We start from the raw sequence: 144,179 nt of genomic DNA, 5'->3' as shown, positions 1-144,179 counted from the left end.
AGACACAACTTCTGAAGCCCGCGGGCCTAGAGCCCGTGCTCCGCAACAAGAGAAGCCACCGCAATGAGAAGCCCGCGCACCGCAACGAAGAGTAGCCCCCACTCGCCACCACTAGAGAAAAACCCGCGCACAGCAACAAAGACCCAACGCAGCCAAATAAAAAAAAAGAGAAGATAGTGCATCACTAACTTGTGAAGGGCCAGGCAAGGAGAGATGAGCCTCGGGTGTAGCGGTCCCAGCAGGCTTCCTGGGGAGGCAGGATCCGGATCCGGAGGAGGTGAGCCAAGAGGAGAGCAGTGAGTGGAAGATTGGGGGCCGGAGAGAGGACACACAGAGAGAGGAAGACGTGGGGGCTCAGAGATGGACAGCAGGGGTCAGGGGACGAGAGTTCACTTAGAGAGCGGGCCCAAGCCCACTTAGTGTGGGCCGGCTGGCGCATGCGGGCTGAACCTCCAATAACCGGGGCCCAGAGCGGAAGTGCAGCCCACGGGGATTCTGGAGCAGGGCACCCGGACCCCGCTGGGCTCCCCTGGCAGGCCGTGTGCTAGAGAATTGGCCTGAGCAGCAGGTCCCGTACCCGCAGACGCCCGGAGTTTTCAGATGTGCCTCCCTCCACGCCTGCCGCCCGCTCCCAGCCCAGCGGCCCCGACGCTGGTAACCGCGAGTGATAATCATGCAGTGTGTACAAAGGCCTGGCTTGTTTTCTCATTTGGGTGGGGTGGGTGGGTGGCTTTGTTTGGGCCGGGAATTGTTGTAGGGCCTCTGTTCAGCCAGCGCTGTCTCCTTTTTGTTAACATTCCTCACTAACTGTGGCTCCTCCGGGGCTGGAGCGGAGGGCGGACGGCGGCACCTCGGCCCCATGGCCCCCGCGGCCCCGCCCCCAGCTCCTCAGACCCCTGGGAAACCTCGGCCCTGCTTCCTTCTCGCCCCCAGGGACAGGCCCAGAAATAGCCCAGCTCACCTGGCAGGTGCAAGACCCACATCTCAGGCAATTGCCTTAAACACGGGGCCTCCCCCGCGACCCAAGGTGGATTGAGAACAGTCATTAGGTGTCACTTTCTGTGGCGGCCTTCTCTCTCTTCAGGGGCCGAGGGGCTAATTACACAGCTGGGCCCTCCCCACCTTGCACAGCCCCCAGGACAAATGCTACCTGGGTCCTCCCTCGGTTCTTGGAGCCCACTCCCACCCAGCACTTACACGGCCGACAAATGAATGTTTTTGTCCTCGATTCACATAAATAGCCACAAATTCCTATAATTAACTACAGTAAGCTAGGCTGGGATTAAAACAAAGATGGGCTTGTTTACTGGGCTGTCCTGAAACAAGCAATTTTCAACATTACAGTGTCAACTACTGTCTCTGTCTTTGTTAAGCAAGGCATGGGGTAAGGAGAGGGGGGCGGGCATGAATGGTGAGGGGCCCCAGATGGGAGCTGGGAAGGCGTAGGGATGATCGCTTCTGATGTTTCAGCCAAAACCCCTTTGTCCATGGGTCATCGGACCCCTGAGGCCCCAAGACCCACTCAGCGTCTAGTGGAGACAGTGGAGTCAGGCATAGCCAAGGAGACACCCTCCCCTCTTCCCAGACGCTGGGGTTTGAATGCTCCCTGAAGAGCTCCCTCCCTCACTCCTGGCAAAAGTGTCTCCTTCCACTCACCCAGCAAAATTCCCGAAATTTCCACCGTTAGGTGTTAAAGTGAGATAGGACTCTGGAAACTATCTGGCCCAAGCCCTCCTCTTCCAGATAGGGAAAATGAGCCCCAGGAGGCTATGGTAGCTAGCAGCTCATGGTAATGGTCTAGCAGGGCTTGGCCCCAACTTTTCTCGTCGTAATCTACAAGGGTCAGCGTAATCTACAAGGGTCAGCAAACTAGGGCCCATGGGCCAGTCCTACTCAATGTCTGTTTTGTTTTGTTTTGTTTTTTAACAGCCTGAGAGCTAAGAAGAGTTTTTACATTTTCCAATAGTTGAAAAAAATTAAAAGAAGAAAAGGACAAAGCATGCGAATATTCCATGAAATTTAAGTGTCTATGAAAAAAAAGTTTTACTGGAACACAGCCTCTCATCCATTTGCAGGTTGTCTATGGCCGCTTTCAAGGTACATGAGGTGAGTAGTTGCCCTCGACTCTATGGCCTACAAAGCTGAAAAGATTTCCTATCAGACCCCTCACAGGAAAAGTTTGCTGGTCCCTGTGCTAGTATACTACACGCTACTCTATTGCTTTAGTTAAGAAAAAAAGGCAGAATTTTTTCCCAAAAGTTTGTTTTCTACTCGGGACTCTTTTTTCAAACAAAATCTTGGGCACACCCTTGGTGTAGAATGCTTATCTCAAAAGGGGGTCTGTTCTGTTTAGTTGGGTGGGAGTGGGGTAAAAGCCCTGAGGAGACTTTGTGGGCTCCCCGAGCAGGTGGAAGAGTGTCTGAGCCCCCAAGTAAAAACAGCATCTCTTGCTAAGGCCTCCCTGTCACCCCGGAGCTGCAGGGGTGTCCACATGTTACAATCATCAGCGAACGAGCCAGGTCTCTGGGCAGATCCACTCTGAGAGAGGAATTGTAAGGAGACTTTTCTGATGGGATTGCCTTTCTCGGCATGGGTTGGGCAAATGAATTTAACATTCAGTAAATATTTCCTGAGCTCTTCCTCTGTACCAGGCACTGTGCTAAACTCTGAGAATCCCGAGGTGAACATCAGGCAAAGTCACTGCCCTCCCAGAGCTGACATTCTAGTAGAAAAGACTAGAGCATGAAGACATTAATTAATTAATGCCAAGTAGTTGCTCATTATAAGGAAGAAAAATTGAGTAAGGATTTAGAGAGAGATGAGATTGTAATATGAAATAAAGGAAAGAAGGAAGGACTCTGAGAGGGTAAATTTGAGCAGAGAATGAATGACTGAATGATCAAAAAAAAAAAAAAAAAAAGAAGGAGAAGAAGAAAGAAAGGGTAGAGAAAAATCCAGACTTTGGAGAGGGCTGGGGCAGGCTGGCCTGCATAGGTCACTAGAGAGAAACCTCAGGGACCCTTAGAGAGCGGCAGATTGGACATTGAAAGATGACCTTGTAAACTTGGAGATTTGTGCTGGGCGAGGGGTTGGGGGGGGTGGTCCCCCTGCAGACACAACCTTAAAACCCTGTGTCCCATTACTTATGATCCTACTCAGACCACTGCAAAAGAGCCCAAACCACTGGCAAGACCGGGTATCAAAGGCACAAAGAAATCAATGGAGAGTACCCTGGAATCCAGGTCCCTTGACCCCCGGAGAGGCCTTTCCGGGAAGGGTGGGCTGCCGGGAGTCACGGACAGTGATTCCAGTTCACGCCCTGCTCACAGTGTCACGTGTCTGCAGTCTGTGCTCTTGAACTCCCCAGTGTCCAGCCATTTGTACGTGAATTTGTTGATCCTGATGAACTGCCATAAAGGCAGCTCGGTGCGTGGCACGGTGACAAGGCTCTTAAAAGAGTCAAGAGTGTGTTTACTGGCCACCCAGCGGTGATGAGGGCTCCTGCCAGCTCTGTCTCTGGGCCAAGGGGCCAAGTAGCTGCAAACGCATTAGTCTGAGCCCGAGTCTGGGCTGAGAGGGCAGAGCACTGTGAAAGCAGAGGAAGCCAGGTGATTCTACCCAAGGTGACCTTCTGCAAGCCACTTACCCTCTCAGGGGCTCTGCTGGCACTTCTGAAAAATGGGGGGAAATGAACAATGCAATCTCTTGGGTGTGCTTTGAAGCGCCTGATGAAGTGACATGTACGAAGCCCTTTAAAAAGCGTTAAAGAGAAGTGCAGGCACCGCTGATGATATTACTAACAGAGGCAGAGCAATGGGTGTCCGGTCTGGCCAAGGAAAGGTCATGACCTGTCTGCACATCAGGGATCTCATTAGACAACAGGCTGTACGTGCAGAAATTAAGACGGGGCCTCTGGGGTCAGGCTGCCTGGGTTCCGATCTCAACACTGATACTTAGGGGTCGTGCAGTTTGGGTCAAGTTGCTTTATTTCTTGGGATTTCAGGGTCTGACTTTACTTAGGGTAACTACCAGAACTGCCTGTGTTAGTAACATAAATAAAGCAGTTAGAAGGAGCTTAGGGAATTCCCTGGAGGTCTAATGGTTAGGACTTCGAGCTCTCACTGCTGAGGGCCCGGTTCAATCCCTGGTCCGGGAACTAAGGTCCCACCCACAAGCCACACAGGGCGGCCCGAAAAAAAAAAAAAAAAAAGGAGCTTAGTTCATTGTTATTAACCAGGACCATCTCTGCCACCCAGGGCTGCAGGGCTGTTGTGCGGACAGAGTGGGCTCTGAGATCAGGAGATAGCTGGGTACACGGGGAGGATTGTCTTACTGGTGTCTGGGGGCTGGTTGGGGGAATTTGGTGCTGATGGGGTCTTGCTTCTTGCTTCTCCCTCTTCTTAGGGCTTGTCAATGCGTGGCAGAAGTCGAGCACTGGCCAGAGCTGTGGTTTTCTCTTCATCAAATTATTTGCTAATGTTGAATATATTGAACTCCAGGCATTAGTCTAGGTGCTGGAGACACTATGGGGAACCAGCAGGGCCCAGTACCCTGCCTTGGGGAGCTGGTATTCTAGTGGAAGAGGCAAGAGATGCAGATGCAAACAGATACACAATATCATGCCGGGGAGTGAGTGGTGCTATAAAGGAAGCTGAAGCAGGTAAGGGGCTCGTGCCTGGGCTCTGCTTCAGCAGGAAGGGGTGAAGATCTCTCTGAGGAGGCGACGGCCGGGCACACACATCCTCTCTGACCCTCGGTCTCTTCATCTGGATGACTTGTGGGACAGGAAGAACTGAGCAAGATGTTCGCTCTGGTCACCTTGCCCACCTTGCTGCTGCCTTCCTGGTGCCATCCTGCTGCAGACCCTGAGGCGTCCACCCTGAGCAAGCACAGGGGCTGGCACGAGGCAGTACCTGGCTCCTCAGACCCCGTGCTGCCATCAGCCCTGAGCAGAGCTATTTTTTTAATTCGGACCAAAGGTACAATTAACAGCCTCCGCTTGGGCCTCGCCCAGGCCCAGGGCCTCTGCTCAGCCTGACTGACCAGCAGGAGGGAGGAGACCCTCCCAGTGCCCCTCAGTCCAGTGCCAGGGCTATTTTGATGACTGTTATTTGGGCAAGGAGTGGGCTAGTGGCTTGTGGGAAGGAGGGAAGATGCTAAAAATACGGAGGCCAGACTGAGGTGACCAGCCTCTACCCTCTCACGGGCCTGGCCTCCCTTCCTGGGTGAGGCGGGCCTGGTCCTTGGTCTCTCCTGGGGGATGGGCTGCTGAGGGCTCAAACCCACTCAGGAGCCCTTTGGTTTTGGATAATGTTAGTTGTGGTTTCCATTAGTAGGGAGGTTGTGGGGAGGCGGTTAAGTGACCTGCAGAGGTCACGCAGCTGGTAGGTGGAGGACAGATGTCTGAAAAGTTGAGAAACAGCTGTAATTGGAGCAAAGGCCAGCCGGTCAGAGTGGTGTCCTGCTGAGGAGATGGTGTGGGAGAAATCTGCATGATGGCGTCATCTCCCCAGGCCCTGCCAGCCCTTCCCTTGTTACGGGAAGACCCCAGCCATCACCCTCCAACCACCAGTGCCCCTTCTCCACACATCCAATCCCACAGGTCAGGGCCACCTCCACCAGGACGGCTGAAGCGAGGACCCAGTCAGCTGCGTTCTCACTCTGCTCTCTGCTTTCTCATCTGCTGAACTGGTGGGCCCAGGGGACCAGAAGGGAGAAAACTCTTCTGAATCCTGGCTTGGTCACACCTTGATCTTGAGTGACCTTGGACACAACACCCAACTTCCCAGGCCTCAGATCTTTGGCTCTGACTGCCTTGTAAACAGATATGTGGGTGACTTGCCATGACTTCTACCAGATGGGAGCCCCAACTGAACTGTGGGTTCTTCAGCTTGAAGTTCAAGGTCTAATGCATGAGTGAGCCCACCTCTACCTGGGGAGATAGGATCCACTGGGGGAGGGAACCTAAGAGGCCCTTGATGTTGGGATCTAATCATTCATTCATTCACTCATATGTTTCTTTCTTCAGTTATTCCTTCAAGATTTTTTGAGTAAGCACCACCTACATTTAGGCATTCTTCTAGACAATAAGAATCCAGTGGGGAGCAAATCCAAGCCCTACATCCTCGTGGAACTTACTTTGTAGAAGGAATAGACAGCCAGTGCACCAATGAATGAAGCAATGTGTTCGGAGGTGATGGGGCCATGAAGAAGAAAAAGCAGGTTAAAGAAATAGGGAGTGTGTGTGTGTGCATATGTGTGTGTGTGTGTGAGTGTTTCTATGTGTCTATGTATGTGTATGTATGCATGTATATATGTGTGTGCATGTGTGTATATGTATGTATGCATGTGTATACGTGTGCATGTATATGTATGTATGTGTGAGTGTTTCTCTGTGCATGTGTGTATGTGTATGTATGCATGTATATATGTGTGTGCATGTGTGTGTATGTGTGTGTATTTGTGAGTGTTTGTGTGTGTGTGTGTGTGTGTGTGTTGAGGAAACCAAGGGCTGGAGACCAGGTCGTGAGTGTGTGTGTGTGTGTGTGTGTGATGTGTAGGGGGCTGGGAATGGTGGTCAGGAAAGGTCATGTTTGAAGCAGGACTTGAAGAACGTGAGCGTATGAGCCGTTCCAATACCTGGGGGAAGAACGCTCAGGGCGAGGGTGTGAGGCACAAGGGTGCTGGGGCACCGCACGCTCGGAGGGGACAGAAGGAAAGACCTCCGCGCCCTTGGTCCACCTTCTGCCACGGGTCCTGGGGGCAGAGCAGTCCCTACACTCCCTCGCCCATCACAGCACCCTCTCCCCAGGGCGGGCCTCGCTCCCCTCTGCGCCCCTGGTGAACCTTCACCCTACAATTACCATCCTCTGCCCAGGGCTATTTCCTGCAGACTTGTAAATAGAACCTCTTTCAGCTCCACACACATTATGGTTTGTCTAAAACGGTGTCAAAGGAGCCAATTTTCCTGAACGGGGACCATTGACGAGAGGTGAAGTTTACAGAGGGTCCCCGCAGGACCTGGGCCTGCGGAGTCGAAAACAAGGACCCAGGGGTGACGCAACCACCTGGCAAAGCCAGCTTGAACGCTTGAACAGAGGGGCAGACCTCGGGCATCTCTAGGGTGGATTTCCTTGGGGACGTGGAAATAAATAAGATGGTTAGGGCACAACCTGACCAGCTTTATCGGGGAGGCGCCCCAGCTCGGGCTCCGGGAGTAGGAGGGCCTGCGTGCTGGGCCTGGCCTCTCTGCTATCTTTCCCTCTCCATGGATCTGCTTACCTTTTGTGAGCAGACGCCAATGAACTTGACTAGCCCGCTGTGACAAGTTGCAGCCATCTTGCAGAAGGGAAGGAGGTTTATGATTGAGAGAGGAAAGAAGCATGAGGAAAGGGGAGATGGTTCTAAGGACTCTCCCCCACTCTCACGTAGCCCTTAGTGACCGCCCAGGAGGCTGCAGGTCCACGTGATGGCTGCAAGTTGAGAAACAGCACCCGCTCTGGGCACAAGCAGTCCACAGGCACGGGGCTTGGTTGAGTAGAAGACAGCTGGACTGGGGTCCTCCTGTGAAGTGAAGGTGATGGTCTCCATCCTACACATGAAGAAACTGAAGCCCAGAGATGTCACACATTTAATGCTCAAAGTCACACATTTGATAAGTGGCAGAAGCAGGATTTGAACCCAAGCCCGTCTCATCCCAAAGCCTGTGAGTCTTCCACACTTCTGGATGTCTCCCCGTCCTGACCCTGCTCTGCCTTAGCAAGTCCTGGGCACAGCCCTCTGAGCAGGAACCTCTACCGACCATGACCTTCCCGCGGCCCCAGAGGAGTGTCCCGTGCCAGCTCTGCAGCTGCTGCCCTTTCCAGGGCCTGAACCCTACAAGGCAGATGCTGCCCGCTTTGGCCCAGGTTCCTGTCTTACTTAGGCTTCTATGAATAAAGGTTCAGAGAGCATTTTAGGAACCAAAACCACCTAGTAATCTTCCCTGACTTTAAAACAAAACAAAACAAAACAAAAAGAACAGATGTGCAAGGAACATCCTAGCTAGAAAAGTACACTCACTTGGTTTATATAAAGATGACCCAGGAAACAGAGGTCCAGGATAGGGTTCTGGACCCAGATTTACCTCGAAGTCATTTGACTTCTCTGAGCCTCAGTTTCATCATTTACCAAATGAGAAAGGTGTTAGTATCTACCCTGTTCATATCCCACGTGAGAAACAGGGTAAAGTGGTTAAGAACACAGGTTTTAGGATCAAACACACCTGGATCTGAACACTCAGTCTCTCCGTTTCTAGCTGTGTGATCTCTGGCATCTTGTTAGTCCCCCCCACCCCCAGTCTTAGTTTCCTTAGTTGCAAAGTGGAATTAACAATCCTTGCCCTGCCTCTCTTTCAGAATGAGTGTGAGAATCCTGAGAAGCAGGGGAGTGTAATGTATCAAAGGGTTTCTTTCTCTCCCTGGGGATCTTTAGTTGTTAAAAGATATATATATATAGATAGATAGATAGATATAGATATATATTCACACACACATATATATGTATATATACATATATATATTAAAATCATGATTTACATACAAAAAAGGGAACATGTATCAAAGATTTTATTTAACTCATTAATTAATGAGGCAAAAAGCAAGATGTTACAACTGTTCAAAGGAGAACTCAAAGAACCCACATATATAGGCAATCGAGATAGCAGGAAATGAATTTACAAATAGATGCAAAAATAATCTATCCACATGGCATTAATCAATTGCATTCCAACCAAACAAAATTCATTTGCATTCCTATGGACGAGAAGCGTTTGAATTATTATTAGTTCTCTACAACTTTCGGAGATGTAAAATAGCTTAAAGACTAAGAAATGTGGAAATAATCCCGAAGGATGGACTAGACAGAAGACACAACAATTTTTTTTCTGCTCATTTCAAAGCATTTCACAAATTTTCCTGACACGGTTCTGGTGCCCTCCCCACCTCCCTCCAAAATAGAGAGCAAAAAAACATGTGTTGCTTGAGCCACTGGAATCATGGTGGCAGAAAAGTTTCATGTTAGGCATCAACTTCAGTTAATCAGTAGCAGCTGCCTAGAGAGCTCTTTGGAGGAGATTTGGAGGCTGCTCACCATGGGAGAGAATGGGTCTGGCCTGAGGGTGAGTGGTGTTCAGAACTCTCCCACAAACTCCCTTCTGTGTATCTGCTCTGCTCTTTCTCCTTCCAGCTGGCTGGACTAAAAAGGTCCCTGGTGTGACATTGAGAGTCAATTACTGCAAAGGACAGAGCCACGAGAAGGAAGGTGCCTGAGTCTCTGGATTGCAGGAGAACCTCCCAGTCAGGATACCGGACACAAGTGAGAAATAGACCTCTTTCTTCATTAAACCACTGAGATTCTGTGCTTTCTTCGCCTGTCTGGATTTGAAATCTTACTTACTTGCTGTGTGATCTTGGAAAAGTGACTTCATTTCTCTGAACCCTGGATTCCTCAAATGCACAAAATGGGGATTATGATATAACCATCACAAGTGAGGTGGGAGAATCAAATAAGAAAATGTATATGGCAAAACCCCATGCCCCCTTTCAGAAGGACACTTAAAATCAAAAGCATCTTTTCTCCTGGACTGCACAGACAGACCTCTTTACAGTAGATATGATATTCTCTATAAGAGAAGCCAGGGTCAAGCAGGAGCAGAAAGAGAGAAATGAAATGCTTCTTAGCACAATAAGGGTGGAGGGTAAGGATGGCAATAGTTCCCAGTGGGCAGCAGCAAAGCCACGCTAATGGGAGAAATGGTCCCTCCTCCACTTAGGAGCAAACTGAACCAACTCCAAAGGAGATGAATGCCTGCTGTGATGGTTTGTATCATTCTCGCAGGTGATCTAGAAAGAACATTGGTACATGTCTCTTGGATGCAGAGACTGAAGTGGAATTCACCCTCACTCATGGAACTTGACCCCATCCCTAGCTCCCTTTTGGGGTTTGCAATGGCTGAGCTGAGAGAGTCCTCAAAAGGGGTCTGTTAGGGACACAGAAAGCATGGAGCCTCTTTCCCTTTGTCTTGTTAGAAGCAGAGTGTCTTGAGGACAGACAAGAAAATGCCCGCATATGGAGAGATGTGGAATGTTAGGAAATGTTTTTAAAAGAGAGAAAGTAATCAGGGGGAGAAAGATAATCCACGGTGTGGGGTGGGAGAAGAAGTAGGGAACCATCCCAGTGAAGTCTGAGTTTGCAAGGATCTTCACAGAACAAGGGAATGACCATGAGAGTTACCATTCCCAACCTTTATTTCTGCCACCTTGTCCTTTCTGAGAAGTAGCTGACCCTTCATTAAGAAACTCCACTGTTAACGACTAATAAGTGAATTTAATAAAGTTGCAGGGTACAGAATCAATATACAAAAATCAGTTGTATTTCTATACATTAATAACTAGCAGAAAAAGAAATTAAGAAAATGATCCTGCTTACAATTGCATCAAAAAGAATAAAATACATAGGAATAAATCTAACCAAGAAGCTAAAAGACTTGTATACTGAACACTATAAGACATTGATGAAAGAAATTGAAGAAGACACAAATAAATGAATCCGTGCTCGTGGATTGGAAGAATTAATATTGTTAAAATATCCATACTACTCAAAGCCATCTACAGATTCAGTACAATCCTTATTAAGATTCCAATGGCATTTTTCACAGAAATAGAACAAACAATCCTAACATGTATGTGGAACCACGGAAAGCCCCAAATAGCCAAAGCAATCTGGAGAAAGAAGAACAGAGGCAGAGGCATCACACATCCTGATTTCCAACTATATTACAAAGCTATATTAATCAAAACCATATGGTATTGGCATAAAAACAAACACACCGATCAATGGAACAGAATAGAGAGCCCCAAATAAACCCATGCATGTATGGTCAACTAATTTATGACAAAGGAGCCAAGAAAAAAAAAAAAGGAAACTCCAGGTGTTTGCACTGTAGTCTCAAGCCCTTGGTTTGGCAGAGACTGATGAGGCAGTGGTGGCCAGAGGAAGTGGCCACCATCTCTGCTTCTCTTCTTTTGGGGGCGCTTGCAGAGATGATGCTGGGGAGGAATCCACCCCTCCTGGATGAAAAATGTGTAGTCACCACTTGTTGTCAGCAGCCAAGTGACACTCATGCCCCAACAGCAGGCAGACAAGACCTTGAGGTGTGGGAGAGCAAGACCAAATTCCTTGACCTCCACCCTGACATTGCTCAGGACCCCACCCCCCACCCCGGCCTCTTCTGAGTTACACAGACATGAATGGGCCTGTTACATCATGGTGGGTGATGGCACATGTATGCAGTTGTATATGTCCAAGGGCTGGCAGAGCCGTGCAATTAACAAGTGGCAGGACATCATTTCTCCCAAATGTGAGCACAGGGTGCTTGTATAGAAGCATAATATCTAGAGCCAGGGAGATGTTGGCTTTGCACTGATCAGACCCCACTGGGATGCTGGATTGTCCTCAGCACCGTCACTAGCTTGGTTACCTTCATCATGGTCATCATCATCGCCATCATTATCAACATTATTATTCATTACTACACTCTCAGCACCTAGAACAGAGTGAATATAAGTGTTGAAGAATGAGTAAGAGGATGCATAAATGAGAAAAGGGAAGAGCTAATGGCTCTGGCAGACATAAACATGTAGGTGTCTTATTTCCAGATAAGAACTAAACTGAGCCTGGTGCCCGGGGCCCTGGGACCAGTTGCTTCTGGTACCAAGTGACAGGAAGCGTGTACTGAACATACTCAGCCCCAGAATTGAGTTCTGAACTCCCAATGAATGCTGCTTCTTTGCGAGAAAATATTGGTTAAAATATGCAACCCCTGCCTACTTCCAGGTGCATCCCCTTAATGTCCTGTGGGAGTGACCGTGAACTTCCAATACCCCCTGGTGTTTTCCTGAGTCACCTGTCTTACAGGCCTCCAGATGAGATGTTTGTTTCTCAAGTGAATGGAACCGTCAAGGCAGAAAGTAGAGTCTCTCTCCTCCAAACTGCATGGCCACCCACAGACACCAGGACACTCATCACTCCTGTGAACAGGTTTACAGCCAGAGACTGCTTCTTGGCATGGAAGCTCAGCAGCTCCAAACACATTTATCATCTTGTCGACCTCCCTGGCTGTTGGGAAGAATTTGAGAACTATGACTTTTTAAATTTAAACATTCAGAATGCCTCACTATTAAACTTGGGACACTTTGAAGTGGAAATGTACTTGGCACTCAGAGTGATCTTTTACATAGATGGCTCTGAAAACTTGTACTCCAGCCACCAAGACATGCCATGTTTTCTATCAGCCTTGCTTGCTGGTTGTAACCAGTCTCTGTAGAGACTCTGTCTTCTCCCTTGTATGAGTTGCTGGGAGAAGCATGGGATTTGGAATGACCTGGATTGGGATTTGAGTCCTACAGCTGAAATTTTTTAGCTGTTTGACTTTGAGCAAGTTTCTCAAACTTTCTGTACCAGAGTTCTTTGTTGTGTAAAAAGGAGATCACAAAAATTGTAACCCCTATCTAACTAAGTGTATCAGTCAGGACAGGCTAGGTCATGCTGTGTAACAAACAACTTCAAAATTTCAGTGCTTTAACACAAGAAAGATGCATTTGCTCACTCATCTACATGTCTATCCCACTGGCACAGAGTTCTGGTCTATGTCCTTTTCATTCACCTAGGCTGGTAAAGGTACCACTGTTTGGAATAACACTGGTCATCGTGACAGGGTGAAGGGAAAGTGGAGAATTGTGAATTACCTCTGAAATGCTTCTACCCAGAAGCAACACATTCACTGATCTGGGCAAGTCACAAAGCCACACCTGAATTTAAGGGGAGAAGAAAGTGCAATTCCTCTGTGTCTGGAAGGGGAGGGAAACTGGAAATTTTGTCCTGCAGGACTAATATCTACCATGCCAAAGTTGGAAGGGGAGCATGTGTGAGAATCCCTTAGATTGTGGAAGACTCAAGACTGTAAAGAGTTTTCACATTCATTACTATTTTCAGAATATTCTGGCCACTGGGATGACCACCTTATAACTAAGTGACACACTTTCCAATGCCAGGTCTACTTTTGTGGTTACACTCACATTGGTGTCAAGAAGTACAACTATAATCATTGAGGGCTAAGGAGAACAGGAACAGAGATAAACTTAACATGAAAAGTTACATTAGTGCCAAATGAGAACCAATTGGCAAATGTATTACAGAATGCTTCCGGAACGCAAAAGAGCATTGGTGTAGCAGTCAGCACCATATTCTTATTTCAGGTGATGATTTGGTTTTGGTAAGACAATGTTATTCTTCATCTTAAATATTTATATTTTAAAATTTGAATGTTAATATTTTAAAATGTGGATGTTACTACTTTTTAGCTAAGTTCATATTTAATTTGTCAATGTGTTTGCATTGTATAGCTGTATAAGGGCTATAAGCTAGTTTTATATTTGTAATTTGCAGAGGACACTTGATGACTGTTTTGTCACTCAGCATTTGAACACTCTTCTGATGATGGTCAAACCCCCATCTTATGAATCAAGTCCACCATAAAAATGGAGAAGCTGAAAATGCCAGCAATTTGCTTTCCCAGCCTCACTTGCAGCTAGGGAACAATCACATGACCTGGGTCCACCAAACAGATGTGCTCTCACCAGAGTTTGAGCAGAAGCTTGTGATGGGAAAAAAGGAGACCACGTGGAACCCTTTCAGAGGAGGTTGGTGGCGGTGGTAGTGGCTACACCTGGGGTGCAGCACGGGTGGTGTCTGCAGAGAGCTCTTGACATCTATGCCAGCAGGGGCCCCACCCCAAGCTCTGTAGGACCAGTTCTGCCATTTGATTTGAAGTTATGGCATCTCCATCCGTGTTCCCTGGTCTTAAAGGAGAGTCTATTAGCCACTCTACAGTCTTTCATTAATATATTTTTTGCTCGTATTAGCCACCATAGTTTTCTGTTGTTTGCAACATACCTATAAAAATCAGAGTGCTATTAAAATATTAAAATAAAAATAGTTTGTGTAGAACCTCAGCATCCACAAGAAGCACGCCCCCCGCCTTGAAAGGATTGGGTATATAACTTAAATATAAGCATTAACCTAGTGGGTCTCTTTTTAAAATGGAAAGATGGAGGATGTGATGGGGAAGGAAACTGCAGGGTCCCACAGTGGATGAGTAACAGAGTCCAGACGGGGACACAGATTCCGTGCCTTCAGTCCCCAAGTGTCTTCCAATGAAGTAGCCCAGCTGGGGCAGGGCTGGCCTTCTCTGGGCCTGTGGCAGGTGGGGAGGGCAGGAGGCATGAATGGGAGCTGATAATGGAACCCAGTGAAACGTCTGCACCCCAGTAACTGCCCCTCTGAGCATCCTGGCAAGGGCCACCCCAGGACTGGTCACCGGGATTCCTGACATGGGCCCAAGAGCAAGCAGGGGGTGTGAAGCAGCAGCCATTGGCCCCGGAGCCACCAGACAATCGCCCTGCAGTCCACAGCCCTCCTGTAAACAAGCTGCTGTGCCTGAGAGAACAGGATAATAGCAGCCCCTGCCATCCTGCCCTCTCTCTGTGTTGGGGAAGGTCTGCAATTACTGTCTTAACTGACTCAGATATGACTGGCAGAGGGTAGACATTTCCTGAAGCTGTATACAATTTTTGCAAGCTTTTTCCTCCTCCCTCTTCTAGGGCTGGGGGTTCAGGCTCCCTCCCTCCAGCCTCACCTCTCAAACTTCTCCTGCAAGGCCAATGGTGAGGCATGCTCCAGAGAACCGAAACACAGAAACTTCCTCGCCCAGAACTCACATCCACAGCTGTGGACCAAGGCTTGGAGGTGGGTTGGGGGAGGGACAGTGCAGAAAGGTCTCTGTCTAATGGTCCCTGCCCAGACCTTCACTGTGCCTGGAATTTCTCCATCAAAGAGCCAGTCCTTTGGCAAAGCATGGCTCTCATAGAGTACCTGCTAGACAATGTTTATCTCTTCAGGACACCAAAAGGACTTCAGAGGAAGTCAGTGGTTCAGATGCCTGAAACAGAGCATATTCAGAAGTAGATAAATCCTGGAGAGGGTGTGGAGAAAAGGGAACACTTCTACACTGTTGGTGAGAATGTAAATTGGTGCACCCACTATGGAGGACAGTATGGAGGTTCCTTAAAAGACTAAAAATAGAGTTACCCTTTGATCCAGCAATCCCGCTCCTGGGCATATATCTGGAGGAAACTATAATTTGAAAAGATACATGCACCCCAGTGTTCATAGCGGCACTATTTACAATAGCCAAGACATGGAAGCAACCAAAATGTCCATCAACAGATGAATGGTTAAAGAAGATGTGGTACATATATACAGTGGAATATTACTCAGCCATAAAAAAGAATGAAATAATGCCATTTGCAGCAACATGGATGGACCTAGAGATTATCATACTAAGTGAAGTAAGTCAGACAAAGAAAGACAAATATCATATAATATCACTTATATGTGGAATCTTAAAAAATGATACGAATGAACTTATTTACAAAACAGAAATAGACTCAGACATAGAAAACAAACTTGTTACCAAAAGGGATGGGGGGGATAAATTAGGAGTTTGGGATTAACATACACACACCACTATATATAAAATTTAGATAACCAACAAGGACCTACTATGTAGCACAGGGAGCTATATTCAATATCTTGTAATGTATAAGGGAAAAGAATCTGAGAAAAGAATATAAATGTATGTATAACTGAATCACTTTGCTGTACATATAAACCTAAACCTAACACAACATTGTAAATCAACTACACTTCAATTAAAAAAAAAAACAAAGTAGATCTGCCCAGGCCTGAGCTGAGTGACAGGGGCTAAGTGGTCTGGATAGGTCAGACCTGAGTCTCTGAAATGAGATTTGGTGCCCACCACTCACTGTCAGTCCTGGAGGCTCAGAAACGGGTATTAGGAAGTCACCACAGAATGAGGAGAGAAACTGGGAAGTAGAAAGAAAAGGAGCCAAGGAGACTTCTGGGTTTTAGAGAAATTTACTGATAGAGCCTGAACCGGACCAAGTATTAGCCACCAAATCTCTTTGTGCCTTAGTTTTCTCATCTTTAAAATGGGGATGATAATTCCACCAATCAGGACAAGCTAGGTTATCTTGCAGTAACAAACAACCCCGAAGCTCAGTGGCTGTCAGCAACACAGGTGTGTTTCTCACTCACACTACAAGTCCACCGTGAGTCGTCGAGAAGTTTCTGCTCATTGTGTTCAGAGCAGCTACCAACCCAAATGTTGCTGGTTGATAACAGGAGGGAAAAAGAATGATTGAGATCTTGAACCAGCAATTGTGCTCTGGCCTGTAAATAACACAGGTCTCTCCTGTTCACACTCATTGCCCAGAAACAGTCCCCTGATCCATCCAGTTATCGGAAGTGCAGTCCACGTGTTCTGGAGAGAGAGAGCCAGAAATACTCGGTGAACAGCATTAATGCCTACCACAATAATCATAGAACATACTTCTAGGGTTGTTGAGAGAATGAAAGGGATTCAATTTGTAATAAGTTCTGTGTAAGTATAGGCTGTTCACATTATAATAATAATGATGATGGTGATGTTTATTAGTAGTAAGAATATTAAAATAGGACCCGAGTAAACCATCAATGAAAGAATAATCACTGTTCTAAACTCCTATTAAAATTATATTAGAAAGTTTGATGTCATGTCAAGAAGAGCCAAATCCTGGGTCTGCCACTAATTTGCTGTGTGATCTTAGGAAATAATGCTCTCTGTCTGAGCTTCCAATTCCTCTTTTGTGCAAAAGCGTTCTTGGGCTCATTATTCAGGAATGAGCTTAGGGGTAGGTAGGGGTAGAATGTAAGTAAAAGGAGTCCAGAGCCTGGCTTGGGCTCACGCTCACTAGCTTGGGTGACATGTACCCCTTGATGCTGAGCTCAGGAAAATCCTTGACATTGGAGCTGTCTGTGTCAGGGTTATGAATCTCAATCCGTAAATTATGGGTGACAGTGGCTTCTTAAAGAGGAAATGAATTGTTGCAACACAATCCAGCCATGTTGTATCGATATGATTAGGTAGTTATCCATGGAGTGCAGTAATTTGCTTTGATTTTTAAGTATCCGTTAGCAGCCAAGTCCTAATGGGGCGGCTCTAAATTGATTAGATACTCTAAGATACAGCACGGTTCACAGATTGTTTCAGAAAACTGTCAAGATCCCGAGACTGGCATTTCATTGGATTTAATGATTGCTGGAGAAGGTGTGCATCCCAGCCAGATACAATCACATTTGTCAACATGATCCTTTTAAGCACAATTCAATTAAAGTGTTATTCTCTAATTTTATTAGAACCTGAGCCCAGAGCTAATGCAAACTCCCGATATTGCGTCAGGAGAGGAGTGTGCACAATTTAATTTCCCTAATTGGAGTTTAGTGATCTAACATGCTTTTCATATCTTAATTCTTGGGATAATCTCCGGTTTTTGCACCTGCTACAATTCCTTTAATGGAAATGAGGAATCAGATGCAACGGTTACGCCTGGCATGGAATCACCGGGTCACATCTGCCTCATTGAAGCGAATTTGCACATCTGGATCCTTTGCTTTTACCTGATCCTTTCCCACTGATCTTGGCCTTGACTTTGATAAGGAGCATCTCTAACCTGGATATGATCAGCTTTTCCAGCCAGGCTGACAATCTTAGAATGAAGGTGGTGGAAAGAATGTGGGCTAGTTTTGGATCTCAGCTCCATCAGGCATCCATCCATGCAGCTGATCAATATTTTGTGGGTTCCTACTATGTGCTGGGCACTGTGTTAGGTGCTGAGGGTACAAGCGTGAGCAAATCAGACATGGCCTTTGACATCATAGAACTTAGAGCCTGCTGGGGAGAGGGTCATAAATAGTAATCACACGAATATCAAAACAATCGTTATTGTAATAAAAGATGTGAAGGGAAGGAATGATGTAAGAAAGACCTCGTCCCACTCCAGGCTTACTTGTAGTGAGGGTCTCTAAAAAGGTCGCGTGGCCTGAAGATCCTGGATGAGAACCAAGGGAAGTGCCATGTAGTCTTCGTGCCGGACCCTCTCTCTGGCTGCAGTGCCCCTCTCCCTGCCCCAAACAAGTCCCAGCCTTCAGGGTTTGGGTGGAGCCCCAAGTGGGAAGAAGCTTGGAACATTTGTGAAGCTAAGAGTTGGCTGTTCAGTTTAAATGACGTAGAAAGGGTCAAGGAATTAGGTTAGAGAGGTAGCTGGGGGCCAGATCCCATAGGATCTTATGGGTCTCAGTTGACATCTGTTGTCCTAATGCCCCAGTATGAGCGATAAATTACAAGGCCACCCACTTACAAGTCAAAATGGGGAGGGGTGTTTTATTGCTAACATTGTCTAGAATTGCTGGTGCATGGTGCTAATAAAAAAAGATTAATAATAGGAAAAATAGCTAAAATGTATTGAGTTCTATGTGCTCATCTCTTCTATACATTATCATTTGGTGCTTTCAATGGCCGTAGGGGGGCACTGTGACAGTGTCCCTTCTACAGATGGGAAAATTGGGGCTCAGAGAGGTAAGTACTTTGCAAGGTCATCAGCTAGTACGTAGCAGAGCAGGATTTAAACCTTGCCCAGCTGACCCAGAACCACCAGAGTGAATTGCTTGATGTCATAAGCCTTCTCCTCACCCCCAATCCTGAAGTGCAAGTCCTGTTAAAAAAAAGGGGGGGTGCCAGAGCCTCACCAGGCCACACTGGATGTCCAGAGCCCTGTGGACCCTGTGCATCCTCTCCTCAGCTCTAGACCGGCATAGCAAGTCCAACTCCAGCCAAGATTCAAAGGCAGGACACCCAGGGCCTGCCTCATTCCTGCCGCTGCCACTTCTGGGACCTGGCCTGGTTACATCAGCTTTTGTTGGACTCTGGGGGGAAATAACACCCCAGCAGCGATCACAGCTAGATGACAGGCAAGGATGCTCCTTGCTGGTTAGAAATGGCTTCCCATGGCACTCAGAACCAAACCTCAAATTGTTTCCATGTTTCCACAAAACTCTGGAAAATCTGGCCTCTGATCTATCACCAACCCCTCTTCTAATACTTCTGCCTTCATGTGCTCCCGCCACTCTGACCTTCTATCTGCTCCTCTATTTCCTCTCAGTGTCTTTGAACTTGCCAAACCCTCTGTCTAGAACATTCTCCATCTAGAACATTCTCCCCCGAGATCCTCTTTCAAATCTGAGCTCAGATGTCACCTCTCAAACAGGCTTTCCCTGACCAGCCAGTGAAAAGTATCCCTCCATCCTTGGTCCTATCCATCTATTCTATTTTTCTTACAGCATTTATCACTATCTAAAATTATCTGACGTATATACTTATTTGCTTATTTATTATCTCTCTCCCCTGACTAGAATGCGGTTCCATTCGGGCAGTCCTAGTCTGTCTTATTTACTATGTCCTTCACCTACTACGGTGCCTGGTGCATAGAAGACTATTGATAAATATTTTTTGGATGGATGGATGGATAGGTGGATACGTGGATGGATGAATGTATGGAGAGATGGATAGGTGGATAGGTAGATGGATAGGTGGATGGAGAAGGTCCTCAAGCCAAACAAGGCCATATGCAAGTTGATGTTTTAAGGCAGCAAAACCAAAAAGCAGGTGCGACAGTAAAGGAACAAAGTACTTCCTAGGAGGCTGAAGAAGCAGACACCATAAGCCTTCAAGGGAGGTAAAGCTCGTAGAGACAGGTAATCCATGCACTTCTTACTTAGGGCCAGAATTGCCCATCAATTCCTGCCCTGCCGGAAGTTGGCAGTCCTTCTTTCTCTGATTCCTGCCCAGGTGCCCTCCATGACATGAAGCCCCTTGAGTGAGGCTCTGCTTCTTGCTGCCCATGGACCCCAAGTGGAACAGGCAGCTCTGGGCTCTGTGGCATTTGTCCCAATCTCAGGACATCTTCTTCCTGGTTATCTTATTTAAGTGTTGTGATAATGTGGGAAGTGGGCAGTCAGCCCCATTGGACAGATGAGAAAACTGAGGCCAAAAAAAGAGTTAAGGGGCTTGTCAAGGTCACACTGGGAGTTGCTGGCTTTCCCAGCACCAGCCTCCAAGGCCTGGGTCTAGGAGTTTCAACTCCTCATCACCTCCTCCAGTTTGTCACTGACAAGGGTCCCCCCATAATAACTCAACTCCCCCTTCTGCCTCCAGAGGTAAGACTTGCTAGCCTGAGTCTGTCAGAACAATTTGGATTTGGATTAAAAACAAGGAACTTCTGTCCCAAGCCACCTAATGGGAAGAGAGTAAAGAGAGGAGAAGAAATCCTTCAGAGACAGAAGGCAGGTGAGAAACATTTTTCTGGGAGTAATCAGCAAAAACTAACACTTGCCTAGGTATTTCTCTGTGCCAGACAATGTGCTAAGTACTTTACATGAATTAACTCATTTTCTTTCTCCCAAAAACCCTAGGAGGTTGGGGATGTGGGAGTATTACAGGCAGATGAAGTATCCGGGGCACAGAGAGGTTAAGTAACCTGTGCAAGGTCACACAGCTGATAAGTGGTAGAGATGGGGTTTGAACCCATAAGGCTGCCTGGCTTTAAAATTTTTGCTCTTAACATGCATTAACTCATTCCAGCTTCCAAACACTCCTGTAATGGGGTACTATTCGCACTTGCATTGTGGGGATAGTAAAACTGAGATTCAGGGAGGAAACGTGATTTACCCAGTGTTTAAGCCTTGTGAGTGGCAAGCTGACAGGCTAGTTCTATTTGGGTCCAGGCCAGACAGTGCCTCCCCAGGATGGAGGCAGGAGATGATAGATACTGATGGTAACTAACACTGAATGTGTACTTAAAATGTGTCAGCCACTGTTCTAAGTGCTTTACAGGAATTAACACAGGTAATCCTTACATGAACCCTATGAAAGAGGTATAGCTTACCCCCATTGTACGGATCAGGAAACTGAGGCCCAGAGAGATTAGGCAGTTTGCCCAGGATCACACAGCTGGTAAGTAATGCAATCTGGCTCCAGAGTCCTTCTGCTTTTCTGCCTTATCTCCTAGACAAATGCCCTCTTCAGGCCTGGGGAGCAGTGAACAGCACTCAAAATTCGCATCTAGGTATGGGGAAAGGTATCTGGGGAAACACTGGCCTCGCTGACTCTGAACAGCGCCAGATGATAGCTGATGTAGCCCGGATCAGGGGTTGGGAGGCACCCTCAGCTGGGACAGTGAAGACCCAAGAATAAGATGTTCAAGTTTGAGGTTCCCCCAGGGGCTGGGTTCACTAATGGAAACTCACAGGATGTGCCCATAAAAGATGTGATGGGGAAGGTGGGCACCTTGCTTTGCTCTGCCCAGGAGTGATCCTACTGTCAGAAATGATTAGGGGTCAAGTTTGTCTGTGAGCCAGCTTGGGGGCCAAGGCGGTGGGGGGTGAGTGGGAAGATGAGAGGGGCCTATTAAAACAGAAAGAGGGGCTTCCCTGGTGGCGCAGTGGTTAAGAATCCGCCTGTCAATGCAGGGGACATGGGTTCGATCCCTGGTCCGGGAAGATCCCACATGCTGTGGAGCAACTAAGCCTGTGCGCCACAACTACTGAGCCTGTGCTCTAGAGCCCATGAGCCACAGCTACTGAGCCTGTGTGCCACAACTGCTGAAGCCCACATGCCTAGAGCCCGTGCTCCGCAACAAGAGAAGCCACCTCAGTGAGAAGCCCACGCACTGCCACACTAGAGAAAGCCGATGCGCAGCAACGAAGACCCAACACAGCCAAAAAAAAAAAAAAAACACAGAAAGAGAAGCAGACTTAGAGAGGCCAGGAGAGGGGAGGGGGAGGGAGTGAGATGGAGAGAGAAGGGGAAGAGAGACGAGAGACATATTGAAGCAATTGGAAAAAAAAGGAGAGAGAATCATTTCGAGCAAGCTCTTTTTAATCTCCCCTTCCCCCATATCCCTCATTCCATCCCAGTTTCCCTCTCCGCTCAAAGTTGTGATTAAGTCATCCTATACATAACAAATAGAATGAGACTGGCCTCTTGGAAAGTGATTTGGGGAAATAATTAAATTATTGTCTTCGTGAGCACCGGCCAAATAAAATGATTCTGGCCCCTTTTCATTCCAAGATGGGGCCGGGGCGGTGGAGGAAGGGAAGGGGGACCAGGTTACCAGCCTGCCGGTGGAATTAACTTCTCAGTCTTTCTCTCTCTCTGAGGAGTGGTAAAGATTCATTTCATCTTCATGTTTGACTGTCCTGACCAAGGAAGTGCTCACGACAGTGAAAAATGGCATGTGGCTCCAGGAATGACATCAGAGAAATAAAGGTAGCTTTCCAGCCTCCATCCCCAAGTAGGAGCCCAGAGGCCAGCGTCCAGGATGACAGAGAGCCCAGGACTCCCCTGAGATGCCAGGAAAATCCACAGCCCCTGGCTCCACAGTTTTAGGGCAGAAGCCTCTGCTCCCCTCCTGGACTCCAGGGAAAGAGATGATGATGCCCCGCCCCAAAGGAGCTGGGTATGTGGACCAAGCTTATTTATGATGCTGCTTGAGTTTCATTTGACTCAGGCAGAAAGATGAGTTTGTCCCCCACAAAAGAGCAGCTTTTGATAACACGCTTTCCTCGATGACTCTTACTCCCCAATTCAGAGCTTCCGGTTAGAACTCTGAGCGATGGATGACCAGCCCCTGTGAAAGTCTGTGCAGGTCATAACTGGTGGTGGGATTTCTTTTTGTCTTTGTGTTTTATAGCAGCGGTGCTGACGGTAGCTTCATGATGCGTTGCTGTCTCCTCCTTGGGTGTAGCTCCTTCCTTCCTCCCTCCCCTCCCCTCCCTCTCCCCCCTCCCTCCCTCCCTCCCTTCCTCTCTCACTCCCTCTCTCTGTTACTTCAACAAATATCGACTGAGCACCTACTCTGTGCCAAATCCTGTTCTAAGCTCTGAGAATCCAGCAGTGAACAAGACAGACAACATCCCTGCTCTCATGTAACTCGCCTTCTGTATAGAAATTATAGACAATAAACAACAGCAAAAAAAACAAACCCACAAGCGCTAATACTATAAATCATGTTAAGCACCATGAGAAAAAAAAATGGACAAGTGTCATGGGGTGGCAGGGGGGGATGGAGCGGGCAGGGGGCACTGTGTGTTTGGAAGGCATCTCGGAGTGGGGTCTGGAGCAGAAGGGAGGGTGGTAGGCGGGGAGCTTGGAGGAGATGTGTGGTCAGACGGTGCAGGACCCGACGTTACTGTGGGTGAGATGGGAGCTGTCTGTCTGCTGGGTGGGAAATGGACAGAGAGGCAATAGTCCAGGTGAGAGATGGACATGGTGGAAGGAACGGAGATGTAGTTTGCAGGCAGGGCTGACCGGCTTTGCTTAGGAATTGGAGGAAGAGCAGGACCATCCTGGGATGATGAGAGGGTGAGTGCTGGGCGATCGGAACGCAGCTCCCTGCCTGACAGTGCAGACGAGAAAGCCCTCACCCCTCGTTAAGGTGGGTACCTCAACTGCGGGAGGGCAAGCTGAGGCAAACGCCTTGACCTTCCTCCCGGAGCTCTCTGGTGACCAGCAGAGGAGGAGAAGGCACTCCTCACAGAACAATTACTCTTGCCACCCCTGACGGGGGGGGGGGGGGGGGGCCTCTCTGCAAAGTGTTATTACCCCCTTTTTGCACAAGGAAAAAAAAAAGATAGGCCTCGATTTCCATTGATCCATCATGAATCGATGCTTTTAAAAAATCTCACGCACATTTGGCTTAAGAGCCAAAGCATGCATTTTATGTTTTGACATGGTGTCATCGATCGGAGGCATGTGCGCGCGCGTGTGTGCGTGTGTGTGTGTGTGTGAGTGCGTGCGCGCGCGCACCCCACCTGCCGGAGCCCCCCAGCCCACCCCCGGGCGGCCGGCCTGGTCGCGGTGCGTCCTTAATGGCCTTGCCCCCGCCTGCACCTTCCATGCCTCCCCTGGCCCTCAGCACGGGGCCCTTTCTCAGGTTTTTTGAAAGGATCGATAAGGTGCTGAGGCCTCCCGCTGCTGCCTGTCACTCATACTCCGCCATACCATAAATTATGTATCTGCCTCTCTCTCTCTCCCGGCTCTAATTCCTCTTGCATTCTTCGATGACTCGGCGATGGTTGTCTCTTTTCAGCCCTCTGAGGCAGGGGTGCAGTTCAACTTTAGTGAGGACACGGGGGCGGGGCTGCAGGCTTAGGAAGAGGGGCTGGAATGGGGGGAGAGGGAGTCAGCAGCTGCTGGTGATGGATGGAGGGTAGGGGGAGGGGTGCTGGGGCTCGGGACGGCTGAGCTGCTTCCGGTGGTCCTGGGACCTTCTCAGGGGGGTGGCGGTGGATCAGAACCCAGCCTCCCAGCCTAGGAAAAAGGAACATCTTTCTGGGGGAGAAGGGAGAGATTGAAGTCGGCATAAAATGTCATCTCCTGCTGGGTCTTTTACCCTGGCTTTTAGACCAACAGGGAATTTTGCTAAGACTGGGGCAAGCAGAGGGTAGTGAAAACAGGGTACAGCATCTGCTAGCTGGAGAGTGGGCTTTCCTCACTCAGGAGCCTCCAGGCTACCCACCCAGAATGCTGAGTGATGTGTTAGAAGAACAGTGGGCTGGAAGGTCCCTCATTTACTGTGTGACTAGAGACGAGACTGTTCCCTTCCCTCGGAGGTACAGCCTGGAGATCAAAGGAGCTAATCCACGTAACAGCTACCAATTATTGAGCATTTACTACAGTTCATCTTCCCAACAGCCTCGGCACAATCACAATCCCTATTTACAGATGAGCTAACTGAGGCCAGAGAGGTTAAGTCTGTTACTCAAGATCACACAGTTAGAAGTGAGGGAGATTTGAACCCAGGCCTCTCCACATCAGAGGCTATGCTCCTAGTCACTCTGCCCTGCTTTGTTCCTCTTTGATTCTCTTAGAATCTGTCCCTGTGATCTTTGCACTCTTATCTCAGGGTAGAGACAGGCTTGGAAAGAGGGGCTGTAACTGGGAGAGAGAGAATTGAGCCTGTAGCCCAGCCACGCTCTAGCCAGGCCTCTCTTCCCCGCACCCTCTCTCTCCCACTCTCAATCAACACGACCACCATGCCTTCCTCTCTGTTGATATGACAATGGTGGCTGGTGGATTGGTATGTTTTCTCCACCTGTGTAAATGTTTGCAATGAAACCTAGAAAAAGATTAGAGCCGGAAGTCCAAGTAATAACTTCTGCCTTCTGGTATGACCTAGAGCAAATCCTTTCCTCCATTTTCACCTCAGTTTCCTCATCTGTAAAATGGGTACTATAAGGTAATGCATGTTTTCTGTACCTCCTAATGGAGATGGGAAGGAGGGAAAGAAATGAGGTCATTTTTCAAAAACCGAGTAGATAATGAATGAGGAAACATTTTGAAGCCCTAAAACATCATACACATGAAACAGATTGGTGCAAATTTTGGTGCAAAGAATGTTTTATTCTTAACTCAGGGAATAAAACTCTAACAGATGCTCTGGGTGACACTGGAAGGGAAACTAAGAAGATAGTCTAACTCTGCAGCTATAGTGACCTCTGTCTGCTGGTGTCGGGGTTTCACTGAGGCCCAGCACGGCTCTTTGGACAATGAAAGATGTTTTCCGGTTGGTAACAATCACAATATCTGTGTCCCTATTCCACTGATGTGAGTGGATCTTGTTAAGACCAAGACCTAGCAGCTGGATGGAGCCCCCAAATCTACCAGGCTCAGAGCTGGAATATCTGTTCATATCTCGCAGAGAGAAGGGGTCTGCAGCTCTGAGCTGGGAACCAAGCAGAGAGACCCATTCATTCGGTATTCATCCATATGTGTATTCATCTATCTGTAAAGTACTTGGTACAGCGCCTGGTATATAGTAGGTGCTATATAAGTGCATGCCTTCATCATTCACTTGTCCTTTCCCTCGCTCACTAGCTCACTCAGTCACAGGGCTGGTTTGCACAATTCCAGGGGGTGACATTCATATGGATGGGAGGGGGGCTGTTCATTCCATCTCTGAAGCTAGACACTGGGCCAGGGCCTTTGGGCTTCACAGGTGAATAAAAGAGAGTCCCACCCCACCCCCACCCCAAGGATCTCACAGTCTGTAGCAGAGGAGACGAAGATGCCTATAAACATCCGTAATTCCCACAGAAGGTAGAAAGTAAGAAATAGTCCCTAGAAGAAAAACACAGAGAGTGGAAGAGGAGGGGGAAGAGGGGAAGGATGGGGAGGAGGGGGACCGGAGGGAGGATCTCAGTTGCCTTCAGGTCTCAGGCAGGCAAAGTCCACCCTGGAGTAAGTGGAGAAATCGTGGGATGACTGCCCCGCCTGCAGGGGGCAGCAGTGACCCATTTCCAGACGGATTGTTTTTCTTTGTCCAGGAATGTGGAGTCAGGATTTCCAGGTCTTCTGACTCCTTTTAGAGAAGGTGGAAATCCAAAATTTTTGGTGACATTTTCTGATTTTTTAAAATATAATGCAGATCGAACAAAAGAGCCGCTAGTTTGCAACTCTGGCTTGAGCTTTGCAAGAAGAAATTAATTCCTTCCCAGAGAAGGCTTCATGGTGGCGTTTGAGCCTGACCTTGTAAGACTGACATGCAAGATGGGAAGAAAAGATTGGCAGTGACCTTAGAGAGAATCTAGTTTCTCTATCTCACTTCATAGAATAAGAAATTAAGGCCTAGGGGTCTGGTTCCTTTTGGTTGCCAGTTAAGAGAGGATGGGAAACGGGCAAGAGTTTGGAAGAGTAGGTTGGAGACAAATTACAGAGGAGCTTGAATGCCAGGCTGGGGAATTTGGGTTTGAAGAAGCATGTATGCCTAAGGGCTAACACTTCTGATCACTTACTATGTGCCAGGCCCATGCACCATCTCATTTAACCTTCACAGTACAATTACTATCATTCCCATTTTACAGATGAGAAAACTGAGGCTTAGTGAGTTGAAGAAACTTGCCAAGTTCACACGGCTGGTTAATGGCAGAGCAGGTCCTCAGACCTAGGCCTTTCAGACCCCAAAGTTTGTGTTCTTGACCACCAGTTCCTACTGTAAGAGAAAAACGGAGCAATGGATTTTCAAAAGATGTTCCATTACCTAGACGTATTTTTAACTTCTCTAACTCATTTCCTCCCAGAGCCCTGTTTTGTTTTATTGACTTGAAGATTAGGTTTCCACATTTCTTGAGAAGTCTCTCTCCACCCCTTTTTAAACACAGCTGTCTTTGAGGGTGGGGAGGAGGAGTATTTTAAACAGGAGTTGTTTAACTAATTGCCAATTATCTCTGAATAGGGTATGGTTTCCAACAGCTGTAAGGGATTTTGGTCTCCATCCATTGCCTACTGTTGCTGGTACTTGGAGTGTGTTGAGATATTCTTGGCCTCTTGCTTCAAAGGGACAAAACCAGTGCCTCACCCCTCCTCCCTTCATGCAAACAGTCTGAGCCCTGCTTTTCACTGACTGGCTGGCTTAGGAGGGCACTGGCTGTTTCTGACTGTAAGAAGATCAGTAAAGACTTTCTCTCTGTCTCTGAGTGTAAGTGGCCTGGTACTTGTGAGGGCAGAATTCTCCCCCAGGACTTGGCACCTTTACTGTCATTTCCCAGTGCTTTTTAACATCTCCCTTGTGTATGGAGATTTCTTGTTGAAATAGGAGAACATGCTTTGCCTCCTCCATCCTGAATCTAGCAGAAAGCTCAAAAGAAATTAATATGAGACGTCAGAAGACCCCAGTGCAGATGGGTGATGTTAATTGTCCCTTCTGGCTCTGTCTGCTGGATTCTTGGGAACCGGCTGAGGGGCAAACTTTTGTAAATGTTAATCTCCTTATGCTTAAGATATCACGCTGCCTTTGATCTTCCCAAACATGTTCACTCCTATCTTGGTTAAGGGTGTGTGGCTCAGACAGGCCAAATGCTTGTTTTGTCTTCCGTCTTCCTCCAGGAGGGCTCAATTGATAATATGCTCACCTCCAGTTGAAATATGAACAAGTCCCTCTTCAAAGCCAAGGTGGTATGGCGGGGGGGGGGTGGTGGTGGTGGGAGGGAGGCAAGATGCAGTGACACTCAGGGCCCCTCCACCTCTATACCCAGAAACCAAACTTAACTGGAGTCATTTTCTCACCCACGGCCCTTTGGATTCAAGTGGGTTGAATTCAAGTGGATGGCTCCGTCTGTTACAAACCCCCCCCCCCCCCCCCGCTACTATAGAAAGGGGAAAAAAGGAAAGATTTAAAAAAATCTATTTAATATATATGTATGGTTAAGGTAACGCGGATTGCTGTAACAAAAAAAACCAAAAACGTATGATGGCTCAAATACAATGGAAGTTTATTTATCCCTAATGTCAAGTCCAAAATGGACGCTCCTGATTGGAGGTGGTTTTCCTCCAAATGATGATTCAGGGACCCAGATTCATTGTCTTGTGGTCCTTTCATCTTCAACAATGGTTTCCAAGTTTGCTGTGTTCAGCTACAAGGAGCTGTGGAAGGAGGAAGATGGGTGGGGAAGGCACACCCATTTCTTATCTGCTGGCGTCTGAAAATGGTACATATCAGAATGAGTCACATGACCTCACCTAGAAGGGAAGCTGGGAAATGTAGTTCTGGCCGGTGGCTGCTTCCCACTAACACCCTGTATTACAGAAGTGGGAGCGTGACTCTTTGGTGGACAATTAGTTTCTCTGCCATATACTTGAGCTGCGAGGAGACAGCTGGGACACCAGAGGAAGAGAAGCAGTTAGAAGCTATGGTTTGAGTTTCAAAGTCTGGCCATGTCCTTTTGGGTAGGTCACTTTCCCTTTCTGAGTCTCAGTTTCCTAATCTGGAAAATGGAGATAGTGCAGAATGGGAAGAGATAATAAGGATGACCGAGTTATATTCTATCAAACATCCTACCCGTGGCTGCCCGCTAAGCTTGGATGTTAGAGTATTTTAGGGAAAATGTGATGCAGTTGACGATTTATATGGATTTCAACTTTCCCTGAAAAAGAAAAAAAAAGCAAAGGACTAACGACACTGGGTCTGCATTCCTGGATGGTGACAATCAGCCAGTGCTGAACGTAGGAAAGGTAGCATTGTGAAGTCCCCTACAGTCGAAACCACTCCCATATGGCCTTTTTACCCGTTTATATGGTCTTTCTGGCCATGTCAGCAGGGAAATTTGAGGATCCTGAGCTATACAAGTGTCATACCTGCTCATAACAATGATTACACTCAAGCTTCAGGAATATTTTACTTCTTCTCTGATTTCAAAGAACTTAGTCATTGCCAAACTTCCACCCCAGCTGCGGAATCTTGTACATTAGCTTTAATGACTGATAAACTCTAGAAATTGCATATTAACAATGATGGCGGGGGCTTCCCTGGTGGCGCAGTGGTTAAGAATCCGCCTGCCAATGCAGGGCACACGGGTTCGAGCCCTGGTCTGGGAAGATCCCACGTGCTGCGGAGCAACTCAGCCCGTGAGCCACAACTACTGAGCTTGCGCGTCTGAAGCCTGTGCTCCGCAACGAGAGAGGCCGAGATAGTGAGAGACTCGCGCACCGCGATGAAGAGTGGCCCCCGCTTGCCGCAACTGGAGAAAGTCCTCGCACAGAAACGAAGACCCAACACAGCCAAAAATTAATTAATTAATTAATTAATTTTTTTAAAAAAATGAAGGCCAATGTATGTAATTTTTAATTGTCAATTTTTTTTTATCTTGGCAGAGTATTGTTATGACTACCATAGCAGAAACTTCAGGATCTTGTTAATTTTCCTGAGATAATGGATGGGCATTCTTGGAGAAGGTTCCATTCCAGAACTCAGAGCCCTGTGAGTCCAGTAATTTGCTTAGGAAGTTACCTCCTGCTGAGGCCAGTGCTGGGGAGGTCGACTGACTGACAGCTATAATTGATGGACACTGGTGATGATGCCAGGGGCACAGCTTTGTGGGGCAGGCTGGTGATCTCCTGCCAACGTCCACTTGAATATCACTGGGAAGGCAGGAGATGACCAATCGTCGTTGTCTTTTAATAGTCTGTTGACAGAAGATAAGTTAAGAAATAGAGTTATATAAGACTGCTGGGCAGAGCAGGGCAGCAACGGGAGAGGGAGGGAAAAGGAGGGGAAGAAAGAGAACAAGGAGGAGGAGGAGGAGGAGGAGGAGGAGGGGGAGGATCCTGAGTATATTATTTAGGATAAGCTAAGTTATGCTGTTATAACAAATGACCCCAAATCTCAACGGCTTAAAACAACAAAGGTTTATTTCTTGCTCACACTGCGTATCCATTGAGGGTCAGCAGGGGTCTCTGCTCCATATTGTCCTCAGTCTGGGACCCAGGCTGATAGAGCCACCACCATCTGGAACACCATTATGGGAAGGAAAGAGAGAGAGTGGTGAATCGTGCACGACTTGTAAAGAGCCCACCCGGAAGTGACACCTATCACTTCTATTCACATTTCATTGGCAAAGGAAGGCATATGCCCTGCCTCGCTCAGAATCAGTGGAGAAGTACAATTCTCCCACATGCCCAGAATGAGACAAACTGGAAAGTTTGTGAATAGCCTTACTATCTACCTCTCAGAGGATCCGAGATTCTAGATCTGGAAAGAATCTGTACTAGTTGGAACTATTTGGGTTGCAAATGTAGAAAGTGAAACTCAAACTACTTTAAACGAAGGACATTTATTGACTCACAAAACAAAAAATTCAGTGGTAGGTCTGTCTGTCTTCAGGCAAAACTTAATCCAAGGGATCAAATTCTCTAAGATCTGGTCTCTTTCCATCTCTCAGCTCTGTTCCCTTCCATGTAGACTTTGTTCTCAGGTCTTCATAGTCCCAGAGTTCAAGTTCAATGGGAAAAGAGAGCCTGTACCTCTCTTCAATTTTAATAAAAATCTGAGGCCTCAATCTCTCTGGACCACATTGAGTCATGTGCATATTTCTGAACCAGTCACTGAATCCAAAAGGACGGAATGTCGGGCAGCCCTAAATCATATGTCTAGCCCTAGAATCAAAATTGAATTAACTTCATCAAAAGCATTTAGACCGGGCTTCCCTGGTGGCCCAGTAGTTGGGAGTCCACCTGCCAATGCAGGGGACACGGGTTCTAGCCCTGGTCTGGGAAGATCCCACATGCCGTGGAGCAACTAAGCCTGTGCACCACAACGACTGAGCCTGCGCTCTAGAGCCTGCGAGCCACAACTACTGAGCCCGTGCACCTAGAGCCCGTGCTCCGCAACAAGAGAAGCCACCACAATGAAGAGTAGCCGCCGCTCGACGCAACTAGAGAAAGCCCGTGCACAACAACGAAGACCCAATGCAGCCAAAAATAAATAAATAAAATAAAATTTTAAAAAAGCTTTTAGACCCAGGGGAGGGGAGAGATGGTTCCCAAGGGAAATTCAGAATGCTGGACTAGAATAAGTATCCAAAAATATACACAAATAAAATAACACATATCCACTATAGGATGTAGAGATGCTCTGACCCAGTGGCTTTTCAAGTATTGTTCTGTGGATGTGAAGAGTAGGATGGAGTTCCTGCACTCTCCAATCTCCCTTTCAATTAGAGCGATTGTGCTTTGTTATACATTAACATTCCACGTAAGATTTTTTTGGAATTAAAAAAGGGGGATCCTCTGCTTTTAAAAAAAACAGGGGGATTAAGCAACCCTGCTGTTTGATCCCACCTGCTCATTTTACAAAAGTAGAGATTGAGATTCAGAAAGATTAGTAGAATTCTCTTCACGTCTCATTGGCCAGAATTGGTCACATGGCCTCCTACCTGTAAGGGAGGCTGGGAAAGTGAGCATCTGGCAAGGAGAATGGAATGATCGCAGCTGGCCTAGAGATAAACGGTCCATCCCCTAGGGCTGGGCACATTGCCATCCCACACAAAAGTGGGGTTCCTTTAGGAAAAGAGAAGGAAGGAAATGGCTCTCAAGGAGCCGTCAGCTGTGGTGGTATGAGTCTGATCTCATTGAAAGTTCCTTAAGGCTAGGACTGGGCCTTGTGCCTCTGTTTAGTCCTCCACTGGTCTATGAAATGTGCCTGCAATGATCTCCTTTAATCCTCACAACAATCCTATGAGGCAGTGAATCACACACTGACTGTTAAACTGTCCAGCTAGAATGGACTTTTATCATTATGATTGTGCCCCATTTTACAGAAAGAGAAACTGAACTTCAGAGATGAATTAATTACCCAAGGTCTCACAACTAGTAAATTTTGCTTGTTCCTAACTTGACACCTTTAGCACTGAAGGAGGAGGGAACTTTAAGCACAGATCTTTAACCATGTAGGGGTTGACTGTAGAAAGGTGGGGGGCAGACAGTGAGAACTGGGGCATGACAGAGGGAACAACAGCATGTGCAAAGGCCCAGAGGCAAAATAGTGTATATAAATGGCAACAGGTTTGCCATTTGCAGGTTTAGAACCTAATGTTTAAAGGAACATTATACTTAGGAGTTCAAGACTTCTATGAGGGCAATAGAGAGCCGATAGATATTTCAGGCAGAAGAATTATATCATCACATATGTAGTCTATCTTCAGTGGGGAAAATCAACTTCAGGGGACAGGACTAGAGCTGGGAGGCCATTGAGGAGGTAAGAGATGACAGTGGCCTGCATTACAATGTTGGCGATGGTAACGAAGTGTAGATTCAAGGAAAAAAATCAAGGACATTGAATCCACCAAGTCTGAATCCAGATTTCGTAACCAGAGGTGACGATCTGGAGAAAATGGAAAAAGCCGAGACTGAGTCCCAGGTTTCTAGATGGTGGTGCCATTGGCTAAGCTGGGGTAGGTGGGAGGTGAGTGTGGAGGGCAGGAACCCAGGCAGCCTGGCTCCCGAGGCTGCACTCCTCGTCACAATTCAATCTCAATCCCCGACACTTAACACGCAGCAGGAAAAGGTCAGGACTCAGGACTGGGCCCGGGATATTAAGGGAACCCTGATGGAAGTGAGAAAACCTCCCTCATTGGGTGTGGGTACAAGTCCTCACACAGCCAGTTCCTCACCCTGCAAAGAACACCGGGCACAAGTGAGTGCCCCCTGCCAGGAGCAGGTAGTGAGCCCCTCCCTCATCCTGCCTCAGAGCCACCATCTTTGTCCCTCCCCTGCACCCAAGGTAAGACATCTGGGCCCTCAGGTTCATCTTAGACTGACTGTAAGTCTATCTTGGGCACCCCAGACTACACCTTAGGGTGCCCAAGATAGATTCTATAGAATCTGGTATGCACTCGATTCCTTTCTCCACTTGTATCTTCAGAGAATCAGCTGGGTGCTCTCACACCTGTTACCCTGAAGCTCAGACTCCGTGCCTGGTACAGTACTGAGGGAAAGAGTACCAAAAGTAATGATTTCGACACTTGTTAAATTCATCCTAAAACTTGTGTGGAAGAATAAATGCCCCCAAATAGCCAAGTCAAAGAGTTTTGAACAAGAAAAGCAAAAAGGAAGGGCTGCTCTGTCATATTGTAAGATACATTGCAAAGTCAGTCAGATAAACAGCATGGGGCTCCAGACAAATAGCCTAGGAGAGTGCAGAACCAGATCTGTGTGTTTCTGGAAATGTACATGCGAAGATGAAAAGCCAGGTCAAAGCTCACAGAAGCACGTGCTTTTGGGAATCATCTTGTTTCCAGTCCTGCACGTGGATGCTAATACGTGAACAAAGAACACACTGGCTTTGCATGCGGTCCTGGAATGAATGACTTCTAAAGCGCTCCACAGACAGGCTCACCCTCTAACCAAAAACCGGGACACGGATAGTATCATCATTACTTCACTCTGGTGGAACTGAGGCTCTGAGAGGTTAAGCCACTTGCCCAAGGTCACACAGCTGGCATGTGGCAGAGATGGGATGCACACCCAGCTTTCCCTGACCCTAGAGCCCATGCGCTCTGCTGCCTCTTCCTCAGCAGCAGCCCCATGTGGAGAGGAAGCAGTGTGAGCTGGAGCCATTGTGAAAGCCCTAGAAGCTGCTAGAAACACTTGAACTCAATCTCTGAAGGGCAAGTGGATTTCGACAGGTGACTGGGGTGATGGCTCTCAGGCAGAGGACCCAGCCTGGGGAAAAGGGCTTCGAAAGTGACTGTTTAGCCAGTGTGACCAGAGCACAAGATACCCAGGAGGGTCTAGGGAGACGGGGTCACCTGGGAGAATGGGGTCAGACTGATGAAGAGCTTCAAATGACTTAGAGAGGAATTGTGACTTGAATCTGTTGGAGTATAGTTTTGATTTTGTCACTCTCCCGCTCTACAACCTTCTGTAGCTCCTTTGGCTACTGTCTCCTGGCTAGTAAGGTAAGAGTATGTAGATGGAAAGATGGGAGAGAACCTGGAGACAGAGAAACCAATTAGGAGGCTGATGTCACAGTCCAAGAGGGAGGGGACAAGGGCCTGGAGGGGATGGGAGGGAGGAAGAGCACGCACTTTGGGACAGGGTTTTGTGAGATGCACGCCAACCCCTCCCCCCACCCCCCCACCCCCACCCCTGGCCCTCATCACATTGAGGATCACTGCTTCTCTGTAGCATCAGATAACATTTCAAGCTCAGCAAATAGCAGGTACCTTATTCTACTCACAGTAGAACTGAGCTGTGAATAGCCAGAAAAACAACTGCTGCCTAAAACTGCAAAGAACAGCCAGCAACTCCCTCCTGGCTCCATCTAGGCACAGAAAATAAGAGTCAGACATTCCTAGGTTCATATGTCACTTTGACACTTACTCAGGCTAGGAAACCTTTCAGCACCTCAGTTTCTTCACCTGTAAAACGGAGATAGTGATAATACGTACTCCATAAGTTTGATGAGGCTTTACTGAGCTCATGTACATAAAATCTTCAGTAGAATAACTGGTATACACTAAGAGCTCAATAAGGTAGCTATTATTATCAATAACAAAATAATTGTTTAGGTAATATGTTAACTGTTAACTGTACTATGCGATTGTTATGCAGCTTTTAGCAAAGGAATTGGTGTTGGAATTCTCAAACATCACTTATTTTATCACCAAGGTGGCGACATGGGCCTTATGACTAAGAAATGTCAGAAGATGAAGCAAATTCCATTCCATTCAATTCAGGAAGTTGTGAACTGTCATTCCTAATTATAAATTGTTAGAGAGATAGATGGACAGATAGTAAATCATGAAAGCTAAACATATTTCCCTAGTTGAAGTACTGATTGCTATTAAAAAAAATTAAAGAAAAGGAAGGAAAAGCCTATTATATCTCCCTCCAAAAGCCCCTGCTTCTGTGACAGAAGTCCATGGTGTCACCTCTAAGAATTTTCATTATTCAGCAGTTTTGGGAATGAGTGATTGATGTAATTAAAGTTATTGGTAAAGAAAGACTCAGTTACCACGGAACAGATGAGTCAGCAGAAAGTTTAAGTAATGAAATAATGTTCCAAGGAGTGATTCTTAAAATAAGATTTTTTTTTCACGCTAGATATCTTAACCATTGCTGATCAGCAAAAAGATGTGAAGTAGTTAAGAAATGGAGAAAACATGCTACACAATTTTAGAAATTCTCAGATGAAATCATTTGCAATCATATGAAACCGTATTTATTGAGTAATAGTGGTAAGCACTCACATTTCTTGAGAGTCCACCATGTGCTTCGGTGCGCTTTGCATCCATTATCTCATTTAATCCTCACCCTGTGAGGTAGGTACTGTATTATCCCTGTTTTATGGATGCTGAATTTCAGAGAGGTTAAGGAACTTTCCCAGGGTTGCACAGCTGGCAGAGGGCACAGATAGGAACGGAATCCAAGAAGTCTGGCACCCAATAGAGTCTACCTTCTCCATCACCACAGGTCCTGGGCCTCTCTGTTTAGATTTCTTAGTCATCTAATCTGGTTCATTAATATACCCAAGATAGTAGAGGGCAGTCAGGATTTGAATTCACATCTGTCTGACCCCAGAGCTGTTTCAAAATTCATTTCTATGGGAAAAATCCAAGTACACTGGCTTGGAATCCATTTCTTTGTTTTCATTTCCATCAACACGTATTGAATACCCAGGACGCTCCAGGCTTTGGGCTCTACTGTGGTATACAAAGTTGGCTGGGGCAGGGAGACCTTCAGGAGGTATGTGATGGTCAGTATGACAGATGATGAAGTTCAGACTAGTGCAGTAGGCAGGGGAGACGGTTGAACAAGATCCCTCAGAAGGATCTATGGGACTTGGGGAGTGGATGCATATGAAGCATTGGGGAAAGGAAACTGTTGGCATGTTTCTGAAGTCCTTCCACTGGGTCACTGGATGAAGGAAGGCAAGAGAAGCCAATCTGGGGTTGGGCTGAGGCTAGGAATGGGAAGGAGATGACTTTAGTTTGGGACATGTTTTTTTCATCTGTCATTTTATCTGGCTTTATTCTTTTTTATATATATTTCTTTTTATTATTTTTAGTTTCTATTGAAGTATAGTTGATACACAATATTATATAAGTTACAGGTGTACAATATAGTGACTCACAATTTTGAGAGGTTATTCTCCATTTATAGTTATTATAAAATATTGGCTATATTCCCTGTGTTGTACAATATATCCTTGTAGCTTATTTTATACCTAATAGTTTGTACCTCTTAATCCCCTACCCCTATTTTGCCCTTCCACCTATCTGCTCCCCACTGGTAACCACCAGTTTGTTCTCTATATCTGTGAGTCTGCTTCTTTTTTGTTATATTCACTACTTTGTTGTATTTTTTAGATTCCACATATAAGTGGTATCATACAGTATTTGTCTTTCTCTGTCTGACTTATTTCATTTAGCATAATGCCCCCCCAAGTCCATTCATGTTGTCACAAATGGCAAAATTTCATTTTTTTTATGGCTGAGTAGTATTCCACTGTATATATATATACCACATAGAAATGAAGGAAACAGTCCCATTTACCATCATGTCGAAAAGAATAAAATACCTAGGGATAAACCTAGTTTGGGACATTTTGAATTTGAGTTGCTTGTGGTCCTTCCGGCTGGAGATAGACTTCAGGTAGTGGATAGGTAGCCTGGAGACGAGGTGAGAGTGCGGGCTGGATGTAGGCCAGGTGTGCTGCAGCACCACTGAGGGGTATGGCAGGCCTTCCAGGGCAGGTGAGGGAGGGCCTACCCAATAAACAAGCTATGTGGACGTCCCCACCCAGGGAGAAGAGAAAAGAGAGGAGAAAGGAGCAAGGGGTGTGTGTGTGTGTGTGTGTACAGGGGTGTTAACTTTGACTGATATTACAGCCGGGAACCTAACAACACCCTACTTGTTAGCACTAAACAAAGTTCCCATGTGTCTCTGTGGCCAGCTTCAGAAAGCAGGGGAGACGGATGGGAACCTCCCACTTGTAAGTATCTGGAAAAAGGAGCACTGATGGGGCAGGAACCTCTCAAAGGGAGACGCATCCACCTCCTCAAGCCCACCCACCCCTTCTCCAAATTTTGCTCCGAGCTGGAGGCTCCAACCCTCTCTTCTTCCCCTGCAGAAGAAATGGAGAAGGACCAGAGTCCTTTGTGGCGTCAAAGAGCATATTGGGTTGTGGGTCTTAGCCTCTTACCCCCGAAGAATGACCCACAGATAGGAAAAAAGAGATTCAGGCCTTGCAGAACCAGTGGAATGGAAGGAACAAAAGTTTACAAGGTTTGTAAGGATTCTCCCATCTCGGTCCTGCCTCCCCAGAAGCTCACCCAGAGATGAGGATTACAGTGCAAGGAATTCATTAAGAAAAGGGCGTAGGGGTAGCGGGGTGGGGGGTGGGGGTGGGGTGGGGACAAGGGGCAGCCATCCCTGGCTGCTCTGTCACCGACAAGCTGTGTGATCTGGAGCAAACTGCTTTACCTCTCAGGGCCTCAATTTCCATATCTGTAAAATGAGCAGTTACTATTTTTTAAAGTGTGGCAAGCACATCTCTGGGGGGGACACAGGATGACTTTAGGTGTGGGTGAAAAGATGCTCATGTGACCCACATCGTCATGGGCGAAGCAGAAGGAATGGGGTTGCAGTCACCTCTAGAACAACCAGAGGCCCTGAGAGACGCCAGTTGCCTTCAAAGCCAAGAACTTCACTTAATTAACTGGCTTCTTAATAATTGTCTTCCATTGATGGCGAGCGATACTAGTTTTTCAGTGACTGTAGTGGTATAAACATTCCTTTCAATATAAGTAAATGGTGACAAAATGCAAAGGAAATTATTCTGTAAATAGTAGTTTCAATAATCGTAGGCCATGACAAGGATTGGGAGGGCGGGGCTCAAATGAGTAAGTTTCGGGGAACACGGAGCAAAGTAAGGACTCTTTCCTTGCAATTTCGAGCCCTACGGAGCCTTCTCAGACATTTTCTAGGACCTGTCAGGCACTTACCAGATTAAAAGAAAAAAATTAAAAAGAAAAAAGAAAGTAAGAAAGAAAAAAATGTCTGGAGAGAGGGGGAAAAAAAACCTCCACCAACCAAAGTAAACCAGGCCAACGATTTTTCTACCACGTTGTTCGTATGCGCAAAGAGGTGGTGTTTATTCCCAAAGAGCCCTTTTCTCCAAGTCACCACTCATCCACTCTTTTATGTGATCCAGGAAAATCAGTCCTCAACTACCCATGAACATCTTGGCATGTATGAGTATTTAGAAAAAGAGCCACCTATTACCACAGGGTTTGGATTTAGATGCTGAATAGAAATAGAAAGCAAATGAAATCAACCAACCAACCAACCAACAAACAAACAAACAAAAAACCTTGTGGTCTGGATCTTAAAAAAAAAAAGTCTCAGCAATGACAACTGTGTGGTAAGTCTGATGTCAAACTGTGTTAGCTGGGAAGGTGTCTGGGATGTTCTGGAACTGTGAGGGTATTTGGAATCTAGGGCTAACAGATGTCTCACTCTGCTTGAAAGACATTGAGATGCTATTCCTAAGGGCCTGTGGGTTCCCTTGGGGACAAAGCCACTGATAGTTTTTACAGAAAAAATCCCCAAGCTGACGAACGTATATATGACACAAGGAGTCAAGAAAAGGATTGAGGTGGGGAAAAAAAAGCAAAAAACAGTCAAGGTGAGGCATTGAAAAAAAAAAAAAAAGAAATACAAAATAAATGCATGAAAGACTTATGATTGGAGTCCTTGTCCCCAATTCAAATGTGTTTGCTAGGAGCTGCTCTGTAAAATGATGGGCAAAGGAACATTCATTTTTGCTGCATTATGTGAGATCATTGTGGGCAGGCAGGCAGTCACTTCCAACAGGAGAAAGGAGCAAATCTTCTCAGATGGCAATTATTTAGGGAAGTAAACACTCCTTGGCAGGGGCAGAAGTCCTAGCACTTCCTTGCTGTTGAGTATCTGGGAGAGATGACATACTCCTAGCTTTTCCCTCATCTGTACTTCACACACAGAGTGCTGAGGAGGCAGTCTGTCCTCCAGCAGCTTTGGAGGAGGGCTAAGATATTTCCCAGCCCTGCCTAAAAATATCTCCCTTGACAGCCTGTCACAGTGTCTGAGACGCCACCATTCTAAATTCATTCCTCTCTGTTAAGGCATTTTGTTTCCAGGAGTTCTCCGTTAAAATACAGATATCCGGGAGATCTTAGCTTGGCTGAGACAGAGGGAGAACACAGCCTAGGAGTTAGGAGACCCGGGTTTCCGATTCGGTGCTGCCTATAAACTCACTGTGTGAGCTTGGGCAAGTCATTTTCACTTCCTGAACCTCAGTTTCTCCACTGATAAAAAAAAAAAAAAGAAAAAGGGAAAGGAAAAAAAGGCAGAAATAAAAGGGGAGATGGGGTTAGAAAGGTCTGAGATCTCTGGTCTCAGGCGGCAGGATCTGTTCACTTCAGGGTTTGGCCTGGACACTGGATGACCAGCGTGTCTACGAGAGCAACTCCTTTGGGCCAAAGGGCTTGGGGATCAGGTCAATGAGTATCTTACTTCCCCCTTCTCCAGAAAAATTAAAAAAACTCCCTGCTCCTCCCTTACCGCTGGACATCTCAGCAAATGGCAACCCCATGCCTCTGGGTTTTCAGGCTCAAATTCTTGGAGGCATCTAGAACTCCACTCCTCTTATTCCCAACATCTAATCCATCAGCAAAGCCTGTTGACACTACCTTCAGAATATGGCCCAGACCTGATTGCTTCTCCCCACTTCCCCGGCTACCATGCTGGACCAAGACCGCATTCCATTACCTCCCCCTAAATTCTCCATCAGCCTCTTAATTGGTCCCTGCCTCTACTCTTGTCCTCCCAGAGTCTCAGCTCCTCATATAGGGGGATGCCTTTAAAACATAAATTTGATCCTGTCTCTCCCTTCAAAACCCTCCCTCCCTTCTTCTCCCTCTCTCTCTCCCTCTCTCTCTGTCACATCATAAAATCCAAAGATCTCACCAGGACCTACGAGGCCCCATATAACCTGAACCTGGCTTTGCCTTGGTCTAATCCCCTCCCATAGAAGTCTTCTTGGTGTTGCTCAAACCTGCTCCCACCTCAGGATCTTTGCACCTGCTATGCCTTCTGCCCAGAACTCTCTCCCTTGGGATACCTGCCTGGCCTATTCCCTAACTTCTTCCAGGTCTCTGCTCAAATGCCCCCTCCTAGGGGATGCTTCCCAGACTGCCCTCACTCCAAGATCACACTCCCGTCCATGTCCTAACCCTACTTAATTTTTTTCCTAACACTCATCACCTGGAGATTGTGATAAGCCATTATCACACTTATTTGTTTACTTTCTGCCCACCCCTCTAAAATGTAAGCTCCAGGAGGGCAGGGACTTTGCTCTGTTCATTGCTGCATCATCAGCACCTAGAACAATGAACCTGGCATATTATAGATGCTCAATTATGTATGTTGCAGGAAGGGAAAAAATAGTTTAAGTGGAGCTGCACTAACATGGAGGCCAACCACGCCTCTTACTGGAGAGGTCAATGCCAAGGGCTTCCCTGTGCTCTGCTTCAGCAGGGCAGGATGTCCCAGGGAGGCAAAGGTAGAGCCAATTGTTGGGAGATATGGGTGGGGCAGTGTGCGGGGTACAAGGTAGGCAGGGGAAGTAAAGACTCCAAGCTGAGTTTATAAGTTTGTGGGCTGCAGGTTTTTGATTGAGACTAGAGGAAGTGGCTAAAAGGACTTGGGGACACATTCCAAAGGACAGGAGCCTGCAGAAAAAGGGTGGGTTATATATAAATGAGAGGAGGTCTGAACTGTCCTGTGAACTAACTTGAACTTCAATTCTGCCCCCATAGGGGATCCCAAGGCAGGTCCGGTCAGCTCCCCAAAGCTCGGCTGTGATCAGAGCTGCCTTCCCAGGCTCCCCAGTGTCCCCCTCCAATCAAGCCCCAGAGAGTGATGTATAGCCAGAGGAGGTAGGGAAGGGGAAGAGTGCTAAAGAACAGCAGCCATTCTGGCAGGATTCTCCCCAAGTCAGAACCCAAAGCCTCAGTCTCCCACCCTCTCCCCTCCCCCCCAGGCCTTGGCTAGCATCTCCAGTGAAGTGAAGTGCTAAGAGAGCATGACCCTAATAACTGTATTGAAGGATGACTATCTGCCACCCACTAGAAACCTCACAAAACAGGGGTGGTACAGGCCCATTCTACAGAGGAAGCCATTGAAGTTCAGAGAGGTTATCTGATCTGCCCAAGGACCCACAGCTTAGTAAATTGCAGAGGGAGGTAGGATTGAGCCACCAAGGCCCAAGGACCCAACCAGTACACTGTAAGGCCTCTGGACAACAGCCTACATCTCCATCTTCACACTGCCTGGGGTGCCCTGGTCACACTCAAGTCCTGGCTTCTAGGACGCTGGAGAGGTGCTGTCCGCCTCTGGGCCTGCAGCCACTGGAGTCCTGGCCTCCTCCCACCTCCACCCCCGTCTGAGCCGCTGGCCCGCAGGGGGCGATGGAGGCATGGCTGGAGCCCCCGCCCCAAATCCGAGGCTGGTCAGCAGAAAGCAGCTAAGGTCAAGGAAAGCCCCCAGGGCCAGGGCTGGGTGCAAGAGAAAACCGTTGCAGGCGCTGAACCCCCGGAGGCCGAACCCCAGCTGTGCTGAGCTCCGCTGCCAGGCCGCCCCGTGTGGACCGGAGCTCTCCAGCCGTTGTTTGATGAGCAGCGGCCAATAAATTCATTAATCATCATTTTATGCCTCATCAAACCCCCTCCAAGCCCCTCCATGGGAGTTACACAAATTAGCCCCTGAAAAGACAGTAATTTCAGTTTAGCGAGGTAAGTGCTTTCTGATGGGCTCCGCGCACAGAGCTCTCCTGACAAGCCAATCCATCAGCGCGTTGGGGATGGGACGCGGCCGGGCCGCCCTGACCAGCCGGGCCTCACCAGTCCCAGCCCTGCCCAGCCTAGCCTCTGGGGGCTACCCGGCAAGGGTCTCCGCCAAGGGTGCCCCCTTTCCCAGGCTCCTTTGCACCCATCCTCCGCAGTCTGTCTCGGCCGGCCTCTTGCCTTCACCCACCCAGACCTCCTCCTCCACCCTTCTAAACGGAAGAAAAACTTTGCCGGAAAAACCGAGGCCCAAACTTGGGGAACGAATTTGTCGAGGATGGCGGAGACCGACGCACTGGTGCTGAAGTTCTGAACTCCCGCCCATTGGAGCTGGGAGCCAGGCAGCCCTTTCTCCTACAGTCTGGATGTCCGGGTTCTGCGACCCTTTGAAACTATTGAAGGGTTGTGTGCATTGCGGGCATACATGGGCGGAGGGGGGGTTATCCACGCCAATCCTGAAAGAAATCCCAGGATCCAAAAGAGGGCCATCTGGGAACAGAGAAGGGTGGTCCTTCCATCTAAAGGGCGACTCCACCGGACCCTGGTAGCCGGGGGTTGGGGTGGAGGTGGGGGACGCCCCTGGCCTTTTCCACGTCCCTCCCGTCTTTCTTTCTGAAACCCCCGCCTGGGGTGAAAGACGACGCCTGGGGAGGGGAGCAAGAAAGGATTTTCTATCGAATGGGCCCGGCCAGTAGGACTCCAGTATGGAGAGTTGGGTAAAAACCGCAGAACACTGTGGCGAGAGGTTGGGTATTTGCAAGCGCGAAGCCGAAGCCGCGCCTTCTCACTTTCCCGTCCCTTTGCACAGAAGGTCCCAAGGGGATCCTACCCGGCGGGCAGGGCGCATGCCGAGGAGATGGACGAGGAGCCGCCGCCCAAACCGAGCCGACCGACCAGCGCTCGAGCGCCCAGCGACGCGCCTCTCCTTCATTAGCTTCCCCTCCACGCGGCGCTGCATGCCTCGGAAAATAAGTTAGCAAACGGGGAGCCGTTTATCTCTTTTATCTTGGGGCCTGATCCAATTAAATAAGTGCACATTTACATTTGCATCCATCAGGCGAGAGCTCTGAGAGCCCGGGGTTTGCTCGGAGCAAATAAAAGCAGATTTCACGGAGAAAAGTGGCGTCTGGGAGCGCCAGGCTCGTCCGGGCGCCGGAAACGAGCGCGGCCGGGAGGGCGGCCTTGGGGACCCAGGGTTGGGGCCTGCGGCCGACGGGAGGCCGGAGATCCCCAACGGCCCGGAGGGCCCGGCCAGCGCTGGGTGTGCAGCCAGAGCTGCAGCCCGGTCCCCGAGGCGATCGTGTTAGGCCACAACCTGGGTCCCACCTCGTGCCTGGGACCCAAGTCGCATTTAGCGCGAAAACGAAAAGGAGATTAGCTCTGGCCTGGTCCAAAAGGGAGACCCGTGGGGTGGGTGTAGGAACAGTCCCACAGCTTTGGCCACTTTGGGGGGGAGAGCAGGAGGCAAGATTCCGGTCGGGCCGATTTTCCTCCTATTCGGGGGCCGAGTGGCAAAGAAGGCGAAAGTCAGGTAGAGGGCGCGCCCCCCGCTGTCCCCAACATCCTTGCACCGGGGGAAACCAGCTGAGACTTCCCGTTAGCGCTTCTGGATGGGTAGAGGGGGACGTCCAGGTGAGCGCCTCCTCCTTTGCCACGCCGAGCTCATTAAAGGTGCTTTCGAAATAGGGTTTGAAGAATTCGAGGGTAGTTTTGTTTTGTTTTTCCTTTTCCTAAAGATGTCCAACCTACAGGCCAAAAGATAGAAACGATCTCTGGGGGCGCGGCTGCGTCGTAGACCCCCGACATGCCAAACCGCAAATTAAAACTGTGCGGGGCCCAGAGGCCGGGAGTGGAAAGGCCAGCAGAAACGGAATACCTGCACCTGAAGCGGGGCGGGAGTACCGGCATTGCCTGGGCTGCGCACCGCTGCGGCCACCCCCTCCCCGCAGGCTGCTCCAGCAGCCCGCATATTTCTCAACTGCCTGCCGCCAGGTTTTAAAGGCTGTGCCCAAGCCATGGCAGGAATCTGTAGGGTTAATACTCTTCCAGTTGAAGGCTGTGCTTTCCGAATCCCCAATGTTAACTGGGTCCTGGGTCCCATGCCGAAGCGAGTGGGATGGCGGAGCAATTTACGTTTGACCCTCTTGGGGTCCAGAGCTAAGGCCCCGCTGTGGGTGGAGGGCATAGCTGGGTGTCGCCTAACTCCTCCTCTCTGCGAGCCGCGTGGTGCCCGGGGACCAGTAGGCGGCGCCCTTCCTAAACTGCATCCGCCTCCGGCTCCCTCTTGGGAGCGCAATCACATTCCTTTCACTTTGGGCGCTTTGCAGGGCGCTGTTCTGTGCCTCCGCCCCAGCTGGCAGCTTGTTAGGCGGGACAGGTGGGCTGGTAGGAACGGCCAGTTCTGAAACCGCTCGCACGACCACCCCAGCCCAGCCCCCAAACTTCCAGGCTCCAAGAGCTGTCTGTGCACATCTCAGGGAATGAGAGGCCCTCAGGGGTTTGCAAACCAGGAGGCCTCGATGAAGGCCCCTCACCCAGGCCGGGGAACAGCAGTTCGGGCCCTGGCACCCCGTTCCGAAGAGCGGGAAGGAGAAAGGGCCCCTTCTGCAGCCTCACCTCAATGCCCGAGTATGCGCCCTCGGGGATTGACTGGGCTGTTGGCTCCTCACCCCAAATCCCAGAAGCTGATTCGGCCCTGCACAGGGGGGTAAGGGAAGAAACCCAGCCGGTCCCCGGTTTGGCGCTGCCTCGTGGGGCTGACTGCAGGGACCCCACTCAGTGGTCCCGTGGCCTCTGTTGCCAGGGGTTCAGCGACTCCTAGTCCCCTTAGTGCCAAGCTAGGCTCTGCTTGGGGGCTGCAACCAGTGCAGCCAAGCGCAGGTGACAAATGCCCGCGCTACCCCAGCACCGAGGTGTATTAGGCGCTGCTTCGCATAACTTCTGCGCCCCAGTCCAAGTCTGCGAACAAACCCCTGACACACGCCGGAAGGTTTCCCCCAGCGCCCCTTGCAAGGAGCATCGCCTTCGACACGGCCCAAGATGCGGCCAGCCTGAGGCTCGTAGGCTCGAGGAGGGACTTGGGACAGTACAGACACGCATCTACTTCTGGGATTAAACGCGGGAGACATTTCCTAGCTGCACATACCTCGATCCGCCCAGCAGGCCGCCCCCAAACTGAGAAGTGTCTAGACAACAGAAAAACCACTGGCCACCGAAACCCAGCTCTGCAAAGGAGAAAACCCTAAACTTAATCTGGGGCTTGTATTTAGGACGAAGTACGCAAAGAAAACCCTCGACCCTGCAGAGGCCAAGGGCAGGAGGGATGCGGACAGGGGGCAGCGATGTGGGCACCAGCCTTCCAGCCTCTGGCGGTTTCGCTGCGCAGCCGGGAGGCGTCTCGCGCAGCCCCTCGTTGGGGAGAAACGCCGCGGGCTCCCCGGTACGCGGTTCCCGTTCCCAGGCAGCCCCTGCGGGCATTCGGCTCCCAGCCCGGAGCCTCGGCAATCAGACCCGGGAGGCCCGCGCCGCGCCATTTGCATATTCCCGAGAACACAAGGAGGCCTACAATTTTCTTTTTAAAATCGTTGGGCAGGGTTTAGGGCCAGTGCTTCCAAATCCCGCAGAGTTGATGTCGTCCTTAAACTCTCTCTTAAGAGAAGGCGACTGGCCTATTCTTCTGACTTTTTTAGAAGAGAAGGTGACTCCTGGGGCTGCATATTCAACAGGGGGGAAAAAGCTGATTGTGAACCGGGCTGTCGGGGGGTGGATGGAGGGGGCTGGGGCGCGGGGGGTAGGGCAAGTCATCTCTGGAATTCAATTGTTTAAAAAAATCATTTATAATTAAAGGGACAAAATAAAATACGATCGTCTCATGCATATTTAATCATTCACACTTCCAGCTTTGAAACCATTTTCCCTGCGTGAATTTTCTCACTAATTTAAACACTGAAGTCGACTGCTGTTCAAGAAAACATCTGGACAATGCTGCTTTCAAACTTGTTTAAATTCGAATGAGCTAAAGGAGCCCCGTTGCAGGTTAAAAAAAAAAAAGTAGCAAAAGTGAAAACTCCGGTGAAAATTTGGGCTGTGTTTTAAAAAACAGGGTTAAAGTGGTCTTGAGTAGAAGTGCAAATATGTGAGTTTTGATTTAGCCTAATTAAACCGGTGTTATGTGCAAACACATTCTCTCTACGCTCAGGCTTGGGTTTAATAGAGCAAATTAATTCCCCTCGCTGGGGTATGTTTTTGCTGTAAAGCCTCCCCTCCCCCGACCAGTGAAAATTTCCCACGAAATTCCACAAGTCCGCGGTTCCCCATCTCCCGCGCAAAATGGAGACGCGAGCACCGACTGTGCTGGCGGGCCTCGGGCGCAGGGCGGTATCTCTTCCTCATGTGGGATTGAGACGCAACCTGCCTTTTCGTTTTGCGATGAAAGATGCGGGATTAGACGGAGAAAATAAAACCTCAAAAATACTTTTGTAGCTACTCGGACTCTTGAATCCGAGATGGGAAGAGTGCTAAAGTGACAAGCCTGATCAAGTCCACAACGGCCTCATTATCTAGGCAAACGTCCTCGAACTTTTGAATGCCGCTTGTCCAAAAAGGGGCTCTTGGGGGTGGGGCGGGGGGGCTCTTCTGGTCCGTTCGGGGCGCCCCTTGCTTCCCCCAAGCGCCTATGGCACTCCCTCCCCCACTTCCGCCCACTCTCTCTCCAATCTCCGACTCTGCAAAGTACAGGCTTGTAATTCAGGACAAGTGTGACACCTACCTGTGAAAGGGGGGAACCGTCCCCTCGTTGGTCCCGCGGCCCCAGCCCCGCGGCTGCGCGGGGAATCTACCCGGCCGCCTACCACCCTACCACCCGCACGGTCGCGGATGGAACATTTACTAATCTAATCAAATCCAGCGAAGAGATCAATGCCCAATTTTGAAGGGGTAGAGAAGACAGTGACTTGGGAAAGCCTTCTCCTTGTCACCCCCTAACGCTTCCCGCCCGCATTAGCCCAGAGCACCTTTGAAAGAGTAATAAGGGCTAAATCCGGCATAAAATCGAACTCATTAGCAAAGTTCACCAGCTGATTGCTTTGCATAAAACACGACACTGATTGGAAGTAATTAGGTTAAGCAATGGAGCTCGGGTGGTGCGTGTCTCTAGCTGCCTTTGCCATCTCTTCTCCCTTCTGGGCACACACTTGGGTCTCTCTCCTCCCTCCTCCAGGGTCCAATCTCCCCACAGCAGCCGCATCAGTGATCCAAATCTGCATTCCGGGCAGGGCCAGGTTCCCCGGGGCTCGAAGCCTAATTACTGTTTCCCGCTGGCACACTAGGTTCAGTGGAACCTTTCATTCCCCACTTCGAAAAAAAGTTGCAGTTTGCACCTTTTGTCCAGGGCGATGGACAGTTTACTGTGGCTTCTAAAAAGTAATGAGTGGCTCTGATTATGTTAAAATCTCTTTTAATTAAATATTTTGCATTTTACAAAGGCGGCTGCAGTTTCTTTTACCTTTTAAATCTAAGAGTATAACCTGTTTCCTTTCTGTGATAATACTTTAGCTCATACCCAGAAAAATCAATAGGTGTAAAAAATTAAATTAAACTTGTAATTTTAAACTATGAAACAGTTTTGGGGGAAACACAAATGTATATATTTATATTACAAAAAAAACATTAAATGCCTGTACAGGTGTCTTAATTTCATAATTTACTTCAAAGATACTGAGTTATCAATTTAAATACAAAAATGCTACATTAAATATACAGAATAAGATTTAATACAAATCCTTTTTTAAATTTTTCTTTTCAGTTGGTTAAGACATTTTTGTTTGTGTGTGGAGATGTTTACATTTTTATGTCATCCATCTCCAGGAACTATAAACTTTTTAGTAGGAGGGGTAGTTTTGTTTTTCTCTCATGTTGATGGAAAAATAACTGCCAAGGCCATGTTTTTTTTAATAAATTAGGAAAGTCCAGGACCGACGCAGCCCGCGTTAAATGTCGGACATACCTTTCTTCAATTCATAGGGAGAGTCTTTGCACAGGTCTAGCTGGGACTGGCTCCGCAACATTTTCGGGTCTTTAGCCAAAGCGTCCGCTCGGTTCAACACGGTCTGGTTTAATCCATTGAAATGCGAGCTCGGACCCGTTGTAGGGCCTGGCCCGGGCCCCGGGTGGCCATGAAGGTGTCCGAAGGAGCCATAGTTCGTGTAGCCAGGATAGAAGGGCGCCGTGTAGTACAGAGGCCGGGACAGCACTGTCCCGCCTGGAAAGGGACACTGAGCCGAGGGCGAGCGCGATGGCGCCGGTGCTGGTGACGCGCGGCTGCCTCCTAGGGCTTGCCCGGCTACGGGCCCGGGGCACGGTGGGCACGGAGAGCCCTCGCTCCCGCCGCCCCCGTCCTTGACCTTGTCCGAGGATGTGGCGATCTCCGCCAGAGACCACAGTTTGGGCTTGGCGAGCACCGCCTGAGGCGGTGGCGGTGGCGGCGAGTGTATGACCGAGGGCCCTCCGGGACCGGGGGGCAGCTCTCCCGCGGCTGGGTGTGGGCCCGGAGCCGGCGCGCCCGAGGAGTAGTGAGGGGCCGGGTCCTCGGCCAGCCGAGCTGCCGCAGGCCCGGCCGGGGAGGGCCCGCCGGCGCGGGGGGGCCCGGGCAGCGCGTCGAGGCGGCCCTCGGACGGCGGCTCTTTAAAATCCGAGTCGCTGAGGCTACCCTCGGTCTCTTTGCCGGCGGGGGTGGGCGGCCCCTGCAGCCGTTCACAGCCTGAAGCCGTCTTCTGCTCTGCTCCTCCTGCGGGCGAAACCCAGGCGGTCAGAGGCGCGGAGGCCGCGCGGCGGGGCCCAGGTCCCCGCCCGCAAAGGCAAAGACCCCTGCCCTCAACCTCCAGGCCCTGTGCGCCCCCTCTCCAGTCCCCCTTTTGCTCAACGCACCCTTTCCCGCGTCCACCAACCTGCATCGGGGCCCTCGGGGTCGCCCTTGTCCTCGGGCTTCTGGGGCTCATCCTCGTCGTTCTTCTCCAGGTCAATGTTCTCTTCCTCCTCCTCGTCCTCGCTGCGGTTCCGCGGCGTCCACGTCATCTTGTTCTCCTTCTTGAGGCGCCGGCGCGCGTTGGCGAACCAGGTGGACACCTGGGTGAGGGTCATCTTGGTGATGATGGCCAGCATGATCTTCTCGCCCTTGGTGGGGTAGGGGTTCTTGCGGTGCTCGTTGAGCCAGGCCTTCAGTGTAGCGGTGGCGTCTCGCGTGGCGTTCTTCCGGTACGCGGGGTCCCCGTAAGGGTACGAGCCCAGGGGTGCTGCGTACGGGTGGTACCCCAAGGAGCCTGCCATGCCGGGTGTATGGTCGTAGGGAGAGCCCTGCAGGGAACAGGCAGAGAGAAAGTGAGAGTGGGCCGTGGTCCCCAGTGCCACCTGGGCGACCGAAAGACACTTTCCCTGCACCCAGGGGCCTTCGGGCTGCGAGGCCCGCACTCAGGCTTCCCCTGGGGTAGGGCTGGAGAGCTCAGACCCTGGGGCAACCCCTCCTCCTCCTCATAAGGAAGCGGGGGCGCCAACTCCTGAGTCCTTGGGGGCGCTTGGAGCCGTCCTGGCTTCCCTGGCCCCTGGTAGGCCCCCCTCTGCCCGGGAACGTCCTCCCCCCGTGCGCAGATCCGGCCACCGCGGCCGGGCCCTCTACCCAGAGAGAGGCCTGGGCAGCGGCGGCGACTCTGCGCTCCGCGCCCGAGTGGTTGCGCGTTGGGAGCAAGGGTGGTGAGCAAAGGAAGTCAAGGACTTTTTTTCCCCACAGAGAAAGGCAAACGAAAAGCTAAGCCTTGCCTCGGCACTCCCACCCCTCCAAAAGTGTTACCCCAAACCGAAGCCAAGGCGCTTTTCCAGAAAGTGCACCCGGCCGAAAAATCCCGGATGCACCGCAGCTCGCCCGACTTTTCAGAAATTTAATACCTCCAAATCGGATTGCGAAGATAGGATTACGGATTTGCAACATTTTGGAGGACTAATTAAAGGCGAGGCCAAACACATTTACACAGACTTAGCACGCTTCTGTTCAGATTTCGGGTCTATTTCTTTTGAACTACTTTCTCCAAATGGCAAAACCAAAAAAAAAAAAAAAGAAAGAAAGAAAGTAAAATGTGCAGGGCGGCCTGGAGCTCACGTTTGAACCAAATGCTGCTCTTTAATCGCAGCGACCTCTCCCCAAAAAACCCTTTCCGCCAACTCAGCGATCCGAGCAAGACGCGGCTCTTCTCTCCGAGCAACTCCTGAGCCCGAGGCCCGGGCGAAGCCGAGGGAGACGATCGCCCAAGTTTGCAGGGTCCGCGAGGCTTGGCAGGGGCGGTCCGCGGTGGAGCCGAGGCCCGTGTCCCCCGCAGCCCCCGACCGCCCCAAGCTGCCCCAGCTGCCCTCGCCCGCCCCGGCTCCCGCTCACTCACCACGTACGAAGAGAAGGCGGCGGCTGCCGCCGCCGCGGGGTCGGCGCCGTACTGGAGGTGCGAGTTGTAGCCCGGCGAGGGCGCCGTGAAGGCGGTGGAGCCGGCGTAGGGCGAGAACGCGGAGCCCGACGACGAGCGCCCGAGCTCATCCGTGCGGGGCCCCGAGATGACGCTGGTGCTGTACGCCGGGCACGAGTAGAGCGCCAGCGAGGCGGACGGCTGGTACAAGTAGCCCTGCGGGTAGGACATGGCCACGCACGGGCATGGGGCGCTCCGCGCCGCGGCCGCCAACGAGCCGGGCGGCGCCCTGCGAGGGCGTGCGGGCGGGCACCTGGTCTCCGGCTGCCCCGGGCCGCCGCTCCTCGGGCCCCGGCTCCCGGGCTCCGGCCCGCGGCGCCTCCTCGCTGGCTTCCCGCGCGCCTCCGGCTGCGGCCGCCGAGCCCGCTCCTCTGCGCGCCTCGCTCGCCCCGGCAGGGTTTTCCGCCCCCTCCCTTGCTGCTTTCTCTTTTTCCCCCTCGCTCTTTGCACTGGGGGGCTCTGCTTTGGGCTTCGCAAAGGTCCTGCCAAGATGCTAAGTTGGAAATTGAGGATTCTGACGCCTTGTGCGCGCCTGAAGCTCCTCCTTCGCGGGGTGTAGTCGGTGGGAGGACTGGCAGGAGCCTCTGGGCGGCCGCAGCCAACCCGGCCGCCAGGCGCGCCTCGCCCTCTCCCTCTTCCTCCCCGGCTCCCTCTCCCGCTCGCCGGCGCTCCCCTCGCCCCTCCCTAGTGCCCGCCTCTCCTCCGCGGCCCTCCTCTCCCCCCTCCTCTTATTCCGCCCCCCCCCCCCCCCCGCCTCCCCTCCTAGGTCTCTCCCTCTCTCTCTCTCTCAGACTCTTGAGCGCCGGCCCCAGGATGACAAACACATCCCAGGCGCGCCGATCTCTTCCAACTTTCCTCCCCTGCTAAGTCGGGGTGGAGCGGCGGTTCCGACACAAGGCGGGCCCTGATGGCCGGTCCCGCCGCTTCGAAGCACAAAGGGAACGAGGCCGCGGACCGCGCGCCAGCGAAAGCTCTGCTTTCTGTACGCCGCAGTAAATCTCGGAGTTAGCGGATTTCTTGTTCGCCAGAAGGCTGGGCTCCAAGGCAGATCGCCGCCCACCCGCCCCTGGCTTCTCCCCCAAGCTAGGGGACCCGAGAGCGAGTTGGATACCCGGAATGAAGGCCCCCGAGAGAGCCGGATGGATGCCAGCGTCCAGGGCGCAGGGAGTCCGGGGTGACTGTCCCTCTCCGCCAGCAGCAGCAGGTGGGCGAGAGACAGGCCTTGGACATCTGCACGTCTCCGGCCCGGCCTCCCTTCCACCAACTCCCCGCCAGACGGCGAGGGAGGAGGCACTGGGGACCCAGTACTACGGGGGTAGCCTTTCTCTAGAGAGATAGTGGGCAAGAGCTGCCAGACGGAAAAGCAGCTACATCGGAGTAGGTCTTCGGACTCCACTACACCCCCTCCCGCAATGCCTGGCTGCCTCTTTCTCGGGGCTTTGCATTATCCGCAGCTCGCCCCGCCAGGCCGGTGGTGGTGGAGAGTGCGGGTCCTCTTCCCCTTCGCACCCACTCTCGCATCCGCCCACGCTCCACTGCTAACATTGCGGAGCAGTAACCAACCCCAACACCGTTTGTTCAGCGAGGCGCTGGCAAGGCAAACACACACAACCGAGTCACAGGCCGAGCCCTTGCCCACGAAGGCCACACATTTAGAATACAAAACAGACCCTTTGCCTGTCTCTCCACACCGCGCCGCCACAAGCCACAGAAGCACTCGAACTCTGGGACAGACAGGGGCGCTGGTGAACCAGGACAGGGGCTGGCACAGTGTTGGGCACTCCGCTGGGGCCCAGTAGATCGGGGATTTTGTGGCCTTTTATAATGAGGTCACATGGAAGCCGAAGTATGCCTATACACAAAGTTTCCCTCAATGACTCTGACGGGAGAGATACACTTTTATTTCCTGAGCTCCAAACCCTGCACACAAACCCACTCTCCACAACCGCACACTCTCCGCAGCGCGACTTCACGCACGCGCGCTGACTCCTCCCCTCCGTCAGTTCCCTCCAGGCTCCGCCCCTCAGGCGGACGTCCTCCTACAACCGCTCAATCCTCCCGGCCCCATCCCTCCCGGCTTTCACCTCTAATTGGACGCTGGCCTCTATTGGCTCCGCCCTTCGGCGACGTGGGCCCGCTTTCCTCCGAGTAACGGCGCCGAGGGGGCGGGGCTGGGCGGGGCGACGGCGCGCTATTGTCATGGAGACGGGAAGCCGGCGGCGGCGGTGGCGGGAACAGCCAGGCTGAGGTGGCAGCGAGCCGGCCGAGACTGAGGCGAGGCCGAGCGCCCTGGAGCGCGCGGAGCCGGCCAGTGGCGGCCTCTCAGGCAGCCAAGGGGCAGTGTCTTCCGGGGCTCGGGCAACGCCCGGGTGGTCGCGGGGAGTGCCCCGAAGCGTCCCCGCTCTGCTCGCATCGCTCCCGCCTCTCGCGGCCCCTCAGCTCCCCAGCGTCCGCCCCCCGGCTCCGCCCGCCGCCGGCTCCGCCCGCCGCCGCCGCCGCCGCCGCCGCAGCCCTTCGCGCTAAAGGTCGGTAGCGGCCCGCGCGCGCCGCCCGCCGGGGGCTCGCGCCAGCCACGAGGGAGCGTCCGCGGCTCGCGCGCCCGCGCCGTGGAGGAGAGGTGAGCCCCAGGTCCTCCATGCCACCGCGTACCCGCCCCGTTGCGGCCGGGCTTCCTGACTCTCGAGCCGCGTCCGCGTCCCCTCGTGGACCGGACGGACGCGGCGGTGTCCCGCGCGCCTCCGTGGGCATGGGCCGCGTGAACGTTGGGCGGGCTTCTGGTGTGACGGTCCCCGGGCGGGCGGGCGTGGGCGTGGGCGTGTCCCCTCCATCCACGCGCGGCGGCTTCACCCTCTCGGCTCTCGTCCGAGATTTCTGAAATGCTGATTTCTGAAATGGAGCCGTGGAGGTTTGTGCCACCGAAAATCTGAGTCTGTCAACAGAGACATTCTCATTACATCATCATGCCACTCTAGGCAGCTAAGCAACCCCCCGCACACACACACTATACTTACAACCCCCCCTTCCCCCCCTCCCACTTCGTTTCTTTCTACTGTCTTCTTTTTGGTGCACGGACTGTAGAGAATCCTGCAAGATATTGAGGCATTTAGAATTTATGATTCTGTTGCTGTGGTTGTCACCTCCGCTCTGCGTCAAATTTGAGACTCATTTCTTAAGGATGTCTCTATTTTCTGGTTTATTTGCACATTGATGGCTCTGATGCTCGGCTGGCCACGGCCGCCCGGCGTCTGAGATAGACTCGTGTTAATATGTGAAAGGGAAGAGCTGATCATTAGCGGGCAGACGGGATTCAGATAACATCTGGAGGGTTTTCTCCGTTTTCATGTGAAAGCTTTCACGTTTTTGCTGGTAAACCGGAGGTTTTAACTTTTAGTCTTGGTAGCAGTGACGATAAGGATACGTTCCCTTATGTCCACCCGCCGCCCCCCCCCCGCCCCTTTTCGTCCTTTATTCATCAGCTTTGCCGTTTGGGAGCCTGCATGCTTTTAGCAGTAGTTTAACTCGTCTCTTGTCACTGAAGCTTTCTCCCCCAGCAGAGGTGGGAGCTAACTCCCTCTGGTTCCAGGTTACCAAGACGACTCCTTTTCTTTTTTGGCTTACTATTGCATTTGTATCTTTATGAACATTTTAACTTACACTAGGGATAGGTATTTCCTGATTGTTCTTAATGAAAGACTTTTTAAAAAAATCTAATTTTAAAACTTCCTAAGAGTTTATTGGTTTGTCATGTCTGCACGGATCCTGTTATGCATAACTCTTAAAATTTAGAGCTTTAAAATAAGATCCACAATTGTATTGTTAAGACGTGGTTGTGGAGCTTGCTCTTCGAGTTTTGGCTGTACAGTTGTCATTGTTTAAATCAAGTGCAAAAGAGGTTATTCCTGTTTATTTAGTGTAATAACTGTTTACAGTTAAAACTTTAAAGACTCATAAAAGTAGATCTGCTGTATTTTAAAGATCTCATCATTCTTGTGGGAGAGACACAACACTGACGCTAGGAAAGGCAACAGATTGCTTCTGTCATATCGCTTTGCTGTTTTGGAGTGTACTTAAAGGATTATGATTGATAAGGCTGTCTTGCCAGAGAATGTTGACACAGGTGTGCATCGTTATCTTAATTAAGATCCTGAGAAAATGTTGTCTATAAAATGGTGACATAAGAAGGGCGGCATATTTCTGTACAGTTTTGCTTTTGGAGAATTTAATTGCATAGAAACCTGTCTTTGAGCTTCCAGATTTTGTGAGCACTTTGGCAGCAGAAGTTTTAGAGAGAAATGATAGTTCAATGTTAAGTGTTCTGGCATGTATTAATACTACTTGTGGCTTTTTGGCAATGCCTTTGTCGACTTTCTTTGTGCTTCCATCTTGGTGGAATAATGGTTCCTGATTTAGAAAGAAAAGCATAAATAGCATAGTATATTATTAAGCAGACGTTTATTAGTGTTCAGTAAAAAATATGTAGAGGAAGGCGTGCTTAATGTGCAGAAACAAGATTGTAATAAAAAGGTAAATATGTAAGAAATTTATGTCCCTTCACTTTTTTAGAAGACAGTCTCCTAGAATGTTTTAATGATCTAAAACAGTTTCGTTTTTCTTATTGTCAAGTACTTAACTACATTGTTTATGGAATGCCTTGCTTTTATTTCCAGACGTAGAAGAAAACTGTTTTATTTCTTCCAAAATGTGGTTCTGTAAACCTGAATTGATGAGCAAGTGAAGATGGTGCATTTAGACTCTTATTAGTTTAAGGATCTGAATCATAACCTGGATGACCACTGGAATAGTATTACTGTCCTTTACTTCAAATCTCTGAATACCAAATGCCAAAACAATGGCAGGACGGATGCTGTTGGTTATATTACCCCTTGGCTTTCCCAGCACCTAATACCCTTCAACATAAGTATTGCATTAAGATTTCCCCCCTCTCTTTGTAGCTCATGATTTCCTGGAAGCTGGCTGTCCATCAGTGTGTATGTAAGATGTGTGAGTGTTTTTCTTTAATATTAAAACTCATTGTAGAAAGAGGAAATGAAAGTGGAGGAGGCCATAGGCATTATGATCGGAGAGGCCAGGTGTAGAGAGTCACAGCTCATTCGTGACTCCAAGGATAATGAGCTGCAGAGCATTACATGGTAAACTAAAATCAAAGAATGACTGATTTAGATTTGTTTGCTGAAACTAAAACAAGAGCATTAATTTTGAGATAATTGCTTTACTTATCCCCCAACTCCCCTTCAAAAATTTTTTTTCTGGCAGCTAAGATCAACATCCCAATGCTATTATCCATATATTATTTTCAAATTTGATATGCTGTGTTAAAAGAAATGAAATAGGAATATGAGCTAATTACCTGTCATCTGTTTTAATAAGTAACACCAAGTAATTATTAATACATTAATATATAATAATATAATATGTTTTTACAGTATAGAAATCTTGTGGAAAATGTCAGTGTTCTTCAGTTGATAATGTGCAAGTAAATGAGATCATGTAATCCTGAGTGAATTAAACATGTTCTTTAAGACAGATTATGAAAACAGGATCATATTTTGGAACAGTGTTTTAACTCTGAGATAGCACAGCCTATTTTGTGTGGTAATATCTCAATATCTTTGTGTATTTCCCTTCAGTGTCTACATTGTGTTGGCTCCTGTAGTTTAACATCTTTTTGGTATAAATATTAGCTGTTTTATAGAGAATAATTGTCCTTAATAGAATAGCAGCTGATACAACTCTAAGAAGATGTAAAATCTTGGAATTATTTTTTTCTTGTTCAGTAATGACTCTGGTTTGCTTTCGTAGCACTACTCTGGAGTGTGATACTCATGACTTATTTCTGCATAAATCTGCAGTATTTTATAGCTAGAGTATACCTGAGCACCAATTTAGCTTGGCAAATTAACTTAGATGCTTCAAAATTGAAAACCAGTATATTCAAATGTAGTTAAAGTTTAAATCTTTATTAGTAAGGATGCACTTAACATTTGTTCAGGAGAATAGAATATAATTTTCTCCTGCAGTTGTCATTTATGTAATCCATTTTTCTAGCCTTTTCTCAGGCTAATGATATTCCACACCTTGATACAGTCTTTAGTTGTTTATTTGCGATAATATAGAGTGATACCTTGGAGAAAATTAGATTAGATATTCATATCTAATATCCCAAAAGTATTTAACCAGACTTCTGTGTTTCCTTAAACAGAATCGTTTCCATTTTCTGTGCAGGTTTTAAGTATGATGTTTCCATAATACATTTGGATGTTTTCAGCTAAGCTCACTTCTGAACTATGGGGTTCCTCCAAATGTTGACTGAAATTTGTCCTTGTGCACCCCCAGGCTCATCTGCAAGTGAGTGTCTGCACAGTTGTGCTTGTGTGTGGAGTAAACCCAAAATAGCATCAGCGTTTGTTTTACCAAAGTATTTGTATTGGAAATAGGGATGGTCTAAGTACAGAATGTAGAGAATGTCACTTGAGGCCTTTGATTATTAAAATTTTACCAATGCATTGGTAAGTAGGAAAATTTCTGATTCATGGAAATGCGCTTAAAATGCATTTATTTTTTAATGTTATCATCGGATAGTGAAATTTATGAACTCAGTGCTTTTCGTAAAAATCAAGACTAAAGTTATGATATGTTATAGAAATAGGAGTATTATTTAAAGGAAATAATGTTTATATCAAATTACAGTTTTTGATTATTTTCATTGCCCCAGTTCTTTTAAGAATAAACTTAGAGGGAGTATCAGCTCTAGTCATGGGTACTAAACTCTTTTAAAAGGACAAAGGATATACAGGTGTGCACACAACTTGTCACTTCTCATCAAAATAGGGGCTGCTGAGTACAAGCAGATGAGAAAAGCTATGAGAAAAAAAAAATTACTGTGCAGAATATTTGTGTTGCCTAGTGGGGAGAGCAAGTACTGGATTTAGTGATAGAGAATATTTTCTTAAGTAAAAAAGATGGTTGGATGACCAAAAAAAAAAAGCTAATTCTACAGAAGGCAACCCTAGTACAGCCTGCAGTAGAATAAGTGCTTCTCTGTGGATACCTTCAAAGGCATTAAAGTGATTTTTAATGTTATATAATGGTTTTTACGTAACACACTTGTGTTCTCCTATCACTGATTGGGCATTATGGGGCTTCATGGATGACCAAGAGCTGAAGCATTACAGTGACTTAGGAAACACACAAATATGAAGAAAATGTTAAACAGTGAGCAATCTGATTCCTCTTTGTTTGCCTTTAAGCTTAGTTTTTGGGGTTTTTTTTTTGGTTTTTTAACCACATGTAAACTTGTTGAATTTTAAAAACAGGAGGATTAGATTTTTTTTCCCTCCTAAGGATGAATATAGGAAAAATCTAAACATATATGCAAATTGGTTGAGTTTTATATCTGTTATTAGCCAAAATTTATTATGAAGATTCATATTTATTTCTTATATATTAATGGTATTCAAATGTATTAAAACTGATAGCTCTTTTATATAAAATAGGTGTGTGAGGGGGGTTCCCCACTCTTGAAAATATGAAGGAAAGCATGTCCTTTCAACAGTAATAGGTTATGGTTGATTAATCGAGAAGGTTATACTAAATGTTCTCTAGTGGAAATGGCTAGAGTATGCTTTTTGAGAACTATATCATTCAGGAATAAAATCAATTGAAGTATTGGTAATTAAATTGTAATTCAATGAAGGAACGAACTGGTAGGAAAGATGAAGCTAACTCTTGCTGTTTTTCTCTTTAAGAATCTACAGTCCATAATGGAGCTACTGTACTGGCTATTGGAAGAAGGAGATTCTGAAGATAGGGAGGTAATATTATCTCTTTTAAAAGAATACTTTCCTCTGTAATCCTGTGCCTTTATTACATATAAGAACTTTATCTAGTAGAGAGCAATTTCTTTAAATTTGGGGTATGGAAACAATCTGATTTTCCTGTGTTGAGTTTTCGAGCTCCTCCTCCTGGGGTAATAGGCTATGTTGGGAGAGCTGAGAAATCTCATCTAGGCATACTCAGCACCCTTAAAATAGCTTCTTTCTGAGAATTAGATCTGTGATGGTGGCCTACCCCGTTCTAGTAGATGTCATTTTAGCTTGTGGTCGATGCGCAGGCACTGAGCACGTTGCTGAGCTGTCCTCATTTACCTCTCCGGCTTTGTTGCCTTCTCTGGGGGAACGTGCCCTCGGCAGGGTGGTTTACTGCCAGCCACCAGCCAGCTCTGAGTGGGAGACTTGCTGGTTGACAACTGGTGCCAGGGCTCTGCCAAAGAGCTCACCAGGCCCAGCCTGGGCTGCTCTAGCGCACTGGAGGCCAGGAGCTCCCACACACGGGTTCCTTCCCTAGTTGTCAGCTTTAGGTCCCTTTCCATTTTTTGTGTAATCCTAGGCTATGGGTAATACTTTCCGTTTCCTCTCACTAGGTTGGCTTGTTGCTTTCTTTGCAGCTGTTGCAGGGATTCACATGGAATGGAGGACTGTTTTATTCTGGATGAGATCTTTGATCATTTCCCCACATGCTTTTCCAGTTTCAGAAACCTAATGCTGGTGTTAAAGAATGAATCTAAGATTCTTGAACAACAGAAATGAAAAATGAAAAATCTGTGTCAATAAGAAAAGCTTCCATCTTTTCATGCTATGTTGCTACATTGCCCATGCAAGTTAAATTAAAAACAGAGTCAAACCCTTTTATAAATTATCAATCGCTATGTCTAAGAATGTTTATAAAGGCTTAAATTGTGTAATGGTATTTATATCATTTTTTTTCCTTTTTAAGAAAAATGATATACTTTTCTAGTCATCAAAAATACTCCCTGAACTATATCTATGGAGAGATATTAATATAATAATAAAGGGCTTTATGATGTCTAATTATGTAATTGGGAAATTGGTAAGCAACAGTAGTAGCGAAAATCAATTTCTTCTATTAAAGAGCTAGTATACATTTAAAAACAAAAACCTTCAAGAAGGAGACTCTTGAATCTTTAAATCATATGATGTTTTTGGTTAATACAACAGGAAGAGGAAATATACTAATCTCAGATTCTTTCATTCTTGCCTAGGTAGAGGTTGGAAGCAGCTGAGGAGCTATTAACATGTAGCCTAGAAAAAAAATGATATAAAAGCGATTACTTGGAAGGCAGTTTACATTTGCAGAACGATTCAATATTATGTCCTTGACCAACTTTTACACTTCATATACTTGGGTTATTACTCTAGCTTTTAAAATATCAATCTATGGTGTAGCTTGTGTATGGAATGCAAGGGTGTTTTTGAATTGACTAGGTCTTGCTGGTCATTCTAAAATGTGCCACAGTATTACAAAGTTGAAATGTAATATTTATTAATAGAAGGAAAATATAAAATTTAATATCTGGGCAACTGTGACCTTTAAACCTACTTTAAAAGTATAATCTTGACATCTGTGACACTATTTTTTGTCTTTGTTATATAGATAGAATTATGGATATTCTACAATCCAAATGATTTATTTATTAATTCCAAATTTTGTTCTCTATAATGGACTTTTAAAATAAAAAGAATACGTGCTTTAGTCATGGACTAATTTATTAAGCATTAGTATACAGAAAAGCAGCCTTGATTAATTTAAAACTGTGACAGGGGGCAGGTAAAACTGTTTTCGGCTGAAATTTACTAATGCAGTAACCATTTAAATTAAATGTTTGTTAACGTAATAGTGATGGCATTTTCTCCTCCTCCTCCTTGTGGTTTTGTCCAACTAGATGTTACAGTGGCAGTTGCACTGACTGTTAAGTGTTTAAATGATGACACCATTATGTGAAGTGATTTTGAAATGAGAGATTCCAGCCAAGAATTACATCTGCTCCCATCTCCTTCAAATCATACTCTCTGGCAGTACAGATTATGATTGATTTGTTTGTGACAGATTGCAGGAAACAGTCATTGATTTTTCAATATTTTACCTTAAAATTATTTACAGTTGTAACCATGGGGAGGTATTTCCATGGGCTGTCAGCCCCTGAAAGACTAGGATAATATTCCCTGCTCTCTGACAAGACAAATTACCTGTAATGAGTGCAGTAGCTGAAGGGTATACTTTTATTTTAAAATATGTCAATAACCCCAGTGACTAAACGAATATTGATTTAGCATAATGAAGCCTGAGTAATGTGAAAATGAGCTTTTTCAAGGAGCATGGTAAAGACTTTCTTTTTAGCTGGTTGTAAGAAGCTTTTCATTCTTTTCAACTAGCTAGTGGAGATAAGGAGTTTTATATGCAAACCATCAGGAATGATAGTGTTGTTTGTGATAACCAGGGTCCAAATATTTTGCCCTTGCTTTTATCGATTCTTTTTCAGATCTTATTTGGAGTCTTACTTTCAGTCATAGGATAGCTACTGATTTGCTGGCTCTTATCTTTAACCAAATTAATGTATTTACCATTTCAGCATATTATGCGTTAGAACCTCTGGTATTGAATATTAAAATATTAAGTCTATATACAATCATCTGTAGATGACATAATAATTATCTTAAGACATTTCAAATGGGTCTATTGTAGTATTTAATGTGCTGTATGTTATGGTAGAATAATTCCTAGTCCCTGGACATCAGACTGCTTTCAGTGGGAATGAAGATTAATTTACTTAAGCCCTGATATTTTAGGCATCATTGCATGTTTTCATTTTTGTCAGACTTCCCCCCACCCTTTTCAAATATAACTTTTTAATGGATTAAGATCCCAATACATAAGGTCCTTCAAACAAGAATGACAATAAAGTAGTATATTGCTTTATTTTATAGTTCATCAAGAAGCCAAAGATCTTATGCCTGACTAAGTATCTCCATATCTAACTTGGTAAGGAGAAAATAGGGTAAACAATGCCTATAATATATAGTAGAAAAGTCAGTATTTGAAGGTGTCTAACTTGTATTCCATGGGAACCTAACGTATTTTATAACTAATAGTAATAAAATTTTATTGAAAGCAATAGGTAAAGTCCCTTTAGAAATTAAAAATGAGTTATGATTTAAAGAAAATTCAGACGGCTTTTTGTGAGTGCTAGTTGTTTTGTAGCATTACATTGGAAATGTTGCAATAAAATGAAAAATATAAACGTATCTTTTAATGGAAAATAGGATAGACCCTAGAACAAAAAATTACCGTTTTATTTTTTCCCAGGAATTTGCCTGAGGGTGTGACACAGATGATCTCTGTTACTCGTCTTAGTTGTGTCCTGCAGTAAGCCGGATGCTTTATAAAATACTGGTCCCTTGGTTTCAAATGCTGTAAGATTTCAGTTCTCCATCACCCCCTCCGCCCAATTTTTTCCTTTTTTCTATAAAGGACCTTTGAAAATAGAAATATAAAGGTTGCACTATCATCACATATGAAACTGGTAGCCCAAATTCTTCAACCGTTAATTTGGTTTATAGTTTTCTAAGTTGATATTGTATCCTTAGAACTTATCTATGGTTAAGGCCTATCTATAGATACGCCCTCCAGAAAAAAATGAATATAGATTTTTTTCCTCAATAGTTTTTTTAAGTGAAGCATATTTTCTTCATACAAATCTACGTTAAGGCAAACATCTATATTGTTGTTTAGTTTATTTTGGAGTAAAATAATAAATGTATATGATAAGTACCTCCTGACCCCATCATTTAGTTTAAACCTATCTGTTCATTTTATAGTACATGTGCAGAACTATTTACGTGAATAAAATTCAATAAATACGTAGATAAAGTAAAGCTTTTTCTCAGGAAATTATTCTCTTTTGGATACTCTGCCCTTTTCCATTTCTTTTCTCCCCTTGGAAAAAAAATATCTTGCCCTTGTTCTCCTTTAGGGAAAAACTATTTAGATAAAGTGTTTTTAAATCATGCAAGTCATTGCCTGGGGTTGGTTAAAACATTTACTTTTTTGAAAAGGAGAAAATGCCCCTGTTTTAAAAATCTTTCTTGTATTTGTATCTATTAAGATAAACAGTTTACTTTGATACGGTACATACCAATCTACTTAGTTAATTTTTTTTCCAGAATTCATTTTACTGTGCTTGGTCTGACCTTCTATGATAACTTAATATAGGAACAAATTAGCATATAATTCTGTTTTCCATGTGACCTCAACCAGTTGCAGAATTGTACCGCCACTTTTGGGGCGCAGTTTGATAGTTTATGTAGACTGTAGCGTTTTTAAGTGTTTGCAAATGTTCAGTGCATCCTGCCTAAGGTGTTATCGAAAATGTTTAAAAGTAAGCAGTTAGAGGAAGTACTCACACCTATTCCTAAGGTATGAAAATGCCTCCTAAAGGTAGCATTTTAAATTAGTGTGCATAATTGATTAGTGATTTGTCTTTCTCCCGAGCATAAAGCAACAGGGCAAAGTTAAGTGAGGTTGGTGAAGTATAAGAAGATATTAGGGACTGATGGTGACAATGATCATGGCAACTAAATGGATTTTTTTTTTTCTTTTAGATTCAGCTATCAGTCTGAAATTTCCTGTGGTCTGTTCAGTCTAGATGCAAAGGCCATGGAAAAATCAAGTGCTCAAGTGGTTTAAATATGTTTTGGATGTTCTTATTTATAGATTACAGTATTTTTCCACTTAAAATCCACAGTTGTCATGCAGAAGAAGGTTATGCCCTTCTAGATCACCAATTTTATTTGACGTGCTTAGCGTTGTAATGTATTACCAAATGCTATCTGTTTTAATCAAAGTATAGAAAAAATAAAATCAATTTTATATGTTGACTTTTTTTCTAAAACGACTTTATTGGATTGAATGAATGTTTATACCTGAAAAAGAGCGTTCCAAAAAAAAAAATCACATTCTCCAACATAGCAATTCTGGCAATCTGATATCATTAGAATAGGTTTAAAATCACTTTCTAATGTGACTGTATTATATTTATGGGAGAAAAAAGACTTGAAAGATATCCTTATATATATTTTAATTCTCTATATTAGTCCCTCTGGAATAGAACATTTTCTTCTCAAAAAATCTATTAGCTTAACTCAGATACAAGAAAAAAATCATAACTGGCAGAGCATTTGTTACGTGTTTGAGCATTTGTTATGTAAAGAAGGTTGACATCCAGTCTTTCACAGAGTTCTTACATTTGGGGAGACTGAATAATGACGGTTTGCCTTGCCATTGGGAAATTCCTTGTTGTGGCCTTTGTGGTGGCTGTAGGAAAATGGAAGGATTCCTCTGTGGCAGGCAGGCCTCTGGCTTCTGTGGTGTGAACACTGTCAAGGGGTATGTCTCACTAGAGGTAGCCCTTAGCGAGGGAACTGGGGCGATTCACAGATGCTGATGACACTCGAAGAAGCAGTTGTGAGTGACTGTTTTGTAAATGACCCAGTTCGTACTTCAGCCACTTCTGTAGTTTTTACAAAGAAAGTGCTATGATAAATTCTTAATCTCAGGTCTCCATATGGCACAGTAAATTTATTAGGCTAGAGTGTTTCTTTTTTATTTTTAATTAAACTTAGTATTTTGAGATCATTATAGATTTCACATGCAGTTGTACTAAATAATGGAGAGGTCCTTTGTACCCTTTACCTAGTTTCCCCAAATAGTATGGTGTATAGTACAATATCACAACCTGGACATTGGCATCAGTACAGCCAAAATACAGAACATTTCCTTCACCACAAGGATTCCTTGTGTTGCCCTTGTATATCCATAGTTCCTTCTCTCCTGCTTCCCTTCCTTAACCATAGCAACCACTAGGCTGTTCTCCATTTCTATAATTTTTTCTTTTCAAGGATGTTATATAAATGGAATCATATGGTATATAACCTTTTGGAATTGACTTTTCTCACTCAGCACAATTTTCTGGAGATTCAACTTGAATATTTCAAGTCTGTTCTTTTTATGTTTGGGTGATATCCCATGGTATGGTTGTCCCACAGTTTGTTTAACCATTTACCAGTTGAGACTTCAGGGTTGTTTCTGGTTTTTCACTATTACGAATAAAACTGCTGTAAACATTTGTGTATAGATTTTTGAGTGAACATAAGTTTTCATTTTCCTGGGATAAATGCCCAGGAGTGCGATTGTGGGTCATATGATAATTACAGAGAGCATTTCTTTTTAAGACTAGAATTGATTTTGTGTGTATGGAAGGGGAGACAAAGAGGACATCTACATTTTTGTGGTATTTTTGCTTTAACTGGATTTGTTTATGATTTCAAAACATGCAGACTATCTTAAATAACTTGTAGCTAGATATCAAAAAACAGTTTTTCCACAACCTAGATTTTGTTCTTATTTTTAGAGAAATATTTTTGAGAAAAAATTACTTTTTGGGGGGGTAAACAATTTCTGTGTAAAGGAATAAAGGTAGACATACACTATAGAAAGGACGCTGCAAAGCTGACAGGTTACTTGGGGAAATTTTCCAAGTGTTAATAGAGAGACTTGACGTTCAAGGATATATTATAATAGTTTTTCAATTGGTAGACTCTAGCTTTTGTCACTACCATGTTGCCTGTAGTTTTTATTTGTAGAATGAATTCATTATCTTTACAATTTGTGTTCAGCGGTATTGCGTTTAATGTCCATCTAATTCAACTATATGCACTTAGGAAGAAAAGAAGGAAATAAAAAACTATAAGTATCTTTTCTAGTACGTGGCCCCTAAAAGGCAACTATTGATACTTTACATGATGCTTAATGGAAGAAACAGCTCTGTTCCCAACCCTGGTGGAAATTATACTGTTATACTTCCTAAGAGGCATGTATGAAACCGTCTATGCTATATTTTGGGAGAGACTTGCTGAAAGGATTTTCAAGGATAATTTTTATTCTGATTTTCCACCATATATATTGACTTTAGAACTCTTACTGAAGATGTAGCTCCATTTCTTTTTTAGAAACATTGGATGCCTTTAACTGGTTACAATAATCCTTCTAACAAAAGTCAATATTTTAAATCTTTAACCTTTTTGAGTGAGGCCCTAGGCCCAGGGGAACCCCAATCTTGCAATTCTTCTAAATATAGTTAATCTTTAGCCCATTATGGTCATGACCACAGTGATATAACTGACATAAGATAATAAAATAGTCCTTGCCCTTAAAAGTGACCTGGGCAAAAGATACTATGGACATATAGAATCTTTGAATACCAGTAGTCACTCATCAAGAAGCAGCTAGGGAAACATCTCCTGTCTAGCACTAATAGGAACTGGGACCCTAACAGTAAAGAAGAGCAATACAGGCCCTGATCCCTTTGCGGGGTTCTCACGGCTCTTAGATTGGGGGGTGGAGACAGGGAAGAAGTAAAAAGAAACTGGGATAGAGTCCAACATGATTATGTGTTACTAGAAATCCAGAACCTTCGGAATTTAGGAGAGAGACTAGGAAAGCTGAAACTGCTGGAGCAGGCCTCACAGAAAATGGTGGGCTTGAATTGGGAAGGAGCATGTATGTGACACAGAGAAGGAGGACATCAGGAGCAGAGGGAAATGAGCTGCAGTGTGGTTTGTTGGAAGTGAGGTGCAATCTGGTCTGGTCATCAAAATAGTATGTGACTGCCCCAAAGTGTACTTAACAGCTTCCTATGTTTTAGGAACTCACCAGAAATGTGGCATGCTTTCTTGAAGAGTAATATTTGAGTTTTAATATGTATATGTGAGTGAAAAAACAAATGGATACTCTTCTTCTTAAAACTAGGACTTGGAAGTAGCTTTTAGGCTATGAGGCTCAGTATGCGTGTGTGAATGTGAAAAACAATCTTACTTTCCTCCATTTGTGTTTGATAAGGAATAAGATATTTTGTACCTTTATGATGTCTTAAATGCATAATCTGTAAGACTATAATACTTTAAAATGTTTTATTTTAGGCTTAAAATAAAAGAACTTAAAGTTCTTTTAGAAGAGCTCCAAAATTAAAACTGCAAGATCACATGTAGATAAAAGTTACATAAAGAATACATTTGTAAGATGGTACATAGAGCTGATGGCTTTACTAAGGAACTATTTTGGGCACCCTAATAAAATACAGGCATTTCTGTGCATTCTTTTCAAGTGTTCAAGGTAGTAAGAGAGCTGAGAGCCTTTTCTAAATTTGCATCCAATTTTAGAAGGCTAAACTAAGAAGCGCTAATATGCCTGAGGCCTTTAAGTCAGGAACTTGGAAAAAGGAAGCCACCTAAGGGACTATCAGAGTTTCTTTAAATTTATATAAATCATAGATTTGATCAACGTGGTTATAAAAGACATCAAAATTAAGATACTCAGGATTTTATGTGTAATAATACAGATTCCAGTGCCCCCAACTATATGCCATTGCCAATGAGGAGGCCAAAATGAATTGTGTTTTAGGAAAGTGCTACATTAGGGGGGCGACTTAAAACTTCTGAGTATGTATAATGAGCCAGCACTGTGGAATCATCTTGTAATACTGTTTATCTAGCAGTTTAAAAAAAAAAGAAAAAAAGAAAAGAAAATGGTGCTATTTTAGACAGTTAAAAAAAATTTTTTTTACAAATACTGCAAATCATAGGTTGGTTACCACTAGACTTCCTGACTCTGCTGTGATTGCTGTATTCTCTGTATATTCTTTTAAAATACGAGGCACTTTATAATTTTGTCTATAATTGTTTATATATATTTTCTCCACAAAATGTTTTTAGAACAACTTATTGCTAAATTACCTTAACCTACCTGAGATCTTTAAACTTTACATATGAATATACTGAAGTGTCAGTTGCAAGACACATTAGCAGACTATTTAATTGTTTTTTCCAGGAGTCTTTTTATTCAAAACACCTTGCAAACTCCATGCATAAAAGTAGCAGGCAGCTTCCACTTGCAGGCTTTTGAAGCTGGAGAAGATGTGTTTTTCACGTGAAGAAACTTGAGTCCCAGGAAGATGAAATGCCTTGCTACTAAGTGGTAATAAGGATCTTTTGACTCCACAGCAAATGCTGCCATCTTGAAGATGCTTGTCCCCAGTTCTGGAAATTCAATCTGCAGATGGTTGTATCACATCCCTATTCTTCATAATATTTTATTCTATACACATCAGAAATAAATGTCTACTTGCCATCTGTACACGTCATACAAACATTTTGTCATCCAGTATGGGTACAAGTAACAAGTTAAAGTATGTTAATCTCAGAACTGAATTTTAACCAATAGAATGTTCCATGTATTCATTACTATTTATACATACCTGCTGGGTTTTAACATTGTGATAAACCCAGGGAATCAAATATGAATACAGTATGTTCCCTGAATTCATCAATGTGGGCATTGGGCTCAGGCATGGAGAAGAAATGGTGAACAGCATGCAGTGTTTACCTTTGTGGAGCTTGGAGCTTAGCATCTATCCTGGCTACAGAGACATAAACAGACCATTTCAGCACAGCACGGTGAGAGGGAAAGGCCAGGCGCCATGGGACCCCAGGGGCAGAGTCCCCAGCCAAGCCTGACGGAGGGTGGGCAAAGTCAAGGAAGGCTTCCCGGAGGAGAGGGGCATTGGGGTTGAGCCTTGAAGGAAGAGGGAGCAAAGAAATACAAGGGAGAGCGTGTGCCTTCAGGAGTCAGCAAGGAGTTTGAAAGAAGCAGGAGAGGTGCATGCGGAGTTTAGAAGGAGAGATGAGAGTAATCAGGGGCCAGGCTGCAAAGGGTGGTTTATACGCCGGTGAGAGCAGCTTGGACCTCATCTTACTTTCACCTGACCAGCTCTGCGTTGTGGAGGTATCATGTTTGGTGGCAGCATGGGGAGTACACTGGAGACCAGCAAGACTGGTGGTGAGAGACTAGTTCGGTGGTTTTTGCAAGTAATTGTCCAGGGGTGAGAATAGTTGCGGGAGCCAGGGGAAGGAGAGCTGTCGGTGGATTGATGGGAGATACTAAGATGCTAGAAATTAAAGGACCTGTGGCTGACTGGTTACATATGGGAGTAAAGGAAAAGCCTGTCAACGAGGGCGTCCAGAAGGCTGCAGCAGTTAGGTCATGGTAGTGGTGTTTTGAGACAGGGAACCTAGGAGAAGGAAGTCTAATGGGAGGAAAGACAGTGTGGGCTGAGCAGATGGTGAGATGCTAGTAGAATATCCAGGGGATTTGGAACTCACGATCTAGTAGCAGGCAGGGAACACAATCTCTTCTTTCATATCCGTTCGTTTTCATTTCTCTGAAAGGCACATTTCTCCCAAAATGTGTTTTCTTTCATTATTAAATGTTGTTTTCCTTTTTTTCTTGTGTGACACAGCTGTAATGGTCCTGTGAAAAGCAAGTCTGAGATGAACCGTTCAATATTATTGGGCAGCGTTTGTTTTTAAAAAAAGATGGGGTTCAGAAGGATACGAAGGAAGGAAAGTGAAAGAATATCCCTGGCTATAGCTGTCCCCTAAACCGTTCAGTGGATTAAGTATACTCAATTTCATTTGTGCAGAGGGATTTAAAGATAGAGAGGGAGGGGCAAAACATTTCCAGGAAAAAAGCACTGGAGAATATTTTCGTTTTTAGACGCTTGGTGAGTTTGGATTACAACATATGCTTAAGTGATTAGTAAGTAACATTATCTGGATCATGTTACTTCCCACATTCACCCACAAGTCCTTACTCAGCATGTACTGGGTACTGGACAGTGTTGGCCATCGAGTAGAGACCATAGTGGGCATGGTCCTTCCCTCACAGAGTTCATAGTCTAGCTGGAGGGTTATAAATCCTGAAGGTAGCTTTTTATGATATTTCTGTCCATGTTTGTTTAATATAGTTGACATACATTGCGAGGACAACTTGTGACTCTCAAATCCTATAAAAATGAACATTTATGCCTCCAGAGGGCACAGCCATGTTCACAGGAGGAAGAAAAAGAAAGGATTCAGGCTGCCTTGACTTTCCATCTGTTGAGGTGGGGCTAGTTGGAATTGTTCCTCAAATCAGGGGACTGGAGCACATGTGGACAGTAGTTGCTGGCTATTCCTGAGTAGCTAAGAAATGGAGTTGTGACTCGCTTGCTCAAAAGGGTCAACATTCCCCACCAGAGTGGTACATTTGTTACAGTTGATGAACCTGTATTGACACCATCACCCAAAGTCCATAGTTTACATTAAGGTTTACTGTTGGTGTTTTATATTCTGTGGATTTGGACAAATGTGTAATGACATATATCCACTATTAGAGTATCATACAGAGTAATTGCACTGCCCTAAAAATCCTCTGTGCTTTGCTTATTCATCCTTTTCCTCTCCACTAACCCCTGACAGCCATTGATCTTTTTACCGTCTCCATAGTTTTGCCTCTTCCATCATGTCATACTGTTAGAATCATCAAGTTATTTAGCCTTTTCGGATTGGCTTCTTTTAGTTAGTAATATGCCTTTAAGGTTTCTCTCTGTCTTTTCATGGCTTGATAACTCATTTCTTTTTAGTGCTGAATAATATTTCATTGAATGTACCAGAGTTTTTCCATTTACCTGATGAAGTGTATCTTGGTTGCTTCCAAGTTTTGGCAGTTATGAATAAAGTGGCTGTAAACATCTGTACGCAGGTTTTTGTGTGGATATAAATTTTCAGCTCCTTTGGGTAAATACCATGGAGTGCTATTGTTGGATCATATGTAAGAGTATTAAGTTTTATAAGAAGCTGCCAAACTGTCTTACAAAAGTGGCTGTACTGTTCTGCATTCCCACCAGCAAGGAATGAGATAGACCCGTGATTAGGTCTCTGTCTTTTAATGAGCCTGCTGCACCTCTTGTCTGAGGTTCACACTCAGTCTCCCGCCCCCTTAGGTAGGACAAGGTGGCTAGAGCGGGCTTCAGTTACATATTTCCCTTCCTCCCTGCGGAAGGCTGTGGCCAGCTGGAAGTGGGTATTCCTTTTCCTTCAGGTCAGTTAGGCTCTGGTAAAACCCTAGCAGGTTAGGCTCTGTGAAAATAGTTTCTCCTGAGAGCAGACCTTGTTAAGAAGAAAGCTCTGGCACGTTTCAAAAATGCTTCCTTTTCCCCTCCCCCTGCCAGAAGCATGAGGGGATTTTTCCTGGATGTTCACTGTGTGAGGACCTGGCTGAGCTCCTGGAGGTGAAACTCACAAAAGGGCGGGAACTCCCTGTGACTGGGCCCCCCTGGAACTTTTGCCTTCAGGGTTGTCCACACTGAGCCTCCAGCAACTGGGCAATTACAGTTCAGGTTCTCCCACCCTGCCATTGGCTCCCATGGAGGTTTCTGCTTACGGGTTTCTGCTCTAGTGAGTTGTGATTTGCTGTACTCATCTGTCTCTCACTCCAGCTTTAGGGGCAGAAGTTTGCCCTGTAACCGCACTTCTCTTACGGATCTCACGAGATTGGCTGATTTTTCAGTTTGTTCAGTATTTTACTTGTTTTAGATTGGAGTTGGTGACATCTAAGCTCCTTACGTGTTGGACCAGAAACCAGAAATCCACAAACATTTATCAGCCTGTGACAAGATAAATACCAAATAATAAGAGAAAGCATTTAGAAACTTACATGGCGATTTGACTTTGCCATGATATCCGAGTGCACGATTTTATATTTTACAAAAATATTGGTCTGCAGAAGATTGGAAATTAGAAGCAAAACAAAAAGACAACAAACGATTGGCCCTTCACTACAGATAGGTGGAGAAGCATGGAACTGGGAGGCAGTCAAGAAAATGATGATTGGGGATGGGAATTATACCACTTTATCAGTTGTCCAGAAGGTGCTCTGAGATTCCAGGGGAAGAAAGTCAAACTGCTTGGAGTGCAAAGAAAAGGGTGATTAGGGCCTTTCAGAGTGGCTGTGCTGGGCAGGATACAGTGGCGTATGGGAGCGCGTAGACATCCTTCACCCCCCACCTACCTCGCCCCTGCTGTCAGAGTGATCTTCCTAACACGGAGATCAGATCATGTCACCCCCCTTGCTTAAAGTCTTTAGAGACACCTGCCTAACGCTCCTCCACTTCTCAGCACCACTCCCGAGGCTGCTCCCCACCTGACCAGAGGACCCCTCTCACATCGTTTTCTACCACTCCAGCCTGTGACCCTTCCCTCCAGCAGCTGGTTTTCCTGGAGTGGATCGCGGCGTGCACTGCCGCCTCAGTCACGCATGTGCAGCAGCTGCGCATCTGCGGCCTCTTCCGTTGGGAAGGCCTTCCCTGCTCTCACTGTTCTCTGGTGAAATCCCACATATCCTTTAACATCATCCTCTTGGGGGTTCTCCTGCATTTGATGTCAAATGCACAGGTGAGGCGGGCCCAGGTGCTCAATCAATGTGGGGTGAGTGTGGAGCTGGAAGGGAAACTTACAGATTCTGCTACGTTTCTGATGATTTCACGTGCTTGTGTGTCTTCTTTGGGCATCTCACAACTGGAAAGGGGGATGTGTCTCAGGCCATTAGGCAGGAGCAATTACCAAATAACACTGAAACTAGCATCTGGATGCCTCAGGGCTGGGGGAGACCAGAGAAGAGGCGACTGAAGGTCGGGCTCTCCTGGGGCAGCTTTCCTGGGTGTTCCCATCCTTCTCAGAGAGAGAGAGCCTCTAAAGCAGGGCTTGGCAAACTTCTTCCCGAAGGAGCCAGATAATGAATATTTTTGGCTTTGTGGGCCAGACAATGTCTGTTGCAACTATTTTGTCATTGCAACGCAAAAGCAGCCATAGACAAGTGGGTGTGGCTGAGTTCCAGTGACACTTTTACAAAAGTGTTCCAATAACATTTATGAAAACAGACTGCAGGCTGAATTTAGCCCATGGGCTGTAGTTGCCAACCCCTGCTCAAAGGAAAGAAAACGTCCCCTTTCTTCTGCCCTGTCTCTAAATAGCCTTTGGAGGCCTCGCTAAGTTTACCTTTATAGTTTCTAAATTCCTGGATTTTTTTCCTTCAAAATGGCATAAACAATGAGTAATCTGCCCCTACTTGCCAGTCAGTTGCAGCCTGAAATGTCCTTTACTGGTGGAGTGTTAAGATGCAGTGGCATACACTGAACATGTATAAGTGTTTGTAAAATTCATCCTTAACCCAGGTCTTTATGAGATAGACACATGAGATTCTGACTATGAACTATATGAGAGCTAAAACTTTGCCATAAAGTGATTTGGTAATATCCTTGGTGCTCTGACTACCTTTTGGTGGGCTATGTGAATTTTGGACCTGGAAATCAGAGTTAAGCTTTTCACAAACTGGGGTAAGGATGGGGACCTAGAGGATGCCCACGTCCATGGCCCAGTATACTGTCTAGAATTCACACCCGATGGGAAAAACTGCACAGCTTACTGATACCTTATCTTTGAGATAACAGAGCGGTAGACAGCATAGCAATGCATAAACTAGGCCAGTAGACATTAAAGGCAAGTATACCTGCTTCAAATGGCTCAGATGGTCATATACTCTATAAAATGCTCAAACCAAATAGCCATGTAAATTAAAGTCGAAAACAGCGGGGTTACTAAAACCCTGACATCATCAGCACCAGGGAAGCAGGTAGAGGAGGCTTGCTAATGCTATGATAGCCTTTGTCACCTCCCTCTGCCCCCAAGGGGCCCCATAGAGGTCACCCTGCTACCCTATTTCCCCAAAGCCACAAATCAGGACATCTTTTGTGGCCTGACCAAACAGGACGACCTAGTAGCAAGGCTCATGCCAGCTGTGACGGGGGAACTCTCACTTGGTCCTCATCATCTTCTGGTGCTATTTGGAGTATCTTTAGATCAGCCACAGTCTCCTACTCTGAAAAATAACCAGGATGGGACATTCTTCACCCTGCAGTTTTTGCCCCCAGATGCGGTCAAAATCAATGTGTGCTTTACAGCCAGCAGTGGAGTGGTTTCCTTTACAATCTTGAACTCTTTCCCTTTCCTTATGTCTTAGAGGTCTAACTAAACATCCCCAAGAAAAGTTGGTGATATTCCCAGTATCTCGCTTCTTTTATTTATATGACAACCAGACCAGTTGCAAATTGTATTTCAGATAAACAACAATATATTGAGCACCTACTAGGCCATTATGATGTGAAATTAAATTAGAATGGTGTGAAATATTACTAGATCCTCACCCAGATGCATAGGCTAGGTTTGTTCTCCTACAGCCTCTTCTCATGAGTGTAGTGTGTGATTATTTAGATTTTATCAAAAGGGTATAAATTAGTAATTTTATGTCTCTTTTCTTCCCATTTACCTTTGGAGATTTTCACTTTTCATTTTGAAAAGTCCATTTTGAATATATTTATCGTCAGTGTTGAAGAGGGCTAGTTTTAGTTTATTCTAATGTTATGTACTTTAGTGCTTGAATTATTTACTGTGGGTTTGGTTATTGACCTATTTTATTTGTCATTTTATGACATACATATTTTCAGTGGAGACGCTTAGGCTAAGCTATATTTATTTTTACCACAGTACATTAACCATAAAACTATCTAACTACAGTAAAAACCACGATAATCTGGAACCCTCAGGGAATAGGTTATTCAAGATAGCCAAGTTTTAAGAATGAACATTAACTATTTGTGATGGAAACCTTTTTAAAATGGACCATACCTGTCCCTCTTATCTTGAAAAAAAGGTAGAGTCTCACTGAACTTTGATAATAACTCATGGTCTTCAGTAAGAATTGCACTGCGTGACTCAGCTCTCATTAAAGGACTTGGGTGTTCTTTTTTGTTTTTAGTTTCTTGTTGTTGGTGGTGGTTTTTAATTCTCATGGGCATTTCTTAAACCAGTCTTTCTTCAATGGCTGTCAGCTGTGTTTCTCACGTGCCCTCCTGGTAGCCTTCCCTCTGCCCTTCAATTTACTGCTTTTATACTTCTGTGGACTTGGAAAGCAGGTGATGGAACTCATGAGAATATAGGCAGGCATGAGAAAGGACTTCCGGGGACCCACTAATGGGTCAGATGCCTCAGTTGTGTATTAATAACTTGCAAGCAACCCTTGCCTCCCTGCAAACTCTTACTCCTTAGCCTGTCGGTTCTCTGCGTTCTAGCCAGCGGGTGGTAAAATGGGGCAGATCTGCTGTAATTCCTCCCCTCAACATGCTTCTCTACTCAGCAAAGCTCTGCAGAAGCTGATTCTAGCCAGGATAGGGGAGCTCTGAGCCTTGTGTCTGGGAACTAAGGCAGCTAGTTGAATACACCTTAGAAAAGAAAATCAGGTTTAAAACAGGCCTCATTTTAAGTTCATAGTTTATTAAATGATGCCTATATCATGATAATATCCTGCAAATTCTCCTTCTCTTCTTTATCCTATTGCATCTTTTTCCTTTTTTAAAAAAAATAAAATGCTAAACATACGCTCTTTGGGCTTGTAATTTATTGGGACTAAAGCTAGAGCCTTAATTCTAAAAAAGCATCTCTAGTCAAAACTGCCTAGCCCTTAATGATTCTAGTTTTTTTAATGCACGTCATTATGGATGCGTTACATATATGTTTTACTTTAGATTCTTTGCACAAAAACAATGAAAAATAATTAAAGATGCTGGCAGGTGACCATTAGACTAGAAACGTGGTTGTCAGACATTTCCACGGTGCTTCGCAGGGTTTCATCGTGTTTTCTTATGGGATCCTCAGAACAACGCGGTGGTTATGTTGTCCCCCATGTCAGAGCCAGGAGACCAGAGGTGCAGAGGTGTCCAGTGACGCGTCCAAGGTCACACTGCTGTTAGCGCTCTCAGGATTGAGCTCAGCAGCTCTGCTTCGCAGACCTGTGGGTTTTCCCCCATTAGCTCCTAAGTTATCATACTGGTGAGTAAGAGGTGAGACTTATTAGTTTACAGTGTGCAGACACATTAGTTCTCAGTGTGTAGTTGGGGCTGCCAACCCCTCCGAGTATGTGAAGTGTCAGATCTTCCAAAGCGAGAGGAGGAGAACTTGATTGGCATGTGATCCTAAGGGAGAAGTCTGTCATCTTCAACCAGCCGTCACCCTGCTGCTGCTGGAGGGCTGGAGACTGCCGGTTTGGGATCCAAGGACTGATGGTCAGTTGTGTCCAATAACCTGGGGACTCTGGTACTAAATATAGTGGCATTAGTTATTACTGTAGATAATTGTCCAGTGTTTTTAGAGAACCAAATATTGTTTTGTTTAGTGGTTTTGGCCACATAGGAGTAGTCAGTTAATGAAAATTATTATTTTTCAAAACTAGATGCTAAAGAGTTTGGGAGTGTATTCTGATCCATTTCTTAATACAAACAATATATCTGTACCACTTGTATCCAAATCACAAGTTTCCTTTCAGATTTCAAAATATAGCTGTTTTTGAGCTGTGAACAATTAGTCTTCGGCAAAAACAATTTGCATAACTGGATTTAATTTGTCATTTGCAAACTCTATTGCTCTTTGTTTTAAGAATTGTAAATGATAGGTTATATTAAACCAATGTTTTTGAAGGTCTATTAAGATGTTACATTCCAAATAGAATAATATTTAAACATTTAACAGATTTATATTTTTCTTTTCATTTATATATGTGTGGGTGTGTGGGTGTGTATTTGCTGATGGAGTAGAGATTGCTTCCTGAGAAGTCAACCCAATCCCCAAATTCTAAAATGTTCTAATTCATTATCCATTTTAGCTTTTTAAAAATCGGAAATTTAGGCCGATCTATTTATATTAACAGACTGGTGCTATCAAGTTAATCCTGTAATTAAAATTCATTTCTCAAAGATGTTACTAACATCTTAGAAATATTAAAAATTTAAACCCTAAAAATTGGTATGGAAATTATTAAATTTTCCCTATTTTTTTCCTTCTCTCCCAGAGTGATTCATTTCACTTTCTGTGTCTTCTTCCATGAACCATAGTGCTTTTGCGGAGATCCCTAATTCAGTGAAACCTGTTTAGGGGATCATCTCTGTTAGAAAGACAGCTGCCAAAAAGGCATTCACTCTCCGAGTATGGACTTTAGATTATGGCCAATCAAGACTTGGAGCTGGAGGAACACCTGTCAGAGACGTTTTTCTGCAAGGAGATGGGGTCTTTAATCAGGTTTCATTGCACTTCAGAAAAAGATTCATTTTAGAATGTGGGTAAAACAGCATCTGCTTTTATGATTCATCCTCACCATCCTTTTAAAGCTGAGAAACCAATTTAGAGTTTATTTACGACATCGTTCTATGGCAGAAGGAGAAACTTCAACAAAGTGTTTAGCAAAGAAGGACTTTCCCAGATGTTTGATTTGTAACTTTCTTTCGTGAAAGAAAGCTAAAAATTTATTTTTGAACTTTTTTCCTGTGAGTATAATTGACAATAGGAATTCTTATGGATAAACTTTTAAAACTGTTTAAGCTAATTGTATGCACCCTGAAAGCTGGGAAACTCTCCTATGTTGCATTTATATGTGAACAATGCAAAGTATTATCGATACGGACTGGTGTTTAGAGGAATGACACTCAGCTTTTCAACTCTGCTCTAATTAGAGGCACGGTTAAGTGCAGAAAACGCAGGTACCTTCTCATATCTGCAGACTATACTGAGCATAAACTATTAGAAGACAAACTTCATTTTGCAAACTATAATTTAATGGTATAACAGTGTGCAGACCGGGATATTGGTTAATTTTCAAAACATTTTATTCTACACCAATTAGCTCGGGTCCTGGAGGGCAAAATGACAAGAGGTTACTCGTTTACTATGTATTTAATTAATTGAAAAATGCTCAAATTGCTTTTACAGTTGTTATTAAAAAGTAGAATCAGTGTTGCCAGTGCTCAACCATAATTGGAACCCCAGGGAATTAAATATTTAGCATTAGTAATGTAACAGCACTTAGGACACAAATTTCTATTTTCGTAATGAAAGCTATACACTGTGAGTGCAAGCGGCTGAAACGACAGCTGTGACAAGTGAAACGGCCTGGGATATTTCAATAAGACACTTCATTGGACAGCAAGTCTTACCACATTACTCGTTTGTAAGAGATCTGCAAGTTTAATTCCCAAAAGAAACCCGTTACCCAAGTATTTAGATTTCTAATTGCACGGAGGATGAACAGTTGGGCAAATGTCTTGCCATAAGTGGCTGAAATGTATAGTGCTTTCTAAATAATCCTATGTAAGTTCATGCCTTTGTCAATTTAAAAATAGCAGGACTGTCAGGGAATAAAGATCTTGTTTGTTTTAAGTTTAATTACATTTTAAGCGTAAATGCTCTCAGTGTTACAATGAGAAAAGTTGGGTATTAGACTCTAATGAGCTACAGTGGTAGACGGCTGGAGACCCTAAGGGATTCCCTCCGTAAATTAACTGGATAAAAGTACTTGGTTAGGATATAGTTGATGGCTGAGCTATTCTTAAAACCCAGTTATAGAGCTGTCTCTCACTCCTGTTTTCATTCCAAACAGGCCCTGTAGAGACTTTAATGGCCGCCTGTTACAACTGTTCAACTTGTCAAAATGTATTATATTACTCCACTAATAAGTAGTATTAAAGGGTATTTGACTTCATTTCTCCTTTTCCGAGGAGATCAGGTTGATAAACACAACTGGCTTAGGTCGGTCTCATTTTAATTTATGTCCTCTAAGTAGTATTGAAGGTCCCTGGTTTGAATTTGGCAAACATTATTTTCCCGGGGATGTAAAACTTACAAAATATTATGGACAATGGAAACAATTAATGGAGACTATTTATTATAGACTCTTTGTCTGTGAGAGATGTATGACTTTGACATGTTTAGTCCATGTTCAAAGTACTTGAAAAACCGTAGCTAAACTGACATTCTTTGAAGCATAACTCAACTAATTCCTTTGCCAATCATTCTGTCTTCTTGAAAAAAGAAAAAGTTGCAGGACTTTTTGATTTCATAATTTTCTTTTGCTTACCATTGTCTGAGTCAGTTTCTTTGAGAATTTATTCTAACTGATCATGATTTCTATTTTATTTTTTGTAATGTTTAGAACATACATGCTTATTTTTAAAAAAAGAGAGAGAAGAAGAATGTAGAAATTTATTTGATAAAGTCTCCCTTTCACCCTCTCCCCCAATCCTCCCTCTCTGGTGATCACCTTTGCTAACAGTTTGATAACATATCAAGCATTCATAACATTTTCTGTGCATATTATACACATGCACATATAGATGTTATTTATTTATACATAGTACACATAGCGTATTTAAAGAACATAATTTGGATCACCCCATAGAAGTCAGTGATTTGCTTTTTCCCCACACTTAATTTATCATAGATATTTTCCTATACTGGTGTCCAAATCTTCCTCATTCTTTTTCATAGCCAGTTGTCATTTCGTATTTTAGAGGTATAAAATTTATCTATTGCCTATTGATGTCATTTGAGGTCACCTCCAGTTTTTCCGCTATGGCAGATAGCATTGCAGTGAACTTCTGATTGTGCTTGAGTGTGTGTGTGTTTGCAGCAGGTGTGTGTGCATCTTTGTGCATGTGTCATAAAAAGATATTGAGCTAACCTTTATTGAGTGATTACTCTGTGCCAGGTGCTATTCAAAGCACTTTACATATACGGTATTAACTCATTGCATCATTATAATAAAGAGCTAAAATATATTATAATCTATATTTTACATATAGGGAAGCTGAGGCAGAGAGAGGTTGAGTTGCTTGCCAAAGGCCACAGGCAGGTAATAGCAGAGCCTGGGCTCAAACGCAGGAGGTCTGGCACACCAGTCTGAGTGCTTAACCAAACCAGTGTGCCTGGAGAAATACTTTGTTTTTTCTTCTTATTTATCTTTCCTAAGTAGTGAGTTCAAATGTGGTTTCATACGTTTATTGCCATTGCATTTCTTGTTCTGAGAATTGGTCAGTTTCTGTCTTTTGCTCGTTTTTTGGTAGTGTTGTCTTCTTAGCAAATTACAACAGATCTCTATTGATAATGGCTATTGACTCTTTGTTATAGTTTATCAAATTTTTTTCTAAGCCTGTTGCTTATATTTTTACTTTATTTTAATATTACCAAGTTTTGCTTTATGGATTGAGGTATAATGAAGCCTTTTATCAGCTGCAAGATTACAAGTATGTTTTCCTACATTTTCTTCTACTACTTTTAATCTTTTTTAAGTTTTGATCTTTCACTCAAGTGGGATTTATTTGGGTGTGCAGTGTGAAATAAAGATCAAACCTTTTATTTCTAGTAACACCCACAGGTTACTTTTGTAATTTGTCCATTTTTTTCTCTATGGTTTGAAAGATAATCTCTGTCTAATGCTATATTCCACCTTTATATGTCCCTGGATTGCCAATTCTCTGGAATATTCCACTGGTCTAATCCTGCAGCGTCACACTTTTTACCATTGTAACATAAAAGTAAGTTTAAAATCTTATAATTAAAAAGATAGTCTCTATCAAATACTCAACCTTAAATTATAAAAGTTATAGATATTATAAATATTATATAATAAAATTATATATAATATAAAATTTCAAAAGATATTTTAATGTCTCATACATTTGCTTTTTCAGATAAACATTTGTATCAGCTTGCAAATTTCATTTTAAAATTCCTTTGGGATTTCTATTGGGAATAGATTGAATTTATAGATTAATTTAGGGGAAGGGATGAATCTTTCTAATCCTTACTCCCTATGATATCTCAGAATAACAGCTAATATATATTTGTTGAATGAATGAATATATGCTTTGTTTTGGTTTTGGAGATGAGGAGAGGGAGTAAATATTTGATCATCTTCTAGATGTTTTAAACATTCTTAAAAATGATCATTTCACTTAGATTTTCAATTTATCATTGTAAAGTTCTACATAATATTTTCACTTAAAAATCTTCCCCATATTTCTAAGTATGTCTGCTTTCTTAATCCAAATGTAGTTTACTTTGGTTTCTCCACTTTTTGTCTTTGTCAGACTTGACAGAGTTTTACTTTATTGGTCTTTAAGTATATTTTAAAAATTGCTTTTATTGATATGCTTTCTTTTTTACTTGTTTGATTTCCCTTTCATCTTAATTCTTCCTTTTACTTGTTTTAGTTTATATGACTGACTTTTTCCTGGGTCTTTTAGCTGAATGTGTAGTGTATTTATATTTTCTCTCTCTTAGTTTTTAATATATATTTTTAGGCTATAAATCATCCTCTAATTTCTGTTTTGGCCATGTCCAGTAGTTTTTATATATATTCGTTTCACTGTCTTTCATAAGTGAGTAGTCCATAATTTTACACTTTTATTCTTTTTTAACCAAAGAGTTATTTTGAAAATAGCATTAAAAAATAAGTGGTTAGAGCAATATTTTGGGGGGGGGGGTGGCTACAGGTAAGGAGGAGAGAGCTATCCATATATTGTTTATTTCTAGATTTTTTTTCATTATAGGTAGAGAATAGAGCCTATATGATTTCCCCTTTGGATAATATATTGAGATTTCCTTTGTAGTCAAACAGTTAATTTTTGTAAACATTCTACAGGTTTAAAGAAATGTGCATGCTCTCTTTAGGAAAAGTATCTTAAGTCTGCTTATTAAATCAACCTTGTTAATTGTGTTTTTCAAATACTCTGCATTCTTATTTTCCATATATCTTAACCTGTCAGTCTCTAGGAGCTTGTGGTTTTCAGACATTCTCCTGTATTTCCAATAATGTGTTTATATATTTTGAGGCTTTGTTGTTTCATGGGGTAGAGGTTTGCTTCCACTGTATCTTCTCGGTAGATTGTACATTTAATTGATACAAAATTTCTCTCTTTGTTGCCTTTGATTACTAAAGGAAGCCTTTTCCCTAGGGTGGCGCTCCTTGTGATTTTTTTTTTTTTTGAAGAGTCTGGGGTTATTTCACATTTTTCTTGCTTCTCCCTCTGCTCCAGCCCTCAAGCAGTGAGCCTTCCCCAGGCACATTTCTCCTTCCGTTTGGTGAGCAATTCTCAGCAGCAAACACTGCTGCTACAACCCACTGTACCTATGGGTGAGGGTGGGTGAGTGTGGAGAAAGGCTGGCACTAGGGTGGGCCAAGGGAGGCCCAGAGGGTGCAAAATTGGTCACTGTCAGTGTCTGCAAAGTCAGGCGGACCTTGCATGCTGCTGAGAGTGAGTGCCTTCCTGAATTTGGCACTCTAGGGGCCTCACCTGCCTCCCCGGAGTCCCAGTCCTGCTAACAGAATCCATTGTTCTCCAGGTGGGCCTTTCAGTGATCTTGAGAGATTGCCCATCACTCACTCTGGGTCTTTCATATCTGCCATCTCTGAGTTTGCTCTTTCATCACTCCACTCAGAAGGACGACCTCCATTTCCATAGTAGCTATTCCTATACCTGTTTGGATTGTGGTTTACTCTGGTATTTCTGTTAATCTATTCCTGTCTTTTTAATTTTTATTTTCATCAGGGTAACAATGATGAATTAGTTAACAATGAAATAACCCTAAAAGAAAAACGGAAGGTCTTTACCTTGCCCTTCTTCACTCCCATTCTACTCGTCAGAGATAACCCTTGAAAAATTTCTAGCTGTTTCTTCTATTATTTGCCTTCACATTTCTAAATAATATGATTTCTGCTTTGCTTACCACTTATAGGAATGCTTTATTGACTTCCACTCGTGACATATGAGTATATGGCTTTGTTACTTTACCATCCCCACTGCTCCAAAACTTCATTCTCGCAATATAATTTTTGGCTAAATTTGGTTTTTACTGCTGGGAAAAGTAGTGTACTTATACTTCCCTAATCATTTAAACTTTTTTTTCTTGAAGCTAATAATGGACTTGTTTCTATATTTGATTAGTTTCCATGTGTTCCGTCAAACCCATTATTCACTATCAACAGTTTCTAAGCAGTTATATCTATCAGATAATAATTTATCAATTCTCTTTTAGTTATTTAGTTTTTCTTTTATAGGGAACTCTCTCTGGAAACGTTTTTTTCTCCTTCTCCAGTTTGGATCGATTGCTTTCTTGCTTTGCCACCTGGTTGTCACCCTGAAACTTATCTTTATGTTTTCCTGTGTTGGAGTCTGTGTTTTCTCTTGTTTTATGTCTTCTTCTTTCTTGCTTCTCATTTTCATGGAGCACATCCTTCCACAGCTTTCTACAGAAATATGGATGGAAGTAAAATATTTTCATGTGAAAATGTCTTTATTGGAGGTGTCACACTTTTCCAAGAGCTCTGTCTTATACTCTGATTGCTCCTGTTCTTTAACTGCCTGTTCTTGTTTCATCAATATAATATCTTCTCTTATTTCTCTGAGGTTGTTAATAACTTGATTTTAAGCACTGTTTCCTTTTGTGCTCTGCATGGTCTCAAGTTTCCTCCAGATCCCATTTTTCTGTAAATTTAGGTCTTTCTCTTTCATGTTGGAGAATCTCCTCAAATGTCTTGTAGTCATTAGCTATAATATTTAAGAAAAAGGTGCTCAGAAGCTGATGGGAGCTCTGTGCTCATCTGTGGAGCTTGTTGGTGGATGAATTTCACTGTTGGATGATCAAGTGGCAAGGCATCCTTGGCTCTGGGGGACCCTTGAACTTCTGGATCTGAAAGTCTCCCTTTCCTTAGGCTTGGGTCTCAAGAGATGAACCTTCCAATCTCCTCTTTGGGAGGTATGATTTAGTGGCTGACTTTCTGGAAGCAGGGAGGAGGAAGGGCCCAGGGAGCTCCCCATTCAGTACAACTTTTTTAAACCCTGCGCCTTATTGCAGCCCTTCTCTCTGCCTGGTATCTTTGAGTCTGGAGTCTCTAATTTAATGTCTCCTGCCCCCAACAGTTGCCTGAATACATATGAGAGGGGAGGAGATCTGGGAGTCTGACTGCTGTGTACACAGACTTGGAGCCTGTCTCCACCTTAACCCTCAGCCCCCATGCTCCACCATACCTGTTTCCTCCCATTCCTGAGCCTTTAGGTGTCATGGGCTTCATTCTCATTTTTACTCCCCTTTGCAGAATTTAGCTTCTAGCTTCCTTTGCTCTTTAAAGCCAACTTATCACTCTCCACCCACTCTCCACTTTTGAAAATTGTTTTGACGTCTTTGAAGCTGACTTTGATATCTTTCATGCAGTGATGTCTTCATTCTCTCTTTTTCCTTACGTACTGGTGTCCTCTTTGCCTGGAACCCTTGTCTCTTCCTTCGCTTTACTGTTACCTCCTCAGAAAGCCGCTCCTGGGTCTCCATTTTCTCCCTCTTGTATTGTCTCTTGGCCTCTCTAGGCTGCAAGCTCTATCTTTTATCACTCTTTACTCAAATCCTGGCACCTGCTTGATACTTACTTGTTGAGTGAATAAACAAAGCAGAGCTAGGTTGTTCTAGACTGGAAGAAGTGTGACGTTTTCCTTCTGGCCTGGAGGAAGCTGCCATCAGAAGCACCCAACGTTGCCTTTAAAGTGCCAGATCTGGGACCACATACTGCTTTACGAGGGAGTGAAGTTGGGATCCATGCAGAGAGGAAGATTATGTCTGCTCCTCACTCCCCCACATCTGTGTTCCAGCTGTGATGACTTAAGCCCTGTCCCTCTTGGAGAAAAGTGTGTAGATCAGTGCTCTGGGGCTGGGACTTGATTCATAATGTTAGTAATGACAACGCACATATATTGAGCATCTCCTATGTGCCGGGCACCATACTGCGTATGCAACATGCATAATCTCATTTAATTCCCATCTGGGGTAGATTATCCCTATTATTTCTGTTTTTATAAGTGAGGAGACTGAGACTTAGAGGAGATGAGTAACTCACTCAAGTCCATGGGATTCATGAATGAGAGAACTAAAACTTGGACCCAGGTCTGTCTGATGCGAAAGCTTCTGCTGGTATAGTCATGTTCTACTGGTTTCTGTGATGTTTTCCTCCCTCTACATTTAAGCATCACAGAATCACTGGCTGGAGTCATGACATCTCAGAGGAAGAAAAGATCATAGAGGTCATCTATTTGGTCCAACTCCTGTTGGCACTGAGGAGAAAATGTAAGCCTGACATTTCCAGCCACGCATCATTTGCACGGTGAGCACTGCATTTAGCATTGATGCCTCACAGGAAACAGTAGGATCAGAATCTGTAGCTAACCAGGGCAAAGAAGGGCACAAAAGCTGGCCCCAGATCATTTTTGGCAAGTGCACGCAGCCCTCTGTCCACAGGGTGAATGAAGCTATACACCAGAGTGACTTAAGTAAGTACAGTGCTTATCCTGAGAAAGGCACCTTGGGAATCTACTCTGACATAGATTTCCTTCTGACTTATAGTTGATATAAAACACCTAATATTCCATTGGTCAGCTTTCCAAATCCCCTGTGCCACTGGGCTTTGTGTTAAATACAACACACGCGGCCCGAGACTGTAGACTCAGAGGACAATGTGGAATAAAAACGGCAGGACATGATTCCAAGATTCACTATATGATACAAATTTTGGGCTAAAATCACAGGATATTTCTCCCCACCCTTCCCTCCAAGTTCACCTACTCCCATAGTTCCTTAGGTTTGCAAAGATTTGAAGGAAAGGGGATTACCACTGAAGTAAGTAGATTTCAAGTCCTGGTGATGTTTTTCTAGCTGCCACATGTGGCCCGGTGTTAAGTAGCTGAACATTTCTGCTTGCTGGCAGCCAAAGTCAGCCCTCACCTCCTATGGAGCTCTTTCTGACTTCAAAAAGCATTCCACAGGGTTGCAGAGAAGAGGAAATGTGGGAGAGGGTTACCACTTACGCTGCCTGAATTCATTTTCCTTCTTTGTGCTTTCTGGTTATTAAAGCCATGCAGGAGACATCAGAAGGGCAGAGGAATTTGAGGGCTTCTTCAGATAAGGTGCTAGAAACCCCGATATTTGAATGAGAGATTGCATTCTCCTAGAAGCAACTTTTTAAAAAAGCATAACTAAATGTAATTTCCATTGGGAAAGGTTCCTGTAACAGATGTGCAAAGTATGCTGAATCAGTTAAGGGATCCCTTGCTATGTATGAAAGCTCATCTCTTTGCATCTTTCAGGGAAAAAAAAACCAGTCATTTGGAATGTTTTCCACAGTATAGCAATTCTGCTGGTGGCAAGCAAAGCCAGCCCAAGAAGGCACTGCTTACAGAATGGCATAAGAAGCATGTCATTTACAAACCCTCGCTGTGCATAGCTGGAAAGCAGGAATGAGGCTGGAATAAATATAAGCTGGACACTCCTTGATGGGGGACATCTTAACAGCAGCTACCCTGTTGAATTTTTGAAAACAAATTTGTTTTGCCTGTTAGAATTTCTTAAAGCTTGAAGAGGACTTTAAAGTCTTCTAGATCATTTCGACATTGAAAATAAACCAACATAATTCTTATTTTGTTCTACTTTATAGTTTGAATGAAATTTTAAAATAATAATTGATTTTTTTTAATTTGCAAACTTTTGGCAGAACTCATAACACAGTACAATAAATTGCTGCATGAGCCAACCTCCTCCAACCAATTTAATGAGATTTGAGCAAAATTTGTTAGATCAAATGAACAGTAATAGGCTGATTTTTATTTTCAAATGTGGTCAGTCAACAGATACTTACTGGACATACCTGCATGTAAGGAACTGTGTGAGACCCTATAGGCATCACATGTTTAGGACACAATGACTAACTTAGAACATTAGACATCTTCTGTTTTCCTTCTGCAGTGATACGTATTTATTTTTTATTATTTTTATTGGAGTATGGTTGATTTACAATGTTGTGTTACTTTCTGCTGTACAGCAAAGTGAGTCAGTTATACATATACATACATCCACTCTTTTTTAAAATTCTTTTCCCATATAGGCCATTACAGAGTATTGAGTAGAGTTCCCTGTGCTATACAGTAGGTCCTTATTAGTTATCTATTTTATATATAGTAGTGTGTATATGTCAATCCTAATCTCCCAATTTATCCCTCCCTGGCTTTCCCCCCTGGTAACCATAAGTTTGTTTTCTACATCTGTGACTCTGTTTCTGTTTTGTAAATAAGTTCATTTGTACCATTTTTTTTTAGATTCCACATATAAGCAAGATGTCATATATTTGTCTTTCTCTGTCTGACTTCACTCAGTATTACAATCTCTAGGTCCATCCGTGTTGCTGCAAATGGCATTATTTTGTTCTTTTTTATGGCCGAGTAATATTCCATTGTATATATGTACTACATCTTCTTTATCCATTCCTCTGTTGATGGACATTTAGGTTGCTTCCATGTCCTGGCTATTGTAAATAGTGCTGCAGTGAACATTGGGGTGCATGTATCTTTTCGAATTATGGTTTTCTTTGGATAGATGCCTAGGAGTGGGATTGCTTTATCCTATGGTACCTCTGTTTTTAGTTTTTTAAGGAACCTCATATTGAGTGTGGACTATGAATTGGTTGTGATGATCTTGGGGAGGAAGGGGGCAGGGCCCTCTCAGCGGCACCTGCCCTTTGGTGCTGAACCTGACTTGAGTCGGTCTCTCTGTCCCTCTGGGTTTCTGTCTGTCTCTCTCTCCTCTGTCTAACCCACAGGGTGGACTGTGTTTGGAGTGGAGCTGGAGGTTTCTCTGTGTCAAGCTAATTGGCCCATTTGGGGCTTAAACCCAGATTCTTAGACCTCTTAGTACCTTACTGTAGACAACTAGGCTTGGAACTTTGGATGCAAATGCTAATTGTTGATCATTAGGAATGACTTTCTCCATTGGGGTCCCAGAGGAGACAGGGGGGCTGGCTGGCCGCTGCATCAGCCATGACGCACACAGTGAGAGCTTTGGTCCTCTGTGTGGAAACAAATGAAGTTCAGGCATTGCAGGGCCAGTATGTCCCTCTAACATTCCAGGGGACGACACATCCCATGACCTGGCCTCCTCCACGAGAACATGCATTCATCAGGAGTTAAGTTAAACAGTACCTAGAGATTGATGCAGGTGTGTGAGCCACACGCCTATTTTTTGGTGGTAACCTAAAGGCTACCCTGGTGACTTTTTGAGGAAAGACTGTCTTCCTCTTCTCTGAGTCGATGGATTTGTTGGCTTGAGTTTTAGAGCAACCCGAACAGTGATTAGGCTAATGGCCTTTGTTGGCTCAAGGCAGTGTTCTCCTTATGTTCTTAAATAATAAAGCTTAAACATCCCAAGAAATAGATGTATAAAGAAAAACATTGACTTTTTAGTGAATTCAAAATTGCTGACTTACAGTATTGAAATACATCCAATATGCACAATAGCCTGAATCTCTGATAGGCCTTAAATTTAAAAGATGGATGTCAGAAGGACCCATCAGTCAATGTCCAGATCCAGGATGTAACTATCTTTCTCCCCATGTTCAAACAGCCATTCCTCATCTACCCTGGCACTCTTTCCCAAGCCCAGATGTGTCATTGGAACCTTTCCTCAACACAAGTTTAAGTCAAGGGATTGGAATTGGCCCTTGAGATGACATTTATAGACCAGCTCTGATCTAGGTAGCTTCATTCAAGGAAATTTCAGAGGTCTACTTTTTTTGCTCTACACTGGTTTATGTTTGGATATTCTCACTCTCCTTTTGTCATGACTTTTGTGTATTTCTGTCCAAATGGCATCAGTTTCCAGCCTGGACTTGACTACATGTGCTGCCTTGTAGTTACATGGGTACCAGGAAGGAAAGGAACTTTCCAAAGTCACATGCAGTTTTACATCATAATATGATGCCATATAATAGTAAATGACTTTTAACCAGTGTTAAGTAGACTGTATTAGTTTGAAGAGTGAACTGTATTCAGTCTTTTAATTAAGGTTTCATGAAATGTCTATTGTTTGGAAAAGAAGCATTTTTTTCAGATAATGTACCTTAGGATACATGTCCCTTAAGCCAAAACAAAGGCTGTGAGTGTGTGTGTGTGTGTGTGTGTGTGTGTGTGTGTGTGTGTGTGTGTGTGTATTCATAACTGAACTAATAGTAAAACCATTTATTGAGCACTTACTATTTGCCAGATACTATGATAGTCATTTTAAATGTGTTTGTGTTATTTTGCAGGGCTGCCATAACAAAATACAAAAACTGAGTAGCTTCAACAAGAGTAATTTATTTTTTCATACTTCTGGAGGCTGGGAGTCCAAGATCAAGGTGTGGGCAGGTTTGGTTTCATCTGAGGCCTCTCTCCTTGGCTTGCAGATGGCTGCCTTCCTGCTGTGTCCTCACGTGGCCTGTCCTCTGTGTGTGAGCATCCGTGGGGCCTTTGTCTCCTTATAAGGACACTGGTTAGATTGGATTAGGGCCCACCCTAATGGCCTCATTTTAATTTAATCACCTCTTTAAAGGCCCTATCTCCTCACATTTTGAGCTACTGGAGATTAGGGCTTCAACATATAAATTTAGGATGGGGGAGAAGGAGACACATTCAGCTCATAACAGTGTTGAATCCTCACCACAATTTTTGTAATAAGGGTACTATCATTATCTCCATTTTAAAGATAAAGAAACAGAGGTTCATAGAAAGCTGAGTCACTGGCCTGATGACTTCCATGTAGCAAGCCAAGCATACCATTTACATGCTCTGTATTTCTTTTTCAGTGTGTGTGTCAGAGGTATCATCTAGCTTATGAAGTGAGTTTGAAGAGGCCCATTGAAATTTCTGGATCCCTTTAAAAGGAGGTGTATGTAACCATGTTGCTAAAGGAGCTTCTGCCACTTAGCAGCTGTGTGACCTCTGGCAGGTTACTTTACCTCTCTGGCCTTTGGTTTTCTCATCTATAAAATGGGGGTGTTAATCGTACCTACCTGAGAGGGCTGTTGTGAGGAGGATGTGAGATAATCCATATGAAGTCTTTATAACGATGTCTGTACGTAGAGGTATTAAGTAGATGTTAGTAGCTATTATTATATATGATTATTGTTATTCTGAGAAAGATACATTTTCAGAATGGGACAAAGTGATTACTATCATTCCATTTTAACATTTGAAAGTGTTATTACATGCTGGTTGTTTGGATCTACATATTACCATAGTTTTAAATATTATCATTCTCAATACATTGTGTCATTTTACATTGGCAGTATGTCAGAGGCTGGTGTAACATGTCAAAGGGGATTTAATTCATTGGCTGTGTGTCATAAATGTGACACTGCACTGAGAATCAGACCGACAGTACCTGTTTTTAACACATGTTGGACACACCGGCAGGGTTTCCTTGGAGTTAGGAGTCACTCTGAGCTGTTGCAGCACCAGTTTTCTGGGGAGCCCTGAAAGACCATAAGAGATTATTCCCTAAAAACCAATTTTCAAGTGGCCCCATTGCAAAATGGCTCTGCAATTACTCTGTCACGCAGAGGCCTAAACTGGGCACGTGGAATGTTGCAGACAGAGTTCCATGAGAGCCCTGCTGGCCCGCCGGCCGCTGCACCGCTGCCATGGTCTTCCCTTGCTGGGTTGCACTGTCGTGGGTACCAGCCCCCTGGAGCAGTGCTCCTTGAAGTTGCTTCCAGACTCCAATATTGCAGGTCATGCTGCACTGCAGGGCCTCGTCCATCTAGTCTAAGGTACTTTTGCAAGTATTTTTCTAGATTAAATTGCTAGCAGTGGAGTTGCTGGGCTGGAAGTTATGTCTATTCACAATTTTGATGGCTATTTCCAGACTGACCTTCAAAACAGTTGAACCAGTACATTCTTACCCACGGTGGGTGAGCGTGCCTATTTGATATTGTCAGATATTTTCATTTTGGCCAACATGATAGGTGAGATCCATTCTTCCACAATTGCTTTGATTTGTATGTCTTTAATTATGAATATGATTGAGCACCATTTCATCCATGTGTTCCCTGTCTGTATTTTTTACTTCTGCGTGTGAATTGCCTATTCATATCCTTTGCCCGCTTTTCCACTGGGTGTGTCTTTTTCCAAGTGAATTATATAGAGCCTTTGTCAGTTAAGGAAACGAGCCCTTAAGGCAAATATTTTCCCCACTTTACCCTTTGTCTTTTGTCTTTGTTTACAGTATTTCGGCCCATCCTAAGTTTTTAAATTAACGTTTTTAAATTTCTCAACACGCAGGAAATTTGTGGAATATTTAGTCTTGTTGGACTAAACCTCAAGATCCCTTCAAGTCTAAAGAAGATTCTACAAATACTAACAACCACGAAATGAAAGGAACGCAAGTCCAGTGGTGGATTTTTTGCAGACTTTAGCAGGTGGGTGAAAGCCACTTCTGTTGTCTAGGCCTTTCCAAGGATTCTGTCATCTCTCCTGTAAAATACTCTACTCTGCATTGTAGCAGCTGAACAGTTGACATTACAATCAAGATAAGATTTTTAAAATGTTTTTAAATGTTTTAAATAAAATGTTTTATTAGTGTTATAAAAGTCATATGGTTCACTACAGTGATTGAATTTTTAAAATCCAGGCTCTGGCACCATGCCTACCCCTCAGGAATGTGCTGGATGGGTCTACCAATGTTTGTGGTAGGGCAACGTGACTCATGGAAGGATGAACCCCCCTAGAAGGCTTGGTGAGCTCAAGGATGCCCTGACACTTCTTCAAGGGGAGGAAAAGAAAGTAAGAACTTTGAATGCAGACACTAAATGACTTGGAGATAGCTTTCAATAATGTATGATATAGTTTTAAACTTTTTGGAAAATGTGGATCCTCCTTAAACTATTAAGGTAAACTCAATCATCTAAATTAGAGAGCTTCTCAAAACCTTGATGTGCATATGAATCACTTGGGGATCTTGTCTGAATGCAAATTCTGTGATTGGCTGGGGGGCTCCGGGTAGGACTGAGATTCTGCATTTCTAGCAAGCTGCTCGTCCCCAGACCTCGCAGTAGCCAGGCTCTAAAATACAACTCTCCTGAACGCATTCCCCTACTCGTGGTACTATATGCGCATATACACATGCTTTCTGTATATCTTTATATTCCTGCTTTCTAAAACATTAATTGGGAAATAGGCCATCGTTACAGAAACCGCAATGTGCTTCATGGAAAAAACATTGGGTACCAAGGCAAAACATTGACAAATTGATACTTTCTTGCTTGGTCATGCCTGATTTAAGGAAATGAAGCCAAAATAGGCTATGTGAATTGGAAATTGGCTTCGACCACATTGAAATTATTCTCTTTTAAAATATTAGCAGTTGAGTGTGTAAACCAATATTTATTTTCTAATCAAAGGTTTGTGGCAAATGGTTGATAAATGAAAGAAATGAGGGAAGAATGCTTTGAAATGCTTCTAGTAATAGAAATGGAAATAGGATATTTTATTTCTTTAAATGGCAGACACAGGCCTCAACTAAAATTCATCCTGCTCTAGGAAAAGGAAATTATATGAAAAACTGATCATAGTATAAAAGCACAGGCCGGCACCTCTCTGCCAGCGATCATAATAAGTATTTTTTGGGGGAAAAAAGAGTTGAAGATCCAGCTACATTAAGGGAGAATCTATTAACAGAGTAATTGTATAGAGAGGATCCCTTAAGAAAAGCTTCCAAAATTCCATTATCTTAACTGTCACTCGCCACTTTGAGTTGTCTTGGAGCTGTGTGTTTTCATGAATTACCAGAGCTGTTTGTTTTTTCCTTTATCAGTCATCACCCTGTCAGCCGGGCCATTCATAACAACTTGTGGCAGCTCCTCAGGAGAGTTCAGAGCTTGAATAGGACCCTATCAACTCTCACACCTCATTGTGTGAAACTGTTTACCAGCATTGCCTTTTTCTGTAAATATTACAAGCGGAGCCCTGAAAGTAGAGATGTGTGAAAACAGAATGGACAAACCTTGTAGCAGTTGGCTGAGATGGCAGATGGGGGGTGACTGAGAATTTGCAAGTCCTGGTGTTTCCTTTATTCGGCTGAATACTGCCTAGTCACTGGGCTTGCATACACATCGCATACGCGTTCTCGTGTATGCTTGTTAATTAGACAATATTGAATTTGACTTAACATTTGTGTCAGTTTGGTGAAAGTGAGACTTTGTAATTAGGGAGTACAGACCGGGTTTCTGTCACCATTCTACTCACTTACCCTGATTTAATGCCCCCTTTTCCAGTGTATTGTCACACTTGGTGTGCTGAGTTCCCCCGCTGTCTTTTATGCTTGACTAGTAACAAGGTGGCCCACATTATACAACCACCAGCAAATGGACTCTGTCTCCTGGACTTAACAGCCTGAAGTTTCTGCCAGATTCACCCATCAGAAATAATTTCTTATTTAAAGCAAATGTCAACAATTCTCTATTGAAGCTAATATCATGAACTTGCAAATGGGTATGATTTTTTTTGTTCTCTATTTTTATTGAAGTTATATATGCACAGATTTTGAAGTGTCAGGGAGTTCCAGGTTTTGTGACAAAAAAAGAGCCATCTCCCCAGCCTCCCATCCCTACCGCCACAGGCAACCACTTTCATTTCTTGCAGCAGATTATTTAGAAAAATAACTTCACAGTGAGAAATAGGTTGTTTCACTGTACCTGTTTTTGGATGTTACATAGATGGAATCATTGCTGTGATTCACTTCTTCCACTTACCATGAAGGTGGGTTTTCTTTTTTTTTACAAATTTATTTGTTTATTTTTGGCCGCGTTGGGTCTTCGTTGCTGCGCGCGGGCTTCTCATTGTGGTGGCTTCTCTTGTTGCGGAGCAGGGGCTCTAGGTGCACGGGCTTCAGTAGTTGAGGCTCGCGGGCTTAGTTGCTCCATGGCATGTGGGATCTTCCCGGACCAGGGCTCAAACCCACATCCCCTTCATTGGCAGGGGGATTCTTAACCGCTGCCCCACCAGGGACGTCCCGGTGGGTTTTCTTTTAATTACTCTTTTTTAAAACCAAGGTATAATTTATATACAATGAATGCACAGATTTTCAATGTATAGTTCAATACGTTTTAACAAATGAATGTACCCACGTAACTGTACACCAAACTACGGAACATTTGCGACACCCCAGAAAGTTCCCTTATACACCTTTGCAATCAGTCCCCATCCATGAAGCAATCACTTTTCTTATTTCTTTCATCATAGATTAGATCTCCCTGCTCTAGAGCTTTCTGTATGGCATTATACATTAGGCACTCTTTTGTGCCTGACCTCTTTTGCTCAAAGTGACATCTTTGAGATTCATGCAGAAATTTATTCCTTTTAACTACCAAGTAGTGTTTCACTGTATGAAAATACTACTGTTTGTTTATCAGTTTACTTGTTGATGCTCAGTTGTTTCCATTTTGGGGCTATTGGGTTGTCTTTTTATGATTGATTCATGGGAGTTTTATATATTCTAGATAACAAGTTCTTTGTCAGAAATCAGCTTTGCAAATATCTCTCCCAGTCTGTGTTTCATCTTTTCATCTTCTTAATGGTATCATTTGATGAGCAGAAATTTTAAATTTTGGTTATGTCCATCTTATGATTTTTTTTTTTATGGCTTGTGCTTTTTGTATCCTGTCAAAGAACTCTTTGCCAACCACAAGATCGTGCAAATATTCTTCTATGTTTTCTTTTAGAAAACATTGCCGCTTTCTAGTTTCAGATTTTACATGAAAGATTCCTATCTAAATATAATTTTTGTGTTATGGTGTGAGGTAGAGGTCAAGGTTCTTTCTTTTTTAAAATATGGATATACAATTGTTCTAGCATCATTTGTTGTAAAAACTTTCCTTTCCCCATTGGATGTGTGTATGTGTATGTGTGTGTATACTTCAGAACTTTATTCTGCTTCACTGACTTGCATATCTATCTTTATACAAGTAACAGTGTCTTAATTATTGTGGTTTTTAAGCACAATTTAAAAGCGGGTAGTGTAAGTCTTCCAAATTTTTTCTTCTTTTTAAGGTTATTTTTACTATTCTTAATCTTTCGTGTTTTCATATACGTATACAATCAGCTTGTTAATTTCTACTACAAGCCTCATGGAATTTTGATTGGGATTGCACTGAATTTATAGATCAATTAGGGAAGAACTGACACTTTAGCAATATTAATTTTTCCCATCCCTAAATGTGTTATATGGTTTAAGTTTTTTATTTAATACCTTTCTGCAGTATGTAGTAGTTTTCAGAATACAAGTCCTACCTATCTTTTCTTAAATTTATTTTTGAGTATTTTATGTTATTCCTGCAATAGTAAATGAATTGCTTTTAAATTTCATTTTTTAATAATTTGCTGGTAAAATTTTGAAATATAATTAAACTTTGTGTATTGACCTTAATTCCTGTGACTTTGCTAAATTCACTTTTCAGTTCTAGTAGTTTTGGGGGGTAGATTTCTTAGAATGTTTTATATATACAATCATGTCAACAGCAAAAAAGACTGTTTTGCTTCTTTCTTTTCAATTTTTATACCTTTATTTCTTTCTTACATTGTTGTGCTAGATAGGGCTTCCAGTATTTTGCTGAATAGACATGGAGACAGTGGGTATCTTGTTCCTGAACTAAGAAGCGTTCAATATTTCACCAATAAGTATGACATTAACTCTTGTTTCTTCATATATTCCCACTATCAGGTTGATGAAATTCCTTTCTTTTCCTAGTGTTTTGAGAGGTTTTTTTTTCATGAAAGGTGTGACATTTTTTGACATTTTCAAAAATGTTTTAGCATCAATTGAGATTTTTTTTTCTCTTTGATTCTGTTAATGTAATGAATTAGAACTATTGATTTCATAATGTAAAACCAACCTTTAATCCTGGCATAAGCTCCATTTATTAATAACATTTATCCTTTTCATATAATGCTGAATTTGATTTGTTAATGTTTTCTTGAGGACTTTGTATATTTATTCATGTAGGATATTAGTCTATAGTTTTCTTTGCTTGTAATGTCTTTGTCAGGTTGTAATAACAGGGTTATGCTGGCCTCATTAAACTACTTGAAAAGCATTTCCTCCTATTTTCTCAAAGAGTTTGTATAACACTGGTATTAGTTTTGTCCTTAAACCTCTCATAGAATTTGTGAGTAAAGCCGTCTGGGCCGGGGTTTTCTTTGTTGAAAGGTTTTTAATTATGAATTTAATTTTGAAAATGGATATAAAGCACTTTGAATTTTTCTATTTCTTCCTGTGCTAATTTTGGTAAGATCTGCTTTTCAGGGAATTTGTCCACTTGCTCTTAAGTTGTTGAAATTATAGGCGTAAAGTCATTAATGTTTTTGTCTTCTTGGAGAATTGAATCCCTTTTCATTTTGTAATAAGCCTATCACTGGTAATATTTTTTGTCTGAAGCCTACTTTGATATTAATAAAGCAACTTCAGCTTTCTTTTGAGTAGTGTCTGCATGGAATATCTTTTTTCATTCTTTTACTTTTAATCTATTTATGTCTTTATATTTAAAGTGGTATTCTTGTAGGCAGCATATAGTTGGGTCTTGCTTTTTATCTAATCTAACAATCTATCTTTGCGTTAGTGTGGCTTACATTTAATGTGATTATTGATATGGTTGAATTAAAATCTACCATCTAACCAGCTCGTTTCTATTTCTTCCATTTGTCCTTCGTTTCTTTTTTCCTTTCTTTTTGCTTCCTTTTTGATTAATTGAGCATTTTCATGATTCAATGTTATTTCCACTATTGAATTATCATGCACACCTCTTTTGAAAAAACTTGAGTACTTTTAGGGTTTACAATGTACCTGTTATTTAATTAAAGTCCACTTTCACATAATATCCTGTCATGTTTAGTATAAAGACAACAATATATCCCCAATTTCTCCCTCTCATTCTTCTTCTCTTCTTGCCACATACTGACTCTTACATATGCTGTAAATACACAATACTACTATTTTTGCTTTAGGTAGTTATCTTTCAGAGCAATTAAAAATAATAAAAAATAAATTTTGAACTTTGCTTACCTTTAGTTATTCCATTTCCAGCGCTCTTAATTTTTTGGTGTAGATTCAAGCTTCTGTCTGCTATTATATTCCTTCTGTCTAAAGAACTTTCTTCAATATTACTTATAGCATGGGTCTACTGGCAATGAATTCGCTCAGGTTTGTTTTTTGGTTTTGGTTCAGGAAAGTCTTTATTTCTTGTTCCTTTTTGAAAGACATTTTTGCTGGGTATAGGATTCTGACTGGACAGATTTTTGTTGTTGTTCAGCTACAGAGACCTCATTCCTTATCTTCTGTCTTGTGTAGTTTCTGGAGAAGTCTACTGTAACTCTTATCTTTAATATTTTTTTAAATTAATTAATTAATTTATTTATTTTTGGCTGTGTTGGGTCTTCGTTTCTGTGCGAGGGCTTTCTCTAGTTGCGGCAAGTGGGGGCCACTCTTCATTGCCGTGTGCAGGCCTCTCACTATCGCAGCCTCTCTTGTTGCGGAGCACAGGCTCCAGACGCGCAGGCTCAGTAGTTGTGGCTCACGGGCCCAGTTGCTCCGCGGCATGTGGGATCTTCCCAGACCAGGGCTCGAACCCATGTCCCCTGCATTGGCAGGTGGATTCTCAACCACTGCACCACCAGGGAAGCCCTTATCTTTAATTTTTATTCCTCTGTATGGTATGTGTCTATTCACTGGCTGCCTTCATAATTTCCTTTGTCTCTGGTTTTCAGCAGCTTGTATATAATATGCCTATGGTGTGGGAGTACTTTTGGTAGGGGAGCACTTATCCTGCTTGATGTTCTTTGAATGTCTTGGAACTGTTGTTTGGTATCCGTCATTCATTTTGGAATATTCTCATGTATTATTTCTCCTTATTTTTTCTTCCTGGGATGCCAATTACACACAGGTTAGACCTTTTGTTATTATATCATATCTCTTGGATGTTCTGTTGTGTTTTTCCACCCACTCTCTATCCTTCCCCACTGTTCTGCAATCCATGCCAGAATTGTTATAAATCCAGTTTCCACAGATGTGAGGGTCTGACTGAAGAAACTTCATTGCTGTTCTCCTCTTATTCTCCAAATCCTTGTGGGTTTATCCCTTTAAAAGATTGTTTTCTGCCATTTTAGCGGTCTTGGGATGGAGTGAAAGTAGACGCACATAGTCAATCTACCATCTTTACCTGGAAGTCAAGCGTGAATTTCATTATTTAAATTAAGGTTAGTGGTGGTAAGGAACTAAATTTCCTATTATCTTTGAAATAAATCAATCTATTCTATCACATTTTCTAATTTTAAAGGACTTTTGCATTCTCCAAAAGAAAAGAATCACAAATAATAATAGCTAACATTTATTATACACTTATCACGTGTTAAGTGTTGTAAATGCTGCTACTGTATTAACTAATTTCATTCTCACAACAGCTTTATACTATAGACATCCTTATTTTTTTCATTTTTACAGATGAAGATAAACTGAGGCACAGAAGATTAAGTAATTTTTCCAAAGATTCAGAAATAGAAAATGACAGAACTTGGCTCCTTAACCACCATATGTATTCTGACTACCTCCAACAAATTGGAAGATGGTGGCTTTTAGGTAATACCTTTGTTTTTGGTCTCTGCAATCCTTCGTGTACTACTGTTACCTCTCCAAGAGTCTTAATCTATGAATCAGTAAGTACATATTCAGTGCCTGTTATGCGACCAGAATTGTTTTGTTCACTGTGGAGGTATAAAGAAATACAGCAGGGCTGCTTCCTTCAGGGAGTTTACATCTCTCTAAGAGAAGGCCCCCACTAGTCTGAAAATAAGCTTAATGGTACAAAGTGGCACCATCATTCAGGAAAATGAAAGCTTGATTTGATCTGGGTGCTCAGAAACCATGAAAAACTCATTAAAAACACTGATGGTTATTCAAGAGTGTACATAGCTTCTGGCTTACCCATGCTGCCTTTCACTTCTCCCTTTACCTCTTTTTTTGTAGTCTAATTTTAGCTACTGTACTGTTTATAAATATTTCTTCCGCAGAGCAAATTAAGAGGATTGTTTATAAGCTCAAAAGATCTTTGTAAAAGTGTAAAGTGGGAAGAGTCTCAAAGTCTTGGTCACAGTGATATATAGATATACCTTTTTTCCAACTACCTTCTTTCCCTGTCAAGATGGATAACTGAGAATGAACATGTGTTAACATTAGGTGTTCTCTAGTATTTCTGGAATGGCTGTGAGTAAACAAAGGGTTGATAAATGCAATATTATCTTTAGATTGGCTAGCACAGGGACTGACTCCTAATAGATACCTAACAAATATTTATTGTTTCATGGATTGAATGAATGAAATTAAATCCTAAGGTGAATCTTTTTTAGGCAATGAAGAAAATCCTCATGAGTTTGTATTTTAATTTGAAGGAATTTTCCTAATGCAGTGCACATCAACATGTCTTAGGGAGAAAGTTGTCGTCGTTGATCCATTATCCTTACCTGGAAGCTCTTCAGGATTAAGGGACGGGATTCACTCATAGCTTATGACCACTCCCTCCCTGGGGCAGTACCTAGAATTTGTTGGATGGAAATATTTGTTGGATGGAAAGTGAATCATTTGACAGTATCTGGTTTGAGGCTGAAGAAAGTCTAAGTGCTCTATAACCACCTATCCCAACAGTAGGTTCTACACAAAACTAACAGTAACAATAGAACAAATTTTCAGGAAAAACTTGATAATGTAGTAGTCAGACCATGTACTTTTTTCTTTGGTGTTTTTATTTATTTTTATTTTTTTCAATTATTGGAGAGATATATATATATTTTTTTACATCTTTTTTGGAGTATAATTGCTTTACAATGTTGTGTTAGTTTCTGCTGTACAACAAATTGAATCAACTATATGTATACATATATCCCCTTATCCCCTCCCTCTTGAACCTCCCTCCCACCCTCCCTATCCCACCCCTCTAGGTGGTCACAAAGCATCGAGCTGATTTCCCTGCGCTATGCAGCAGCTTCCCACTAGCCATCCATTTTACATTTGGTAGTGTATATATGTCAGTGCTACTCTCTCACTTCGTCCCAGCTTCCCCTTACCCCCGTGTCCTCAAGTCCCTTCTCTATGTCTGCGTCTTTATTCCTGCCCTGCCACTAGGTTCATCAGTACTGTTTTTTTAGATTCCATATATATGTGTTAGCGTACGGTATTTGTTTTTCTCTTTCTGACTTACTTCACTCTGTATGACAGGTCCATCCACCTCATTACAAATAACTCAATTTCGTTCCTTTTTATGGCTGAGTAATATTCCATTGTATATATGTGCCACATCTTCTTCATCCATTCATCTGTCGATGGACATTTTGGTTGCTTCCATGTCCTGGCTATTGTAAATAGCGCTGCAATGAACATTGTGGTACGTGTATCTTTTTGAATTATGGTTTTCTCAGGCTAAATGCCCAGGAGTGGGATTGCTGGATCATATGGTAGTTCTATTTTTAGTTTTTTAAGGAACCTCCATACTGTTCTCCATAGTGGCTGTATCAATTTACATTCCCACCAACAGTGCAGGAGGGTTCCCTTTTCTCCACACCCTTTCCAGCATTTATTGTTTCTAGATTTTTTGGTGATGGCCATTCTGACTGGTGTGAGGTGATAACCTCATTGTGGTTTTGATTTTCATTTCTCTAATGGTTAATGAGGTTGAGCATCTTTTCATGTGTTTCTTGGCCATCTGTATGTCTTCTTTGGAGAAATGTCTATTTAGGTCTTCTGGCCATTTTTGGATCGGGTTGTTTGTTGTTGTGATATTGAGCTGCATGAGCTGCTTGTATATTTTGGAGATTAATCCTTTGTCCATTGCTTCATTTGCAAATATTTTCTCCCATTCTGAGGGTTGTCTTTTCGTCTTGTTTATGGTTTCCTTTGCTGTGCAAAAGCTTTTAAGTTTCCTTAGGTCCCACTTGTTTATTTTTGTTTTTATTTCCATTACTCTAGGAGGTGGGTCAAAAAGGACCTTGCTGTGATTTATGTCATAGAATGTTCTGCCTACATTTTCCTCTACGAGTTTTATAGTCAGACCATGTACTTTGAAACCAAGCAGACCTAGTCTAGTCCCATCTCTACCACTTAGGAGCTAGCCGTGTAACCTCAGGAAGTTGTTTAACCTCTCCAAGTCTCAATTTCCCAATCTTTCAGTTTGGAGCAGTAACAGTATTTCATATGTTTGTTGTGAGGATTGAATAAGATACTCCACACTGTGACCAACTACAGGAAGTGCTCAACAAATGGTAAATAAATAGTTATTACTCTACAGAGATTTCGGGAGTTGAGGCTGTGGCCATTTTGATCTGTAAAGAATCCTGACAAAAGTGGGGAAATCTAAAACAGAGATACCTATATGCTTCCTGTGTTTGTCTTTTCTTGCTTCAGGAATTTTGAGTGGCGTTTGTTTGACTATATGATTATGTGGAAAGGGATGCAATAGGACAGGAGCTAGAAATTCTTTCTACTTTTAGAGAAATGCCCTCTACCAAGGATTTATGCTAACAGGACCCCATAGGCCCACCCTGTCAGCTGAGGATGAAAACAGCCAGAGACGATGGAATATGACACAGTAATGCGTTCTCATTTGTCAGGTGTCAGCTTGCCGATATGGTCTAAGGATATGGTGTTCAGTAATTCCTAGAAATTGCTAATAATGATACCATTTACACAGCAGCTCCTCTGGCAGTTTTCAAAGCACTTCCACATACACCATCTGATTTAATTACCACCACAATGCTATGAGGAACCTGAAATAAATATTATCATTCCCATTTTATAGATGAGTAAATACATTCTGAGAAGCAAAATGATCATGTCCAAGGTCACATAGCTGCTCAGTAATCAACCTCAGACTTGAACCTGAGTTCTCACTCTGGGATCATTATTTTTTTTCCATGAAACAAACAGCTTGTTTTTTCTACATAATCCATCTCGTATTTTGAATATTAAGTGTGCTTGCACCCATGCTAGACCCTTAAGAATTTGTGTTTATAAGATCATTTAGTAATCAGTAGCAGCAGCTAACCTTGTGTGTCTTTTTCGTCCAACAGGGAACAAAGTTTGTCATCCCGATGCACCAGGTCTTTAATGATGTCAATAAAGAAACAGCCCACCCTTTGGTTAAAAGACTCTTGAGCCTTCAAGGACCACTGGTTGTCCAGAGGAAGCCATGGTTATTCTGGTGAAGCACGAGGCCACGGTCGTTTTGATCAGTCACTCAGTGGAGGGTCCAAAGCTTAAGCAGAATAAACTCAGGACAGACAACACTGGAACTCTGGGAGTGTAACCTCACCAGCAGATGAGGTAGTGATGGATGACTCCTGACTGTGGAGTCCTTTTCATCTCTCAATTTATATTCTGAGTTGTTACCTAGAATAAATCCTACTGTTTCTAATTAATGCACTCATTGTCTTTGTTTTGAATGGAAAAGGGAAAAAATGTGTTTATACCCCTGCTAGCAGCATACAAAGTATGCCTGAAGTGGAATATCTTTCTCCATCCTGAATAACATTAATCTTTGCAGTTCTCCGAGGTAACTAATTGCTGTATAGTTGAATTTCTGTTTGTACGGATGGGTGAGTTTCCAGGTGACAATTTGTTGCAGGAAGAATTCTCTCCAGAACCATTCTTAAGATTACTGTCAAATTCCTTAATCAAGAATGAGAATCCAGGGAATTCTGTGGCAGTCCTGTGGTTAGGACTCCGCACTCTCACTGCCAAGGGCCCGCCCGGGTTCAGTCCCTGGTCGGGGAACTAAGATCCCACAAGCTGTGCAGCGTGGCCAAAAAAAAAAAGAATGAGAAGCCAAACTGGTTAGGCTAAATACACGGACAACCAGTTGACAACAGGCTGAGCTCATCCTTCCTGCATTCTTAATTGTCAGAGAGAATTGATGGATAAAGCTACAGAGGGCTTGTCGTCCATTACAAATCTTCCAGCGGGAGGGGAGCCGCCACGCCACAGTTTCCTTCTATCCTGAGCCTGTCTTGTGTTTTTCCAAGTTCGTGAGTATGAGATGCCTGCACACACCCATGCCCTCTGACGAGATGATGACGGTGATAGTGGACCTGAGGATGTCACACCACTGCGCCATATTCTCGGAAGAACCCAGTTTTGTTCCAACAACAATTTTCAGTGAAAAGAATCATCACATTTTGCACATTCCCTTACAAGGGCTTGGAGAGATTACATCCCTCGTTCAAGGTCACACAGTTATTAAATGGCAAAGTAGGAATTTGAGCCTGGGTCTGTCTGCCCCCAACCCCAGGCTTTCAAGCGTCAGCCTCATTGTCTCTACCGTGATAATGGCCTCCCTGTGGTAACTGTTAGAGGCTGGAAAATGTGGGCCTGAGAGAACTTTTTTTTTTTTTTTTTTAATATATCATGCACATATGGCTAGAGATACATTTTATTTATTTGTTTATTTATTTATTTATGGCTGTGTTGGGTCTTCGTTTCTGTGCGAGGGCTTTCTCCAGTTGCGGCAAGTGGGGGCCACTCTTCATCGCGGTGCGCGGGCCTCTCACTGTCGCGGCCTCTCTTGTTGCGGAGCACAGGCTCCAGACGCGCAGGCTCAGTAGTTGTGGCTCACGGGCCCGGTTGCTCCGCGGCATGTGGGATCCTCCCAGACCAGGGCTCGAACCCGTGTCCCCTGCTTTGGCAGGCAGATTCTCAACCACTGCGCCACCAGGGAAGCCCCTGAGAGAACTTTTAAATATGAAGTAACTCTTTGCCTACTGAGATTCTTATTTTTAAAAACCCAGAGGAAGATTATATTAATATATTTATTTAACATTTATGTACAATATTTACATTTACAAAATGCTTTATAGTAGAACAGAATGGGCAGAAATATTTATTGGGGCATATAATTTGTCTTTTCTTTCATATTCATTTATTCCTTTGATTTATATCAAATGTTCTCCACTTGGTCTTCTGAGATCATGTACAATGGTAACAAATTTAAAATAAGATTAATAAAAGATTATTTTGTATCACTCCTAGGGAAAACGGAGCAGGGCCATGCCATTCTCTGTTCTTGATAAATGTTATGCAAAAGCGCATAATATCGTCCCCAGCATACTGTCTGTAGCACCAGCTGTGCTTGCTCATGGCGCTTTGAAACTCTATTTGGCTCTTATTCCTCATTTATTTTGTGGTATTCATGTCTGCCGTTCAGCTGGTGGGGGTACTCCACATTTTGGATAATAAACTGCTGTGGGCAGCATCTGAAGAGGCCGCACTCTGGCCTTTCTTCATTGATCACCAAGCCAGAAGCCTCTGCAGAGTTTTCTTGCTGATGATTCCATCTGCCTGGAAATCTTTCTTCCCCTGATGGTCCCATAACTGCTACCTTCCTTCACTCGGGCCTGAAATCAAACGGCACCTTCCCCAAGAGGCCTGCGTTGATCCCAGATCCCAAAGAATCACACCCCCCATCAGTGTATCGTGGCATGCTCTTTTATTTTCTCTTTAGCACATAAGACTATTAAGAGCCCTAGAATTCCAGCGTTTGGTAAGAATAGATAAAAATATATATATCGATAAGCTAATATTTTGTCACTTTAAGTTGCTATGATCTGCTTTAAAATTAATCTTTTAAGGAATCTCTTTAATGCGAAGTACTCTGAAGGTTTAGAATACACTCCTTGTCTTTTTAGACTCAGATCGTTATTCTGGAGGGCATGCCAGTATATGGCTAGGGGCAAATGCCCATGTTTGGTTACCTTACAGCTTCTAAATCTAAATAACTTGTGTGTATAATCAGTAGGTTAAACATCTACTCTCAGAAAAAATGTTTTTCTCATCTTTGTATATGTGTGTGTGAAAATTTACTTTTTTCTTTAAAGAATTGAAGGTAGAGTGCCTCACTAAACTGTGGTTTAGGAAGACAAGTGTAGAGGCCTGCCCTGGGAAGGGAGGGTTGGGGGACAGGCAGATTGGGTAAGCGGTTCTCCACCCCGGCTGTACGTTACTAATAATGATCTATCCTACCAACCAGGACCAATCAAATCAGGGTCTTGGAGGGTGCGCCCAGGCACTAGTGTTTTTTATACTGTGCCAGGCGAGCTGATGTGCAGCCAGGGGTGAGAACCACCGGTCCAGCAGGCTGCTGTAGTCCAGTCTTGAGAAAAGGGAGCCACCAGGACAGTCGTTGTCAGCCCTGCCTTCCCCACGCCTGCCAGGTAGAGGCGCCTGATTCTCATCCCGCTCTGACCGAACCTGGAAAGAACCTCGGATCCCCCTCTCTGCTGGCGGTTTCCAGAACTGGTCTTGCTATCTTCAACAGTGTTCAATGGGCCTAGCGGTGCCACCACGGCACCGTCTCCTCCGTTCTGGTCTCCTGTTTCGATTTCCCTTTTTTTTTTTTCTGCCGCACTGTGTGGCTTGCGGGGTCTTAGGCCTTAGTCCCCCAGCCAGGGATTGCACCCCGGCCCTCGGCAGTGAAAGCTCGCAGTCCTAACCATTGGACCGCCAGGGACTTCCCCTGTTTCGATCTCCTGATTGGTTTCCAGCTGCCCTCCTGAACCCTCAGCCCAAACCTTTTCCGGCTCCTCTGCGCCCGGCTACTCTTTGCTTAGCTCCTGCTGACTTCCTATTCATGGACTCAGGGCCTTATTCCCTATGTCCAAGCCACCAGCTGGGGTCTGGCTTCCAACAGATTGAACCACCCAGAATCACAGTGGAGGCTCCCTCCTGACTCATCCCAGCCTGGCAAACTCAGCAGCTGCCAAAGCCCCAGTGGGACAATCTCCTTGAACATGGCCCCTCAACAAGGCCTCTGAATTCCTAGAGAAATAAACTCCACGCCCTTAGCAGGAGGCTGTGCAAAGCTATGTGCAAGGGGGCCTGAACACAGGGAGGGGTGAAAAATGGGGCCCAATGAATGCAGTCAGCCAACCGCAGATGGGAAGCAAATAAGGGAGATACTGACTGAGCATTTCTGGGAAAGAAGCAAAAATTGTGTGAACATCAGCTCTACAGGGAGTTTAATTTGATCTGAGGTGAAAATAGGTGACAAAATGACAATTGTGATCGTGTTGCCATGAAGCATCCAAAAGTTCGGCAACTTGGATGCGAGTCGAGAAAGGTATATGAATTATTTAGACGAGCTAATAATGGCAACTTGAGTGCTGCTCACAGGCGTGAACCAGGGGAGAGAACGGGCTTGGATGAGATCCTGGCAAAGACTGGGGGGTCCACCGTGCAAAGCTGCTTCCTCCCAGGAAAGGAACGGGGGAGTCAGGGCTAGAGCGACCGTAATGTGGTTCCTGGGAGCCTCTGTGGACTCGGTTGTACGACGTACACTCAGTTCATCCCTTTGCTTCTGGCACAGCAGCCTCAACTCTCTGAATTTCCTCTCCTCCAGGCACCTGGGTGGATTATACCTCCCTGCCCCTTTGAAATATGAGAGGAAGTGTCATATGTCACTTCCTTGTGGAAGCCACCACTGTATTTTTTTTGGTGTCCTCTTTTCCTGTGACAATGAATTGTCAACCTTGCATTGAGATGGTGACATCAAAAAATGGTAGTCTTGGGTCCCTGGGTGACTAAATGAAACACAGCCACCTGCTGACTCACAAATGGACAAATAGCGTGAAAGAGACATAAACCTTTATTGTGTTAAGCCACGGAACATCAGGGGTTGTTATTACTGCAGCAGAGCCTAGCCTGTCCTGACGACTGCAAGGACTTTCCCCATGAACGTGCCCCTGTTAACTCTCTAGAACTTTTGCTTACCTCCAGCCTGGTAGAGTAGAAGGAACCGGTTTTGTTTTTTTTTTTTTTTTTTTTTAAGATTTATTGATTGATTGATTGATTACTATGTGTCTTCGTTTCTGTGCTAGGGCTTCCTGTAGTTGTGGCAAGCGGGGGCTACTCTTCATCGCGGTGCGCGGGCCTCTCACTGTTGTGGCCTCTCTTGTTGCGGAGCACAGGCTCCAGACACGCAGGCTCAGTAGTTGTGGCTCACGGGCCTAGTTGCTCCGCGGCATGTGGGATCTTCCCAGGCCAGGGCGCGAACCCGTGTCCCCTGCATTGGCAGGCAGACTCTCAACCACTGCGCCACCAAGGAAGCCCGGAACCGGTTTTTATCACTGAGAGGGGGAAAAAGTTACTGGCATTACCCTTCTGTGCTCCTCTAAGGTGGATGGACTCAAGGGAATGGAGAATGGAAGAGAACTAATGTTTGTTGATTTCCTACTCTGCACCAGGCACCATGCTGGTGCTCTACATGCAGCCAGTCTTTAGAACAGTATGGTTAGAGGATTTTGATTTTTATATTATTGATAAGGAAGAAGAGCTCAAAAGAGGTTAAATTGCTTGTCTATAAATCTAGCTAGGAGATGACAGAGCCAGGAGAAGAACTGAAGTCCATCTGACTACAGAACCTATGTTCTTTTCTTGTAAAATAAATATACAAGTAATGAGCTTTTAACCCCTGATAGCCTGTTAGTGTTTTTCTCCAGACCATAATCTCTTTGGAATAATCTTTAGTTAGATCAAGCTATTATTCTTAGAGAATTATTTTCTTTTTTATTTCACTCAGATTTGTTTTTACTGATCTTTGACACCTGAGGTGCTACAAATCTGCATGTTTGTTTAAACTCCAACCAAACGCACTCATGTTTAAGTTGGAACATCATCACCAGGATGTCTGGAAATTCTTCCACCGTGGCTACAGGTTTTTTAAAAATGTGAGGTTTGCCCTTTCTGGCAAGGATCTTGGAGGAGGGAAATAGAATGAGATGAGACGTGGAGGGAGAAGGTTTATTTGTAAAGAGGAGAGCATGAAGGCTGTACTCAGTTACCAGAGGCCCTTTAGTACGTGGGATCTTTTCAGCTATCTCTCCGTGACGCTTAGAAATATACGATCCATCTACTCCAGGAGATCCCTTGTGACTCCCGCTGGGCCTCACCAAAATAAGATGAAATCTCGATGCAAACCCACGACTCACCCTCTGATTCCCTTGGCTTTCAGAGCGCAGCCAAGCCGCCCCATTCAGAGTTCGGCAGAGGGCATGCCTTGGCCTGTATTCTCCAACTCACGACATGAATTCAGGATGGAGGGCCAGGATTTTTCTCAAGTGTAACAATATTAATTATCAAGTCACTTTAACACACGTGTGATGTATGTGTGCATTTATTTCACAGGAATGGTATAAAGATTAAATACTTAATGAATCCATTTTTCATATCAAGGATATATTTGCCCTGTGCCTAACTATATCTCTCCCTTCTGTTTCTCATGAGAAATATAGCTATCTTTATTATGTAATCAGTAATATATCATTCCTTCTAAGCAGGATCTAATTTTAGCAACAAGATGAATGGCCCGGGAATGTATTCCACTGCCCTCTGCAGAAAGGAATATATATCAGACCTGCTCAGGTGTGTGTCACTTCTTTATATTGGGAGCTTTCAAGCTCCCCAAGTGGCAGCCTGGGTTTTTCTGGCTGACAGCCCCAAGTTCTCTGTTATGGCTGCACAGACAGCATTAGGAAATGGCCATGTGTGAACAATAACCGGGCTTGCTCGCTCCAGCCAATGAGGGATGTGGCTCTCCTGGGCCGAGGATTATTACACCAGCTAGAAAATGACCAATTGGGGCTTTAATTTATTTATGTGCAGGATCTGTTTGTATAGGACCATCCTCAGCTTCCCACCCACCACCTCCCATTTTTTCCCCTGATGCCTTTAAGCAGTGAAATTTCTTTAAAATGCAGGAATAATTCCAGTTTGACTAGCAGCATGAGGAATTAGTCAGTTTTTCTTGAGCTTTCAAGGAGAAAATGATCGTTTTCTTTCATGCTGCCTGTGAGTTTTATAGCTTCTTTTGCCCATTCATAGCACCTTGTATCTTGATAACATTTTAATTTTGAAGCTATTTTGAATTCATTTTTGAATTGATCTGTAGGAGAATCAATACCTTATCTACATTTCAGATGTGAAAACTGAGGCTCAGAGAGGGTTAGTGATTTGTTCAGGTTTGGGGACATGGCCAACTAAAATGGAAAACTCCATATCACACGGTTGCCTATGCTTAATTTTTAATGATCTCTATATAAGATGGAAGATAAAAGGTAGAGATGTTTGCTTTTGCAACAATTGTGTATGTGAAAATCTGAAATTCTCTGTGCAACTTCTGTATTTGCTGGCTCTACGGTGTACTTTTCTCTCATCCTTGTGTCCCCCAAACTGGGATACAGCTGATAATCAATGGAGTATCATAATCTAATTGGTACTGTTTTTCCTTTCTTAGTGGTTGCAGCAGATTGACACTTAAAGTACCCCAAATCCTCACCCCTCTCTGTCTCCACGTCCTTCGTAAAGATGTCACTTTGCAACTCTCCCATCAGTCAAATCTATTTCCCTAAGCCTGGAAAATGGGTGGGCCTTATCTTTATTTGTTCCTGTAGAGGGCACTGTTGGTGCCCACGCATTCCCCTTGGCCCTTCCTGCCTCCGCCTGCCTGACTTCCACAGGCACCTGCATTCTTTGCTTGAGGCTGTCTTTGCCTACTGTGATGGCTTAAAATATGTTCAGAGTCTTTGACAAGCCTCCCTCCTCTCCCCTTGAATGTGGGCCAGGTTTCATGACTCGTCTCGCTTCTCTCAAATGGAAGGTTGGAGAGATAGTGTGACTTTCAAGAGGAGGTTATAAAAGCACTGTGGCTTCACTCTCGGATCACTCACTTTGCGGTAAACCCTATCTATACCTTGTCCTGAGGACATTCAAGGGGTCAAAGGAATTGAGACCTCCGGCTAAAAGCCAGCCCTGACTGGCCAGCCATGTGAGTGGATCATGTTAGAAACAGATCCTCCAGCCACAGTCCAGCCTTCAGATAATGAAAGTCTTGCCGATTTCTTAACTGCAGCCTCATGAGGAAACACAAGCCAGAACCAACCAGCTAAGCTATTCCAAAATCCCTGACCCTCACAAATAATATGAGATAATAAATATTTATGGTTGTATTAAGCCACTAAGTGTTGAGATAATTCATTGCACATCAGTATATAAATATATAAACTCATCCATGTGGCAAGCTGGAAAGGTTGGTGGATTACATTTTGGAAGCATCCCTCAACCAATGACATGCAGTAGTTTGTATAAATACCACAGCCTCCTCATGCCTTGTAGATCACTGAACTCCCAGAGTTTCCCCAGGGGAAACTCCATTTGCCTGGGATAGTAACTGGATTGATAACACCCTTTATTGACTACTTTCCCTCCCCTAACTTCTTCATGTCCCTACTGGTGTTTCCTTCACCTCCCATATTAATTACTTGTTGTTAAAGCCTTGTCTCAATACCTCCTTTTTTGGGGGAGGGAGGATGCAAACTAGGTCAATTCCACATAACCAGTTGCCAAATCCTGTGTATTTTTAATTTGAAATTATATTTCCATGGTTGCAGTTCAATAGCACCAACCTGACCTAATGCAAACAAACAAAAAAAGCAAAAAGGAACCCTCCCACTTCACACATATATGGATGTTGGTGAAAATATTCCCCTCCTCAATTTTTAATACGATTTATTTATTTACTTATTTAAATTTATTTATTTATTTTTGGCTGCATTGGGTCCTCATTGCTGCGCACAGGCTTTCTCTAGTTGTGGCGAGCAGGGGCTACTCTTCATTGCGGTGCGCGGGCTTCTCATTGTGGTGGCTTCTCTTGTTGCGGAGCACGGGCTCTAGGCGCACAGGCTTCAGTAGTTGTGGCCCGCGGGCTCAGTAGTTGTGGCTTGTGGGCTCTAGAGCGCAGGCTCAGTAGCTGTGGCACACGGGCTTAGTTGCTCCGCAGCATGTGGGATCTTCCTAGACCAGAGCTCGAACCCATGTCCCCTGCATTGGCAGGCGGATTCTTAACCACTGTGCCACCAGGGAAGTCCTTTAATACAATTTAAAACTCAAAACTAGGAAAGAAAAATCCTCAAGTGCCAAGAACAAAGAGAATACTCAAAGTTACAGTGATAAGAGGGAGGTGAAATGAAAATGCTCACATGTGAATCAGGAGGAGAGAGAGACCTTAGCAGCTGAAGCTTTGAAGCTCTGTGAGCAGGATTATGTAGGTCTGAGCTCCGTGAGACCATAATCAGGAACCAGGCTACCTGCATAAAGCCAGGGGTCCTGAAGAGATTATCTAGTATCCTCTGAATCGGGAACTAGAGGAAACTTGTGCTAGCCTATGGGAATTGCAGGAAAACGTCTAATTTTCTTGGGGCTATGAAAGTAATAGGAATCACCAAAAAAAAAAAAGGGGGGGAAATTTGTTCCACAAGTTGTATGAGGCCTGAATTCTGATTACTCATGTACTATGGGGACCCCAAACTAAGAAATTATCCTAAAATCTTGTCCAGAATTGGTAAGTGTAAAAATGTTCCAAAAGGATGTTTTAGGGCACATGAAAATTCTGTGGCCTCCCCTTTCAATCTCATCTCTTTAAGGAAGAGTTTACGGAAAGAGAAAAAGAGAAATGAGAAAAAAGAAATCACAGAAGAAAGCCAACCACAATGCAATGGAGCCAGCAGATGAACAAATGAGAGAACTTGTACTTCAAGAACTGGAAATAATAGAACAACAATCTAAAAAAGACTTTAAAATAAGTAAAAACAAAAAACATTTCAAGACATGGAGAAAAGAATAGTAGTCTCAAACCAAGAATAAAACTATTTGAAAAAGGGCAGATTTGGGGAAAAAATTCTAAAAATGAAAAATATAGTAATTGAAATAAAAACTTAATAGACCAGTTGGACTGTAAGGTAGAGGTGGCTGATGAAGGGTTAAGTGAATTGGAAGACACATTGCAGGAAATCACCCAGAATATAACACACAAGATAAAGAGATGAAAAATATGAAAGTTGATCAAATGAGCAGGTCCTACGTATGTCTATTAAGAGTTCCAAATGGAAAAAAAAAGGGAGTTAGAAGCAAATAGATAGTAGTCAATGATTTCCCTTATCTAAGACATGAGTCTTTAAAGAAGCACACCAGGCCTCATGCAGTATAATTAAAAACAAACCTACTTTTAAACACTAGTTCAACTGCAAAGTATCAACCTTAAAAACTACCAGAGAGAAACACAAATTTACCTCAAATGAATGACATTTAGACTGAGGGCATACGTCTCAAAGCAAAAATAGCTGGCAGAACACAGCTGTTGTGTTATAAATGTAGTTACAAATGCACAGGAATAATGCATTTAAATTGCTGAGAAAAAAACTGTCTTTCCAGAATGAAAGTAAAATAAAGTCAATTTCAGACACAAATGACTATTTTGGCCAGTAGTACTTTGGCATGTTGTATATGAAGATTTACTTTGGCAAGAAAGAATATTACCTTGAAAAGAAGAAGTGGGATGCAAGAAGTATTTTTAAAATGGATAAATATGTTGGTAAATATAAACAAACACTTGATAATACAAATTAAAATGCCTATGTGTTTAAAAATAAGGGGAAAATAAATTTGTAAGTATAAAACCATGGAACATGGGAGAGCAGATCAGAGTTAAAGCATATGTTATTTAGAAGGAGGTAAGTGATATTGATTAATTCTAGACTTCAGTTTAGGTGTGAATATGAATATAACGGTAGCCGTAACAGAATAGAAATGGAATGCATAATTTGCATACAAGTAGAAGAAAAATATAAAAATATGAACTGAAATACTATCCACCAAATCATGATAGTAGCTTCCTCTTGGGAGAGAGAAGAGGCGATGGCCACCAGGAGGGGCTGGGACAGGGGGTAAAGGAAACGTCAACTTTATCTGAAATGGTCTACATTTTTAAAACATTTAGAAACAAGCCTTTTTGTCCCCTTTGCCTCTGGGATATGTTCAGGATTTTCCCTGATATTCAAGGTCCCTCGTAACCTGCCTCTGTTTTTCAGCCAGCTTAGCTCCCTCTCCACCTCTCAACACATATTTTCTATTTCCATCAGGCCAGTCTCCCCATTTTTTCATAATCCTTGGCTTATTTTAGGATTCCTGTCTCTGTTGTCCAAATCCTGCCGGTCCTTAAACACCCTTCTTCCTATCACCCAGTACTGACAACAGCAAATAGGACTGTCTGTAGCACATAATACATAATTACATTCTGTTTAGCTCTCTCTTATTTGTATGTAACTATCTTATGTTTATGTCTTCTATTTCCTTTTAATTGCCTTCTTTTATTCAGTATTTAATGTAAAAGATCATAGAATCTCAGAGGTCAAGAACTGTGGTGTTTATGATACCCTGCCCTGAAATCCCTCATGGCATGTTCCACAGCTAAACACATTGTAAAGAATGTATTTGGTAAATTGAAAGCAGTCCCTCTGACGGAAAGGCAATAAGAAAAGAAAATGAACAAGCAAGTTTTGATCATTCTTTGGTGGATAAATTGCACCAAATAAACAATAATAAAAGTCACTTACTTCAAAGTTATTGATTAATCTCAGTGATCTGGAATGTATTTGAGATTCAGAAAAAGTTGGTTAAAAACATGTGCTTTGGTGTCAGACAGATCAGTTTAACCATGTGATTACTATCTTTATGAATAGGCAACCTAACTAGTTTGAGTCTTAATTTCTTCATGGATAGAAAGGGAAAATAGTTCTCGCATGGAAATCACCTAGCTCAGCACGTGGAACGTAGTAAAAGAACTCAGTAAACGTGACCTGGGATTATTATTACCTAAAATATGTAAACCCGAAGCCATGCATGAGATAACTCAGTTCTCTCCCATCCGGCTGCCAGCCCACGATAGAATTGCATTTATCTGCCCTCTAGAAGTTAAGTGTGGCCTTGCTATTTACGTTTGCCAATAAAATGTAAGCATAAAGACATATTTCGTTTCCTACAGAATTTGTAAGACCTACTAAACAATTCATCACTTCACCTTCCCCTATATGGGGAAGCACATGTTGAGGTGGAGCCTCTGCCAGCCTGGGTCCCTGAATGACCATGTTGAGGAGAGCTCTCCTGCAACCCAAGTGGACACATAAAATGAATGAGAAACAAGCTTTTGTTGTGTTAAACCCCCTGAGATTTTGGAGTTTTTTGTTCCTGCAGCAAAACCTAGCCCATCCTGACTAATATAATGCATTAAAAGTTGTAGTTTCCCCCTGTCCCCCTCCCCCCAAAAAACCTACCTAAAGCCATACTTTAGAACTCATTTGCTCTTATTTAAAACACTTCTTCCCAACTTGTTTATGTGGTTTCCCATCTCACAGGATGTTTAGAGCAAAATATTAGAGGCGATGTCACCAGAGGTAGGCACTCACCCCAACGAGAAGGGAAAACTGTGATAAGAAGATAAGGAACTCAAAAAGCATTATGATCTGGGGCCATTTTGGACAGGTGGAATTAATGATGCTTACCAAAAAGGCTTTGAAGCCATCTCTGTATGGCAGCACTGCTTTTTCAGTTTATTACAGGTTCATTACATTTTTATTTTGCTTATTCATTTTCTTTACTTTATTGTACATTTAGTTTTTACTACACTTTTTTTTTTTTTAAATGCTTACTATCTCCCAAGCATCATGCTGAACACTTTGAATGTGTAGCAGGTCACTTAACGCTCTCAGCCTCTCTCAGAAGCGGCAGGTTTTATCCCATCTCTGTGGCAGCACTCAGAGATTTGTAACTGCCGGAGGTTTCTTGGTCACTATGGCAGCATCAGTTTCACATGAACCCAGCCTGTCTGATCTCAAGAGTCCTTTCACCATCATGCCTCTCATGCATTAGCATAACACCGTAGGATGACCCTCAACAAAGGCTAAATTATGTTTCAGGAAAGTCTGTTTTAAAAGGCTGGGAGACATGTGTAACATTTTGGACATTTTTCTATAAAAAAAAAAAAAAGATTCAACTTTAACAAGTGCTGGTGCTTCAAAGGCTAGAAAGCTTGGGTTATCAGGAAAAGCCACATGTGGGAAGCAGCTCTCTCTCTAACAGTGTGAGATAAATGAGACAGTCTTGAATTTCAATGATCTTATAAATGCAACAGGAATGATAAATATAAGTCTATTAAAGCTCTTTCATTTAGAACAAGGAATCTGTATTCTTTGACCATAGCACTTTTTTTTTTTACTGCAACTTTCAAACAGAAAAAGTTGCTGGCCACGGATGAGTCACTTCCTTGGTTCTTTACAATGTGAAGAGAAAGGACCCATGGTTGGGGGTGGGGAAGTTGGGGAGAAGGTGAATTTCTCTGCTGCTGTCCAAATGGTTGCCAGAGAGGCCCCAGTTTGCCATTTCATCTCTGTAGTTGTTTCCTTATGCGAAGGATGGCAGTTGACACCCAGGGGTCTTCGCCATAAATGAAAAGAGCAGAGGACAACCAAACTAGAAGCCCAGAGAAGTTTCCTGCATTGAGAGGCATTTGGCAGACAGCGTTTCTTATAGGATAACAGAATCTCACTCCTCACTGCCAGAACAACATCTGTGGGGCTCAACTACCCTGCTCTGGAAACCTACATTGTCCCTACCTACCACAAACAAGGTTTCACTCTCAGTGGAAATTTGATTTTTGTTTTTATTTTTGTATGACCGTTCAACAGGTGAGCAACATATTTGTCGTAGAACCGTAGCACAATTGTTTAAACATCACAGTAGCAATTTCAGTTCTCTGGAGGAGCTATTAAGAACGTAGGGTCCCTTCCCTGATCTGTGTTTTTGTCCCCCGTTACTGGGGGTGCAGCATATTCACATACCTTCAGAGGGGTTCAGAGATGCCAGAAGGGGGGTGATTGCAAATGCTTACTATCAGGCTACTTCTGACAATTCCTAATGTAATCCATACACTACACATACATTCTAGTTATACAATTTATGAGGTATAACAAGGGGAGAGAAGTGAAGCTGGGATATAATTGTGACTGATGTGAAACAGACATGTAGAATGAATGGCCTTACAACATTTTCTTTGAAGTTTGTTAAAAGCAGTAAAGTGATATTCACTATAAGTGAAACCTGCTGTTACAGATATCCACTGGCTTGGGGAACATTTTCTTTTGACTTTATTTCTTGAATTTTAATTTGCCACTTGAAGTTTACAAAATTTTTTTTCTTTTGACGTGAAATGGAAGAGAAAGGGAATAAAAATTGTGGAGAACCTACTACGTGCTTATCCCATACCAGGCACTTGACATCAGGGCTGACTCACAAGCCACAGTAGGGCACAGAGCCTAGGGCCCACAGGAATGTTTTGGTTTCTTTTAAAGTCAGAAGAAAACAATGATATAATAATAATATATTATCAATTCATATAATAAAATTAAAATTTATTATAAAAATAATGAATATAACAATGAATCGCACCTGGATTATATTTGCCTTTTAATCCTTTCTTTATGGAAGAAGGGGCCCCCAAAGGCAATGTGGCAAGGGCCCATGGATTCCATAATGTGGTGGCCCTGCTTGATAGAAATGATCACGTTTAATTCTCCTGAGTAAATATGAAAGACTGGAAGACATGGAGAAAGTGACATTTCAGAGACTTAAGAAGTTTTCCTAAGGTCCTAAAACTAGCAAGTGGTAGAGGCAGGTCTTAAGACTATTGTCTAATTCTTTCCACTGAAGAAGAGCTTAATGTATAGGTAATTCTACATTGGAACACCTGGCATTAGGAACGAAAAATGTCACTTATATATTTGGTACCAAAGAAATGAATGGAAAATCAGTTCTGAGGTTGGCATGTATTTTTCCATACAATATAGGAAGATGTCTAGAAATATATGTAACCCAGATGTCCCCAAGTTTACCAGCTTCAAGGTCAATACTTCTTTTCAATGCTCAAATAATAGTTTACACACCCACAGGAAGTCCGGCCTTGGTCCTATCACTATCGCCTTCCCATCTTTCTCTTGGGACCTGTGAAGACCACTTATGTGTTCCTCTAACCAGTCCTGGTTAATACTCAACGTCTCAGCAGACTGCTTCTCACAGCATTTGGGGCGTCACTTTTGGGGCAGATGGTCACAGCTCTCTCTTCACACATCAGTGCGTGCCCCTCTCTTTATTCCCCAGAACACAGCTAAGACAGAGCTGGGACTTCCAACCAGTTTTTACTGAAGTCTTGGGGGCATCAGTAGTACAACATGAAGGGGAACACTCGACTAATACCTAGGTCGACCAAGCATCCTAATTTGCCCAGAACTAAAGGAGTTCTCGGGAAACTTTAGTTTGAAAACTGTGTCAGTCCTGGGCAAACCTGGACAAGTTGTTCACCCTAAAGATGTCTCGTCTTGAACCCACAGCCCTGACTTACCTCACTTAGGGCTTCATCTTGGCTATTGGTCTATCTCCACTTGGCTAAGTTGGTTCTTCCCATCCCTGTCACCTCCAAGAATGCTCTTTCCTTAGATTCCAGACCCAACTTTTCTTGGCCTCAGAGAGAGGAAGACCTCTTTCCTCTAGTTTAAGACCAGCCTCCTTCCCTGCCCTGCCTCATTACTAACAGGAAGACCTCTTACCTTGCTGAGAAAGACCTGTGCTCCTCCATTAGCATGTCATTAAATCCTCATGGCCTGGACAAGACAAACCCAGAAGTCCACAAGACTGTTCCCAGACTCAAAGTCATTTGGTCTTAAATGACATCATGTATGGGACCCCAAGAGTCTAATATGGGTTGTTCTGTATCAAACCCATGAAGTTTCTTGTCACAATCTCTTGGCCTGATAGATGAATGGGAGGTTGGGTCATCCCCATAATTTGGAATCTCTTGTGAGCAATGTTTAGTTTAGAACACAGACACATCTCTGGGGCAGGGGAGGTGGGGAGAGTGATTTTCAGGCAAGTATCAGTCTAAATCCAGATTTCATGAGAAAAGAGGTTGATAACCCCTAAGCAGCACAGTTCTGTTCAAACACACCACAGATGTTACCAAGAAGAGCACTCAGCCCCTTGGGGTAAAGTGTCTGAATTTTGGTTACTCAGTGGATTCAGGACTTTAGACAAGAACAATGGGTAGGTATATGTCCTATATACGCTGTTGACTAAAACACCTTTAAATTGGACCTCCCTGAAAAAAAGGACAGTTCTTTTCCAACACCAATTCCAAATCCTACCCTAGAATTCAGCAACATTTGTGACTCTCAATGATGTGTTCCCAATTTTGAAAATTTAAAACTTAGGTCTACGAAGAACCCCATTACAGGTAGGATCAGAGAGTACGTAGAGGTTACAGAATTTGTAACAATGCAATTAAGTGTCACATGAGTTGACAATGTTTATCACAAAGCTAAGAGGCCATCTTGGGCAAACTGACCAGAAATTTAATATTTCTGAGAAGGGAGGAAAAAATAAGGGAAATGAGACAAAATAAAGTTAAGAAAGCTGATTTCAGAAGACTTTACATTGAGTTGGTAAGACTGTAGGAGGGCTTTCACCAGAGTCTGTAGCGTTAACTTTACCATACTTACATTAAAAAAATCATCATTGTACTTTCTTCTATACCCTGTCATTATTACACCACCTGTTTCAGTTTATTGACCAATGATTATATGTTAAACTTGAAATTAAAAATCAAATCATCTGTTTTAATAATTTTGCTGTCACTCTACCCACTAAATATCACTTTCCTTTTTTTTTCTCTGTAGATAATCTCAAGAAATACAGGATAAAATAGGTGTTTAACTAAAATTCCAAGTAGACCTAAGAAGTTTGTTGTGCTGAGGCCTGGATAGACTTAGGAACACATGAATCCAGGGGTTAGGGAAGAATAGGGTCAAAAAGAAAAATGGTACAGATAGGTTTTGCCTTGGTGAAAAGTCAGAACTTCATACGCTGCAAAAGTGAGGTATCAGAGCAAATGTGGATTGCCACAGCAATCAGACAAGAAATAAAAGGAATCCAAATTGGAAAGAAAGATGTAAAATTACCACTGTTGGCAGATGACATGATACTATACATAGTTGACCTTTGAACAACACAAGGGCTAGGGGAGCTGACCCCCTGCATGGTTGAAAATCTGTGTATGACTTTTGACTCTCCAAAAACTTAACTATCAATAGCCTACTGATGACTGGAAGCCTTACCAATAACACAAACATTCAATTAACACATATTTTGTATGTTATATGTACTATATACCGTATTCTTACAATTAAGTAAGCTAGAGAAAAGAAAATGTTATTAAGAAAATTAACGAGGAGAAAATACATTTACAGTATTGTACTATATTTTTCAATACTGTTAAGTTTATGTCATCCATTTACAAGATGAATTGTCTATCTGTCAGCACCTACATCAATATTGGCTTATATGATACAAAGCACAGGAGATATTATACATATTACTAACACCAGACAGCAAAAATGAAAAGATAATGTGAAAAAGAAATTCATATTTCTTTACAAGTATAACGATTCATGCATTGATAACAAAGAAGCAGCAATATGATTGCTTCATGTTAGCCTAGTGTAACTGATACAATTGCTTCACGGTAGCCTAGCCCATAGGCTAATGAATGGATTGTTATAAAATTTCTTTATGGCATACAATATTACAATCATTTTCAGAATACAGTATTGGAAACATTGTTACATTATTTAAAAAACCACTTACCTGTGATGAGAGGCTGATACGCAGTTTCTCCAATTATGAGAGAGAGAGAAGCACACTGTACAGTAAGGTAATCCTTTGAAAACGAAGATATAAAACAGTAAGAAAACTAGCACATTATTAATTCTATATGAAATGTCACTCACCTATGCCTGTGTAAGAATAGGCTCTCCACTTCAATACAACTCTTGCACGTATATTTTTGTACATTTATTGAAAAAAATCTACATATAAGTGGATTTGTGCAGCTCAAACTCACATTGTTCAAAGGTCACCTATATGGAACATCCTAAAGACACCACCAAAAAACTATTAGAACTAATAAATAAACTCAGTAAATGTTCAGGATACAAAATTAATATACAGATATCTGTTGCATTTCCACATACTAAGAACAAACTATCAGAAAGAGAAATTAAGACAACAATCTCATTCACAGTTGCATCAAAGAGCATAAAATACTTAGGAATAAATCTAACCAAGGAGGTAACTCGGAAGTTATGACATTGATGAAGGAAATTGAAGACAATATAAGCAATTGGAAAGGTATTATGTGCTTATGGACTGAAAGAATTAATGTTGTTAAAATGACCATACTACCCAAGGCAATGTACAGATTCAATGCAATCCCTATCAAAATACCAATGGCATTTTTCACAGAACTAGAACAAATAATTCTAAAATTTGTATGGAAACAGAGAAGGCCTTGAATAGCCAAAGCAATCTTGAGAAAGAAGAACAAAGAGCAAAGCTGGAGGCATCACACTTCCTTATTCCTTATACTACAAAGGTACGGTAATCAAAACAGTATGGTACTGGCACAAAATCAGAAATATAGATCAATGAAACAGAATAGAGAACCCAGAAATGAACCCACACTTATATGGCCAATTAATTTACAACAAAGGAGGCAAGAATATACAATGGGGAAAAGACAGCCTCTTCAATTGGGAAACCTGGCCTGCTACATGCCAAAAAAATCAAACTGGTCTACTTTACCACACCATATACTAAAAAAACAAAAAACAAAACCAAAAAAACCTCAAAATGCTTAAAGTCTTTAATATAAGACCTGAAACCATAAAACTTCTAGAAGAAAACAAAGACAGTACACTCTTAGAATCAGTCTTAGCAATACATATATATTTTTCGCCTATGTCTTCTCAGGCAAGGGAAGCAAAAGCAAAAATAAGCAAATGGGGCTATAGCAAACTAAAAAGCATTGCACAGTGAAGGAAACTATCAACAAAACAAAAAGGCAGCCTACCAAATGAGAGTAGCTATTTGCAAACAATATATCTAATAAGGGGTTAATATCCAAAATATACAAAGCATTCATACAACTGAACATAAAAAACCCCAACTGGATTAAAAAATAGGAGGGCACCTGAATAGACATTTTTTCCAAAGGAGGCATGCAGGTGGCCAACAGGTACATGAAATGGTGCTCAGCATCACTAATCATCAGGGAAAGGCAAATCAAAACCATGAGCTACCACCTCAAACCTTTCAGAATGACTATTATCAAAAAGACAACAAATAACACGTGTTGGAGAGAATGTGGGAAAAAGGGAATCCTTGTACACTGTTGTTTGGACTGTTCATTGGTGCAGCCGCTTTGGAAAACAGTATGGAGGTGCCTCAGAAAGTTAAAAATAGAACTGCCATATGATCCAGCAATTTCACTTCTGGGTGTTTACCCGAAGAAAACAAAAACACTAATTCAAAAAGATATAAGCACTCCAGTGTTCATTGCAGCATTATTTACAATAGCCGAGATATAAAAGCAACTTAATTGTCCGTCAGTAGATGAACGAATAAAGAAGATGTGGTATATATGTTTATCGTTCATAAAAAATGAAATCTTGTCATTTGCAACAACATGGATGGATCTAGAGGGTATTATGCTAAGTGAAGTCAGACAGAGAGAGACAAATACCGCATGATCTCACTTACATGTGGCATTCTAAAAAACAAAATCAAGAAACAAAACAAAATGAAAACAGACTCATAGATACAGAAAACAAATGGGTGGTTGCCATAAGGGAGGGAGGGTAGGAGGGGTGAATGAAATAGGTAAAGAGGATTTAGAGGTGTAAAATTCCATTTATATAATAAACAAGTCACAGGGATGTAGTATACAGTATTAGAAATATTGTCAATAATATTGTGGTAACTTTCTATGGGACTGATCATGATCATTTCATAATGTAGGCAAATATCAAATCATTGCGTAGTATACCGGAAACTAACAAAACATTGTACATCAACTGTATTTAATTTAGAAAAATCAAGATAGTATGTTATTAGTGTAAGAATAGTGTAAGAATATAGTGTAAGAATAGTCTGGTCAATGAGACACAATAGAGATTCCAGAAATAAACCTGTATTAACACAATAAATTGATTTTTGACAATGGCACTGAAAGAATTCAATAAAGAAAAACCTTCAACAAGTGATGCTGGAGGAACTGAATATCCAGATGGAAAAAAAATGAACCTTGACCCTTACTTCAGTCTGTATAAAAAAGTTCATTTGGGATGGGTAATAGAAATTGTAAGAGCCAAAATTATAAAGTTCCTAGAAGAAAACATAGGAGAAAATTTTTATGACTGTGAGGTAAATAAAGACTTCCTAGAAAGAACACTGGTAGAAATAACCATAATATTTACAAAAATCAGATTTCATCAAAATTAAAAATTTCTGCTTATCAAATCGTATCATTAAGTACAGGAATAGACAAGCTACAGACTGGGAGAAAATATTCACAAAAAATATATGTGGCAAAGAACATGTATCTAGTATCGAGGACTTGAATCTTTTATAACTCATTACTAAAAGGACAACACAATTTCTTATATTTGCAAAAGACTTGAACAGGCAATTACAATAGAACAGATACAAGTAATTAAAAATGACACAAAAAATTCATTAGTCATCAGAAAAATATTAATTAAAACCATAATGGTATACTACTTCACACCCACAAAATAGATAAAATTTTAAAATGCTGACCATACCAAATGTTAATGAGAATGTGGAGTGATCAGAATTTGAATCTATCTCTGGTAGGAATTTAAAATGGTATAACCACTTGGAAGACACTGAAATTTTTTATAAGCTAAACATACACTTACTCTATGATCTAGTAATTCAACGCCTAGCTACATACTTAAAGAAACTGAAACATAAGTTCATAAAAAGATATGTATAAGAGTGTTCATAACAGCTTTATTCATAATAGCCCCAAACTGAAAACAGATCAGAAGTCCATCCTTGGGAGACTGGATCAACAAACTGTGGTAAATTCATAGAATAAAATACTACACAGCAAAAAAAAGAAACAACCTACATGAATGAATCTCAAAAACATTATGCTGGGCAAAAAGAAGTCAGACACGAGAACTACGATTCCACTTATATCAAGTTTTATAACAGGCAAAACTAACCTATATTCCAAGATACATACTCAGGAGAATTGAAAACAGAGGTTTACAAAAAAAACATGTACACGAGTGCTCACAGCAGAATTATTCATAATAGAAAAAAAGTGGGAACACCCCAAATATCCACCAATTGATGAATGGGTAAACAAAATGTGATATATCCATACAATAAAATATTGCTTAGCAATAAAAAGAAAGAAAGTACTGATCAATGCAACAATGCAGGCAAACCTTAAAAACATTATGGTAACTGAAAGCCAGACACAAAACGCCGCATGTTGTATGACTCCATTTATATGAAAGCACTAGAACTGGCAAATCCATACAGACAGAAAGTAGTTTAGTAGTTGCCAGGGGCTGGCAGGAAGAGGCAGAGGGGAGTGACTGCTGATAGGTATGTAGTGTCTTTTGGGGGTGATGAAAATATTCTAAAATTAGATAGTGGTAATGATAGTACAACTTTGTGAATACGACATTGAACTGTACACTTTAAAAGGATTAATTTTGTAGTATATGAATTATATCTCAATGAAAAAAACTATAGTGACAGAAATTTGAGCAATGGTTGCCTTGAAATCAGGGTGTGGATGGGGATCTAAAGGAAAATAGGAAGGAACTTTCTGGGAGGATGGAAATGTTCTATATTTCTTTAGAAGTGTGAGTTAGAAATGGCTAATAGAAATGGCTGTATGCACATTTTTCAAAACTTATCAAACTATAAAAAGTAAGATCTGTGCATTTACACATAGATTTTTGCCTCAATGAAAAACAAATTAAAGGCAAAAAAGAAAAAAGACTTAGTAAAATTGGAATAGAATACTTCTTTAACCTAGGTATGACCATTTTATCATATATATAAATCTCAAACCAGTAAGTCAATATCTTAGTATTGAAACACTCTAGAATCTATCATTACAGTTGGAAACAAGACCAACATGTCCTGTTATGGGTGAAATGTTTTAACAAGATTCTGCAAGTGCTCACCAAAATAATTAGTGAAAATAAAAAAATAAGGTTTCTGTATTAGAAAGGAGGTGGCCCCAAATATTGTTATTTACAGTTACTGGAATTGTCCACCTGAAAAACCCAAGAAATAATGAGAATTGTTGGAACCAAGAGGGTTTACCATCCTAATTGTAAAGCCAATAGCTTTCCTATATAATATTAAACACTATTTTAAAAATATAATGGTTAAAACAATACCATTTTAAAAATTAACAAAAATAGGAAATACCCAAGACCAATATAAGCAAAGTTATTAAACTCTACTGATGGACATAAAAATCACTTTAATAATTCAAGAGTGCCTCTCGTCTTTGCATGGATGGACTCAAAATAATAAAGATATTGCTTTTCTCAATTCATATACATATATAGTCCCAAGCAAACCCCAGCAAGGTTTTTATGATATTTAAAAAAAAAAAGATTCAAAACTAATATGGAATTAAATGTGTAAGAATAGCCAGAAGAAGAGTGAACTTTCTTCTACCAGGTATAAGAATCCTCGCTGTGTGGAATGGCCGCGCTGTGTGGCATGCAGGATCTTAGTTCCCCGACCAGGGATCAAACCCGTGTCCCCTGCAGTGGAAGCGCAGAGCCCTTACCACTGAACCACCAGGGAGCTCCCCAAGAATCCATTAATTAACGTTGGTGCAGAACTAGTACAGGAAGAGGGGTACCTTGATGGAAGGTAATAGAGAGCCAAGACAAAAACCAAAGCATGAGTATGGATTGGAACAAAGTAAAGGCAGCATTGAAATAACTAGAAAAAGATTGGATTGTTTACCAAATAACGTTAGGACAACTGACTGTTTATGTGCAAATAAAAATGACTACCTATTACACACCTTACCATACAACAAATTCATGATGGATTAAAGGTTAAATGTAAAGACAAAACCAGAAAAGTACACGGAAAACAATAGATTGACTACTGCATTTGTTAATTTTGGTTAGCGAAGAAGTTTCAGGAGGATGTCTGAAGTATATCATCAAAGCTAGACTAAAGAGGGAAAGGATTGACTCCTTAAAAACAAAAAACTTCCACATGACAGAAACCTCCTTAAACAAAATTTAAAAACAAACAATTGGCGAAAACACTTACTGCTATGTGACAGACCAAACGTTAATACCTTCAATATGTGCTTTTTTATGGTTGCTTTCAACTGAAGAGTCCTGCTCAAACTTGCTGAAACATGCACGGGGATTTGCTAGCTTCTGTAACTGGAGAGCCCAGGGATGGAGAGGCCTGAAGCTTCCATCATGCGGAAGCCATGTTGGTTGCCTGTAGCCCAGTCCCTCCTATCCTACCAGCCTAACAGTCCTCCAGGAAAGAGTGCTGCTTCTCTGATGGCTCCAGCACAGAAGCTTTTGGAAGGATTTTGACCCAGTTTGGGTCACAGGTCAGTCACCGAATAACCCCTGTGGCTGAAGGAAGGTTTCTTTCTCTTTTGCTCCTGTTTCTCTTTTGTTCTGAGATTCTAGTGTGTTACCCACTGATGATTCTGCCCAGGCATGGATCATGTGCTACCCTTGTGGCAGGGAAAGGGGTAGGTCAGTGCTACACAAACTACTTGGGATGAATTTTTCATAATACGGAGTTATTCTGTTATCAGAATAAGGGAGAAGGAATGCTAAGGGGAAAAAACAGCAGATTTTCACTAACGTATATAAAGAGCTCTCACAAATCAATAAGAAATAATATGTTCAAAAATCCATGAAAAGCCGTAATGATTCATCATTAATTAAATTTCACTTTTCCTTAGTCCTATTCTTTTATATCTCTGCTGAATGCTTTCCAAGGTTGTAGTTGGCTACTTTCACAAATTAAGCTGTTATAATTTATCACAAGATGCTAATATGTTATAAGGAGCTCCCTCTCCTCTTACGTAACCCATAGAGTACAGCGGCTTTCTGCAGACAATGTTTTAATCAAAGGATTGTCTCGGTTGTGAGAATTTTAGGCATGAAAACTAAGATACAGTCCCTCAGGCAGAATGAATGCTCAAATCTTTATTTCACTAGCGTTCAATAAATCTTTCTTCTTGTATCTTTGACAAGCAAGGGAAGGTCTTGTTCTTTTGGTTTTTCTTGAATAACCTATGATTTTGCAGTTATTTTATGTGCGTATTTCTTAAATGAATTTAGGGGCCTGAACTTTACTGATTTTGTTTCAAATTTAGTTTGTCTCATTGCAAGAAAGATTAGATTATTACTTTTATATAATTTATATGTTTTTTATAAATATAAATTTTTATCTATTAGATTTCAAGTTGCTGCTTTTTAAAAAAAAATAGGCTGTATATTTTAGACCTAAATGGGAGTATTCATAGAAGATAAAAAGTTCAATTTTTGAGAAAACAGAACATTTCTGTTAACTTAGAACCCTGAAACTCAAGAAGCATGATTTTTTTGATTTTTTGTTTGTTTGCTTTTAAATTTTGCACATTATTTTTATGAAAGAGAAGGAACCAATGGCAGGGAGTTAATTCAAGAGAGCCTCTCAAGTTTATATTTCACTGAGTAAATAAAAGTATATGCTCCACCCTTTATGTGTGCTCGGAGGCGTTATTCACCTTCTCTGTGTCTCAGATTCATCATTTTTGAACAGGGATTACAATAGGACCTACCTCACAGGGTGGTTTTAAGGGTGCAATGAATTAAAGTGCTTTGAAAAGTGCCTGGCCCAAAGTAAGTGCAGAGTCAGTTGGCTACGCCTATGATTCACGTCATTTCTAACCATAGCCCAGCCTACCGACAGTTATGTAGCTGACACTGTTCAGAAGTCCTTGGGAGGTTAAGAAGTACCTCCTGCATGACAGAATGCAGTTGAATAGAGTTGAGAAGCTTACTTCCTTGAACTAGAATTCTCTGGAAATAGATGTTTCAACTATGGATAAAAGAAATGATCACTACCATTAATCAGAAACATAAAGAGTTCTCAGAGTTCCTTGTTACCTCTCTGTAGCCCTTATTCTATGATGATTTATCCACTGAGGTTTCTGTTTTCTCTACTAATCCATGAATTCAAAGGAGGGCTATGATTTATTCACTATTAATTTCCTCGACCCACTATGGGCCTATCACAGAGGGGCTCACTGAATATTTGTTGAATGAATGAATGAATGAATCAGCTAATGAACAAATAACCGAACAGGCATACAACTCTCCAACCCTCTTATATAAATAGTACTCTAGTGAGCAGTGTACAAGTCAGAACTAGAAGTCCCAGAGGCCAACTACCTGGAGAGCAATGGGACAGGTTTTATCTACTTGCAATCTATTAAAAGATCATCCTTCAAAAATTCTTTAAAGCGTCTTAAGAAGAGGAAATTCCATCATCACATGTGCTTCAGCCATGAATTTCAACATTTCTTCTTTGAGAAAACATGAAATATTATACCAACACAGATAAAATCTTTTGACTACTTTTATTGGTCATTCATGCATATATACTATTAAAGCTGAAACAGAATTGAAAGGTGGTAACCAAAAGGGAAGGTAACTTAATTTAGAGAAATTAAAAGGATGAGAGGGAAGCAATAAACATGGTTGAATTTGCTGAATATTTTTCTATGCTGGGAAAAAGGTATTACCTGATAGGTATTTGATACTTGAACAGAATGAAATAGTTGGATTCAGAAAATACTTTGAAGCTTTTATTTTCTTTTGATGCAGTAGGTGAGGTCTTTTATTTTTTAAAGAAAGTATCTAGTTCAGTTCTGTTTGAATGATACTTTAGTATCTCTCTGCAGACATAACTTGTTTTATTGCACTTCGCTTTATTGACCTTTGCAGATATTTTGTTTTTTACAAATTGATGGTTCGTGGCAACCCCTATCAAGCAAGTCTATTGGTGCCATTTTTCCAATAGCATTTGCTCACTTTGGGTCTCTGTGTCACGTTTTGGTAATTCTCACAATATTTCACTTTTTCATTACTATCATATTTGTTATGGTGATCAGCGATCTGTGATGTTTAATGTTACTATTGCAAAAAGATTACAACTCTCTAAAGGCTCAGATGACGGTTAGCGGGTTTTTTTATCGATAGTGTTTTTTAATTAAGGTATCTACATTGTTTTTGTACAGAACACTATTGAGCACTTAATAGACTGCAGTATAGTGTAAACATAACTTTTACAGGCACTGGGAAACCAAAACATTCGTGTGACTCACTTTATTGCGATATTTGATTTATCGCTGTGGCCTGGAACCAAACCTACAATGTCTCCGAGGTATTTCAGGTTGAGTATGATGAGAAGCTGGATTCGGTTCAGCTTATAGCTCACAAAGGTTGTGTGTTTCATTCTGGTGGGGTGGTTGTTGTCAGCCCTTGGTCTGGCTCACACCTCCAGCTATTGTGAAACTCAGGGGTCTCCCCTGGAACTGTAAATGGAGACCCCAAATGAGATCAAATGAGGCAGACGCCTTAAATCAGAAGTGTCAGCTGAAGAAAGAGCTCTTTCCCTGGGTTCCTGCAGTGAGCGGTCCAGGGGCCCATCACTTAATTCAGAGCTAAAAGAACATAAGCAATGTGCTGGGTTTTCAGAAGTGGCGAACTGAAATCCTTTCCCCTCAAATTTCAGAATTAATCAGGAAATATCTACACGCATCAGATAGATGAAGATCAAAAAATGTCGTCTTTATTGCTGGCCTCGCTCAATTAGAACATGTGGCTGGAATCTGTGGCCCAGTAATTGGGTTTCCACATCTTGCTTCTCACTCCCTCCTCCAAGACAAGGTATTAGGACGGCCCCTTTGTAAAGCAGACACTTCCTTGGTCAACGGCGGATAGGGTCACTGTCTCCCATCTGAGAAATCTCATGAGTTCAGACCAGTAGAAATGGCCTTCCTATCTGCCTCCAGAAAGGAGATGCCAGGCCCAAGGTAACTCATCCTGTGGATGCAGGAGCAAGAGGAGATGCCCCCTCCAGGCAGACAGACCTGAGACAGAGCCAGGACCAGCCAAGCCAAGCTCAGGCCAACCAGGCAGGTGGCTCCTTCTCCTTTGGGGAGCGAGTGAAGGGGAGAAAGGTACCAGCAGCTTAGGGAATAGCTGTCCACTTTCCAGGTATTTTATCCTTGTCCTTTCATCTCACAGTTCAAAACAGCACTTTGAAAACTTTCTTCAGAATTGAGTCCCTGATTAAAAGCATCTTCATCCTTCAAAGGAGCCACTCCCATTGCGTTTAAGTCAGGAGAGCCATGGCTGACTTTTTCTAGAAATCCCCCTTTCCATCATGCCTACCCCTTCCCCAGAGGTCCCTGTCCTTGTCACTTTCTTCATCCTTAACAACTGAAAGTCTGTGGCCCTTTCTTGCTAAGAAGGGCCTCTTGCGTCGTCTCACACCAGCCCAGGTGGCTGTCACCCATTTCAAGACATTTTTCTCCCTCTCCCAAACACCTGCCCTCTACCCAGCACACACAACTCAGAAGCTCTGATCTCCACCAAAGCCTTGGACCATTTGGATTATCTCCTGAGCACTTACTGTAGTCACAGCCTGTCTTAGAAGACGTAGTAAAGGTAGGGAATTTATTCCCTGTATATACTCGTTTTTTCTATACTTACTAAATGTAAGACTGGAAATGTTGATGTTGTTGATTTTGTTGTCACGTTCTGTTGCGTGTGAGTTCTTGGGCCATTGAATTCATTCATTCAACTCATTCATTTATTCATTCACCTACTAATCTTTATGAAGTGTGCTTGGCCCTGTGCTGAACCTGGGGTTACAGATAGGAATAATGCTCAATTCCTATCTTTGGGAAATCAGTCTGGGGGGAGGGACGGACGTAATAGATATTTTACAATATGGCCAAGTAAACTGAATTATAGAGGCACATTGAACCGAGGTCTTGGTTGAAGGTTGAAGGGTGAGGGGGACCAGGACATTTTGGCATGTCCTGGTCTCCTTCCGTGTGAAGAAGAGCGAGATGTGCAGCAGGAACAGTGAAAGGCAGGCTGGGCCCAATCTGTGGAAGGCTTTGTAAGACAGAAGAAGGAGTTTAAACGTCATTCTGTAAGCAACAGGAAGCTGGCAGAGATTTTAAGCAGAGGTGTAACTCGATCAGCTTTTTATTAGGGAGATAACTCTGCGTCAGGCGGATGGGATTCATTCTTGGAAAAGTTAATCCTTCCAGGGCAATAGGCACTTGGCTGCTGAGAAGCCCGGCTTTCAGCTCAGTGTTTGGAGGGTCTCGAGCGATATTGATGTAATTGAGCTTTTAGCAAAAAAGATGAAATCGTAATAGCCAATATGTCTAAAATGAAAAGAATGTGATTTGCCTTCTAATAAGGTACCCCCCTTAAAAATAAATCTTTAATTCAACCTATGAATTTTTAATGCCAAGAACGCAGCATAATACTTTGAAATTGAAACTTGAGACACAGGCATGGCAAAAATCTTCCCTACAGTGGATTTGGGGCATACAAATTGAGCAGTACGAACTATTGACACCTCCTGGTGGCAGCAGATGTGTGCTGTTTGCCTGGTCAAAACAAGAGGGAAATGAATCAAAGGCATTAAAAATAAATAACACTGGCAGCCCAGAAGGAAGGGATGGGAGGATGAAATGGCCCTGGTCTCAGGAGCGACCTGGTAGAGACCTGTTGGAAGAGAGAGATGGCAGAGGGAGGCCTCAGGTGACCAGGGCCAGCCGCCACTGCTCCTAGTGAGAAGGGCTGAGCAAGGCCGTCTGACAAATTTAAAACCAAAAGGTGGATGACTGAGATCGGTGTTCCAGAATGTCTGCTGGCAGTTTTTTTGGTGTTGTTTACTGTATTTATTTGTTTTTATTTTTGGCTGTGTTGGGTCTTCGTTGCTGTGCACAGGCTTTCTCTAGTTGCAGTGAGCGGGGGCTACTCTTCTTTGCGGTGCACAGGCTTCTCATTGTGGTGTCTTCTCTTGCTGCGGAGCACGGGCTCTAGGCGTGCGAGCTCAGTAGTTGTGGCTCGCGGGCTCTAGAGTGCAGGCTCAGTAGTTGTGGCGCACAGACTTAGTTGCTCCGCGGCATGTGGGATCTTCCCAGACTAGGGATCAAACCCGTGCCCCCTGCATCAGCAGGCGGATTCTTAACCACTGCGCCACCAGGGAAGCCCCCGCTGGCAGTTTTTAAAGGAGATTTCACTTTTCAGTTCTAAACATCCAGCCTGATAAACGCTTTCTCCATAGTAATCTCTTTCAGCTCTATAAGCACTTTTTAACCTTCTCAGGACCCTTTCACGTACAGGGTTGTATTTAATATAAAAGAAAAGAAACTTTCCTCGAGGAAAGAACCACCCAGAGTCATTGCATTTCTCACTTGTACATTATTTTAAAAGGCACAAAAGACAGTAACTGTGAGATGTTGAATAGCAAAACACAAAAGCCAATCAAATGCCATCTTAGATGGACACACTTACCTACTCTCAGTGGAAAAACAGGAGAAGGACCAAGAAGAAGCATCTTGGTTTCTGACTCATTTCTGATACAGAAATGGCTCAGAACTGATATGGGATGATCCAGGGTCCAGGTTTAATATTCACTGGCTGGATGACCTAGGACTTCTCCCTGCCTCAGTTCCCCTCTAGGTAAAGTGTGAAGATGGGCTGCAAAAGAGCTCTAGGACCTAGTGGGTGTTGGGCGGCTTTGTGACTTTCATGGGTTCTAAGCATTTTTGTCTTCATGGTCCCCTTTTGTTGTTGTTGTTTCATCTCTTGGTTTATTAACCAGCCACAGGCCACGTCGGTGACAGAGGTAGTCTCATTCAGCTAACATTTTAAAACTATGATTATCACCCAGCTATGTACACCAACATATTCCTTTCCATAGGATTCTGTGTTTTCAGGGTCACTGAAGTATAACGTAACCAGAAGCTATGATTCCATATTGATTTCCAGATCAGAAAATGCATTATCCCTCCAAGTCACTTTAATATCACTATCAATACACATATGGTAAAAGCAGGTTGTTTTTGCAAAGAAAAGTTTCCCTGAAACATCCAAAGAGTCATCCCAATGTCAATCTCCTGGTTTGGTAGTGCTCATACAAGATGTTACCATTTGGGGGAAGCTGGGTGAAGGGTACCCAGGATGTCTCTGTTGTTTTTCCAGTTTCCTCTGAGACTACAATTATTTAAAATTATTTTAAAATAAAACAAAACATGTTATTCATGGAAATAGGGGCTAAACATTTCAGTTCAAAATCTAAAATGAAAAGTTGAAGTTTCTTAGGAGAGTTTGGGAGTCACCTAACAACTATGATAACAGTTGAAGCCCAGTGAAAAAGGCTTATTTCTGTCGGATGCTCCTTACTAACTCTGGCAGTGATAAACATGACATGGCATGTCGCTCTGCTGTCCCCAACTCCCAGACCAAGGAGGCTCTATGAATTAGCTTCAGCTCACAAGGAACAGGTGAGACAGAGGCCCCCAGTTTTGTGAAATCCCAGGGAGAGAACACTGTACATAATTTATTTCCATTACTCTGCATCTGAGGCTTGCACACACCAACTGCACAATCCCAGGCCAGCCGTCTGCCGGGGTTCGGAGCCCGGTCCGGACCCAGGCCGGACTGGGTTTCATCTCGCGACCTCCGATGGCACCAGCGGGTCAGCCTGCCTCAGGGCGACCTGGTCCTTCTCCTGCTGCAAGACCTGCGCCTCCCACAGCGCCTGGTCCACGTGATCGGCGGTGAGCACCACAGGCTTGGGCTTCTCCTCGTCGAAGAGCCGCTCGTTGGCCTCCGGGTACAGCTGGTGGGGCCCGACGGCGCACAGATGTGCCGGCAGGTGCAGGAACTCGTGGGCCTTGAGGTCGCAGTCGCGCATCCGGGACTCCGGCAGCCACCAGCGGCCCACGAAGCCCACATCCGGGATCCGGTCCAGGAAGTCGGCCCAGCGGGGCTGCAGGTAGCGGCAGCGGGCCTGGTAGGGGCTGGCCTGGGCGTCGAAGGGCGTCTCATACACCAGCGAGCAGAGGCCCGGGCTCACGGGGCGCCGGTGGCCGAGACCCGGCAGCCAGAGCGGCTGCTGCAAGGACGCTTCCGAGTCGCGTTGCGCGTGGCGGCCTCCAGCGGCAGGAGGGTCCCCGACGCTCCGAGAGAGAGAGCGCTCCAGGCCAGGGCGCAGCAGGCCGCCGCGTCCCCGCAGGCCTCGGAGGAGTCCCGGAGCGGAGCGAGGGCCCCGGCGCCCGACCGCGCCCACTCGCCGGGCTTTGCCGACGCAGCGTCGCCCTCCCCTCCGCGGCTTCGGGATCAGAATCCCTCCGGAGCGGCCACCGCCCTTCTCTTCAGCTTGGCCAGGTATGCGAAGCGGAGGGCCGGGGGAGTCTCTTCTGCTCAAGCGCCAACATTGCCGTCCGTGGCCCCTCTTTAATTAAAAAAAAGAAAAGAAAATGAGATTTTACGACTGCTTGCGTAGAAGAGAAATAGAAGCAGGTCTGGATTTCATTTGTCTTTATGCCACCACAGTGAAAGTGTGCATCTTGCTTCTTGCAAGAAGCAGACGTTCTCGTGCTATGGGCCCCAGGGGCGCGGTGCCCGCAGCATCTCCTGGCAAAGTCGGCCCCGAAGGGGGGCAGCCGGAGAGGCAAAAGGTCACGCGGGGGAAGAGGTGAGCTTGGCTTTAAAGGAACCTGGAATCAAACTTGCACTCAGCCACTTATTCCTGTTTGGTTTCAGGCAAGTTATTTGCTCTTTCTGAGCCTCGAGTTTCTCCGACGTAAAATAAGGATAATAAATCAGAGCAGCTCCCTAGGATTGTGGTGAGGGTTGAATGAGACAGTCCTCCAGACTCAGGACTTTACGATTGCTCAGTGTCTGACATTTAGTAAGCGCTCCATAAATGGTGGCTGTTACTCTTCTTCTTATTTTATTATCATCGTCTTCCCTAAGGGTTTGACCCATTTGGCCAGTATGGTGGCTCAGCCTAGAGCAGGGCCGACACCTGTCTGCCCACCCACTTCCTCCCTGGCAAGGTGAGCAGGGATCTTTCCTCCTGCAGGCATTGGGCCTAATTCATGGTAGCCTCAGTTTGGGTTCCTCTCGCAAAGGGCATGTGAGCCCATCGGGCTGCAGAGCCAGCTCGTTTGTAACGCCCACCCCTAGGCACAAGCTGATGAGCCTCACCTGTGTTCATAGTTTGGGGGGGCAGTGATGGTAGCAGCCATCGCCCTGCTCTGTAACTGCTGAGATTATCACATTCTAGGGTGCTAAAAACCCGCAATCGTTATTTAACGCATTTGGTTGCGTTTCAAGCCTTTTTTTTTTTTTTGCTATGCACACAGATTATTATAAAATTTTAAAAAGTACATGAGGGCTTCCCTGGTGGCGCAGTGGTTGAGAATCTGCCTGCCAATGCAGGGGACACGGGTTCGAGCCCTGGTCTGGGAAGATCCCACATGCCGCGGAGCAACTAAGCCCGTGAGCCACAACTACTGAGCCTGCACGTCTGGAGCCTGTGCTCCGCAACAAGAGAGGCCGCGATAGTGAGAGGCCCGCGCACCACGATGAAGAGTGGCCCCCGCTCGCCGCCACTAGAGAAAGCCCTCGCACAGAAACGAAGACCCAACACAGCCAAAAATAAATAAATAAATTAATTAATTAAAAAAAAAAAAAAAAAAGAAGTACACGATTTAAGTACCTGAATCTATTCTTACACGTTATTACTGGCGAGTAAAAAAGTTCCATGAAATTTGAGTGTGTGTGTTTGGGTCTTTTGCTAGCCTAAAGTTTCCATAACTACATCTGTTTAAGATTCTGTGGGTATGGAAATCTCATATTGTTGATCTAGAAGGGCTATTTTTTTTTTTTTTTTTTTTTTTCACACACACACACTGTATTTTATTTTTACAAGAGATAAATAGACTGACACCAAGCATTGTACATGGATGACCACAACAAAAGCAACACTGATTGCAATTACCAAACATGAAACACACTCATACTATGTCATAATATTGACATTCAGTCCAGTAATCCTCCACTGTAACAGCTCCTTTACTTTGCAGTGAAAATTGATTTGTATATTCTTTGCCTCTCAGTCCTTGTGGGATTTTTTTTTTTTAAAATTCAGACAGAAAGTCACACAAATTATACTCATCCTCATCAGTTCACTCAGTCCCATGTAATTAATTTTTTTTTTTTCATCTTCATCTTTTGTTAGTACTTTTATGAGTTCATCAGTTTTTCATTAGAGTTCTGAAAATGCTTATTCATTCAGTTCAGCAGTACAGTCAGTTACCAGAAACCTGTACTTGTCAGAGTCTTTTCCATGAATTTCTTGAAGATGAAACCCTTTTATAGGAACATATTTGCAAAATCATCAGAGTACACCCAGAACTGTCTGTAAATGACAAAAGACTTAAAAATGACCACGGTTAAAGATTTGATGAAAGTTCATAATAATGCAGTTGACAAGAAAATTAGTTATTTCTGACATATACATTTTAAAGTAATAACTAGGATTATTACTTATAACATTATACCAGAACATATAAGATTTTTAGAAATTTCATGCAATGTCTGAAACATTTATATTAACATATTTCCATACATATTTCCATACAAATACAAATATGATTTTTAGAAATTTCATGTAATGTCTGAAACATTTATATTAACATATTTCCATACAAATACAAATATAAGATTTTTAGAAATTTCATGTAATGTCTGAAACATTTATATTAACGTATTTCCATACAAATAACCCAATGAAAGTTTAGTATTAGTTGTTTTGTTTGTTTTTTTATACTGCAGGTTCTTATTAGGCATCAATTTTATACACATCAGTGTATACATGTCAATCCCAATCGCCCAATTCAGCACACCACCATCCCCACCTCACCGCAGTTTTCCCCCCTTGGTGTCCATATGTCCATTCTCTACATCTGTGTCTCAACTTCTGCCCTGCAAACTGGCTCATCTGTACCATTTTTCTAGGTTCCACATACATGCATTAATATACGATATTTGTTTTTCTCTTTCTGACTTACTTCACTCTGTATGACAGTCTCTAGATCCATCCACGTCTCAACAAATGACTCAATTTCGTTCCTTTTTATGGCTGAGTAATATTCCATTGTATATATGTACCACAACTTCTTTATCCATTCGTCTGTTGATGGGCATTTAGGTTGTTTCCATGACCTGGCTATTGTAAATAGTGCTGCAATGAACATTCGGGTGCATGTGTCTTTTTGAATTACGGTTTTCTCTGGGTATATGCCCAGTAGTGGGATTGCTGGGTCATATGGTAATTCTATTTTTAGATTTTTAAGGAACCTCCATATTGTTCTCCATAGTGGCTGTATCAATTTACATTCCCACCAACAGTGCAAGAGGGTTCCCTTTTCTCCACACCCTCTCCAGCATTTGTTGTTTGTAGATTTTCTGATGATGCCCATTCTAACAGGAGTGAGGTGATACCTCATTGTAGTTTTGATTTGCATTTCCCTAATAATTAGTGATGTTGAGCATCTTTTCATGTGCTTCGTGGCCGTCTGTATGTCTTCTTTGGAGAAATGTCTATTTAGGTCTTCTGCCCATTTTTGGATTGGGGTGTTTGTTTCTTTGATATTGAGCTGAATGAGCTGTTTATATATTTTGGAGATTAATCCTTTGTCCGTTGATTCATTTGCAAATATTTTCTCCCATTTTGAGGGTTGTCTTTTCGTCTTGTTTATGGTTTCCTTTGCTATGCAAAAGCTTTGAAGTTTCATTAGGTCCCACTTGTTTATTTTTGTTTTTATTTCCATTACTCTAGGAGGTGGATCAAAAAAGATCTTGCTGTGATTTATGTCAAAGAGTGTTCTTCCTATGTTTTCCTCTAAGAGTTTTATAGTGTCCAGTCTTATATTTAGGTCTCTAATCCATTTTGAGTTTATTTTTGTGTATGGTGTTAGGGAGTATTCTAATTTCATTCTTTTACATGTAGCTGTCCAGTTTTCCCAGCACCACTTATTGAAGAGACTGTCTTTTCTCCATTGTATATCTTTGCCTCCTTTGTCATAGATTAGTTGACCATAGGTGTGTGGGTTAATCTCTGGGCTTTCTATCTTGTTCCATTGATCTATGTTTCTGTTTTTGTGCCAGTACCATATTGTCTTGATTACTGTAGCTTTGTAGTATAGTCCGAAGTCAGGGAGTCTGATTCCTCCAGCTCCATTTTTTTGCCTCAAGACAGCTTTGGCTATTCGGGGTCTTTTGTGTCTCCATACAAATTTTAAGATGATTTGTTCTAGCTCCGTAAAAAATGCCATTGGTAATTTGATAGGGATTGCATTGAATCTGTAGATTGCTTTGGGTAGTATACTCATTTTCACAATGTTGATTCTTCCAATCCAAGAACATGGTATATCTCTCCATCTGTTGGTATCATCTTTAATTTCTTTCATCAGTGTCTTATAGTTTTCTGCATACAGGTCTTTTGTCTCCTTAGGTAGGTTTATTCCTAGGTATTTTATTCTTTTTGTTGCAATGGTAAATGGGAGTGTTTCCATAATTTCTCTTTCAGATTTTTCATCATTAGTGTATAGGAATGCAAGAGATTTCTGTGCATTAATTTTGTATCCTGCAACTTTACCATATTCATTAATTAGCTCTAGCAGTTTTCTGGTGGCAGTTTTAGGATTCTCTATGTATAGTATCATGTCATCCGCAAACAGTGACAGTTTTACTTCTTCCTTTCCAATTTGTATTCCTTTTATTTCTTTTTCTTCTCTGATTGCCGTGGCTAGGACTTCCAGAACTATGTTGAATAATAGTGGTGAGAGTGGACATCCTTGTCTCGTTCCTGATCTTAGAGGAAATGCTTTCAGTTTTTCACCATTGAGAATGATGTTTGCTGTGGGTTTGTCATATATGGCCTTTATTATGTTGAGGTAGGTTCCCTCTATGCCCACTTTCTGGAGAGTTTTTATCAGAAATGGGTGTTGAATTTTGTCAAAAGCTTTTTCTGCATCTATTGAGATGATCATATGGTTTTTATTCTTCAATTTGTTAATATGGTGTATCACATTGATTGATTTGCGTATATTGAAGAATCCTTGCATCCCTGGGATAAATCCCACTTGATCGTGGTGTATGATCCTTTTAATGTGTTGTTGGATTCTGTTTGCTAGTATTTTGTTGAGGATTTTTGCATCTATATTCATCAGTGATATTGGTCTGTAATTTTCTTTTTTTGTAGTGTCTTTGTCTGGTTTTGGTATCAGGGTGATGGTGGCCTCAGAGAATGAGTTTGGGAGTGTTCCTTCCTCTGCAATTTTTTGGAAGAGTTTGAGAAGGATGGGTGTTAGCTCTTCTCTAAATGTTTGATAGAATTCACCTGTGAAGCCATCTGGTCCTGGACTTTTGTTTGTTGGAAGATTTTTAATCACAGTTTCAATTTCATTACTTGTGATTGGTCTGTTCATATTTTCTGTTTCTTCCTGGTTCAGTCTTGGAAGGTTATACCTTTCTAAGAATTTGTCCATTTCTTCCAGGTTGTCCATTTTATTGGCATAAAGTTGCTTGTAGTAGTCTCTTAGGATGCTTTGTATTTCTGCGGTGTCTGTTGTAACTTCTCCTTTTTCATTTCTAATTTTATTGATTTGAGTCCTCTCCCTCTTTTTCTTGATGAGTCTGGCTAATGGCTTATCAATTTTGTTTATCTTCTCAAAGAACCAACTTTTAGTTTTATTGATCTTTGCTATTGTTTTCTTTGTTTCTATTTCATTTATTTCTGCTCTGATCTTTATGATTTCTTTCCTTCTGCGAAGTTTGGGTTTTGTTTGTTCTTCTTTCTCTAGTTTCTTTAGGTGTAGGGTTAGATTGTTTACTTGAGATTTTTCTTGTTTCTTTAGGTAGGCTTGTATAGCTATAAACTTCCCTCTTAGAACCGCTTTTGCTGCATCCCATAGGTTTTGGGTCGTTGTGTTTTCATTGTCATTTGTCTCTAGGTATTTTTTTATTTCCTCTTTGATTTCTTCAGTGATCTCTTGGTTATTTAGTAACGTATTGTTTAGCCTCCATGTGTTTGTCTTTTTTACGTTTTTTTCCCTGTAATTCATTTCTAATCTCATAGCATTGTGGTCAGAAAAGATGCTTGATATGATTTCAATTTTCTTAAATTTACTGAGGCTTGATTTGTGACCCAAGATGTGATCTATCCTGGAGAATGTTCCGTGCGCACTTGAGAAGAACGTGTAATCTGCTGTTTTTGGATGGAATGTCCTATATATATCAATTAAATCTATCTGGTCTATTGTGTCATTTAAAGCTTCTGTTTCCTTATTTATTTTCATTTTGGATGATCTGTCCATTGGTGTAAGTGGAGTGTTAAAGTCCCCCACTATTATTGTGTTACTGTCGATTTCCTCTTTTAGAGCTGTTAGCAGTTGCCTTATGTATTGAGGTGCTCCTATGTTGGGTGCATATATATTTATAATTGTTATATCTTCTTCATGGATTGATCCCTGGATCATTATGTAGTGTCCTTCCTTGTCTCTTTTAACATTCTTTATTTTAAAGTCTATTTTATCTGATATGAGTATAGCTACTCCAGCTTTCTTTTGATTTCCATTTGCATGGAATATCTTTTTCCATCCCCTCACTTTCAGTCTGTATGTGTCCCTAGGTCTAAAGTGGGTCTCTTGTAGACAGCATATATATGGGTCTTGTTTTTGTATCCATTCAGCCAGTCTATGTCTTTTGGTTGGGGCATTTAATCCATTCACGTTTAAGGTAATTATCGATATGTATGTTCCTATGACCATTTTCTTAATTGTTTTGGGTTTGTTTTTGTAGGTCCTTTTCTTCTCTTGTGTTTCCCACTTAGAGAAGTTCCTTTAGCATTTGTTGTAGAGCTGGTTTGGTGGTGCTGAATTCTCTTAGTTTTTGCTTGTCTGTAAAGCTTTTGGTTTCTCCATCAAATCTAAATGAGATCCTTGCCGGGTAGAGTAATCTTGGTTGTAGGTTCTTCCCTTTCATCACTTTAAGTATATCATGCCACTCCCTTCTGGCTTGCAGAGTTTCTGCTGAGAAATCAGCTGTTAACCTTATGGGAGTTCCCTTGTATGTTATTTGTCGTTTTTCCCTTGCTGCTTTCAATAATTTTTCTTTGTCTTTAATTTTTGCCACTTTGATTACTATGTGTCTCGGCGTGTTTCTCCTTGGGTTTATTCTGTATGGGACTCTCTGCGCTTCCTGGACTTGGGTGGCTATTTCCTTTCCCATGTTAGGGAAGTTTTTGACTATAATCTCTTCAAATATTTTCTCTGGTCCTTTCTCTCTCTCTTCTCCTTCTGGGACCCCTATAATGCGCATGTTGTTGCGTTTAATGTTGTCCCAGAGGTCTCTTAGGCTGTCTTCATTTCTTTTCATTCTTTTTTCTTTAGTCTGTTCCGCAGCAGTGAATTCCACCATTCTGTCTTCCAGGTCACTTATCCGTTCTTCTGCCTCAGTTATTCTGCTATTGATTCCTTCTAGTGTAGTTTTCATTTCAGTTATTGTATTGGTCATCTCTGTTTGTTTGTTCTTTAATTTTTCTAGGTCTTTGTTAATCGTTTCTTGCATCTTCTCAATCTTTGCCTCCATTCTTATTCCGAGGTCCTGGATCATCTTCACTATCATTATTCTGAATTCTTTTTCTGGAAGGTTGCCTATCTCCACTTCATTTAGTTGTTTTTCTGGGGTTTTTTCTTGTTCCTTCATCTGGTACATAGCCCTCTGCCTTTTCATCTTCTCTATCTTTCTGTAACTGTGGTTTTTGGTCCACAGGCTGCAGGATTGTAGTTTTTCTTGCTTCTGCTGTCTGCCCTCTGGTGGTTGAGGCTATCTAAGAGGCTTGATGGGAGGCTCTGGTGGTGGGTAGAGCTGACTGTTGCTGTGGCGGTCAGAGCTCAGTAAAACCTTAATCCACTTGACTGTTGATGGGTGGGGCTGGGTTCCCTCCCTGTTGCTATGGCGGTCAGAGCTAAGTAAAACCTTAATCCACTTGACTGTTGATGGGTGGGGCTGGGTTCCCTCCCTGTTGGTTGTTTTGCCTGAGGCAATCCAACACTGGAGCCTACCCGTGCTCTTTGGTGGGGTTAATGGCAGTCTCTGGGAGGGCTCACGCCAAGGAGAACTTCCCAGAACCTCTGCTGCCAGTGTCCTTATCCCCACAGTGAAACAGAGCCACCACTCGCTTCTGCAGGAGACCCCCCAACACCAGCAGGTAGGTCTGGTTCAGTCTCCCCCAGGGTCACTGCTCCTTCCCCTGGGTCCCGATGCACACATTACTTTGTGTGTGCCCTCCAAGAGTGGGGTCTCTGTTTCCCCCAGTCCTGTCAAAGTCCTGCAATCAATTCCCACTAGGCTTCAAAGTCTGATTCTCTAGGAATTCCTCCTCCCGTAGCCGGACCCCCAGGTTGGGAAGCCTGACGTGGGGCTCAGAACCTTCACTCCAGTGGGTGGACTTCTGTGGTATAAGTGTTCGCCAGTCTGTGAGCCACCCACCCAGCAGTTATGGGATTTGATTTTACTCTGATTGCGCCCCTCCTACCGTCTCACTGTGGCTTCTCCTCTGTCCTTGGACGTGGGGTATCCTCCTTGGTGAAGTCCAGGGGCTTCCTGTCAATGATTGTCCAGCAGCCAGTTGTGATTCTGGTGCTCTCGCAAGAGGGAGTGAGAGCACGTCCTTCTACTCCGCCATCTTGGTTAATCTCCCCACATGTATCTAGAAGGGCTATTTTTGCTTTACCAAAGGCCGATCACACAGGTCAGTGGCAACCCCTCCCCCCTCCCCCCCCCCCCCGCCTTGCTCAACTGCTATTCTTTGGGCATTAATTTTAATGTTTAAATAGCAAGTGCATTTTCCAAAGGCTGCATAAAGCACTAGATAAGCAGAAGACCACTGGCTCGGCAAGAGCAGAATGCTGAGCGAGGCCTTTCGCATAGAGAGAATGCTGAATATCTCCACCGTTATTTCGCATCAGAATCAGTTATGCTTGTCTGACTGATGGGCAATTTTTTCCCGACCTGCTCTCTTTGCAAGTGACCTATACTGTCTAGACAGTTGCATATTATTTATACATTCATTTCAGATTTTATGATTTTTGTTTGTTTCAGTAAAGTTGTGCAGGTTTCACGCAGCCAACTCTTGGAAATGTACTGCATGAAAAGCCATATGATTGCACCAGGTGAATGCTTTCTTTCTTAGAGTTGTGTCACCATTAACATTTTTAAAAAAGTGTTTTTTTTAAGAAAAGACCATTATATGAGCTCTGAAAAAAAATGAGACCAAACTTTCCAACTTCAGCCCAAACACACACACACACACACACACACACACACACACACACTGCCCTCCTATCTTCAGAGTACCAGCAGCAGGCCATGGAGGGAATTAAAGACAGCTAATTTCAAAGGTTCTTAATCAATTCAAGTTGATCCCATTTGTTGATTAGGGAGTCAAAACGCATTATTTGCATTCTGTTTCAAATTCAGAATTTTCTTGAGGAGATTTGAGGCTGGAGAAATCTCTTTCAGAGCGATCCCTTGGGCAATAAGGGAGTTAATTTGAAAACTCTGGTGAGTCTGATGGGTTTTGAAAGTTTCACATGAAACATTTATAATGGCCCCTTTCAGGGTGGTGGATTTTGGTTGAGTGTGTGTGTGTGTGTGTGTGTGTGTACACTTGTGTGCATGAGGGTTCTTCAGGAGTCATGAACCAGTGGCTGAAGCTTTGTGTAATTATCTGGGTAGTGAACAAAATGCCCCATTTCCATCCAGATACATGGTGTTCTGTAGACATTACAGTTGGAGAAGGGCGAATAGCACGAAGTTTAGGATTAAACGGAGGGACATTCCCTTCCTGAGGTGCATCTGAAGCTGGGGGCTAACTCTGTGCAGGTCTCAGGCCCCAAGTCTGACCAGCCCCACTGCCTTGGATGAACAGTTTGGAACTCTGTCTTTTCCTGGCTTCATTGTGGGAAGACTTTCTACATGAGACTGAAATTTGGTATCGGTTCCTTCAAGCCCATGACCTGGTGAGTTCTGGGAAACGTGCCCTGACCAGCGCCAGAGGAAGTGAACCCGAGGGCCAGTTCTCCTGGATGGACATGCTCAATGTAACCAGAAGTGAGGGCATGCATCTGGAAGTCCCTCCCCTCGGATTTCACCTTCCGCCCTCCCACCCCCAGTGAATTTTGCTAAAAAAATCCCAGCCCTGCTTAGAAAAGAAGCATGTTGATGTGTGTGCCCTACATATTGGAAGAAACTGTTTCTTTGGGGCAAGATTATACATTAACCTACTTGCATCTCATGTATGTCAACTGGAGATGGTGAGAGTGAACATTTCATAGGAATTATATGAAGAAAACAATGTAGCTCCAGCTAGATACAGTTTGTTCTGTATCTTTGGAGTCTCACCCCTAGCCTCCTCAATATGTACCCACTTATACTGCTTCCCGTGTTCCATGGGGAGTCACAATGGACACCTTAAAATTGACCCTGGCCACCAAATTGTCAACCATGTTCTGTTTATCAGCCAACACCAACATTAAATCGTAAAACTTGCTTACCAGGTGGCTAAAGTTATTTGGGATGTAAAAATATCACAATGAAGAAAGCAAACAGTCTTCACCACTCTTGCAGAAAGGGAGAAAGTTTTACCTGTCTAAATACCAATTCTAAAACACACCATTTCCTTCGATAATGGCAAAGTGGTCCTTTTCAAAGGCTGTTTCTTTCTCAGCTTTGATTTTATTTTCTATTCCGTTCCTACAGTATAAGATTAATTCCCACATTCTGCATATTGCCTGGAGTTCAGCGCACATGTTCACCGAGGTGTACAGCCCTCAAATAACTTTGGTGCCTCTTTCACCCACTGTTAGGAAGTATATTTAAAAGAAATTGCCTTTTATAGATTTAAATTACAAAAGTACTGATATCATGCAAAAGGCAGTTTAACTCATGCAAGCATACAAATAGGTAAATCTTAGGGAAAAAGATACCAAGGCTAATATGAATGTAAATAGGATTAGCTGCCTGCATTAGCAGTGGCTGTGAAATTTAAAGTACTTTCTGTTAGGTTATTCTTTAAAATACACCTATATTTCATGCGTGCATTTGTAGATATTTGGGAATATATTTTACTTTGTCTTGGGCTTGAATTTCATAGCAAGTATAGACAACGGTCCCTGACCTCCACTTATTGACAGCCAAAGTAGAAGGGAAATTTAACTTTCTTGATGGTTAAATATTTATTGATGTAGAATTTTAAATCTCTAGGAAAATAGGACAAACTTTGACCAAGAAAACATAGATTCATATTGCAAAGAAATTAGAAAACCGAGCGTATAGTGGTTTTATTTTTCTTTTAAGAAAAACCTTGTTTGTTCCCAAAGGTTGAATCAGATGTCAGTGAGCAGTTTAGAGCGGGGATTGGCAAACAGTAGCCAATGGGCTGGATCCAGCTCCCTGCCTGTTTTTGTTCATCCTCCAAGGTAAGAATGGTTTTCACATTTTTCAATGGTTGTAAAAAAATCAGAAAAACAGTACTTCATGACACATAACAATTATGTTAAATTCAAAACTTAGTATCCATAAACAAAGTTTTATTGGAATATGGCCATGATCACGTGTTTAAATATTGGCCGCTTTCTCACTCTAATAGCAGATTTGAGGAGCTTATGGCCTCTAGGGTCTAAAAGATTTACCATTTGCCTTTCACAGAAAAAGTTTGCCAGCTCTAGGTTTAGAGTAAAAGTATCTTTATGCACTTTATTGTTGAGAATCAAAATTACGTTACTGGAGTTGGAAATCCGTTCTGAAAAGAATCTCATATTTGTTTACATTGAGATTATTTTCTTAGCTAGAGGCATCAGAAACAGATTATAGGTAATAAGGCATTTTTAAAAATTAGGTCACAAGCTAACAGAGCACCT

General features: G+C 43.3%; 1 protein-coding gene, 1 long non-coding RNA gene and 1 pseudogene across 4 annotated transcripts; 1 reads left to right on the top strand and 2 right to left on the bottom strand.

Moving 5' to 3' along the window:
* Positions 1-47,691: 47,691 nt before the first annotated feature.
* Positions 47,692-51,361, bottom strand: IRX5 (iroquois homeobox 5). Its single transcript, XM_059904038.1, has 3 exons — positions 50,640-51,361; positions 49,161-49,566; positions 47,692-49,000 (listed from the first exon to the last, which is right to left on the bottom strand). Exons 1-3 carry the CDS (start codon positions 50,886-50,888, stop codon positions 48,204-48,206), a joined length of 1,452 nt encoding a protein of 483 aa, XP_059760021.1. The 5' UTR covers positions 50,889-51,361; the 3' UTR covers positions 47,692-48,203.
* A 1,905-nt stretch (positions 51,362-53,266) lies between these two features.
* LOC132353481 (uncharacterized) lies at positions 53,267-101,700 on the top strand. 3 transcript variants are annotated; one of them, XR_009499034.1, is made up of 9 exons: positions 53,267-53,334; positions 56,961-57,083; positions 58,484-58,549; positions 90,532-90,668; positions 90,881-91,032; positions 92,964-93,006; positions 97,405-97,494; positions 97,739-97,873; positions 101,353-101,700. It is a non-coding gene; the product is annotated as an uncharacterized LOC132353481 (long non-coding RNA). The 3 variants fall into 3 exon arrangements; XR_009499033.1 differs by lacking the exon at positions 92,964-93,006; XR_009499035.1 differs by lacking the exons at positions 90,881-91,032; positions 92,964-93,006.
* Positions 101,701-131,848: 30,148 nt separating this feature from the next.
* LOC132352952 (mitochondrial import inner membrane translocase subunit Tim29-like) lies at positions 131,849-133,436 on the bottom strand (annotated as a pseudogene).
* Positions 133,437-144,179: the final 10,743 nt, after the last annotated feature.

Source organism: Balaenoptera ricei, chromosome 19 (assembly GCF_028023285.1).
Source record: "Balaenoptera ricei isolate mBalRic1 chromosome 19, mBalRic1.hap2, whole genome shotgun sequence".
Classification (NCBI taxonomy): Eukaryota; Metazoa; Chordata; class Mammalia; order Artiodactyla; family Balaenopteridae; genus Balaenoptera; species Balaenoptera ricei.
The sequence above is the reverse complement of the archived record's forward strand: the minus strand, read 5'-3'. Positions and strand labels throughout refer to the sequence as shown.

What these genes read in the sequence shown, in the direction of transcription:
- IRX5 (XM_059904038.1), bottom strand. Translation starts at nt 50,888, where the DNA reads ATGTCCTACCCGCAGGGCTACTTGTACCAGCCGTCCGCCTCGCTGGCG. An exon ending in CCGCCTTCTCTTCGTACGTG is followed by an intron (nt 49,567 to 50,639) that starts GTGAGTGAGCGG and finishes TGTTCCCTGCAG; the next exon opens with GGCTCTCCCTACGACCATAC. An exon ending in CCCCGAGGGCCCCGATGCAG is followed by an intron (nt 49,001 to 49,160) that starts GTTGGTGGACGC and finishes TTTCGCCCGCAG; the next exon opens with GAGGAGCAGAGCAGAAGACG.